We start from the raw sequence: 110,351 nt of genomic DNA on the forward strand, positions 1-110,351 counted from the left end.
TAACAATAGAAAATGAAATAATAAAATTAATAAAATCACACTCATTGGCCTCAAGGTGGAGCTGTAACAATCAAGTTTGGCTGAAATTCTTCTTCAGTATTTTAATGTCTCAAAATGGTCTGCTATTTTTCAACATCCCGTTAAAGACATTTTGGCTATTATTTACCAAAATAGGTCATTTTAAAAGACTTGCAATAACTCATGAAGGCGTTGAGATATCAACCTAAAATTTTCAGGAATTTTCACTAAGCTTACGTATTAATGCGCATTGCACTTCACCTCTAGGGGGCCCACAAATGTGAGAAGTTTAGATCTCATATTCAGTTGTATGGATTCATACAAAATTTGGTTTGCACAATCCAGGGTCCTGGACTCAGTTGATACATAAAATATGGTAATGAATGATTAAAGTGGGTGTGAATTATTACAATAAATCTAAATTTCTAAAATAAAAATCACCAGTATGTCCTACAGAGCTGAAGTGTTTTCAGCACATCCACTGATGTGTGACCAAAGTTTGCAACTACGAACAAAGCAGATAGGTCACTATATTTTTCAAAATATGCAAAATCAATTAACTTCCAAATCTCCACAAGGCTTCATTCAAATGCTACCACAATTGACAAAGACATTGTTTGGATACTAGATATCACGCGTTTCAAACGATGAGTCCGCATTGACATTCAGTGTCTTACTGTAATTTGTACTGGATGCACTGCATGTTTGATGAAACTTCACCAAAGTATTTGACAATAAACACAAAACCAGCAGAATTCTATCAGCAACATGTTGACTGTTGTCAGCGATTTAACTTTAAACAGACGAAATTACCCCAGTTTAACATATGTGATGTTATTAATACTGAGAAGATGTGTGAAGACCAGGTCTCCCTAGTGGAGCAGTCAGTAAGTCACCCTCTCTGGGAGCAGAGAGGTCCAGGGTTTGAATCCTGCTGGCCAACAATGTGTCAATTCATGCCTATGGTGTGTTTTCAGCTGCTCATTGAGGTAAAATAAAGTCAAAAGTTTCATATTGTGACCCCACGATATTCTCTTCTTATTACTGTTTTTCTCTGCAGCAAAGACCTAGCTTAGTTTAAGTTTTACCAAAATTGGCAGGTGGGTTGCAAATTCCAGCCACTACTCTGCATGTAATGACACTCATTGACCTCAAGGTGATGCTGTAATAATCAAGTTTATGTTTTCGCATTTATCTCAAAAGGGGCTTGGCCTAGAGTCAAATTTCTTTCACCATTTTCATCTGTAAATGAATCGTTACCACGGGACCAAAAATATGTAGATGCTATTACTACTTTAAAATTCAATATTCAATTGCTCTTGTTTGAAAAAAGGGCACCACCTTCAAATTGAAGGAAATAGATAAACCAAATTAATCGTTAAACTGATCTGTTTTTTCAGAAGTAATTGGAATTATTTTTAATACGTTTACTTCTGTCTTTTGCTTCAAAGAAAACACACAGACAGCTTTTTGCTGATAAATTAAATATTTATAACTGTCTAATAAGTGTCTAATAACTGAACGGAACATAATACGAGTACGGTCTAGACCTGCTCTATTTGTAAAGTGTCATAAGATGACTTTTGTTGTGATTTGGCGCTATATAAATAAAACTGAATTGAATTGAATTGAATAAATGAAGGATTAATAAAGAGTACATAATGAGGAAAATAAACAGATGAATACAAGATCTTAAAAGATAAACCTTACTCAATGGGCGATAGTGAAGTGAGAAGCATGTGATTTAATTCAGAAAAAGCGACGCAAACGTAAAACACTAGGGCATCATCTTCTCTAAAGGGGGGTTTCTTTTATTCAACATCAACTCTTCACAGTAACAGATGGAGGTTTGCTGATACTTTCCGACCCGTTGAGAGAGGAGACCTTTTCAGCTGACTTCCAAAGGTGGCTGTGGTGTCACAGGGCAGCGGGAGGTGCAGGCCGGTCTGCTGGTGAGGCTCTGTTGTTAGGAGCCCATCAATCAGGCTATTTTAACACTGTGCCAAAACAGGAGGAGTTTGGGGTGGAGGACGGCGTTCTGCGCTGTAACTCTATTCCTTTGTCTGAAACTTTAATATTGCTGTTCATGTTTCCTGACATGTTTCCGGAATTTAAGGGTTAGGGTTAGTCTGCGCAAAATGCACATACTCTCAAACATCACTATGGCCATGCAATTGTGATTTAGGACATATTATAACATAACAGTTACAAATTCATTCCGGGAACACATGGTTTAACAGCAATCATATTTCAGAAAGTCATTCAAGCAGATATCTAATATTCCTATCTACTAACTATCAAAAACATAATTTTCAATATTGCTAATAGGTGAACAGAAAGTTAACACTTAATTTGATTACACAATACAGTATAATAAACTGCCATTTCACACACTTATAATTGCATCCTAAATAAATAGAAACTCATTCTCTATGGTCAGCAGATGGCACTGTAACCACATGGTACACAATGTATTAAACCATAAATAAATAATTCAGTCATCTTACATCGTACAAAGATCGGAGTTGCACTATTTCCCAGTAGAACATATGCTAAGTAATGTTCGCTATGTTACTGATTTCAATTTAGCCCTTGAGTCAGGCTTAGGCAGGGAAAAGAGTATAATAGTGTTACTTTCTCAGGAATGCACTTAAGTTTTATGACAGGTCTGGTGGTCGTCTGATCTCAGACCAGATAATGAAAGGGACAGAGAGAAGAGCTTGCGTGTGTGAGAGAGAAAGAAAGAAAGAAAGGGGGAGGAAAGTGATGCTTCCAGTCTCTCCTCTTTGCCTTTAATCTTCTTCTTCTTTTTTTTTGTGTGGAATATTTCATTTTCAAATTTCCTTAACAAGACATACACAACACACAGAACACACACATGCATGGCTCCAAATCCCCTCCCTGGGTTTCTTCTTTTTAAACCAAATAAATAAGAGTATTGATTATTATAAATAAGAATAATCTAAAAGGACAAGACAGACAGAAGTACATTTACAAAGTGATGATTACACAGACTTTTCTCTATCTGATCATCTGATCATTTGATCACCTGATCAGTGGCTTTTTTTCTGTGAGCTTGATCAATAACCGTCCATGACGTCATTCCATTTCCTTTTTTGCGGGAAGTCGGTGTGGAGAAAAAAACCTGCTGATCAGCCAATCTGCTACCCGTCTGTGTCTCTGCGGGTTTTATTGTCCTCCATCCCTCTCTCCTCCTCTCCTCTTCCGCACCTCATCCTCTTCTTCTCTCCACCGTTTTCCTCCAGCAGCGATGCTCCCGCTGGGCCTGGCCGTCCTCGGCGCTCTGTCTGCGGGCTGGCAGTAGATCGACAGGTCGCGTCTTTCCGTCATGGTGCAGAAATCCCGGAACGGCGGGGTGTTCCCCGGAGCACAGGCCGACCAGAAGAAGCTGAAGGTCGGCTTTGTGGGTCTGGAGGCCGGGGGGACCGAGTCCAGCAGGGACGGAGCTCTGCTCATAGCAGGTAAACACCCGAAACATACAACGGCAGCTGTCGGTTCACGTGCGTTAACTAACGGAGACCGTTAAAGGAAGGGACGTGCCACGCGGCTGGACAATTATTGTGTGTGTGTGTGCGCACGCGTGTGCGGGTGCGTGTATGCGTGTTGAAGGCTCTCAGTAGAAATTGCTTAGAGCAGGTTCTTTAATTCCGTGATCTGCTTCACTGATTTGTTTTAAATAAAATAAAATTTAAAAAAGGTTTGCAGGTTTGAACCAATGAGGTCAAAGGAGGAGATATTTACTGTAAACATGTCAGACAGGTGCTTAAATGTGATTGGCTGATATGATGGCGCTGGTGTGTATTTGCTGGCAGTATGACTTCAAACCTTTATGAGTTCATTAAAGTATAACAGTGGTGATATTCTATATTACTCATGTTCAGACTCAAACCAGCAAAGGATGAATCTGGTAACACGTATCACCACCTGACACATCTTCTTCCTCTGAGCCATAAAAACTATTAAAACACATAAGTTAATTAACGTCCCTAATATTCAACATTGTAACATTATATATATGACAGAAAATAAGAAAAAGCGGAATAGGCCCCCTTTAAAGTCTTTGAAGAAGTCTTTGTGTTCCTCTTATTATTGCATGTAGGGGTGTCAACGGTTAACCACCACGAATAGTTTTGACCGGTTTTGCGTGTCGTTCTATATCTTGATTTGCATACACACTCCTAACGGCTTTGCTAGCTAGCAGTCTGAAGTTAAAAATTAAGTGCGCTAAACAAAGCTTGGTGTGGGACCATTTCCTCCAGAAAGGCACGGAAGTCAAATGTTAATTGTATCATGCTACTCTTCAGTTCAGTAGTAGTACTAGCACTATGCTGTACCACATTAAGAGCAAGTACCCGGCTGCCATGTCCGAGGACGGCTCGCAGCCAAAGATCACGTCATTGATAGCCGAGGGGAGAAAGTGTGATGCGCACCGGTCTGAAGCCATCACCCAGTTGCTGTGAGACCGATACGCTACTGATCAGTGTGGTAGATGTCCAGGGATTCAAAGAGCTAATTTGGTACATCAAGCCCGAGTACGTCAGCTACTTTGACTAAACGCATTGAAAACCTGGAGAAGAAGGATGAGCTAAAAGTCAAGATAGCCAGGGCAGACAAACTAAGTTAGCTCTGAACCACAAACGAAAGCTACGTGGCCATTACCTTTGTTGTTGGCCTGCATCCACGATAATGTCAAAAACGTCCCGAGGCTCTGTGTCATATTGTTATAATTGGCTATGTTTCGAGCTATCATGTATTCTGATTCTGTATTTCTCCACTGAACTTATGATCTTGTTTTGTACTTTTCTACTGAGCACAATGTACGTCCTTGAAGATAATATGACTGGTTAGAACTGGTTTTCATACCAGGAGACAGCTGAAACTTCTCTATTTTATCAGTTAGGTCTGATACTTTAGATACACGCCGTACCAACAACATACACACACATTTCATACCACATTTCAGTAAGTCCAACCTCTGTACAGGGCAGGCCCAGCCCAAGAAGATAAATGTGAATCATTTTCGGACATCGGGGCTCCTTCTTACTGAGATCCTGCGAGAGCTCTGTCACTCCGAGCCCAGCGCTGCATTTACTTTTCCTGTGACCGAAATAAAGTTTACATTTGTGAACTGAACATTGCTCCAGTTTGTTCTTGGGCTTCCAACTAAAGAATCAGGTTAACAATATCATGCACACACACTCGACCGTCAACTTTTATGTTTCCCTCGTGATCATTGCTGCTCGGGATCATTGCCCCCCCGCTACCGTGGCACTGAAAGCACTACTGAAAGGAAGGTGCTTCTTGTATTTCACATCGTTTTGTGTTTTTTCTTAAAAATTAACTGGTTAGTTACTGGTTAATGGGTGTCGAGCTATTGAAAGCAAAATTAACCAAAACTGACACTGCTAATTGCATGTGACAAATGATTAATTGATTAATAATAGTGCCAATGTGTTAATATTAGTGTCATTGTGTTGATATTAGTGTGAATCAGTGAATATACCTGTGTTTAGGTGGGGAAGAGGGTCCTCGGCGGCAGCGCAGCAGCGTCTCTGGAGGAAAGAAACCTCCAAAACGAAACGCCTTCTACAGACGACTGCAGAACTTCCTGTACAACGTCCTGGAGAGACCTCGAGGATGGGCCTTCATCTACCATGCCTATGTGTAAATACCTGTCTATGTATTACACTTGACTATGTGTCTGTTACTCTGTTACCAGATAAGAATGTTGATTCTTTCCCAAATTAATTTCAATGACAATGTCTTTATATGCACACAAGCAGCTCTATGAATGCTAATGTTGATCTGTCCTCCACTTTGGTTCAGACTGAAACATCTCAACTATTGGATGGATTATGATGAAATGTGGTTCAGACCTTCATGGTCCCCTCAGGATGAACTGTAATAACTTTGGTGATCCTCTGACTCTTCATGTAGCGCCATCATCAGGTCAACATGTACAATACTTTGGTTTATGACCAAATACCTGCAGAACTGATGACATTCATCAGCCTCAGCTGGACTCTGTGTTTACTGCTAGTTAGGTAATGTTAGCAGGCTAACACGCTAAACTATGATGGTGAACATCAGCATGTCAGCATCATCACTGTGAGTATTTTAGCATGCCGATGTTAGCATTTAGCCACGGCTGCCAACTTCTCAATTTAGTTTGGAGTGAGACTGTATCAGTGAAGTCGGTGTATTTTATGAGTAGGCCTTCTGTGATGTCATTCGTTTTAGTTTAGTTTCATTTTTGAACAGTTTAAAAAAAATACATGAAACTGATAAAGATAATAAATAATATCTAGTGAGGGAGAGATGGAAAACCCAGTGGGCTAATTTGAAGCCTCCACCTACATAATGGTAAAATGTCACAGTTGGTCAGAACATACAGAAAATAATGTGACTACATAAAACTGAAATCACTCCTCAACCCTCTGGACAATAAAGCGGGGGGGGGGGGGGGGGCATCAAATGCTGTGGTATTCAGGAGGTTATAACTGATAACACTGAGGCGCAAATCAACTCCGCTCAGCTAACAGCGGGTTAGTAATTAAGTGGACCCCCGCAGACTATACTGGTAACGTTATGCGTATATGTATTTGGAGTTACACAAAACGAGACAACAGAGGCTTATGGAGAAGAGGAGATATAAGCTATGTCTCCCCTCTCTCATCATGGGCAATGTGAGATCGCTGGCAAACAAGATGGATGAGCTAACGGCGCTGGCCAGGAGTCAGAGGGAGTACCGGGAGTGTAGCTTAATGTGCTTGCCGGAGACATGGCTGCACCAGGACATTCCCGACGACAACGTATCCATCGACGGCTTTCAGACTGTCCGGGCCGACAGGGATTGCACGGGGAGCGGTAAGCGTAAAGGAGGGGGGCTTGCCGTTCTCGTTAACATCAGGTGGTGCAATCCTTCCCACATCACCATCAAGGATTGCGTATGTTGCCCGGATGTTGAACTGTTGGCGGTTGGACTCAGGCCGTACTATTTGCCAAGGGAATTCTCACGTCATTGTTGTGATTGTTTACATCCCTCCCTCTGCCTACCCCACCGGTCACCTCTACAGTGTGCTTCACTGCTGAGTTGTTAGGAGACAGCTGATGAGACTCCACTCCAGCAAGGCTGCAGGCCCAGATGGTGTCAGCCCCAGGGTGCTTAAAGCCTGTGCCCCCCAGCTATGTGGAGTACTTCACCATGTCTTCAACATGAGCCTCAACATGTGATGCTGTGGAAGACGTCCTGCCTCGTTCCTGTGCCGAAGACGCCGCGTCCCAGTGGGTCCAAGGACTACAGACCCGTGGCACTGACCTCCCACATCATGAAGATCCTGGAGAGACTCGTCCTGGAGCAGCTCCGGCCCATGGTCAAGCCACACTTGGACCCCCTTCAGTTCGCCTATCAGCCCCGGCTTGGAGTTGAGGATGCCATCATCTACCTGCTCAACCGCGTCTACGCACACCTGGATAAGCCGGCGAGCACTGTGAGAGTCATGTTTTTTTACTTCTCCAGTGCGTTCAACACCATCCGTCTGGCTCTACAGGGTGAGAAGCTGATGGAGATGCAGATGGATACCCCCCTCGTGTCCTGGATTGTCAACTACCTGACTGGCAGACCACAATATGTGCGCTTACAACACTGTGTGTCAGACAGAGTGGTCAGCAACACCGGGGCCCCACAGGGGACTGTCCTCTCTCCCTTCCTCTTCACCATCTACACCACGGACTTCAGCTACTGCACAGAGACCTGCCATCTTCAGAAGGTTTCTGATGACTCAGCAATAGATGGATGTATCAGTAAGGGTGATGAGGAGGAGTACACGGCTGCTGTGGACAACTTTGTCACATGGTGCAAGCAAAACCACCTGCAGCTCAACGTGACAAAGACAAAGGAGCTGACTGTGGATCTGAGGAGGACCAAGGTGACGATGACCCCTGTTTCCATCCAGGGGGTCAGTGTGGACATTGTAGAGGATTACAAGTACCTGGGAGTTCACATTGACAATAAACTGGAATGGGCGAAGAACACTAATGTCCTCTACAGGAAGGGCCAGAGTCGTCTCTATTTTCTGAGGCGGTTGAGGTCCTTCAACATCTGCCGGACTATGCTGAGGATGTTTTATGAGTCTGTGGTGGCCAGTTCTATCCTCTATGCTGTTGCATGCTGGGGCAGCAGACTGAGGGTGACGGACTCCAACAGACTCAATAAACTGATCCGCAAGGCCAGTGACGTTGTTGGGGTGGAGCTTGACTCTCTGACAGTGGTGTCAGAGAGGAGGATGCTGTCCAAGCTGCAGGGCATCTTGGACAATGTTTTACATCCTCTCCATGACGTACTGGTCAGACACATGGCCATCAAACTGTTCAACTCCTCCCTCTGTATGTCAGACACTCAGAAGAAACAGACTGGAAATCTGGACCTATACTACCTCACTATTACTTATTTTCAAATGACAGTGCAATACATATATATATATATATATATATATATATATATATATATATATAGACATACTTTTTACACTTATTTTTATATTTTGTACATACTTTATTTCTAAATTCATGCTGCTTTCTAATCTTGAATGGGAGCACCCGTACTGTACAATTTCCCCCCGGGGATCAATAAAGTACTTCTGATTCTGATTCAGTAAGAAGGTATAATCATAATAAAGAGTAGATACTGGACATAAACAAAAGCTTACACATTAATTTACACCGATGTTTATAAAAACAATGACAGTGTGTGACTCCCTAAAATATATGTGTATATATATTTCATATTTTGAGACATTTCTGATATGTTGTGATTGAAGGGTTAGGGTCACAGGAAACATCATCTGTTGATAGGAGTAAATAATGTGCCACAGATCTATCAGTCCTGTTCTTCACAGTATAACTTGTATCAGCACCCCATGTGAAGATCAGGAGGTTCTGGGTTCAACATACATAAGTCAGAGAGTGAATAGATGATCTCCTCTCAGTTCAGACAGTTTACAGGAACAGCTGAAGATCGATAAGTAAAGATGGATCGCAGATCAGGTGTCACAGTCGAAATCTTCCCCCTGAAACACAGATCTGAGGTATGTATTCAGAAAGTTAATGTGTGTTCTCTATTCAGGTTCCTGCTGGTGTTCTCCTGTCTGGTTCTGTCTGTATTCTCCACCATCAAAGAGTATGAGAAGAGTTCAGAGGATGCTCTCTACATTCTGGTAAAACTCACATCATTTATCCTCAGATCAGAGTCAAACACTGATCTGAAGTCTAAATAAACTCTTTAAATAGAAGTCCTTTAGGTTCTTGTCTGCAGTCTGATGATAGATTCATTTTTTAAGTCATTTCTGAAGCAAAAATCAAGTAACTTGACATTCGTCACTTGTTGGATTCATATTGCTGAATGCCTCCTTTCAGTGTCCTCCCATTTTTCTCACTATCCATTTATTTTGTATTGTATAACATTTATTGTGAAAATCTATCACATCTAAATTTTGTATTATTAATTTTAGTCTCAGAATTATATTAACATCAAATGTAAAATATCTGCTTATATAGATTAGATATTTTAAACAAACATTATATATATTGAATAATGTAAACGATTAGCAGAGTCAAGTTATTCATGTGTGTGTACATGTAGACACACACAATTGTGCATGCTGTCCATACCAAAGTTAACACCAAACTGTAATTTTTACTAGTTTCTAACAGTGTGGTATTGTTGTGTAACAGGAAGTGGTGACCATCGTGGTGTTTGGGGTGGAGTACATGGTGAGGATCTGGGCTGCAGGTTGTTGCTGTCGGTATAGAGGATGGAGAGGGCGACTCAAATTTGCCAGAAAACCTTTCTGTGTCATCGGTGAGTCTGACGACTTCAACAACACTTCATTTACTCTCAGACTGGTCAGTCTGATGTCATGAAATCATGAATTTATTTTCATATTTCCTGGGCTCAGTTCTGACAGTTCCATTCTACTATGTCCAGCTGTAGTCCATGTTCAGTAGGAGACAGTCTTGGAGGGAGAGGCCAGGAGCAGCACATTGATCCAACTGAACAGCAGCTTCATTTATATACAAATTAAATAAAGTTCAGCCTGACCAACACCTCCTCTCTGGGTGAAGAATTCTGTTTGTTTGTCTCCAGTTTTAACAGAACATAATCAGATCATACATTTTGCCCCCTATACCTCACTGTAGAGGTCTGTAATAGGCCCTGTTTACACCTGGCATTAAGATGCGTCTTGGGTGACCCAATCAACAGTGGACAGCCCCAAGTACATCAGTTCACACATGGCATTATAACCTGTCTGTCTGTCGCCACAGGAAATCATTCCTGCCTGTTGCCATCAAACTGTTCAACTCCTCCCTCTGAGTGTCAGACACTCAGAAGAAACAGACTGGAAATCTGGACCTGCTTCGACACATACTACCTCATTATTATTTATTCTTTAAATGTTTCAGTGCAATACATATATAGTCATACACAACAGTGCAATACAATGCAATGTGTATATTTTTATTTTCTATTTCTTATTTTTATATTTTGTACATACTTTTATTTCTAAATTTATGCTACTTTCTTCTCTTGAATGGGAGCACCGGTACTGTACAATTTCCCCCTGGGATCAATAAAGTATTTCTGATTCTGATTCTCCACATATGTCTCAAGTGACCACTTGTGATCTCTGTCTCTTTGATCTGTCTGTCTCTCTGACCTGTCTGGCTACAGACATCATGGTGTTGATCGCGTCCATCTCAGTATTGGCTGCAGGGACTCAGGGGAACGTCTTCGCCACTTCAGCTATCCGGTCGCTTCGTTTTCTTCAGATTCTGAGGATGATCAGGATGGACCGCCGGGGAGGAACCTGGAAACTGCTGGGATCAGTCGTCTACGCCCACAGCAAGGTAACCTGGGAAATACCTGTATATCTGTCCATCTCTCTGCCCGTCTGACACTTTTCAACTGTTGTCAGTGCTTTACAAAACAACTGACACTTCAACTGCTTACAGTGGAAACACACAACTGTTTCTACTATCTCTTCACTTCAACTATCATTTTAACTGCCGTCACTGCTTACACACCAACTGACACTTTGTGACACATATTTACAGGCCACACACTTTCAGCTTCAGCTGAAAATTTCTGTTGCTGTCATCAATCAAAATAAAGCTGACATTTCAACTGCTTTCATTGCTAAACTTCAACTACTTCAACATATATTTTAAACTGTCTGTAGAAGTGTCAGTTGAAGTGTCAGTCAAAGAGTAAAAAGGTGTCAGAGGCTGAAAGCAGTTAAAATTTGAAATTGTGAAAATTCTACTTTTTTCATCTCTGACACTTTAACTAACGGTTAAACTACTTTCAGTAGTTAAATGTAAACTGACATTTCAATTGCTTTCATGGCATAGACGTCATCTTTCAGTTAAGTTACACTTGCTTTCCTTACTTATACTTGAATTCAACATTCAACAGCTTTCATCCATTACATATCAGACATCTGAACTGATTTTTATTCTTTAATAATCCGACTGCTTTCATCTCTTATACTTCAACGATTTCCGGCACTTCACATCATCAACTGACATTTCACTTTTACTGGAGCCAGAGCCTTCAGCTATCAAGCTTCTCTCCTGTGGAACCAGCTCCCAGTTTGGGTCCGGGAGGCAGTCACCCTCCCCACATTTAAGAGTAGGCTTAAGACTTTCCTCTTTAATAAAGCTTATAGTGAGCCCTGAACCAGCCCCTAGTTATGCTGCTATAGACCTAGACTCACGGGAGACTTCCCATGATGCACTGAGCTCTCTCCTCCTCTCCCTCTCCATCTGTACTCATTCTCATTCCATTAATGCATGTTACTAACTGGACATCTTCTTTCTCTCGTAGTGGTGTCCTTTCTCGTCTCTCTCCTTTCTCCTTCTGTTGCTCTCTGCCTCTGAAACTGCGGAGTCTGGATCTATGATTGTAGCCACTTACTGCCCCCATGTTCCTGCTCAACACCTGCTGATACAATTATTGTTTACTGTGTATCACTGTGTATTACTGTTTCACTGTGGCTCTCTGTTGCAGTGTTTCACAGTGTTTCACAGTGTTTCACAGTATTTCACTGTCTTTCACTGTTTTTCAGTGTTTCACTGTTTCATTGTGTATCACTATGTTTCACTGTATTTCACTGTTTCTCTGTTTCAGTTTTTCAAAGTTTCACTGTATATCACTGTGTTTCAGTGTATCACTGTGTTTCACAGTATTTCACTGTATGTCACTGTTTCACATGATATCACTGTATTTCACAGTATTTCACTGTGTTTCACAGTGTTTCACTGTATTTAACTGTGTTTCACAGTATTTCACTGTGTTTCAGTGTATCACTGTATCTCTATCTCTGTATCACTGTGTTTCACAGTATTTCACTGTGTTTCAGTCTATCACTGTGTTTCACAGTATTTCACTGTATGTCACTGTTTCACAGTATTTCAGTGTATTTCACTGTGTTTCACAATATTTCACTGTTTCACTGTGTTTCAGTGTATCACTGTATCTCTATCTCTGTATCACTGTGTTTCACAGTATTTCAGTGTTTTTCACTGCGTTTCACAGTGTCAGCAGTTATGGTTCATTGGTATCATCCTCCTGACAGGGCACTTGACATCTGTTTTCATTGATCCTGGAATGTATCGATCAGAGTTACTGATTACTCCTCCATCCTCCTTCAGTGGCTCACCCTAACTTCTGTTCATGTTTGTGTTATAATGCCAAGCTCTCTCTCGCTCTCTCTCACTGTATTATAATGTCTCCCTTCCTCTGCAGGAGTTGATCACAGCGTGGTATATTGGCTTCCTGTGTCTCATTCTGGCCAGTTTCCTCGTTTATTTGGCAGAAAAAGAAGACAATGAACAGTTTGAGACGTATGCAGATGCCCTCTGGTGGGGACTGGTGAGACAATACACACTAATGATACACACACACTGACAGGCTCTGATGTGTCTGTAGAGTAGAGTTGAGATGATGATGTCACAGAACAGTCAGATACAGGTGTGTTGAAGGTGTTGTCTGTGTCTGTCTCTGTCAGATCACCTTGACAACCATCGGTTATGGAGACAAGTTCCCCATCACCTGGAATGGTCGTCTGCTGGCTGCAACCTTCACTCTGATCGGAGTTTCATTCTTTGCTCTGCCTGCTGTGAGACACTCTAATGTTTACCTGAGTTTACCTGAGACAGGTGAACCTCCACCTGGTTCATCCTAACACACTTGTATGTCTGTCTGTCTGTCTGTCTCTCAGGGGATCTTGGGCTCTGGTTTTGCTCTGAAGGTTCAGGAGCAACACAGACAGAAACACTTTGAGAAGAGACGAAACCCAGCAGCTGGACTCATACAGGTGAACTAACACTATGATTGCACTCTTTTTCAGAGTCAGTCATATCTGAACACACAAACATGAAACGCATATTGAATCATTCAGTGTGACTTACACTTATTATTATCTTTGATGTCCTGAATAAACCTTCATAAATCCACTTAGAAATCAGAGCAGTCCCATGCCAGAAGCCTCTCATGCGATGCTGGTAAGGCTCCTTTTATACACATGCCCAGGCCAGGTGCACCTCATTGGACAATCAGGATGAACACCTGGGCAGAGCAAGACAAGGCAGAAAAGGAAAAAGGGACAAGTAGCACAGGGAAACACATGCAGTTGTAACATCTAGTGATAGTTGTCTGTACATCCATGGTTATGATTTTTTAATTGTAATTTTCTGTCTTGATATTGATTCCCAAACAGGCATATGTTGGTGTCAGGTGAGCTACAACATTTTTGACTTCCCCATTTTCCCACAAAAGTCAAATTTCACCATGAGCTGATAAAATGCAGCTGAAGGAAAAAACTCAGAGATCCACTTTAAAATACGAGGATGTCGCTCCGGTGTCAGGATTATGACCCACATACGGATTAAAATCACTGACCAGAGCAGGTGATATCAAAATCAGCCCACTTCCCATACAGACAGAAACACAGTCTGAAGACTCAGATCAGAGATCAGCGAGGTATCAGGATTTAACCCTACTCGAAACTGAACAGCATGAACACGTTGAACTCCGTCTCCAGAGTATAGCTTCAAACTAAAAGCTCTACTCTGGAGACTGGAGTTGACAGGGTCCTTCCTGCTCTGTCAGCATCTGGTTTGTCGCTGTGTCTGTGGAAACCATCATCTCTCTGTCTTTACAGGCGGCCTGGAGGGTTTACGCCACAAACCTGAGCCGAACTGATCTTACTTCCACCTGGGATTATTACGAGAGGACCGTGTCTGTCCCCATGTACAGGTGAGACTCCACCTACATACAATCATTACGTTTCATAAATAATGTATATTATTATACGAATATTAATTCTGTCTGTGTATGTCTCCAGGTTGATTCCACCTCTCAATCAGTTGGATTTATTGAGGAACCTCAAGAACAAATCAGGACTCTCATTCAGGTCTGAAATGTTTGATACAGGAAATCACAATACAAGTATACAAACCACTACAACTGCTACTAGTACTGCAGTATTCTTGTTTCTAATCAGCTGAAGAATGCCCAACATTCACAAATTGAACAATTAAATCAATAAAAGTCTTCTTAAGTCAATAATTAATAATACCTGTCTGTCTGTGTTGTCTGTCTGTCTTCAGGAAGGAGGTCCAGCCAGAACCGTCTCCCAGGTCATTATCCAGCTCTGGCTCTAAACAAGTCCTTAATACTAACTAAAGTCAGACAGACTATTTACAGATTTGGCCTGATTTTAGGCCAGAATCAGTCACCCTCAACTAATTTTAGACTTGGGCTGAATTTCTGTCTGTGGATGAGTTGTTGTTGACGTTTAGTTTGAGGTCACGACGTCTGATTAATCATCCGATTCACAAACTGGAGGAACCACTAACCCGACGATTAATGGGCAACGTGCCCTACCACCTGAGCTAAAGACACTCCCTTTCCCAGGGAGGCTGCGCAGTGTGAGACCCTGATAGTTGGAGCTCACCCTCTGGTCCCTGTTATGGAATTTTCTATCTTCATCTCTGACCTCTAGAGGTCAGAAGCAGGGGTCACTTGGGTAGAAAACTGAGCATTGAGGTCAGCACTAGGTTAGTAATAAATCTCAGTGGAGGAGCCACTGTCTGCCTCACTTGAGAGCACCAGAGAAGCTGTCTGTGATGTTTGGGAAAGACAGGAGCCATTCAGATAAGGAGAGCTGCATTGCTGTAGCAACCAAGGACCGAGGCGGTGGCTGCTTGAACTCCCTAGACACCAGAAGATAGACGAAAAAGTGCAGCTATGCTAACAGAGTTCATGTATGACTCCAGGTCAGAATGTGCAGACATATCCTAAACTATTACGGGTAAACATCTTTCCTTGTTTGAAGGACTGCTGCTTATTTAGACTAATCTACACCTGTTGTTAATGCATAGAGTTTGACCATTTCTGGGTGTATGATGTTTGTAGCATGTTCATTGAGGGTTGAAAGTCTGTCCACAGGGGACTTCACTGATGAGTTGACCATTGCTCTTTCCAGATTTCCACGACAGTCCACTCTTTTAAAAATGTGAACCCGGTCTGCCATTCCATAGGTACTGTACTGAAGAGTCAACCAAGACAGCCCAACAATGTCCAGAGTCTTCAGTACCTCAGGGTGAATCTTATTCACACCTGGTGACACTGAACTTTTAAACTACCTCAGTCCCCTCCACCAGAGAAAAGGACACATCTTCCCCTGAGTCTTCCTCCATGTTTATCTATGGTCTCCCACCCAGAGACTCCAAGAAGGCCTGGTACTCTGAACTAGGGTTGGGTGATATATTGGTATATACCATGTGATGGTAGAAATGTATTCACCGGTAGAGATTTGGCAATACAGTTTCCACAGCGGGTGCTTTCTGCTATATGTTCGGGCTGGATTCTCAGGTGAGATCACGCAAATTCAGCTGCCTTGCAAGATAACTGCAGAGAGAAGAAAACATGGAGGAGGAAAGTGAAATTGTAAATACAGAGCATGAAACGGTATGGTTTTGTAAAACCATTTCTAAATTGAATTTACAGAACAATTACTGTAGGCTATCATGATATATACCATTACCGTGATATAAAAATTACATATACTGTGGTTGAAGTTTTATGTTATATCGCTCCCCCTATTCTGAATCGGTCCCTGATGTTGTATTTTCTGTTTGTACAGGAATCAAACATCAAGATAGAAATTATGGACAGGAAATATTTAATGTCTCGGACATGTTTGGACAAAGGGAGCAAACAGGGAGGATGCTTTTACAATAAAGGACATTCAGGACCTTTTCTCTGAGACTCCTGCCCGATGGGGTGGCATGGTGGTGCAGTGGGAGGTAGAGCAGGGTAGAGTGGGTCAGGGGTTTGAGCCCCGGCTCCCCCGTCCACATGTCAAAGTGTCAAGACACTGAACCAAAGGAGGCCAGCAACTTGCATGGCAGCTTGGCCGTCATAGGTGTGTGTCAATGTGTGTGTTAATGGGTGAATGAAACCAATCTGTAAAGCACTTTGGGATCCAATTAAACCTGTCTGTCTGACTGTCTGTCTCTTATCCCTGCAGTCAGAAGGTCAGTCTGAAGGAGAGGGTCTTTTCGTCTCCCCGGAGTTCAGGAACCAAAGGGAAAGGTTCTCCTCAGCATGGTGGGTGTTGGAGCCAGTTTTTTCGAGTTTTGAACACTTCACAGGGAACAATCACATTATTGTTGACCTTCTTCCTTCCTTCCCTACTTCCTGTCTCTAGTGGTTCCTACAGTCGGCCCCAGCGTTGCTCCTGGCATGGGTCCTGGAGTTCCTGGGGGGCTAGGGGGTGTCCAAGCCCTGCGACGGTCCCCCAGCATGGAGCCCAGTCTGGAGGACAGTCCCAGCAAGGTTCCAAAGAGCTGGAGCTTTGGAGAACGTAGCAGAACCAAACAGGCCTTCAGGATCAGAGGTGCTGCCTCTCGCCAAAACTCTGAAGGTAAGAAGGACAGAGTCCAACCAATCAAAACAATCCGTCTGTAAGTCAAAACTGCAACAGGTGGAGCTTTAACATCCACAACTACAGGACAACCAGATCAACCAAAACGGACCTGCCCTCATGTGATTGTTGGTACTCTGCGTCTTTGACAATAGCAGAGAGAGAAACTGCAAATCAAATTAAAGATCATCTCGTGATGGCAGCTGCGACACCCATAAACATGTTGACGTTACGACCCATGAGAACTCATTAGTCATTACTACATTATTACATGAGCACTCTAGTCATTACTACATTCTTACATGCGTACTCAGTAGTCATTACTACATTATTAAATGATTACTCAGTAGTCATTACTACATTTTTACATGTGTACTGTGTATTTACCAGCTGCGACAGCGTGTGGCTGGTATTGTTTTCATCGTCTGTTTTGTCAACGCAGTAGCATCACCACCGTGCAAGATGAAGTCAAGAAACGGATGCGTAGTTGAGATCAAAATGAAGTTCAAAGATGGATGTGGTCCACGCAAGGGTGTCAGAAGTAGGGGGGTAGGAGGAAGGCAAGGTACTTCTGTGGAAGTCCTCACTACAGGACCAGGTGTCTCCAGGACCACATTTTGCCATGATGACACACACAAACTCACAAGGTGAAAACAATAGCAGTCCAACATCAGATCTTTTTTAGCTGCACTTTATGCAAATCAGATTAACTTTGGCTCATGGATGTACATCTGTAGTCTCATTAAATACACTGCCAACATGTAAAAATGCAGTGATGCAACATGTTTTGCCTCTGACAGTGATCTGTGACAGACGAGAGGTCTGGGGTCTGCTGAGGTGTTTTGGAGGCTGATGTTTCAAATTATATTTTAGTCCACCATCATTTCAACCTTCTGACACACAGACAGTCTGTGCTGAGTCAGCATAAATCAGCCACACATTCAGAGCAGCTACACAATGAAACATCTGATTTACCACAAACATTTAAAAGTTAGGGTTGTTTACAAACCTGTACCTGCCACACACCACAACACCCAACATGAACCACACATAACAAACCTATCTGTTACCTGCAGTTATCTATTCATTTTTTTTATTTTCAGTTCAATTTTATTTATATAGCGCCAAATCACAACAAAAGTCATCTCATGACACTTTACAAATAGAGCAGGTCTAGACCGACTCTTCATAATGTTATTACAGAGACCAACAGGTCCCACAATGAGAAGCACTATGGAGACAGTGGAGAGGAAGAACTTCCTTTAAGAGGCAGAAACCTCGAGCAGCACCAGACTGTAGGTGGGCGAGAGAGAGAGAGACACAGAGGAGGGAGAGAGAGAGAGAGAGAGAGACGTAGAGACACAGACAGACAGGCAGAGATGTATGGCAGCACCAGCAGTAGCCATAGCAACTATAATTATAGTAATAATGGAAATATGACTGATAATAGTAGTTACAGCTGTAATAATGACTGAAATATGATTAATAATAGCAATAACAACTTTAATAGTAAAAGAACTATGACTAATAATAATAATTGTAGTGTAGAGTGTCAGATAGGCCCATTGCAGCAGCAGCAGCCAGGCATACCAGGACCATGATCCACAGGAACCTGTGAGACGACAAAGCACAAAGAAACTCCGGGAAGATATAAAGTTAGTAACATGCATTGGAGGGACATGAATGTGTAAAGATGGAGAGGGAGAGGAGGAAAGCTCAGTGCATCATGGGAAGTCCCCCAGCAGTCTAGGCCTATAGCAGCATAACTAGGGGCTGGTCCGGACAGGCCTGAGCCAGTCCTAACTATAAGCGTTATCAAAAAGCAAAGTTTTAAGCCTACTCTTAAAAGTAGAGCGTGTGTCTGCCTCCCAGACCCAAACTGGGAGCTGATTCCACAGGAGAGGAGCTTGATAGCTGAAGGCTCTGGCTCCTGTTGGGCTTTTGGAGACTCTCGGAACCACAAGCAACCCTGCATTCTGGGAGCGCAGTGCTCTAGTGGGGTAATAGGGTACTATGAGCTCTGTAAGATATGATGGTGCCTGACCAGTAAGATCTTTGTAAGTGAGAAGAAGGATTTTAAACTCTATTCTGGATTTTACAGGGAGCCAGTGCAGGGAGGCTAATACTGGAGAAATATGATCTCTTTTCCTGGTTCCTGTCAGTACACGTGCCGCAGCATTCTGGATCAACTGGAGAGTCTTCAGGGACTTATTGGGACACCCTGATAATGAGGAATTGCAATAATTCAGCCTAGACGTAACAAATGCATGGACTTGTTTTTCTGCATCAGTTTGAGACAGGATCTTCCTGATGTTTCAATGTTACGGAGGTGAAAAAAGGCAGTCCTTGAAGTTTGTTTTACGCGAGAGATAAAGGACATGTCCTGATCAAAGACAACTCCGAGATTCCTCACAAAGAAGTACAGAGACCAGTCCTTTGTCTGATGCTATTAGAAGGTCATTTCTAACTTTCACCAGTGCTGTCTCTGTGCTTTGATGAGCTCTGAAACCTGACTGAAAGTCCTCAAGTACCTCATTGCCATGTAGAAAGTCACACAGCTGGTTGGCGACTGCTTTCCCAAGAATCTTGGAGAGAAAGGGAGGGTTAGATGTAGGTCTATAGTTGACTAAAACCTCTGGATCAAGAGTGGGCTTTTTAAGAAGTGGTTTAATTACAGCTACTTTAAAGAACTGTGGTACATAGCCTGTTAATAAAGACAGGCTGATCATATCTAGTAAAGAAGTGCTGACTAAAGGTAAAACCTCTTTAAGCAGCCTAGTTGGGATGGGGTCCAAGAGACAAGTTGATGGCTTAGATCTGGGGTATTCAACTAAAATTCGAAGAGGTCCAGTTAGAGAAAATTTCCTCAAGGAAAGGTCCGGGAACATCATGTCTAACTTGCGTTGTGATTTAGTGTGATATATATATTGAAGTAGCCTAGTAGTTGTATCAACGTCTGCATGTAATCAACAACTGACTGTCAAATCAAGTAAAGAAAGTACAATTCAAAAACATTTTGACAATATTTATTGTCACTCAACATTGAACTATACAGATATATAATACTGTAGATATGTATAATGTTCTTCTCTCATTGAGTAAAAGAAGGGCTGCATTTGAAAATAGAATAGAGAAAATAAATAAAATAGCTTTTGAAAAATTGTGCATCTTAAAATTAAGTATTTAATTTTAGAAAAACAAAATAAAGTGTAGCAGCAGCTTGAGTTTCCCTTTTTCTTTAACTGTTTCACATCTTGACTTAACAGTCGCAACCAATTTCACAATAAATAATGTGTCTTCTCTCCCTCCCGCTCACTCGTCCCTCTGTCTTCACTCCCTGTATCGTTCACTCGTCTTGTCATCTGTCACTCGCGTCTCTCCTCTCTTGTCTGTCTGTATTCAGAGTCGCAATGTTTATCGCCTGGAATGCACAGATTTGATTGGCTGAGTAGCATCACGTGGGCTGACGTAACTTGTATGCAACTGGTCTGTGAGTTTGCTGAGCGGCTGAAGTGCAGAACCAGGTAGAGGGTGTGACTCCTCTCCTGTTTATTTTTGATTGAATTAATTTAAGTGGTCAGGGGGCAGACACAGTTGTTATGTGGTTTTGGGTGGGTAACTGCTCTAATGGAAGCGCAGAGAAGTGTGTAGGACTGCAACTCTGCCTCCTGGTCTGGACTCTGGGTTGTCACGGTTTTGATTCACTAATATCTCTGAAACAATTCCAGACCTGATCCATTAATGTAGGACCTTACTCATACTTATGTAGCAGTAAGACCCCTCCTGCCATCGTGGTCAGAAATATAGATCTCGCAGTTGTTTTTTGTCTTTTTCAGAAGCATTTTGCAGGCTGCTGTTTGTTAAAAACTACACCTGAAGCTTCCTGCAACAGCAGAACCAGATATTATACACAGCATTATGGGGCACTACCCAAAGTAATGCAGGTTATATCATAAGTCAGACCTATTTTTCAGTCAAAACATATTTAAATTCTTGAATACATTTTAATGCTGAAGGTTTAATAAAATCTTTCAGCGTTAAAGAACTTGAATATCAAAAACAAAAAATATGTGACCAGGTCATTGATACTTCTGACTGAGCTAAGCTATTTAAAGTTAAATCTTTTTATTGGTATGTAACCAATAGGATGATGCAGCATCTACAAGACCTGAAACATATAGAGAAGGAGAGAACGATGGAAGGAAAGGAGTTCTGAGAAGAAACAGACCAACTCTCATCATCTGACTGGCTACTTGGTATTTTACTGGTTCTGGAAGCTTTTGTTCCAGCATCAACAACTACAATTCCCACGATTCTTAGCCGTAGCTGCAATATGAAAACCTGATGGGAACTGAAGTTGTTGAATGTCTTCATGGTCTGCTTCCAGTCTTTGTGCTAAGCTAGGCTAACAGAGAAGAATCTGATGCTGACGTCAAACAGAAAACAAGAGGTGATGGTCGTGATGATGATGGTGATGATGACAGAGACGAAGGTGATGGTGACGATGATGGTGGTGACTCTGATTGTCGTGTTGAAGATGATGAAGGAGAAGAGGAGGATGATGGTGATGATGATGTTGATGGTGAGGATGATAAAGGTGATGCATATGTTTGTCGATGAAAATGGTGGTGATGATGACGACGAAGCTGAGGATGGTGGTGGTGGTGATAGTTATGAAAATTATGATGGTAAGGATGACGATGAAGATGCTGGTAATGATGATTGTGATGATGACGATTAAGATGATGGTGATGTAAAGATGACGATGGTCATCACAGTGCTGATTGTGATGATGGTGGTGATGACAACGATGATGATGGTGATGAGGAAGATGATGATAAAGATGATGGTGATGTTGATGGTGAAGAAGATGATGGTGATCACAAGGATGATGATAAAGGTGATAATGAAGATGATGGTGGTGACAGTGATGATGATGGAGAGGATGATGAAGACGAAGAAGATGATGATGATGGTGATGATGATGTTGATGGTGAGGATGATGAAGATTGCCTGTACTCCTCCAGGATCTGTAAGCCTCCAAGACTCTGAGGTGAGCAGGAAAGATTGTGGCCGACCCCTCTCACCCCGGACACAAACTGTTTCAGTCTCTCCCCTCAGCCCCCCCCCAGTCTTCACACCTGACTCAATGCGTTACATTAACACACATCTGGACTACTGTCTGGCACATTGCAAATATTATGTATTCTTCATACTGTGAACTTTTGCACATTCTCTGATCAATACTTTGCACATCTGTACAGCTCTTACATTTAAATAACAGTCATATTGTACATTCCACATATTCCATTTCCACTTAATATGTTTATTGTTATTCATCAGTATAACAAGGCAAATTCTTTGTATGTGAAAACCTAAATGGCAATAAACTTGATTCTGATTAGGGGTGTCACAATTTTCCAAGTCCATGATTTGATTTGACTTTTGATTTTTAGGTTTAAGATTTAAAGGTTTTTGATTTAAACATTTATGTTCACACAGTGTTTATTATACAGACAGAGACAGTGCAAAAGTCCAACATACAGTGACCCGTTCAACACAAGCCTAGAGTCACTTGCTCATTCTTATCAGTCGGTCTTGGTTTCCACAATTACTTTGCAGAATTGTAGTTCCCCGAATTTGAAACCTCTCCTTAGAGTTGCTTTATAATTTAATTCTGGGAATGGACGGCCTGGGCGATGAATGGTTGGTTAGTGGGTAAATGGTATGGTGGGTGAAAAGAAGACTGATCCGGACTGTAAGGACGGGCAGCCTAACAAGCTTTTTTGATGCGCTGCCGGGCGTTGGCAGGATAGTGATGGACACTCTCGGACTGTCTGCTTGTGTTGGGTTTTTTTTGTCTGCACAAGGAGGTGAGGCGTAGAGGAAAACATACTACTGGGATAATTGCAGATCCTGCTTTTGATTTCAAAGGTCGAAATCGAACGCTTACTTTGATCAATTTAGAATCAAAATCGTGACACCCCTAATTCTTATGAAGATGGTGAGGATGATGGTCATCATGGTGATGATGATGACGATGTTGCAGATGATGGTGATGGTAATAATGAAGTGGGTGGTGATGATGATGGTGATTTTTATGATTATGGTGACAATGACGAGGAAGATGTTGACGATGATGATAAGTAGACTGTAATCTTCCTCTCTTCCTCCTCCTGTAGTGCTGATAGAGATGCAGGATGAAGAGTTCAGACAGAAGAGCTCCCCAGGTCAGCACACACACACACACACACACACACACACACACAAACGCACATGCACAATGGGGGGTGAAAAGGATCATGGAGGACGAGACGCACGTACTAATAGTTCCACATGTGTGTAAGAACGTGTGTGTGTGTGATAAGTACAACTTAGCCACACGCACACACACGTCTGTACGCGCATCCTGCGACAGTACGTGCACGAGCGTGCACGTGTACCCCTTAACCTTCCCCTTCAGCAGCAGGTGAACTCTGTTGTCACAGAGGCAGCAGAAACCAGCTATTGATCTACTTTAATTAATTGATCTATTAACTAACTATAAATCATAATGCAGCTGTATGATCTGTCCATTAAATGCTTCTATGACATTATGAACTAAAACAATACAATATGACTCCATTTGTGCTCCAGACTCTCTACGTACACACGCACATCTGTATGTTAAGAGACACATGTGCACGTACACACGTGGGACTTTTAGTAAATAATCACATAAACGTACATACGTGTGTCTTGTCCTCCGTGACCCTTTTCACCACACACACACACAGACACAGACACAGACACAGACACACACACACACACACACACACACACACACACACAGATGTGGAGGACTGAGCCATCTTCTTCTTCAGGGGTTTTTCAGCCCGGGTCGGTTCATTTTAGTCACGCCGTAATGACATTGTTTCCACCAGCGGGATGCTTTTATTATGAAGGAAATGCAATGTGTTTGTCACAGAGTTAGCATAGCTTCAATAGCGGAGTTATTCTTCAATACAAACAGGTCAAATCAACCACATATTAAAACATTCTGCTGTATTTGGTCAGTGGGTCAGAGTGAACTTTTGGGGCCCCTCAGGGTCTGGGGGCCCCAAGGGTTCCCCCAGGTTCATCCATCATTACTGGTTTTGGCAGTACCAAGTACAATATCAGCTGAGGTGGGTCTTGCATTATTAGCTAATTATGTGGCCCTGTCTGGTGGAGCGGCCCTGTGTCAAACTGTAGAGCTTTCGTCTCAGTCGTCAAGTGGAGTGTTTAATTTTATGTACCACAAACTAAGACTAGTATTAGAAGTATTGTTTAAGCACAGGATGTCTGGTTGCACCAGAGACAGCAGGGTACATGTTCAGGGGGCAGTAGGTGGGGGATCAGTGAGGACCCCTTAACAGGTTCATCGGGACATGTCTTAGCTGAACTTGTTTCAGTTCTCTGGTCCTCCTGTTCTTACATAGTAAAATGTTCTGTAACCTGTCTGTTGCAGCTAAACATGTTTCAGTTAGGGGCACTGAATGACAAAATCCTTCAGACACTGTGATGTTGTTGGGTTTTTTTCAGAGGCCAGTCTGCCAGGAGAAGACATGGCCGATGACAACAAGAGCTGCCACTGTGAGTTCGTTCCTCAGGATCTGACCCCGGGGTTAAAGGTCACCATCAGAGCCATCTGGTACAAACTGTTTGTGTTTGTTTTCATTCAGAAAAATCATTTTAATTTCTCAGTTTATCGTGTCATCATTCATCGCTTTACTCACTGTTTATTTGCTGGTTATAATGCACTGAACTCATTCTGCTTTTTATTCACATTATTTTTTGATTTATTTGTGCTCACCCAGGGTCAAAGGCCACCATCAGCTGTTGGGTAAGAGCAGTCAGTCTGACCTCCAGTTAGATTCATGGTTTTCTATGTTTCACAGTTTTCTGTTGTCTGTCACTAAAGCTCCTCTGTCATACAGTTGGTAAAACATTATTATTATTATTATTATTATTATTATTATTGTCCTTGTTGTTGGTGTCTGTCCTACAGAGCAGTGTTGTTCTGTCCTCTTACAGCTCCTCACAGTACTTTTCATTCCTGCCTCTAGCAGGTCCACAACAGTTCAGCTGTCCAGTTCTGTAAAGTTCATTTATAAAGTCTGGTATCAGAACCAGATTCTGGATGAGCTGTACAGCAGTAGCTCCAATCCAAAGACCAGCAACCTGTTCTGTTATCTCGAACGTAACCTGCTCAAGATAACAGATCAACTCGTATAGAAGCACCGCCTACTGACCAATCAGCTCTCTTGGAAAATGGCATCACCATTCATATAAAATCCTGTGGAGCTCGGTGCGGATCGGGAGAGGATCTCTTAGGGGGAAGAGACTGGCAGAGCCCTTTGTCTTTCCCTGGCGGTGTTTTATATGAGAGATATAGATTCTGCTCGGAGAGAATGATTTATCTGTGTCAGCTTCTTGAGCTGTATGTCAAAGCCATTCCATTGTCCTTTTTTTCTTTTTGTACATCATCCTCCTATAGAAAATAGAACAGACACTGAAACCATTGCTTCAGATTGCAAGCCGCACCCTGTCTGAACAGCCCAGTTGATTAACATGTGTGCCAAAATGAAGTGGGTGCTTATGTCTGCTCTCTATAGTTATAGTTTGCTCTTCATTTGTAAAATATGCCACTCTGCTGCCATTAGACGTGTCCATGTTTGTGATTCGTCAGATGCTGCAAACCCCGCCCCTTTCATGTGAACGCGCTCATGGCTAGATTGTGAAACCCTGGGTTGGTTTACAGAGTTGATAACTACCATCGTGTGACCGCCCAGTGTGATAAGGCTGTTAGACTTAACCTAATCTTGCGTAGCAAGACCCTCTCCACACTTTTGAGACAGGTCTGGCTCAACCCATTGTCGTTCTGGGATAGGGGAAAAAAACCCTCTGGCTTGTTTGTATTTCTTTAAACCAATCCCAATCGTCCTGGGCGGCACTGAGCCCAGGATGCAGCGATGGTGTCCCTGTAAAATAGTGTCTGAGGGGAACTTGTTTTGATGGAACATTTGCACGTGGGGAGGTGAGCCTTGGCATTAAAATGGTTAAATACCCGCTAAAGAAAACGCCACATAAAATAGTAAACGATGTATGTAGACTATTATTTTACATTTACTGTTAAAGACAAACATAACTTGATACTTTAATTTTGGAGGAGCCACATATAAGGACTGATCAACAATGAATCTGATTTGTGGGGGGACCAAGTTGGACCGGGTCTGATCCAGTCTGGGTCAGTTGGTGTTGACAGTCTGCAGATAAAATCATATAGTGTGTGATATGTAAAGAGTCTAATCTTAAGTGTTCAGTCGATCTCACAAAGTTTTTTTTAAACATGCTTGATATTTGTGACTAGCATCGGTGACCAATGAAGTCACCTGTGAGTCGCCAAGGGAGATGTACCTGTAAATAAACAGCTCTACCTGAAGTAAGCTTCATTTTAAAAAGTTGACTCAGCTTCAGTTCAGTAGGCTCTACAGTCCTACACGCCACGCCTCTCCTTCCAGGATCTCACCAAACTGAGCTTTTTTCCTCCTTTTTTGGCCTTTTCAGCACAGATGTCGCTGCATATAAACAAGTCGCTGGTTGTTTTTGTACAAGATCACGTTATATGTTCTGGTGGAATTTGTGGGGTCGTCTACCTCCAATTGGACATCCCCAGGATACCGCCTCAGGAAGGATCCTGATCAGATGTTGAATCACATCAGTTGACTCCTTTCAACATGAAGGAGCAGTGGTTCTCCTCCTCACCTCGTCCATAAGGCTGAGTCCAGACACCCTGCCAAGGAAACTCATTTCAGCTCTGTGGATCCACCATCTCATTCTTTCAGTCCAGACCCACTGGCAGAAGACTCTGCAGGTCTGTGAGATGGATCTAGTCTACAGAGACCAGTTCAGACTGACCATCAGAAGACTTTGTAGGTCTGTGAGATGAATCTAGTCTACAGAGACCAGTCTAGATCCACCGCCGTCAGCAGACTCTGTAGGTCTGTGGGATGAATCTAGTCTACGGAGACCAGTCCAGACTAGATTCATCCCAACAGTAATGTTAGTGCCTGAGACCTCAGTGACAGTTGACTCCCTGTTTTTTCTCTCTCTCTCTCTCTCTCTCTCTCTCTCTCATTCAGTATCATGCGTTTCATGGTGTCTAAGAGGAAGTTTAAGGAGAGTCTTCGTCCTTATGATGTCATGGATGTGATCGAACAGTATTCAGCTGGACACCTGGACATGCTTGCCCGCATCAAGAACCTCCAGTCAAGGTAAGACCTCTGGCCTTTGACCCCTCGCATGTATATTTTAAGTTGCGTCAGCATCTCCTAAATGTTTTCCTTGTTGGTGGGACACTGGACTTTGGTCTCAATCAAAACAAATCAATTTAAACAATAAAAAGCGACATTAATGAATAATGTATTATTATTAGTACCAAACTATATATATATATTTTTTTCTTCACGTTTATTCAGGGGTAGTTTCACTGAGAGCAATGCTCTCTTTTTCAGAATCCCCTGATCACATTCACGCAGTTACCCATTCACACCTGGAAACGCTGTTGGTGGTTAACGTCAGTGGTGGTAATGAGTGAGGGGCAAGCGCTGTTTTTCACTTTCCCTGCCCAGATGCAGGAGTTTGAATTTTTCATCTTACCGTCAGAAAGTTTCTCACTATTTTTAGACCAGCACTGTTTAGAATATACTTCACCTTCACAGTTTCAGCAACTCTGGGTAAGGTCACTGTGTGAGGTCACTGTTTTGGAGCTCAGAGTTTGACTGGTGCTGTCTCCTGATTGGTAGGGTGGATCAGATAGTCGGCAGAGGAACACCAATCGCAGACAAGGACCGTCCCAAAGCAGCCAATGAGGAGCTTCCTGAGGACCCGAGCATGATGGGACGGTTGGGGAAGGTGGAGAAGCAGGTAACTAATGGCAACCGGTCTGCTAAAAATACTAAGAGCAGAGCAGCGCTGAAAGCTCTTGAACTCTGAACCTGCTTGTTTTTCTGATGCAGCTTCAGTCTTGAATCTGATTGGCCCTCTGCTGGTCTTGTGTCCCTCAGGTCCTGTCCATGGAGAGAAAATTGGACTTCCTGGTTAACATATACATCCAGCGAATGGGAATCCCTCAGGCTGAGACCGATGCCTATTTTGGATCCAAGGAGCCGGACCCGGCCCCGCCCTACCACAGTCCAGTGGATCAGATGGAGAAGAGCCAATCTATCTCCAAAATCCTGCAGTCAGTGTCTACTATTACTGGGAACCACAGAACCAGTATCAGACCAGGACCTTTTTGTTAATAACATGTTGTTTACATGTTGATGTTATTGGTTGGGTGTTTACAGGTTACCATTTTGTTGTCATGCAGGATGTTCACCTTTTGTTTTCTTGTTTTTAACATGTTGATTACATGTTGTGTAGGGTGTTGCCTGGAGACCATGTTGAGAAGAATCGTTTGGTGACCAAGATGGTCCGCTCCAGCAGCTCCACTGGACACAGGAACTACAACGCCCCTACCTGCCCGCCCTCCACCTCCTGGCAGCCAATCAGCTCCCAGCTCCACCAGCAGGCTCCTCCCCCTCCCCGGCGTAGCCACGGCAAAACTCCAAGTCCTGTGGGGGATGGGTCACTGGTTCGACTCCCACCTCCTCCAGCAGGAGAAAGACAAGGCGGGAACCGGTCGAACCGGCACAGCACGGGAGACCGGGGAGGGGCAGAGAGACCAGAGAGGGGAGGAGAGCGGGCCAACGGGACCGAGGGAGGAGAGGAGGTGAAGCCGGACAGTGACACCTCCATCTCCATCCCGTCTGTGGACCATGAAGAGCTGGAGCGCTCTTTCAGCGGCTTCTCAATCTCCCAGTCCAGAGAGAACTTGGACTTCCTCAACAACGACTTCTACTCGCCCTCCACCAACTTGGGAGACCACAGAGGAGGAGGAGGCGGCTCACGCTGTGCCACCGTCCGGCCCTACATTGCAGAGGGGGAGTCAGACTCCGACTCGGAGCTCTGTGCCCCCTCGCCACATTCGGACCAGGCCTGGACCGGAACAAAGTAGAGCAAAAGGTAAACAGGAGCAGAACCAGCAGAATAGTTAAAATAATAATCAAAATATGAATGAAAACTATGAAACTGAAGTGAAACAAGTCCAAGTTAATGGATGGACTCAAAGACTTTAAACACCAGATGGAGTTACAGAGTGAAGCATCATGGGAAAGGCACAAAGCACCGGGTGTCACGATGGTTTTACTCGTGAAAGTTTTAACCTGTACAGCAAATGTTTGTTCTCACTGTCATTGCTTGGTTCACTGCTGGGACATGCTCACACCTGATTGGTTCACTGCCGGGACATGCTGATACCTGATTGGTTCACGACTTACACACGCTCACACCTGATTGGTTGTTTCCATCATTAAGACTGTTTTAAACACTATTATCAGTCACATAAGCACAGCTCACTGTTACATTTATTCATTACGTTTTAAAAACACTTGACACAAAGCATCATGGGTACAACACGTGTGATGGACTGACATATCACCATACCAACAGACTCTGCTGTTTTTTTGTTCTCTCTATTTCCTGTCCAGAGCTCAAACACAGAATCATTCTTAGTTTTCAGCTGAAACCTGAACTTCTCTGCAGGTAACTGTTAAACTTACACTACAGTGACGTCATGTGGGATCGAAGGTAGTCTGGCTCACGGGATGTAGGCTGCGGGGATAAGTCTGGCAACTATTTCAGTCACCATTCTCCTACCCTTCCGTTATCGGTGTGTCCCCCCCTCCCCCGAGACACTATTTTGTAACAACACTGTCGCTGCATCCTGGGCTCAGCGCCGCCCAAGACGAATTGTGATTGGTTTAAAGAAAAACAAACAAGCCAGAGTGTTTTTTCTCTTATGCCAGAGCGGCGATGGGTTGAGCCAGACCTGTCTCCAAAGTGTAGAGAGGGTCTGGCTATGTGAGATTAAATCGAAGGTAATGAAGGGAAAGAGTCCTTGTTTATTCTGCCCTCTAAAGGCAGAGAACTATAACTACACAAACTGACGTTGAGAGAAAAGTTTTAAGTTTTCTGTCTTTGTAGTGTGATTATTTAACATAAGAAATCACTGTCATAGACCCAAACAGGATTCCTAAAAATGTGAATCTGCACTCTGCCTATGTATATTCTTCAGGTGAAACAAAGCTTTCCTGTCCATTTAAACCAGTTTGTTTAACAAAATAATTAATTTCATTTATTTTGATTATTTATAGTTGATCATGATTAAATGTATTTACAGAAATGTATTTAGTTCAGTATTCAGTATTTATCATTTGTTTATTACATTAAAACATGTGATTCAAAGGCTACTTACACCAAATCACATGAATTCCACTAAAGTTAAAAGTTGAAAAGGCTGTTACTGCCACTCTGCTAAGCTAGTTAGCTTTTAGCTGAACTAGTTGAAACATTTTCAACTGCTATCTTCCCCTCTTTTCGCCCTGCCGCAGGTGAATTTGTCTATTTTTGCCCACCCGAGTCTCTGAAATTGGCTGCATGTCCTGTCTGAACACACCCTTAGAAAGTTTAAATTAAACATGCTGTTTTCTGTGAAAATATACATTTCTACGGCAGATGGCAGAACTCAGATTTATTGGTACTTCTTTGGGTCTGTCGTGTTCACGTCATCAGTCAAGTGGAGATGGTTGGTTAAAGTTACTGTGCATGGTCAGATTTAATTATTCATTTGGCAGAGAAGTAATATAATTATAGCCATTAAATTAGCGTTAATCACCTTCAACAAAGGACTTTGTCTGATGTGAGGCGTCCATGTTTGGTTTTCAGACGCAGCTGTATAATTCAGCTCCAAGTCAGATATATCAGCGCTTTTAGAAAAAGATCAAGATAACTAATAACTCACCTGTCATTTCATAGTAATTTGTGGAACAATGGGTCTTTGATTTCAGACAAAAGTAAACAAAAGTAGCTTCTTATTTTTGTCAGTGACTTTTTTTTAGATTTTATTAGCTCCATGAGTTGATTGAAAACGTCATCTCCAGCTGATTCTGTTGTTTCCAGCTGATTTGTCTGAAAATGAGAACCCTGTAAAAGTTGTCTATGCACATGATGGCAACTTGATATCATGCTAACAGACCAATTCTAAAGCTGTTCATCTTTTCCAGTCAACTTGTAGCTAGCAGCGACTTCACACGGTGTAGCCAGGAGCCAGGTCAGGTTGCTGGTATAGGTGGGCGTGCATAGCGTCCAAATATGGTCGCTTCTGGCTCCAAGTTTGCGACAACCAAAATGCCAAACTTCAGGCTTTAAAATGGTAGTCCACAAACCAACGGGGGGCGTCACGGTGGCTGCGTCCACTTCTGTTTTACAGTCTGAGTGGGTCAACAGTGATTTGTCAGTCACTGACATGAACGGCGTTAATGAATGAGAAACTGATAATTATGGTAACTACCACATGAGGTGAACACAGCATTTTTACATAATGTTCATGACGCCATAGAAACCTAACCCTAGTATGTATATATGATGTATTAGTCCATTAGTAATTATATTATAATTATTATTCATTAATAAATCCCAACAGTTGATTAAATAATACAGCGACAGTAATGTAAAGGATGTAATACTGAAGAGTGTTTGTTGACACAGAGAAGCAGATCTGTCCAGCAGGGGGCAGTAAGGAGGATCAGTCACTTCAGGAAACCAGAATAAGAGTCTCTTATGGTGCCTGACCTCTTTGCTTCCATTTCTGACCAGCAGTGAAGTTTGTCCTGAAGGGGGCGCTACATGCGACATTATTGTTAAGCCCTGCCCCCAGAAACCACAGATACAAGGTTAAATGTGACGGTTTTATCATCAGGATGAAGATGGACAGTCTGTAAATGTTCCTGTTTTATTAACTGTGTGTACATCCTGATCAGCTGCTCGATCCCCTGATGCTCAATGTCCTTTGATTGGTTGATAATGCTTTAACACATTGATTTGAATGTAAACACTTAATTTACTGTTTCCACGGAGACCATTGAGTCTTTTAGTTCTCATCTGTTCCCTGTTTTTTCCTGAATAAAAGGAAAATATTGTGAAGGATTTTCGTCTGTCAATCATCTGACTGTCCATCTGTGTTCAAACGTTTAAACCTGTTTGGGATTCATATTTGAACTCAACAGTAAAACTCTGTTTAAACAACCTGATAATATAAACATGTTTCTCTGTCTGTCAGTTCTGATGAAAATCAAGTTGTTTTATTCAAAATCCTTTGTGTTTTGGAGGGAAAGTGGTACCAATAAATCTTTCATCTTGTTTCTGCAGCTCGGACTGTAACACACAAACTGTATCTTTGTGGAACGCTGCCTGTTTGATTGTATTTCAATATTAATTAAAAACCTTTAACCACAACAAACCTGATGTGACCTGAACCATCTTCAGTGTGATCTATATGTTATTACACTTCCAACAGAACCAGTGGAAGTCTCCAGTCTACAACCAGCAACAGTCTGTGGAGACCAGTTCAGACAACAGTTGAACCTTGCAACTACTTGCAATGTGCTGGTCTGCATCGATCTGACACCTGCTTCTTTACACCAATGCGACTAGATGGCGTTCTTCCGGTTTAAAATATGAATGAGGTTAGTGACAGTGAGTAGTTCTAGTATTGATGAAACAGTGAAAACATTAAAAATGAGAGGGTCTCTTTCTGCCGTCCAAAACTGACAGTTTGTATCAAGCTGACTTCGCTAGGGTTAGTCTATAACCATAGCAACACAGCCTGTTGGTATGTTTGTGAGGACGTTATTCATGTAAACCTTTAGAAGAAAATAGTTTTTTTATACAGACTGCAACTTTATTTAAAACTCTAACAAACAAAACAGCTGAAAAAGATTTACAGAGTGAACACAAGAAGACGATATGGAACTGCAGCTCCAGGCGGCCATCTTGGCTCTCACTTCTTCTTGAACCTGATGACCAGAACAGACTATCAGCCACCTTAACTCTGTTTCAAGTGTATGTGGGACGCCCAGAGAGAGAGAGAAGGTAAAACTTACCGGGAACTGCCAGGACGCTTCCTGTCTAAACCAAGACGCTTCCTGTCTGTGAAAGACGGTCTGTAACGAGACAGATAGGTGAGACAGGTGTGAGACAGACAGGTGTGAAGACAGACAAGGTGTGTAGACAGACAGGTGAGACAGTGTCGTGGGAAGGGATGTGTTGTATTTTCCCACTACAACAGACAGACTCACCCAGCTCGGTAGTGTTTCAGAGCCTTGCTGCTAGTGTTGGTCAGCTCTTTGTCAAACACAGACTTCTTGCCTCCTTTTCCTGCTTTCTGATTGGCTGCTGCATGGAGACAGAGTTCAGTTTAGTCTGACTGTTTACAGTGTAGCACGTCTGAGTATTTGTCATCATTGCTTGATTTAGCCACTAATCAAGTGAATTAGGCTCACTCACTGACTAAGGGCACTTTTCATATAGAGCTGTGGTGTCATTTATAAAACAGTGTGTAGGATCCAGAATTAGAATTACTTTATTGATCCCTGGGATCAAAGTGTGCGTGCGCACAAAAGCCGAAAATGGCATGCGGCAAAAATAAATCAGACTCATAAAACTGCATGTACGCTCATCTGCAGGCCGCGTTTCCTTTATAAACCACAGTCCACCTGGAGACGCGCGCCCGTGGATCAGCCTCTTGTCCCGCCCTCTACACACACACACATACTGATGCATATCAATGAGCTGCTGATCGTCAGCACGTCATGTGAATCATGGCAGTCCGTGTGCAGCTGGTGAAGATGAGAGATGACTGGAGAAGGCAGTGTGTGTGTGTGGAGCCACCACGGTGTCTCCAGACAGCAGTCTGTTCACTGCAGCCATTTTACACACAACAACTATAGAGCAACTCAGATCAACAGAAGATATTATTAAGAAGTGCTGTAGCTCTGTTTTATGTGGATGATGATGAGATCTTCATCAGTTAGTTCCCATACAGTCCGGCCCTCTCCTCTGCTCCGGGGGGATGTGATGGAGAGAAAGCGCTGATGAAATGTTGACCAGACTTTGACTTCAGAGTTGAATTGGCTTCTATCTTTTCAAAGTAAAGGTGTGTGTGGAATAGTTATGGCTCTCTACAAGCACAAGTACAGTTTCTGCTAACGTGGATCCATAATTAACGTTTGATAGTTAAATTAAATGTGTACAGGTGAGGTCATTCTCCCGCCAAGTTTCTTTTTATAGATCACAACTTTTGCGTGGGAAGTAGACTACGTAGAGATGCAAAGTAATAGTCATGCTAGAGGTAATAATATAAATATTAGTAAAAAAAAAAAGTAATTGGAGAGCTAAATAAACGTCTTGCACTTGAAATGGACTCAAGCCTCCTTAATGAGGGGCAGCTTTGATGGCCAACACCCAAATCCACCAGAAGAAAAATAAAAAAGCTGTGTGGTAAATGTAGTATTTCTGTGTACTGATGTAGTATTTCTGACCTGTACTCGGCGTCTCGTCCTCCACCATTGCTCTCGCTCTCTTCGGTCGTCTCTCTCTCTTGGCTGCCCGCTCAGCGAACATCTGAGCCTTCAGGATCTCAAACTGAGCACGCTCCTCAGACTGACAGACAGACACCAGAGGTCATCAATAGTGAAGCAGAGATCTATCAGCTATCAAGCTCCTCTCCTGTGGAATCAGCTCCCAGTTTGGGTCCGGGAGGCAGACACACTCTCTACTTTTAAGAATAGGCTTAAAACTTTGCTTTTTGATAACGCTTATAGTTAAGGGCTGGCTCAGGCCTGCCTGGACCAGCCCCCTAGTTATGCTGCTATAGGCCTACACTGCCGGGGGACTTCCCATGATGCACTGAGCTTTCCTCCTCTCCCTCTTCATCTTTGCACATTCATCACAGTCCAATGCATGTTACTAACTTTATTTCTTCCCCGGAGTTTCTTTGTGCTTTGTCGACTCGTAGGTCGCTGTGGATCGTGGTCCTGGTACGCCTGGGTGCTGCTGCCGCCATGGGCCTGCCTGACTCTCATCACTACAGTTATTATGTTTAGTCGTAGTTCTGTCACTATTAAAGCTCCTATTATTAATCTCAGCTAATATTACAGCTATTTCTACTGTTAGTGCTGCCATACATCTTTGCCTACCTATCTGTCTGTCTGTCTGTCTGTCTATCTATCTGTGTCTCTATGTCTATCTCTCTGTCTCTGTCTCTGTCTCTGTCTCTCTCTCTCCCTAAAACCCAACCGGTCAAAGCAGATGACCGCCCACCTAGAGTCTGGTTCTGCTCAAGGTTTCTGCCTCTTAAAAGGAAGTTTTTCCTTGCCACTGTCGCCAAAGTGCTTGCTCATGGTGGGAACTGTTGGGTCTCTGTAATAACATTATAAAGAGTCGGTCTAGACCTGCTCTATTTTGTAAAGTGTCATGAGATGACTTTGTTGTGATTTGGCGCTATATAAATAAAATTGAATTGAATTGAATTGAATCTTACTCGGACTTTGAGAACTTCTAGCAGCTTAACTTCAGTTTGAGGAGTCTCGTTTGATTACAGTCTCAGTCGACTGTAATCAAACGTTTTCTCACAGTGATGTTTCATCCTGTGCTGCATTCAGGTAAAATGGGGAGAAAGACACTAGAGACCTACAGAGACCTACAACAGATTGTTCTCAGTAAAAACTGTTATAGTGCAACTCCCACACTACTATAAAACTCATCTACATTAGATTTGACACAGCTGTCGAAAGGACCAGTTCCCAGAGTCATATGAACACTGAAACAGATCCTTCATGTTTCTAAAGGAAGTGATGGAAGACAAAATCCACAGTCGTCGTCCTTTGTCAAAATATGTTCTAAATTTTATCTGGCGTTAATGAGACTTACAGAACATAAATATTAATAATGCTCTATGAAGAGTGCCCTGAGATAACTTCTGTTATGATTTGGCACTATAAAAATAAAATAAATAGGGACAGTAACAAAAGAGGGAATCAACAGTCTGACTTAAAGACATCATGTGGAAAAGCTTCACAGAAGGAGGACGGTGGATTCTGTCCTCCATCACTTACATTAGATTAGATTCCATTCTGAGCTGTTCATGTTCAGTATGAACAGGAGGGCCGATCACAGCGTTCACGTGGACGCCTGACGGTTGCTTTAAGACTTGAAACACTGAACTTGTCCTTTAAAACAGACTCAAGACTCTGTATGCTGATGGTGTTTTTATAATCCACGGCATCTCTTTAATTTTCAATAAAACCACTGGAACACTTTTCTGCCTGTTGTGATGACATGTGATTGACTGCTGCTGAACTTAATTAATGTTGTCCTAAACTCTGATCATTAACATTAGTTCCTCACAAGCTGAACCAACTGCTGCTTCCTCCAAACTATATACAAATTATTAACAAACTAAAACATTAGAAACCTTGAGGGAACAAAGAGCACGTGTTATTACACCGCGTCACTCACTACGAACTGAACTGATCACATGTGAGACACTTTAAGACTCAGCAGGTCACACTGATTGATCAGTTTAGTCATTACCGTCAGCTCCTTCTTCCCGCCGTCCTTCAGGAACTTTTCTCTCTTCTTCTTCCCTCTCAGAGCAAGATCGAACTCCTGCAGAGCCTTTGACACTGATGAAGAGGAAGAGGAGTCAAAACACAGTCTGTACTGCAGAGTACTACAGAGAATGCAGTAGTAGTGTGTGTATTAGTGCAGTAGTGTGTTTATTAGTACTCACTGCGGCTCTGTTTTCTCTCCTGTTGAGTCTGAAACCAGACTCTCTGTGATTGACAAGAGGCAGAGCCATCAAGACGCTTCTGAGCCACACTCAACTACACACACGCACAGAAAGACACAAACATATATATTATATTAAATATTCATAATTCACAGTTATAAAGTTATTTAAAAAAAACCAAAAACCTTTATGTTATACAGCAATAAAGGGTACCACAGACAAAAATGGGCTTTTTTGGCTAATTCTGGCATATTTTCAGAAATGTTATTAACAGTCCCTGTCAAAGTACACACAAGCACAAGGGTCAAAAGTTCAAAGGACAAGACAAGAGAGTCAGAGTAACAAAAGACAAAGACACGAGAGTCAAAAGTACGAAAATCAAAAGGCCTATTAGTCAAAGATACAATTTTCAGTTTTAATTATAATTATATAGCGCCAAATCACAACAAAAGTGATCTCATGACACTTACATATAGAGCAGGTCTGGACCGTATTCTTTATAATAATATTATTTACAGAGACCCAACAGTTCCCACTGTGAGCAGGCACTTCCTTTTAACAGGCAGAAACAACCAGACTCTAGGTGGGCAGTCATCTGCAGTAAAGTCAAAGGTATTCTAGTACAACGTCAAAAGGCACTAAAGTACGGGAGCCTTAAAACTGAAGATGGTGCCGAGGATGGCTGAAGAGTCTTGAGCTCCTCCTCAACTTTGCATTTATCTTGTTTTATTTTGTAATTTTTTTGTTATTTATTTTGCCCTTTTCCTCAAATCAGAAACCCTGGGTTAACGGGGGAGTCCGTGTGTAGAGCTATTAGCGGTGCTGAGAGACAGGGTCCAGGGCTCCAACACCAGAAACATATGGTCTGGACTAAGAACCATCACAGACCACACAAGGAAAATAAGCAGTGCTGAGATAATGTCTGCATCTCTCCCATATGAACTGAACACATTCTATGTACTCTGAGAACAACTTCTAGGCTGAGGAGGTACAAAAGGCCCAGGACCCCTGCCCACTAGTAATATCCAGGACAGATGTGTGCAGATCCTTCAAATGATTATGTCATCCGCCTGATCACCGACAACGATGAGACTGCCTACAGAGAGGTCAGAGCCCTGACATCTTGGTGCAAGGACAAGAACCTCCACCTCAATGTCAGAAAACAAAGGAGCTAAACATTGCACAACTTCCAATGCACAGACTTGTGACTCCCTCTCTCTGCTGGCACACTGGAGACGGGGATCATCCAGGCTACCTTGGCCAGTTTGGCTGACTTGGGATACACTTCGCTGAAATCAATGATGAGGACTTTGACCGTTGAGAAATTCAAGCCTCCATAACCGCAGAGCGCTGTCATCACAGTGATGGCATCTCGTTGCACACTTGTGATGTCAACGAGAGGTGCGGTGGCTGCTGCTGACTCGTCCTCACTGGTAATTTATTGGCCAAAAGGACCGGTAATGGTTTGGATGGCTGGTTCAGCATATTCTTGAAGCGCTGAGGGGGCGGAGTGATTTATTGATTGATTTATGAGTCATTTTACCCTATTTTAATGCAATTCAAAGTCTGCTTGGAGGGAATTATTTTCACCGTACATTATGACTGAAAAGATTTTTTATTATTTATTTTTTTAAATCTTTTCTCCGTCAATGTCCGGTAATTACTGGATAACGGAAATCCTGGTTCACAGATACAAAGGCACATTATGTCGACAGGCTTCTTGTACGTTTGACTTTTTCCTCAAGTACCAGATATTTTTTCAAACAGTTGCTCATCTTTTGTACTGATGATTCAACCAGGAGAGTTTCTGCTCTGTACGCAAATTATTGATTCCGATCTGGCTGGCAGCTGTGTAACAGTTTGAGCAGACACCTGAGGACACCAGGTGTTTGTTGTTCTACATTTTTAGGGCAGTTTTAAACTGTGTGTTGTGGTGTAAAGGTGCGCTCAGGTGTACCTTGGCCTCAGATGCAGCCAGCTCTCTCTCCTCTCTCTCCAGCTTCATCACAGCTTCGACATCTTTCTCCAGTTTAGAGATCAGATCTCTGAATTTCAGGATGACCTCTGGGTGAGAGACACACACAAACAGAGAGAGAGAAAGAGTTATGTCACAACAAAATCTGTAAAAAACTAAGACAGGTGACATCTTTTTACTTTCTGTTCAAAATCCCCAGAAAACATCAGTTCAGTGTCGTTACTCCTCCTCCCTGCTGCTCAGAGTTCAACTGTCCCAGGTTCCTGGTTCCCTGAACTACCCACCCAGTTCTGTCTATTAACTGGATACACTGTCCTCTCTCAGAGATCGTACACTCAGACCTGTCTGTCTCTCTCAGTCTCTCTGTGCGTACCTGGCGGCAGGACTCGAGCCTTCACGCTGCTCTTGGCTGACTTCACCACCTCCTTCAGCATCTTCCTCTCAGACTCTCCAACCAGAGACACAGAACGTCCTGAGCGACCGGCTCTCGCTGTCCGGCCCACACGGTGAACATAGTGCTTCACTGTGGAGGGCATGGTGAAGTTTATCACCTGAGAAACAGACAGGGGAAGAGAGAGAGACAAACGGGCAGAGAGAAGCATGTCTTCTGTCAGAAAACCTGCTGGGTTTGTCAAAAAATCTGACTCTCTTTCTGTGGATTTACAATACAGGGATCAAAGCAAAAAACAAAATTCTGACTAAACAATTTTTTCAAGGCCAAATCATATTCATATCTACAATTTGTAAAAGAAGTTAGGCCCCTATAAACAAAAAACAAAAGGCACAATATGTAAAATTATGAGATTTCAGCACCCCACATAAACATTGCTGCTGTTCTCTAATACAGCCATCAGTTGTAAAAAGCTTTAACCTACACTTTATCTAAATACCTGAGACCCCCTATTGATCTTGAGTATGCCTTTTAAGGGAAGATGATGCATTTGCAACAGCTTTTCTATTGCCAGTTTGCTTTAACGTAATTTCAATGCTGTTTTCAATCTATGAAATAAAACTGATACTTTCCCATTTTTGCAAGGCTCACAGGGTGGGCTGGGCCTTGAACAAGCCCAGATCACTACCTGCCCACTGTGGCATCAGTAAGATTTTTTTTCTAGATTTGTCAGATCCAAAAGGCAGGCAAGGTCAGGTTTCCCAAATGTTAAAACCCCAATGAAAGACTTGTTATTGACTTATTTTGAAATTGTAATATGCTCAATTATAGAGGCTGCTCTATACAAGCGGCACCTCCACAGTTGACGGGAAATCCTCTTCTTCGTGCCATTTTTGCACGAACATCTGCATTGCGCATGTATGTAGTCCACTTGTTGTAGAAAAGGCTTTACAGCGGTAAGAGTCTATTTAGGAAAGTGTGTTGGCTTTTCTAAGGTTTTATGCAATGTTGTCTATCAAACTTCAATATATGCAGTGGGGTCCAAAAGTCTGAGACCACTCGTCAAGATTCTTCTATTTTGCATTTGTTTGGAATGTAATACTATTTGTTTTCATTTCAAATGATAATATCAGCTGAACAATTTGAGTGAAAAGTTGAATCTTTGAAAAATGTACAAGAATTTCAGAGAATCTTAGTCTTTTGTATGTCCCCCTTTTGCTTTAATGACAGCATGCACTCCAGCTGGCATGGACTCCACAAGTTTGTGCCAAACCTGATGACCCATGTTATTCCAGCATGATTTGACAATCTTCCAGGGGGCTTCTTGTGATGTCACAGAAGGCTTGGCTTTCTGAGTCTTCAAGTGCCCCCATAAATAGTTCAATGGGGTTGAGGTCAGGTGACTGTGGAGGTAGGTCCATGACAGTCAGGACTCCTTGGTCTTTGGTCTTCAAGTAAATCTTGGAAAGTTTTGAGGTGTGTTTTGGGTCTTTATTCTGCCGCAGTATGAATCCCTCTCCACAAAGATGCAGACCAGGGGGTACAGCATGTCTCTGAAGAATGGAGTGGTGCTTCTCCTTTGTTCAGGTTTTTTGGGAGCTTAACATGCAGCTAGGTCCACCAAATTCAGGTCAGCTTTGAGTTGGAGAACGCTCCAGCTTTCTAGCTCTATCAAAAATGATCAAATTCCAGTGGAATGACTCAAATGGAAAATAGTTTGCCAAATGTCCTGTCCCTAATTCAATTTTGACAATTGGAATACTTTTGAATGGGGTGGTCATGTTTCTTAAATGTCCTGCCCACCATGGAAAAAAAGTTTCCTAAATGGCAGGTGGTTCCAGAGACCCCAGATTTTGCACACACACACACATACATACATACACTCTCTCACTCACACACACACACACACACACACACACACACACACACACACACACACACACACACACACACACACACACACACACACACACACACACACACACACACACACACACACACAGTAGGCAAGGTCTGGAACAAGCCCAGATCACCATCTCTGCTGACTGGAAACTAGAAAAAGGGTTTTGTGCAACCTGGCTTAGCATCGTGTGAGAACTATTTACTGTAGAAGAGTAATCCTACAGTAACGCCATGTAGCATAACCATGTAGTAACTTTATTGTACTCCTACAATAACTACTAAGGAAGTGACTCACCGTTTTGACTCCATCTATGTCCAGACCTCTGGCTGCTACATCTGTTGCCACCAAGATATCAATCTGTTCATCTTTAAAACGCCTGGAGAATAATAAGAACAAGGAGAACACGAAGACGATAAATACGTATTTCAAATCATCAGGAGCAGTTACTTTTTCAAAGTATGTGTACCTGATGTTCTTCAGTCTCTGGTTCTGTGTGTGTACCTGATATTCCACAGTCTCTGGTTCTGTGTGTGTGTGTGTGTGTGTGTGTGTGTGTGTGTGTGTGTGTGTGTGTGTGTGTGTGTGTAGCTGAGGTTCTTCTGTCTCTGGTTCCGTGTGTGTGTGTGTACCTGAGGTTCTCCAGTCTCTGGTTCTGGCTCAGTTCTCCATGCAGTTCTCCAACCTTCAGTCCCATCAGTCCCAGCAGGATGTGCAGTCTGTGAGCCTGTTTCCTTGTCTGAGTGAAACACATCACATGATCCTGGAACGTCCGAGTCAGTAGAGCTAACAAAACACACAACAGTCAGTTTTAGTACTGCAGTAGAAGTAGTTCTACATTAATAGCATTGGTGGTGCAGTAGTACTGCAGTATTAGCGGAACTTAGTCGCGCTACAGCACCAAACGGGAAGCAGCAAAACTGGTAAGTTACTTTGGTAACGGCCGAAAAAACGCTGGGAAAAAAAAACGTAGATGAATTAACAGTGTCTGTGTTTAATTTGGTGTGTATCTGATCCACCAAGCAACACTTATTTCACTGAGAAACGTTTCGCTTATTATTCCCACAGTCTTCTTCCACTAAAACAGTGCATCTAACCAATGGGGGCTGGTCACAAGTTGAGTTGTATGGAAATACAGTTTATCTTTATGGTTAATATTGATGCCGAATTGACAAGACGACTGTGAGATACAACGCTCTTTATCTTTTTGCGTTTTTACGAACCCGTAAGGAATTGATTGGAATTGAATTAATATGTCATATTTCTTAAAGGGAGTTTGGCATAATATTTTCCCCAGAGAGTGCAGGGACTTAAAGTATAATGTTGTCTGATGTTGGTTGTTTGTTTGATGAATGATTAAATAATGCATGTTTGGATCATATTTTAGCCTCCCAATTATTGTCAAAAAACAAAATTCCAATATATGATAGAACTGTCTTTCTTTCTCATTGTCTCAGTATTGCAATTACTGTATCATTAATGACAAAAACTAGGCCTATTTGAAAGAAGATAGAAGAGCGAAAAATAAGTTTTTTTGGCCAACACAACAAAAATATAAAAGCAATATAGTAATATATATATATATAGTATAAGTGAGCTTTATAGTGAAAGAACCTCTTTATTGGTCATGATTGAAGGCTCTACATTGCAGAAAATGGCACTTTCAGGTGTTAATTCAATAAAAATGTTCCTGCCATACCTCCCCTTGCTTGTCAATAATAATAATATCACTAGGCGCCCATGCCTACCAGCCACCACGGCTTCCCTGTCTCCCTCTCGGTTTGGTCGGATTCGAACAAACTCTTGTCGCAGAAATGGAGCCACGTCAGTGTTGCTGTTAACGAAGATTCTGATTGGCTGCTTCAACGAGACTGCCGCCAGGTCCTTCACCTGGAGACAGAAGTCACATGACATACACTGAAACACCTTGAGACACAGGTCACATGACATACTGAAACACCTGGAGACATAGGTCACATGACACACACTGAAACACAGGTCACATGATACAGGTGTGTGTACCTCCTCTGTCATGGTGGCGGAGAACAACATGGTCTGCCTGTTGTAGGAACACAACCTGATGATCTCCTTCATCTGTTCCTCAAAGTACTCATCCAACATCCTAAGTAACACAGAAACACAAAATAAAACCAATTCGGTGAGTCTTCGTGCCCCAACTATGTTTATTGGTAGATTGTATTTTTTCTGTGATGCCTACTCCACTACAGGTGTCAGCGTTTACCTGTCGGCCTCATCCAGGATCAGGATCTCGATGTGAGTCAGCTCAAAACTAGGGGTGTTGTGAAGGTGATCGATCAGTCGACCAGGTGTAGCTATCAAAACGTCAGGCCCCGCCCTCAACGCCACCTCCTGAGACTTCAGGTCCAACCCACCTGAAGATACACCGAGACAGGTTACCTGAGGATCAGACTGGGTCCAGAGTCCAGAGACAAACTGAGTCTGGAGTTACATTGAGTCCAGCATGTTTCTACTATATTCTATACTTTTACAAACACAGATAGCAAACAAAGAACTGAAGCTGAGTCCGAGTCAGTCAGTAAACAGTCAGTAATCAGAATCAGAAATACTTTATTCATCCCCAGGGGGGAAAATTGTATAAGCAGTCATACCGACAGCCAGGCAGGTGGTGATGGAAGTGAACTGGGCGAGCTGACGGGCCACAGAGTGAACCTGGATCCCCAACTCCCTGGTAGGAACCAGAACCAAGACCCGGGTCACCTGGGACGTCCTTGGCTTATAAACCAAACGCTCCAACACAGGCAACATGAAGGCTGCAGTCTTCCCTGAGGAGAGGCTTTATTTCATTAATCTACCTGGTGCCAGTACAGTGCATCCGGAAAGTATTCACGGCGCTTCACTTTTTCCACATTTTGTTATGTTACACCCTTATTCCAAAATGGATTAAATTAATTTTTTTCCTCAAAATTCTACACACAACACCCCATAATGACAATGTGAAAAAAGTTTTTTTGAAATTTTTGCAAATTTATTAAAAATAATAAACTAAGAAATCACATGTACATAAGTATTCACAGCCTTTGCCATGAAGCTCAAAATTGAGCTCAGGTGCATCCTGTTTCCACTGATCATCCTTGAGATGTTTCTGCAGCTTAATTGGAGTCCACCTGTGGTAAATTCAGTTGATTGGACATGATTTGGAAAGGCACAAACCTGTCTATATAAGGTCCCACAGTTGACAGTGCATGTCAGAGCACAAACCAAGCATGAAGTCAAAGGAATTGTCTGTAGACCTCCGAGACAGGATTGTCTCGAGGCACAAATCTGGGGAAGGTTACAGAAAAATTTCTGCTGCTTTGAAGGTCCCAATGAGCACAGTGGCCTCCATCATCCGTAAGTGGAAGAAGTTCGGAACCACCAGGACTCTTCCTAGAGCTGGCCGGCCATCTAAACTGAGTAATCGGGGGAGAAGGGCCTTAGTCAGGGAGGTGACCAAGAACCCGATGGTCACTCTGTCAGAGCTCCAGAGTTCCTCTGTGGAGAGAGGAGAACCTTCCAGAAGGACAACCATCTCTGCAGCAATCCACCAATCAGGCCTGTATGGTAGAGTGGCCAGACGGAAGCCACTCCTTAGTAAAAGGCACATAGCAGCCCGCCTGGAGTTTGCCAAAAGGCACCTGAAGGACTCTCAGACCATGAGAAACAAAATTCTCTGGTCTGATGAGACAAAGATTGAACTCTTTGGTGTGAATGCCAGGCGTCACGTTTGGAGGAAACCAGGCACCGCTCATCACCAGGCCAATACCATCCCTACAGTGAAGCATGGTGGTGGCAGCATCATGCTGTGGGGATGTTTTTCAGCGGCAGGAACTGGGAGACTAGTCAGGATAGAGGGAAAGATGAATGCAGCAAAGTACAGAGACATCCTGGATGAAAACCTGCTCCAGAGCGCTCTTGACCTCAGACTGGGGCGACGGTTTATCTTTCAGCAGGACAACGACCCTAAGCACACAGCCAAGATATCAAAGGAGTGGCTTCAGGACAACTCTGTGAATGTCCTTGAGTGGCCCAGCCAGAGCCCAGACTTGAATCCGATTGAACATCTCTGGAGAGATCTGAAAATGGCTGTGCACCGACGCTTCCCATCCAACCTGATGGAGCTTGAGAGGTGCTGCAAAGAGGAATGGGTGAAACTGCCCAAAGATAGGTGTGCCAAGCTTGTGGCATCATATTCAAAAAGACTTGAGGCTGTAATTGCTGCCAAAGGTGCATCAACAAAGTATTGAGCAAAGGCTGTGAATACTTATGTACATGTGATTTCTCAGGTTTTTTATTTTTAATAAATTTGCAAAAATCTCAAATAAACTTTTTTCACGTTGTCATTATGGGGTGTTGTGTGTAGAATTTTGAGGAAAAAAATGAATTTAATCCATTTTGGTATAAGGCTGCAACATAACAAAATGTGGAAAAAGTGAAGCGCTGTGAATACTTTCCGGATGCACTGTATTTTAAATTGGTCCCAGTATGATGAACTGGTCCCATTATATCAGTGTTACCTGTCCCAGTAGCAGCGCATGCGCACAGGTCTCTGCCTAGCAGGCCAACAGGAACACAGGCCTTCTGGATGGGAGTTGGCTGCTTGAAGCCCAGAGCTGTGATGGCCTGCAGGGACACAACAGGAGGTTACAAACAACAACAACAAAGCCAGAGGCCTGTACTACAAAGCAGGATTGGGGGTTAGTGCGGTAACTTCAAGGTTAACTCTGAGTTATTCATTCATTCATTCAATTGAATAACTAAAGGGTATGGGGTACATCGCCATGGGAACTTATGCTCTACACCTAACCTGCTCCAGAACAGGTTATGCTCCAGATAACAGATCAACTCATATAAAAGCACCGCCTACTGACCAATCAGCTCTCTTGCAAAATGGCATCACCAATCATAGAAGATCAAGTGGAGCTCAGGGCAGATCGTGAGAGGGTCTCTTAAGAGGGCAGAGTATTCAGAGACAGTCCTGGGTCTGGGTCATCAGTTTTCACTAAATGTTTGTACACAGTTTCTGTACAGCTGCAACGTTCTGCAGTTCTAACTAACATCTGGCTGTGGCTCCTGTCCAAGAGGGTTCTTCCAGCATCTCAGGGAAGGCTGGGGACAAGAAGTCTGAGTGGACCATGTTCAAATCCTCCATTAAGGAGGCGGCTCAGAAGGTTCTTGGTGCCTGTTGTGGCAGCTACCTGAGGACCTGCTGGTGGAGGCCGTAAGTTGAAGGAGGAGTCCTTTCAGGTTTAGTTGTTCTAGGGAACTCCTGAAGCAGCAGACAGGTATGAGGAGATCAGAAGGACAGCAGCTTCTGTGGTTGTGAAAACTCAGTTGTGGCATTAGTTTGGAGAAGCCATGGAGAAGGACTCAGTTGACCTCAAAAAGGAGGCATTTTGCTGGAAGCTGGAAGACTTGTCCATTTGCCTAACAGAGGTCACTGCTGTAGTTCATCATTTTATATCATCAGTCAACTGAACTCCAGTCATTTTTCTTCTTATTTAAGAGGTTGTGGTTACCTTCAGGATGGGTCGGGACAGGTTCATGTCATCAAAGGTCAGCTGATCATCGTACTGAGAGGCATCTTCATAAAATGACTCTGGAGCCTGAAAACACAGTTGTTACTATGGAAACCCAATACAAATTGTCCATGAACATGCAACAACATCAGCTCCTCTTCCTCACCTCCTCTCCCGTCTTCCTCTTCCTCCCCCGTCGTTCTTTGTCTCTCAGGGTGTCTGAGAGGAAAAGAAGAAGTCAGTCCACAGGAAGTCAACGATAAAAATAAAAACACTGAACTGAAGCCATATCTTGAACATTTGAATGCTTATAGAACAAATACATTTTCTGTTCAGAGCTGCAGTTTGTTTTGTTGCTGAATTATATTATAATGACATTCAAATTTTTCCTCAGTTGATTGATTATCTGGTTATTAACCAGTGGAGGCAGATGACTGCCCACCCTGAGCCTGGTCCTGTTCGAGGTTTCTGCCCATGGTGGGAACTGTTGATCTCTGTAATAACATTATAAAGAGTACGGTCTAGACCTGCTCTACATGGAAAGTGCCCTGAGATAACTTCTGTTATGTTGGTGCTACATAAATAACATTTTATTGAATAAATCATCGGAATCAATCAAAATAATTAAAATGTTTCTGCTTCCTGTCAGAAATCAAAATAAAAGCCTCTGCTGAACTCACCTGATTTGGTCAGAATCTCCTCATCACCCGAGTCAAACTCATCTTCATCATCCTCCTCCTCCTCCTCCTCCTCATCATCATCATCTTCTCCTGTATGAGGCTTCACATCCTCCTCTTCATCTTCCTGGTTCTTCACTGCAGAACCTTCAGCAGTGTCACTCTCAACTGATTTCTCCTGCAGATAAAAACAAACTCCACCTTAAAACACAGGAAGCAGACCCTGCCCAGACAGGAAGTAGAAAGTTACAGTGGAGTCACCTCAGCCTTCCTCTTCTTCCTGATTGTCTCTATTTTCTGGTCCAGAGTAGTCGCAGTTCTCTGTAAACACAGAACACAGTTAAAAAACACTGCAGTAGAAAGTTAAAAAGCTCCTGGAGAAATTAGAAAACCAAAACACTCCTGGAAATTAAATGTGAGATTATTATTATAAAATCTGGATTTAATTCACAAGTTCACCATCTGTGTCACCAGTTTTCATTAAATGTTCGTACACAGTTTCTGTACAGCTGCAACGTTCTGCAGTTCTAACTAACCAACAAATATATTTTGTCATTGTAGTGTTATATTGATTTTACTTGTGCCTGTGCACCATGAACCACACTACATAATGTAAATACTACATTCTTGGGATGGAGTTTGGCCTTATCTGTTAACCCTAACCCTTCACTCCTGTGAGAATTGAATTGAATTGAATAGATGTCACTGTACTGCCGAGTTATAACCAACCAACCAACCCTCCTGTAAAATGTGTTTGTTAATCCAAACTTTGACTTTGTGTGAAATGTGCTACAAATATTTCAAGCCCCATTTTGTACAGATATTTATAAATGAATTAATGAAGCTCCAGAACTTTGAAGATTCTGCACCAGTGTTCCACACCGACTGTGACAGAACATCACATTGTAGTGGAAACAGGGTTCTGCTGGGTTCTACCTTGTTTTTGAGCTGTTTCATGACGTCGGCCATCACCCAGTCATCGTTATGGTTCAGCCCGTCTCTCTCTCCGAACTCAAAGTCGGTGTTAAAGTCTCTCGCCCCGCGACTCCCAAACTTCTTCTTCCTGTTCAGAACGATCGGCTCGTCCTGAAACACACACACACAAGAATTAATACTAGATAAATGTAATTACTCAGCAGTTAATAACATAAGTGACAAACATGTTCCCAACACTTTAACTCTTTAGGAAACTTTAACTCTCCACAGAATCTCATTAGGAGTTTTATGCTAATTATGCTAATAATAATGTTTTGTGACAGATTTATAACTTTATTTAAACTTCCATGTAACACTTTAATCAGAGTAACATGAAATTAAAAATATAAAGCAGACCACTGATGTCAGATCAGTTCTTTGTGTCAGCTGATAAAACAGTGAGAAGAAAAATTCCTCTTCCTCGTGGTTTTCACAGAGGAGGTCAAACAGGAGTCTGTTCCTCTGTTCAGTTTATAACTTTATGGACTCTGGACAATGTTTTTTTTTTTTTTTAACAAAAACTGTTTGAAGTTGTTCTTTATTTAAAGAGTTAAAAATCTTCTGGATCAAACAACGGTGAATCTGCCGTTTTCCAGTCGGGATCTGGTTCACCTCCAGCCGCCTGGTCAAGTTATTTCTCCGGGAGGACTTTCAGCTGTATGGCCGGACAGACTCACCTCCTGTTCGGACTCGGTGTCGGGTTCCTCCGGACTCTCCTCCTCGTCCCGGATCGTCCCGATGAGACCTAGCTGCTCCAACATGGCGGACTGTGGAACGGTTCTGCACGGGTTCTGCACAGGTCTTCTGTCGTTTTCTCTTCATACACACAGACACGTGTGTTGACGGAAGCAGGAAGTGGAAACGGTATTTCCGGTTTACGGCCTTCTTTTGCCACCGGACTGAAACGTCGGGCCTTTCTTAAACTACCCCCTACACCCTCTCCCTACCCACTTCCACTCCGTCCACATTAAGTCCCATCCCAAACCACCTACCGGGGAGTGGAAGTGGGTTATGAAACCCTCAAACCCTGCAAACCGGAAGTGTGCACCGATGCTGACTTACTGATCACGTGCAACGCCGTGTTGTGTTCGTCACAGAAGACACATACAAATATGAGTTCCGCACAACGTAAACTGCACAAACTAAGAGAGACATTTAATATTGTAAGTGCATGTGCAGCCCTCTGCCCTCTAGAGAAAGAGACAAACAGACGAGATAAAGACTTTCATTGTCCTCTGGACATTTCATCCACTGAGGTGACATGTAGGCCTGAAGAAACCACGTTTGTACTCTGCCATTCTTCAACAATATTATCTTTGTCTTTACATTAAGGACAAACTGCTTTTATCACATTACATTCACATTACAATAAAGAATGTCGGCTACATCTACATACTTTAATTATTAGTCTACATGAAACCATGTTTATGAAAAGATCCGAGAGAGGGAAGTTCGTCCTGAAGCTTGCTGCTGTATTTATACTCTACAGCTTCATTAAGGAGCTTCATTCAGCTGCGAGTGTGACTTCAAACAGAGTTCACTCTGACAGAGGCTTACTTTGTGTTAGTAAGACTTCATTGATAACATGCTTTTTAGTTTCATCTGGAAAAATAGAACATTATGTTAAAATGAATCACTATGACTTTACCACCTTAATAATACGTTCAAAGTCAATTGGATTAAACCATTTCTAAAATAATTCCATATATTTATATATATACTGTATATATATATTTTTTTAACCTAATGTTCTGTTTTTCTAGATGAAACTAAAAAGCATGTGAAGTGAACTCTGTATTGAAGTGTATATATATAACTCCAAATTAGGGGGCTTTAGGTTTACCTCACAAATGTACTTGGAATGATAGAAACATATTGTATAGTCTAAACAAATCCCTATTTTATGGGAAATCAACCAAATTACCTGGAAGTATCTAAGTGGCAGCCATGATAAGAGCTGGTTGAATTCTCTAAATACGAAGGAAATGCAGGGTTTCCCCCAGAAAAGTTGTTAGGCCCTGTGGCAAGTATCTTTTGACGGGGCCCGGCACGGCAGATTTGACTAAGTAAAATGTTGTTAGAAATAAGTCATTTAATCAACACACATTTAAAACAAAACAAAACTATAACAGGGTCTTACAAAGAATCTGACAGTGCACAGTGTTTTCAACAACAAAAGAAACTAGAAAAGGCCTTTTCTGAGGAAATTGAATCGTGGCTGTTGAAAAGCTGATGCTGAACTGGATTGCTGGCTTATGGAGTTGAATAGTACCAATAATGTATGAAAGATGTGGAATATTTTAAGGATTGTTGAAAAGCTGACTTGTAACTGGATTGTTGGCTTTATGAAGAAGCAGCTGAATGAGTATGAAGAGTTGGAAGTGTGGAAAATGGTCTAAATACAATGAATATGATTTAAAAGTTCAGTAAACCTTATATTACATTAAAAATGTGGAGCATTTTAAGGTTTGAATGGAGTTTCTAGCTAAAAGTATGAATTTCTGTAGATACTATACTATGAGATGCTATTAAACCAATTTCTAATTGTTTTCAATTTAACTTCATTAAAGTCACAGTCACCAACAAAAAGTTGCGGAAGACAAGGCGCAAAGTTTGTTAAGATTCCTTTAATTAAACATAATAGGAGCTGGGGATGACTTAAGTTATAGATTTAAATATGTTACGATTACCAATTAAATCATATCTGAAGCAGAAATTCTCATATGATATGATACAGCCACTACTTTTGACTAAGTGAGTCACCGACCAAATGCCTTTCTCCATCCAGTTCTTGATCAACAATGATTTGTTTTTAACCGTAATGTATCTATTATTCCATACTGGTGTGTTATGTAGGGTGAAATTGTGATTGTATAAAAGTTTCCAACATAAATATGGCTTGTTTTTGTTAAGCCATTTTCTGATGTCCATTTTTTGTTGTTGGTAATGACTATTAAGCTAGCTAGTGGGCTAAATTTAGTGACTTTAATGTTTAGTGAGTGTTTAGTGAGAGAAGCAAACATAAACATAGAACTATCCTGTTCATACAAGTAGGGGAGAAAATATATTTATATATAAAAACAATGATGGACAACAGCAAACAGTTTTTATCTACAAGTCAAACGGTATGTGTACACATCTGTGTGCATATGCATGTGTACCGATGTGTGTAGTATATAATGTATACTGTATATACAGAGAAAAGAGAATATAGCTGTAAAATGATAGTTAGAAATATGAGTTAAATATAAAGAGTAAAACTCTCCGTCTGCACTTTGACCTGCAGGCGAGTACGAACCATTAAAACTGTGTTCGGAAAGTATTTCAGCCAAATGTAATTATGATGTTGAATGCAGTTTATTAAATAATTTTATTTATTATTTTATATTTCACTGTATGAATCCTGTTTGTTCGTTTTTATTTTTAACATTGTGGTAAAACCAGGTGTGTGTGTGTTTCTGATTCAGCCAGACAGCAAACAGCTGGAGCACACACACTGTCACATAGTTACTATGTGAGGACTCTCAGTCTGACCCTTAAACAATGAAACTTCCTGGAAAGCTTTGATTTTCCTGGAAAGTGGCCTCACAGTGACCTCACAGCGACCTAATGAGGTCATCAAACAGGAAACATGATGTTTAATGATGTTTACACACAAACGTCCTGCAGACACACACACAGAGTATCAGCTCACACAGACCTCAGACCAGCTGATTTATACACGATTTGAGGAAATAAAGTTCAGAGACTGAATCTGAATAATTATTAATCATTAATTATTTATTTATTAATTGTTTGGGGTCAGGTTGTTTGTTACAAATTTGTTTCTAAGATGTCACATTAATAATAGACAGATAGATGGCATTGCCAAAACCTTTTTTTTTATCCACGTCACGTTTGATTGACTTGACACATGATCAAATTAAATAGAAAACCAAAAAACAAGTCTAATGTGTGTTTTTGGAATTTTCTTCTGTTTGTTCACTGTGTGAAAGTGACCGCTGCACCTCACTGGAGCGGAAAGGTGGAATACTGTCAGACATTGTAAAGATTTCTGAGGACATTCAGTGTTCATATAGACGGCATGTAGCCTACATACAAATTATAAAGGCATCATTGGAGCAGAAATATCCTGAGGAATATCATTTATAGGCTGCAGAAGGCCAAACATTGTACTGATGATGAGATAACTCAACTTCATGTTAAAACAGTTACACGTCACAAAGTGTCACATGAGGGGGATAAGAGTTTTTACTTGTATGATGTCTTGGACCAATACTATTCACCTTATATATGCTTCCTTTAGGAGATATTATTAGAAAACACTGCATACATTTTCATTGCTATGCGAATGATACCCAGTTATATTCAATTCAGTTCAATTTTATTTATATAGCGCCAAAGCGCTGAGGTCATCAGCGACTTTGTCAGCTGGTGTGAGCTCAACCTGCTTCACATCAACGTCAGCAAGACGATGGAGATGATGATTGATTTCAGGAGGAAGTCATCCAGCATCACACCGGTGAACATCCAGGGGTAGGACATTGAGGTGGTGGAGAACTACAAATTCCTGGGTGTTCTCCTGAACTGGTCTGACCACACTCAGGCCCTGTACAAGAAGGGTCAAAGCCGCCTCCACCTGCTGAGGAGGCTGAGGTCCTTCGGTGTGTGCAGGAAACTGCTCCGGACTTTTTATGACACTGTGGTAGCTTCGGCTATCTTCTATGCTGTGGTCTGCTGGGGGGGTGGGTAGCACGGACAGGGACAGGAGGAGGCTCATTAGACTGATTAGGCGAGCCGGCTCTGTTCTGGACTGCCCGCTGGACTCCATTGAAGAGGTGGGGGAGAGGAGGATGTTAGCCAAGCTGACATCCATCATGGACAACACCTCTCACCCCCTGCACGAGACTGTGGAGGCCCTGAGCAGCTCCTTTAGCAGCAGACTGTTACACCCACGGTGTAAGAAGGAGCGCTACCACAGGTCGTTCATTCCTATGGCTATAAGACTGTTTAACTGCACATAAATCTGCACAATTTGCACATACTTTATATTTTTCCGTGTATATATTTATTTTTGTCCCCCATAATTTTTATATCTGTATTTATTATTTGTATATTGTTTTTTCTTTTTAAAAAAATACTTCTAATTCTTATTGACACAGTGCTTGTCTGCTGTGTGTTTCTGCACCTTTCTGTCTTTGCTGCTGTGACGTGTAAATTTCCCCGCTGTGGGATTAATAAAAGTCTAAGTCTTAAATCACAACAAAAGTCATCTCATGACACTTTACAAATAGAGCAGGTCTAGACCGACTCTTTATAATGTTATTCCAGAGACCCAACAGTTCCCACCATGAGCAAGCTTTTTGGCAACAGTGGCAAGGAAAAACTTCCTTTTAAGAGGCAGAAACCTCAAGCAGAACCAGACTCTAGGTGGGCGGTCATCTGCTTTGACCAGTTGGGTTTGAGAGAGAGAGAGAGACGTAGAGAGGGAGGGAGAAAGAGAGAGGGGGAGAGACAGACAGACAGACAGACAGACAGACAGGCAGAGATGTATGGCAGCACTAGCAGTAGAAATAGCAGCTATAATTATAATAATAATGGAAATATGACTGATAATAGTAGTTACATCTGTAATAATAGCTGAGATTAATAATAGCAATAACAGCTTTAATAGTAACAGAACTACGACTAAACATAATAACTGTAGTGATGAGAGTCAAGCAGGCCCATGGCGGCAGCAGCCAGGCGTACCGGGACCACAATCCACAGGAACCTGCGAGACGACAAAGCTCAAAGAAATTCCGGGGAAGAGATAAAGTTAGTAACATGCATTGGAGGGACATGAATGTGTAAAGATGGAGATGGAGAGGAGGAAAGCTCAGTGCATCATAGGAAGTCCCCCTGCAGTCTAGGCCTATATCTATCGATCAAGCCAGAAGAACCTCATCAGTTAGCTAAGCTCCAAGCATGCCTTAAAGACATAAAGACCTGGATGACCTGCAATCATCTGATGTTGAACTCGGACAAGACAGAAGTTCTTGGCCCTGAACACCTCAGAAACACAGTATCTAAGGTATCTATTAGCCTACTAGTATCTATTATTACTCTAGATGGCATTGCCCTTGTGCTATATAAATAAATTGAATTGAATTGAATTGAATTTGATTGTGTCCCCCTCAATTCTGAAAGCAAACCTACACTCTTTCTCACAAAGATAGAAGGACAAGAAAACACTAACTCCCACAGTGGGGTGGGGGTGGGGGGGAGGAGTCAGTTCCCCTGGGATAAAAGTCTCCACAGAGAGAGAGACAGTCAGTGCGCACAGAGACAGAAGACACATCAACTACAGAACCAAGAGAACCTCCACTACTGGAAACAGATCTGAGCTCCTCCTCCTGCAGTCTGCTGATCTGTGAGTTTCATCATTCAGACATTCAGAGCTCAACTGTTACTGAAACACACTGACAGACAGACAGACAGACAGACAGACAGACAGACAGACAAACAGACAGAGCCTCTCATCATGGACAGGTGAGTAGTATATTAGAGTCTATTAAGGTATATTAGAGTGCATAGTCATAGCTCATCAAATGTGCTGTTGTAGTGTCAGCTACAGGCTGTACTTTTTTGTACATTTTTTTTGTCTATATTCGTTTACATTTAATCAAATTATCTTCATTGAAGCAGCTGAATCAGCTGTTAGCAGCTCCTGTGTGCAGTGTACTCATGGATGTTCAGACAACTATCACTGGATCACTGTGACACTGGAGGAAACTTAAAAACATGTGGACTCTATCTCCACTTTGGAGAAAGGTCTGGCTTAACCCTATCATCATTCTGGGATAGAGGAAAGAAACGCTCTGGCTTGTTTGCTTGTCTTTAAACCAATCACACTGGTCTTGGGCAGAGCTGAGCCCAGGATGCAGCGACGGTAACACTCAGATAGGAAGGGGAGGAGAATAAGACTGAAATAGTTGGCCAGTGGCATACTTACACCAACAGCCTACATCTGGTGAGTCAGACCACTTAATGACTGATCAGATTACTCCATGGTACTTTACTGGGTAAATGTATCATTACAGTACATAAATACTCAATCTGAATTGTTACTGCAGTAAAAGTAGCATTATATATACGTAGTCAGCAAAATGCACTTAAATGATCAAAAGTAAAAGTACTCATTATACAGAATAATATAATATGTATATAATACTGAACTAGTGTCACTGAAGGATGAACATGTAGCAGTACTTTGTATAACAGTACTTCACATGGTGGGGCTGATTTAAATTGCTTTATAAAGTTAATATATTGTAATATAGCCCAATATCACAAATCACAAATGTGCCTCAAGGGGCTTTACAATCTGTACAGCATATGTCCTTAGACCTTCGTTTCAGATGAGGAAAATATTGCAGAAAGCTCAGGAACAGCAACAGAGGAGGGATCCCTCTCCCACAATGGACAGACAGGAAGTAGATGTCGTGTGGACAGAATAGACCAACATAGTAAAATAGATTGTAACATATATGAAGAATATGAAGCAGCTTCAGATATATATTTTGTATTTATTTATATATATATATACTTCATATATTGAAACACTTTGTAGTTTAATGTTTAAACTCAGCGCTGAATAATGTGGTTTTGTCTGTCTGACAGACCTGAGGTCAGAGGTCAGAGGTCAGGCTGTGTGTGGAGTCTAAATCTTCTTCTTCTCTTTGAACTGAAGCTTTTTAATTAAAGGTTAGCAGTTAGTGGTTAGCCAGATGTCCAGATGTGGGTGCTGCAGCAGCTGGATGGTGATTGGCTGTCGTCACTGAGCTGTAATTAAACACACAGATTACAGACTAAGTGTGTGTGTGGTCCTGTATGTCTGTATTTATGAGGTCTTTCTGCTCTTCAAAGACAGTTTGAAGCTACAGACCTTATAATTAATGTGTGTGTGTGTGTGTGCGTGTGCGTGTGTGTGTTTCAGATCTGACAGTCAGACTGACGTCATGATTCTTGTATAAAAGTGACGCAGGTGTTTATTCAGACCAACATGTTAAATTATGATCACATCGGTCACATCAGTCCTTAATGCAGCTGCATATCATCCCCCCTTCCCACACATTTCCTGTCTATCTTCAGCTGCCACTATTAAAAATAAAATAATGCCCAAAAATATCTTCCAGTAAAAATAAATCTTAATGTTACACCCTACAGTGATAGTTTAGACAATATTGTTCTTCTGACCTCTATGACACTGAATCCTAAATATTTATTTTATTTGATTCACCCATAAATGAGATCAATTATCCAACTGAGATATTTTATATGAGATAATGCGATGTTAAAGCCATAATTAATGGATAAGTTTATGGACACTAATATTGTATTATTAATGGATCTGTATCTTTGTGGTTTAAGGGTAAAAAGACACCAAATAAATTAATGCCCTCCCTTAATTTACAGGGGAGATGCCAGTAGGATGTCAGGGAGATGTCAGTAGGATGTCGGGGAGATGCCAGTAGGATGTTGGGGAGATGCCATTAGGATGTCAGGGACATGCTAGTAGGATGTCAGGGAGATGCTAGTAGGATGTCAGTGAGATGCCAGTAGGATGTCAGGGAGATGCCAGTAGGATGTGAGGGAGATGCCAGTAGGATGTCAGGGAGATTCTAGTAGGGTATCAGTGAGATGCCAGTAGGATGTTGGGGAGATGCCTGTAGGATGTCAGGGAGATGCTAGTAGGATATCAGTGAGATGCCAGTAGGATGTCGGGGAGATGCCAGTAGGAGATGCCAGTAGGATGTCAGTGAGATGCCAGTAGGATGTCGGGGAGATGGCGAGATGTGACTTGTATAGTGTCGCTGTCATGCTGGTTCCTGCTGTCATCATTCACCACCAGTCGCACTCTGAGTGTGAAAAAATAGCAGTTTACAGGATTTGATATAATAACTAACGTTGCTATTGTTACTAAGGTTACTAATGTTTTTAACTGAACGGCACTACCTATTTTCTAACACTAGACTGTTTTCTGCGTATTCTGTGTGTTCAGGTTGCTCAGCTACTTGGTTTGTACAGTCTGATTAATATCAACAAGTTAACTTGTGACACTGCATCTACACTGTTTCAGTGGTTTCGCTTGAAAATAAGCAAAGGAATGATGCTCCTTTCAAGGGAATTACATCGCAATATAAATGAAAGTGTGGCATCTCACAGCATCTTACTGGCAGCTAGCAATAACAACAGCAGTTATAGACAGTTCCAGCGAAAAAAAAACTCAGGGTCGTCCGGCAAAAAAGTTGAACCAGGCTTAACTTGTGCCGCCATGCAATGTGATGTCATCCAACAAGACACTGCATTGACCAATTACACACATGCAAGCTCACATTCCTGATAGATTATTTTGTAACATGAACGCTGTAAGAAAGATGAAATAGCTGCCACAAAGTCTGGTTCTGCTCGAGGTTTCTGCCTCTTAAAAGGAGGTTTTTCCTTGCCACTGTCGCCAAAGTGCTTGCTCATGGTGGGAACTGTTGGGTCTCCGTAATAACATTATAAAGAGTCGGTCTAGACCTGCTCTATTTGTAAAGTGTCATGAGATGACTTTTGTTGTGATTTGCCGCTATATAAATAAAATTGAATTGAATTGAATTGAATTATAACTTTCCAGAGTTGTAAAATCTTGCCTCAGTATTATAAACCAGAGTTTTGGTGTCTGAAAAACCTTTGAACTCATGGATCTGTGTTGAAGTGGAAGCAGTGGAAATGTAAGAGACAGTTGAATGGATCCTCTTGATGCTTTGAAGAGCAAAGTTGAAGTTTATAAAACAGTTTCACTATTAAAATCACATTTACAGATGAGTTTAAATAGAAAATAAACAGCTTCTCTTCCTGTCTGATTGAATTTGCTCATATTCATCAGTTCAGTTTGTATTACACAGAAAAAAACAAGGTCAGGAGGGTTGGGAGGCTGCTGAGAGAGAAAAGAGACAGGGGGTGGTGTGATGAAACAGAGGTTACTGTAGTTCAAGTTGCAGTTCACTTTTTATATGGAAAACCCATTAGATGTGTCAATTCATTGTGTCCTCTGACCTCAGTACACTGCTGCAGCTTCCTGTTTACACCAGACAGTTTGTCTCTGGACAGTTTCAGTTTGCAAGTGAGACTGTGAGTCACTGCTCAGGGTCCAAACAACCTGACTTGCTCTGCTGAGTGTTAATGAGACAGGACCTCCTGGAAGACGAAACTCAGAGCAAAATTAAACCCTCTCCAGCAGAGTGTGACAGAGGAGGCATTGTTAACTACGACACACATATAATTATAATCATATATCTATTGTAATAATGAACACATCTGATGTGATCCATTAACACAGACAGAAACATATGATGAGGTTGTTGGTGTCCTTCCCTGATTGGCTGAGGCCTTAATTGGAAGTTCACACTACATGATGATTGGCAGGAGATTAATTTACTGATTTACGCAGTTGTATTTGTCCACAAGAAGGCTCTCCCAGATTATTTAAAGACCATAATGGTGACCTTTTGAACACAGACAACAGATGATCTGACAAAGACCTGAACTAAACCCAAAACCTAGAACCAGAACCTCTGAACCAACCTGACAACCCAGAGACAAAACACTGAATAAGTCCAGCCTCTAATCCAGGATTTTAAATTGCCTCTTCTTCTTCTGTGTCTCAGGTTGGCCTGTTCTGGCTCAGAATGACTTCCTGTCTGTTGTCCCTCCTCTTCCTCTTCCCTTTGGTGTCCTCTATTATGGCTGCCACCCAACCTGCTGGCTGCAAAATCCGCATCACTGACAAAGGATTGGAGATGTGTAAGGATATGGATATGTAATTATAATCCAGAAGTAAACTAAAACCTAAACAGATCTAAACTTTAATCCAGATTGGAACTACAATGCAGATTTACAATCCTGATTTAGACTATAATCCAGATTTACGATCCATATTTGAACTACAATCCAGATTTATAATCCATATTTAAAGAATAATCGAGATTTAAAGTATAATCCAGATTTAAACTGTAATCCAGATTTAAACTGAAAGATTTACACCATAATCCAAATCTAACTATATCCAAATTTAGAGTATAATCCAGATTTAAACACCAATCAGAGACTCTCCAACAACCAAATGTGTCTCTGTGTCATTAACCCTTTAATCTCCAGCTGCTTTAGTTTGGTCTATTTGAGCTGTATTTATTAGTATTTGTTCTGTTTAAAGTACTTACAGTATGTGTTTTGTGTTTTCATTGAAGTAGTATGTATTGTTTGTTGTGTAGTACTAGTAGTATTTGTTCTGTTTAAAGTACTGACAGTATGTGTTTTGTGTTTCAGTGAAGTTTGAGACTCAGAAGTTTGTTGAAGAGGAGCTCAGTAACATCAGTATGCCAGAGATGAAGGGCAAAGAAGGACGCTTCCAATACACCATCACTGAGTACTAATATCATAATTTACAGTAATATTTTAATACTGAATAGTCAACATGTGAATTAATACTTTCTCTTTCTCTTGTCTGTCATTAGTGTGAAGATAACAGAGTTAAATTTGACTCACGCTGACCTACAATTCATCCCTGAAGTCGGTTTGTTGTTTGATGTTCAGAACTCATCGATCTCGCTGAGTTTCCACCGACGGATCCTCTACTGGTTTTTGTTAGTTCTCCTCCATAACACTTAACTCTAGTAGCTCATATAACTGTAATAGTTCTAATACAGAACACTAATATAACTTTATAGTTCTCCTACAGAACGTTCATATAACTGTAAGAGTTCTTATACAGAACACTAATATAACTATATAGTTCTCCAACAGAACACTCATATAACTGTAATAGTTCTCCCACAGAACGCTCATATAACTGTAATAGTTCTCTTACAGAACAGTAATATAACTGTAATAGTTCTCCTACTGAACAGTAATATAACCTCTATTAGTTCTCCTACAGAAAAACATAGATATAAATCTGACCCATTGGCATTCATATCATTTAATTATGGTAATGATGAAGATGATGATGATAGTTGTATTCCTATCAGTGGTGAAGTTGAAGTGTTGTTGTATGTCAGTTACGACACAGGAAACATCAACGCATCGGCTGAAGGCGTGAACATCAACTCTGTTCTGAATCTGATCAGAGATGATGAAGGACGACTGAAGATCAATAACATCACCTGTGACGCCAAAATTGACAAAATGAGGGCAAAGTTCAGTGGAACGCTTGGGTAAAACACACAAATCACTAATGATTAAAAATTACTGTTAATAGGATTGATTTGGTAACCAATAATGAAAATGATGATAATGAATCAAAAATCATTGATCAATAATAACTTATTAACAATATCTAATCACTTAAGTTTCACCACGCTGTCATGTGATGTATCAACCAATCAGGAACTGTCTGTCATCACATCTGGGTTTTTTTTCAGGAGAGTTTACGACTTCCTGGCCAGCTTTTTGACTACAGGCATGCGCTTCCTCCTCAACCAAAAGGTCTCTCTCTCACCTGTCTGTCTCGCTCTGACCATACTGTCTATCATCTGTCGGTCTCACCTGTCTGTGTCTTTTCCACCTGTTTATCTCTCACCTGTCTGTGTCTCTGACCTGGCTCCCTCCTCCTAGGTTAGTTACATGGGGCCTTGGTGGGGGAGGGCTGTGTCTTCATGTACATCATGTATTTATTGTATGTGTTAGGTCTTTATTGTCTTTGATCTCTGCTGTCTGTGTGAAGATGGGAGTGGGTTTCTCTGAGTGGCTCTATATACTGGGGCCCATGTATTCCCGGCATTCCAGGAAACATTCATACGCAGTCTTTTTGTCAGATTTATAAAATCCCTATTATGTCTGTTCTTATGTGTTTTTTCCTCATACATCTCAATCATCCTGAAATTGTGCGCATGTGTACGAGCCCTCTGATCACTCACATTTTACTATTAATGGCTTCAAACACACTGCCAATTGCCTGGTTTGCATATAAAGGGCCAGCATTTAGTTTAGTTTTGAGGAGAAATGGCCAAAGTATCTAAGAAACAACTGAAGACAATTTTATTGACTATGAACTTGAAATAATGGTTGATCAAACTGACGCGTATTATTTGGAAGCCTAAGCTCTGGCATTACCAACAAAACTAAACATGTTAAATGGCAGAAAGTAACCAAAGCAGTGAACGTTGTTAGTTCTGAGCCACGGGGGAGATAAAAAAAAGTGGTCTCATTTCAAGCGTGAGGCGCATTACTGCACCCAGTGATAGTGTGCGAGCTACTGGAGGAGGAAAGGGGACCTCAGTGCCCTCTCTGCTTGAGACATTTGTTACAATGTAGAATATTTTATTCACAGATTCTGATTGAGACCCTGGTGCCTACAGCAAACAGGTTGAGGTTTGGGGAAGATAATCCTCACTGACCTTGTTTTATAGTCACAAAACGAAATTATAAATTATAATCTTGTCATGAAACTGAGGAAGTGACACTCAGGGAATCATTAAGTGAAATAAGATGTACACTAAAAGACTAAAAGGAGGGGGGGCATCAGGTCTGATGCGTTCAGGTGGGAAGGGAACTGCATATCTCCCAGCCAGACTGCAACACAACACATGCTGTTATAATTTTTTCTGGCAGGTAGAGTAGTCTACCACCTGTGGCATCCAAGCACAACCATCTCCCCTTTAAAAGCAACACTGTACCACAAAGCGTGCACAGCTGTGCACCATCAATCATTTGGCACAGCCATTAAGCACGGCTACAGCCTTTACATAGGGCTGTTTTAACCACCTGTTAATTGGTCACACCTGAAGGTGTAGTTACTCTCCAATAATACAGGATAGTAATCTTTATTTATATACAGATCACGTATTTATTAGTTTATTCATATAAAGATCATTATCAGTATAATTATTAGCATAGTGACATATTAACTCAAGAATGAAATTAAGACTTGTCAAAAAAAGGTTGTTAACCAGTCACATGTCACTATGTAATCATAGTGAAGTTTTTTTTAAACTATAGATTACATTCTAAGAAAAAAACGGTTAAAACCCAAATTCTCACTGTTATTATCCTTTTATGTCAACTCGCAACATCACACTACTCAAAAGACTGCGTATATGGTACGCATGGTTTGAAAGATGTGTACCCGTACGTACATTCTCTCTTTTTATACATTCGGAAACCTGCGTGGAAAGTGCTGTAAGTACACTTTTTGTGTGTACACATGGTTTATATATTTGGCTTCTGCTCTCTGTGCGCCTCAGGACCGAGTGTGAATACTATGTTTTTGTCGACCACCTACATGTTTCAGAGGATGTGATGTGTACATGGGCTGTTTGTAGTTTAAGGTGGACTAAAATGTTTATCTGATGATGATATGTTTTTTGTTATTGTAATGTGTTTTCGTGGAGTCTTAGATGTGTGTGTGTGTGTTCATGTGTGTGTCTGTGTGTCGGGGGGTTGGATGGGTTTGGCTATCTTTAGTGTGTCATACAGTGCTGTAACTAGTGCTTGGTAGATATGTTTTAATAAAGGAGGTTAAAAGTCTGATCTTTCTCTCTGACCTGTGTGTCTCTGACCTGTCTCTCTCTCAGATCTGTCCCACTCTGAATCACGCTGCTCTGGTTCATGTGAACGCGATGTTGGAGACAATCCCTGTGAAGACGGAGGTTGATCAGTTTATTGGGATCGATTATTCGCTTATTGATGATCCGGTGGTGACGTCCAGGAGCCTTGACATGCACTTCAAGGTCAGAATCTGACACTGATTATACTGTAGAATCTAACTGGTGTAATATGATAGTAACAGTATGTGTTGTGTCTGTAGGGGATGTTTTTTGACCTGTCTGATCAGAATGACACGTTGGTGAACTACGCCGTTGACCCGGTCATCAGAGAGTACGACAGGATGGTCTATCTCGCTCTGTCAGAGTTCTTCTTCGACAGCGGGATGTTTTCTTACTACAGAGCAGGAATCTTCCAGATGCACATCGTCAATGAGAAGGTCACAGCCACCAAAGACTTCCAAAACTACCACAGACCTACAAAACCACAACAGAACCTTGAAACCACTGCTGAGCCCCAAAACCACCACAGACCCCCAACACCACTACAGACACCCAAAACAACTACAGACTCCCCAAACCACCACAGACCCCCAAAACCAATAGACTCCAAATACTACTACAGGCCCCAAAACCACTACAGACCCTCTGTAACCCTGAAAGTGATTGACAGAAGAGCTGAACTGCCTGACCTTCACTGTTTCTGTGTTGTCTCATCCTTCAGATGCCCAAAGATATGGAGATTTTGTTGAGAACCACTTACTTTGGATCCATCATGATGCTGGTGAGTAAAAACACCACGGAAACAGTCATACAGTGGAGACACAGTAAAAACCCAGTAGAAGCACAGTGGAGATGCAGTTGCGACATAGTAGAGACAAAGCAGAGACATCATCAAGACACAGTAGAGACACAGTAGAAACACAGTAGAGACAGTAGAAACCCAGTAGAAGCACTGTGGAGACACATTGGAGACACAGTTGAGACATAGTAGAGACACAGTAGAAACAGTAGAAACACAGTAGAGACAGAGTAGAATCAGTAGAGACATAGTATAAACCCAGTAGAAGCACAGTGGAGACACAGTTGAGACAGTAGAGAAACAGTAGAGACACAGTAGAAACATAGTAAAGACACAATCTAGACACAGTAGAAACACAGTAGAGACACAATCTAGACACAGTAGAGACACGGTGGAGACACAGTTGAGACACAGTAGAGACGCAATCTAGACACAGTAAAAACACAATCGAGACACAGTAGAGAAACAGAAGAAACATAGCAGACAAACACAGCAGAGGCACAGTAAAACATGTGACACAGTAGAAAGACAGTAGAGACAGAGTAAAGACACAGTGAGGACACAGTACTAACACAGTAGAGACACAGTAGAAACAGAGTTCAATCAGCTCCAAGTTTGTTCACTCAGAGTGAAGTGCCTGCGTGAAGACTATAACAAGCCATCATTGATGGAGCTTCGATACGACTCACCATGGCAACAGCTAAATAAAGAGCAGAGCCTCCATTTTAATCAGTGGAGCTAGAAATATGACAGCGTGCTGATGCAAACCATGATGTGTCTTTAACAACACAGCAGCAGCAGTGAGAGAGCCTGAGTCTGAATCAGTTAACACTCGTTCATCATCTACCAGACTGTCATCTCCTTCATGGATGATAAAGTGCTGGAGCCCTGCTGGATGTTACAGTTCAGATCTATGTATTCAGCTGTAACAGCTGTGACAGGAACACAATGCAGGTGGCAGTAGCTGAAGATCAAACAGATGAGACACAGTTTACTGATGGGCCTCTGACTGTGAACTCAGTCTGAACCAGTAAAAATGAAGTTGCAGTTGAAAAGGCACAGAGGTTCAAACTAAGTGTTCATTAATACATTTAAACATCTTGATCAAAAGCATTTAATAATCATATTTCAACGTGTGTAAATTCAGTCACTGAGATGATGTTAACACACCTGAAGACTTCATGTAGCCGGTATAATAAAATTCCTCCGGCACCAACCCACCTTAACACATCCAGTAAATTAACTCTGAATAGACTTGGGTTCTGTCCAGGCAGGTTGGCTATGGGACGAGTCAGACCAGTTTAATAATCACTTTATCTTAGACATTTGTAGTACTGTATACTATTTAATTCTGCCTAGAACTGCACCACTGTAGTACTGTATATTACTGAGGTACTGTGTAGCACTGTTGTACTGTATTATTTCTGTATTATTAATTAAATTATTATTAACCCGGTGCAGTACTGCAGTACTGTGTATTATTACTGTCCTTCATGTTTTCCCTGAGCGTTCTGGGTAGAACCTGGTGTAGTACTACAGCACTGTGTATTATTACTGTACTTCATGTTCTCCCTCTGAGTAGAACCCTGCTCTGGTGGATGCTCCGCTCTCTCTGCAGCTGGCTGTTAACTCGCCTCCAAAAACCTCCATCAAGACATCTGGAGCGACGGTTGTCATGACAGCCATTGTCAAGGTGATGCTGCTGCCTCCAGGCCAGCCTCCGGTCCAGCTTAGCAGCATGACCATGGTACACACACACACACACACACACACACACACACACACACACCAGTTTTAAACTACATTTATTTCCTTAAAGATTGAAACTGAAAACATGCTGATCAAACATCCAACAGCTGTTTTCATGTTTTTGTTGTTTTTATTATTTAATTTTTTCTGACTGCTCTGTCCTCCTGCAGGAAACAAAGTTTAATGCTAAAGTTTCTATGAAGGGAAAACGTCTGGCTGTTCATGCTGACCTTCGCAGGTACACACACGCATGCACGCATGCACGCATGCTTGCACACAGGATTAAATGTAGTGTGAGCCTAAGAGACCAGGTAAAGAACTCAAGAGGAGAGAAATACATCTACTTTAACTCAAAGTAAAGCCTGCTTTAAACAAGCTGCTGCACTGGTAACCCAAATAGCATCTGCCGCTTCTTCATGACAAAAATAGTGCAAAGTCATAACAAATTTAGTCACAGGAACGCGTCCCTAGTGGTTTTATGTTTGTTTGTGGTGGTTTTGCATCTATTTGTGGTCGTTTTGAGACTCTGTGGTCATTTGGTGTCCTTTTGTGGTCATTGTTTTTGTCTTTGTGGTGGTTTTATGTCTCTTTGTAGTAGTTTTGCATCTCGTTGTGGTCATTTTGAGACTCTTTGTGGTTGTTTTGCATTTCTTTTTAGTTATAATGCATCCCTGCTTTTGCATCTCTTTGTGGTGGTTTTGTGTCTCATGGTGATTTTGGGTCTCTTTATGGTCATTTTGATTCTCTTTGTGGTGGTTTTGTATCTGTGGTCATTATGAGTCTCTATCGTCGTTTTGTTTATTTTTGAAGTAATTTTGTGTCTCTTGGTAGTTTTGTTGGTTTTGTGTGTGTTTGTGGTGGTTTTGAGACTCTCTGTGGTGGTTTTGCATCTCTTTGTGGTCATTTTGAGTCTGTGAGAGTTACACTATTTGGATATCAAGAGATAATTCTTTCTGCTTCAGAACACCAAGTTACATCTAAATTGGAGCAGTATTTTCAGATGAAAAAAAGCCTTGGAAGATCATCCTCCCAGACCGACTCTGACTCTGTCCACACTAGAGGTGAAGGAGGGAACCTTCGTGAGTGTTTTGCTCCAGTTTCCAGTCTTTTCCTGTTTTCTATTTCTGAGTGACTGATTCCTGGAATACATTCCCCACCATGCTATGTATTGACAGCCATCTTCTCCAGAAAGCAAACAGGAGTATTACTCACCTCAAAGAAGAAAAATCCGCAGACTATCAGATGAACTAAAACATAAAGATATTCTGTTCAGTTTCCTTGATACTGCCTCTATTCAGGCAAAAAATATAGCTGCAATGAGCTTGGCTGTTTCCAATACTATCCTGTGGGACACCTCGGTGCAACCTAACCCAAACCCTAACCCTGAACTCCCAGGCCACTTGGACCTCGCCTGGGGGTGCCGGCACTTTGCCCAGTCTTACCCTGGCTACCTTGGGCTGTACTGTGGATGCTACTTCGGTCCCTCCTAAGGCCAGCCCTGCTGCCTGTGCCCTCCTGGGTTTGTCCATCCAGGAAAAACAGGTGGAGTACCGAGGTGCATCCCAGGACTGCAGTTTCCTCCATGGGAAGAGGACCTCGAGGGGACGCCATCAATGTGTCCCCCTCTCCCTCTTGGCTCATTGTAGGCTCATCCATGGCCTGGCATGTCTACTGTCCTAACACAGAAACGTTTTGCCATCCTGGAGCTCGGGTACTTCACATTAATTCAGTGTTCTATGAATGTTAAGAAAGCTAACTGGCTGGACCCCAAAATGCAAACACAGGAAGACTGGCGGAGCAGGTTCTGAGTTCTGAAACAATGATTTATTGTAAAAGGGGGAGAGAGAAAGTTCCGGGGGAATCGTGGAGGAGACTGGAAGCCGTGGTGGTTGGAGCAGGCGAGGGCCGGGAAGAGAGCTGACAAGGCCGGAGATCCGCAGGAACGTTGCGGAGACGAGGAGGAGCAGGCAGGCAGGTGCAGGTGAACCGGGGTCTGGAAGACGTAGAAGGAACAGGCGTAAATCACAGAATATGAACAGGTTATCTAGAAACACAAAGAGCCACACAAATTACCACGGAAGGTAACGGACGATCTGGCGACGAGTGGAGAGTCTTTTATACTGCAGTGGTGTAGATGGCTTGAATGGAAGATCTGAAGCAGGTGTGTGATTGGCGCAGGTGTGTGGACTGGTGTACTGGAGTAACCTCCTTGTCTCCGCTCGGTGGCAACTCTCCAAGACAGACGGGGAGACAAACACATGGGAGAGAGAGAGAGAGAAACACAGGGAAACAAACTGGGGATCCTGACAATGAACTGCTGCGGGATAATCCTCTGCATCTTCAGTGATCACAAGTTGGATCTGATGCTATCAAGCTTCAACAATCTGAAAAGTTGAAGGATGATTTTAAAACTGATTGACATTGCCCTGGAGTCTGGGAATTCCTTTTGTGGATACCTTCATCTCAAAACAGAAGGTACTGTTAGCTCATTATTAGCCTACAGCATAGAACTCTGCAACAACATAGAACTGAAGTCTTGCAAACCGTCAAAAGATTGACATCCACATCATGAAGGAATCGGTTAAAATCCAAAAAGATATCCGCCTGTTTGTACCACACTTCAGCAGTTGTGAATAGTGACATATTCTCCGTTCCTGTTATAGTTAGCTGTCACAATAACACAAAGAAATACCAGAGTACTCTTCACAACAGTTCAGTCTCGCACATTAATGTCGCACCAATCCCTCATAATGGCAAAAACGCACCCAAACGAGTGAAAACTGGTCTGACAGTCAGTGCCAATGAGGCCCAGACCTGAGCCGATAAAGTTAGCACTTCTGAATATCAGATCCCTCTCTAGCAAGATGTTTTATATTAATGATTTTATTTCTGAACATGGTCTTAGCTTTGCTTACTTCAACTACTTCAGCTACTTTGTTAGTCTCCTAATTTCACCTTTTTATATTCCAGTACACAAAAATAATTTTCATGTCAACCTCTATACTGATTTGAGGGCTTTGGATTTCCTGGATCTTATTGCTTGTGCCACCCACATTCATGGAAATACAATTCAATTCAATTCAATTCAATTTTATTTATATAGCGCCAAATCACAACAAAGTCATCTCATGACACTTTACAAAAATACACTGGGTTTAGTTATGATTAGGCTTATTGTCTACATCAAATGATGGTCGTTGTTGTAAAGCACAACATTAAAAATTAAGTTATTGACAGATTTTCTAATCTGGTGAATACATTTCCTCTTTCCACCACTGGCTTGTTGATGACCTTGTTGATGATTTTAATGATAAATTAAGATTCTCATTCGATACTGTTACTCCAGTACAGATAAAGATATGGCAAGTTAGTCGCAAAATCACCATGGAAACCGCTGCTACAAGAAAAAAGAAATTGTTGAAAAGCTGAGAGACGATGGAAGAAAAGCAACCTAATGTTCATTTTGACATTTTTTAAGATCAAGTTATAATTTACAATACTGCAGTCAGGAAAGAAAGACAAGCCGATTTCTCTAAGATTACTTCAGAAAATCAAAATAATCCCTCAGCGCTTTTTCAACAATTGACTGTCTTTTAAATTGTCTTCTCTTTTAAATCCATCACCTGCTCTCAGTCTTCATAATAATTAATCAACTCTTAAATGTGAAGAATTTGCTTCATTTTTTAAACTCCTTTGGTGGTCTTAGCAAACAGATTTAATTTTAATTCTCATTTTAACAAGGTCATTAAAACATATTTCTTTCATCTTAATATTAAGTCAGACCTTTTAGATTCTGAAATGCTCATTCACACTTTTATTACCAGCCATTTAGATTTTTGCAGTTCCCTTTTCACAGGTTTACTTCAAAAGTCTATAAGAAAACTACAGCTAGCCCAGAATTCTGCGGTGAGGATCTTAACTAACACAGAGAAAATGGATCACATTACCCCCCTGCTTAGGACACTGCACTAGCTGCCTGTATCTTTTAGAATTTATTTTTATTTTATATACACTTATTTTACTTGTTTATAAAGCTTTAAATGAGCTTGCGCCTCCCTACGTCAGAGATCTTCTCTCCAGCCAGACCACTAAGGTCCTCCACCGCTTTTTCTTTTAAATGTTCCTCCTAACCCTAACCCTCTCTCTGCATTTTCAAAAGGAAATTAAAGACCTATCTTTTTAACCTGACTTTTAATTTGGAGTAATGTAATAGCCTTAGTTTTTAAAATTCTAGTAATTGTTTTTTATATTATTTTATTCCTGGTGTTTAGTTAAATTTTTTCTTTTGCTTTTTAATTCAATTTTCAATTCAATTCAATTCAATTTTATTTATATAGCGGCAAATCACAATAAAAGTCATCTCATGACACTTTACAAATAGAGCAGGTCTAGACCGACTCTTTATAATGTTATTACAGTGACCCAACAGTTCCCACCACGAGCAAGCACTTTGGCGACAGTGGCAAGGAAAAACTTCCTTTTAAGAGGCAGAAACCTCGAGCAGAACCAGACTCTAGGTGGACATGTTATTGATGTTCAACATTTTATCGTTTTACTGTTGTAATTTTCAGTCTTGCAAATAGCATCTATTGTTGTCAGTTTTTGTCTGTGTTGTTTTAATCTTGCTGTGTGAAGCACTTTGGGCTGCATGTTGAAAGATGCTATATAAATAAAGTTGAGTTGTTTGTGGTTGTTCACTCTTTGTGGTGGTTCGATGTGTAGTTTTACGTTTGTTTGTGGTGGTTTTAGATCTCTTTGTGGTCATTTTGGGTCTCTTCGTGGTCATTTTGTGTATCTTTGTAGTCATTTTGTGTGTGTGGTGGTTTTGTGTCTCTTTGTGGCGTTGTCGTGTGTATTGCAGATGAGAGTTGGTAATCAAATGCCAGAATGACACAATATTCGAATCCTCTCAAAGATCTTTAATTTCTTGCAAGCAATGAGTCAACATCAGCATTACACAGATAATGACTGACTAGAGGCAGTCTCTAGTCAGTCATTATAGTACTTTGAGATAACACACATTATCCGTAGACAAAAAACTGGATGCACATGATGTCATCCAAATCGTCATGACCTTCCTGGGTCATTTTCTTGGCTTAAGAACATGAATCTTCTCTTGTCCTTTCTGTGTTACATCATCTCAAAGCATTCACCCCTGCCTTTACTCCTTTAACTTAACTGTTGTTATGGGAGGATCATTCATTCATCTCTCACACACTGAAGAAGTAAGAGGGTAGAGGGGTCTCAACCTCCGTTCCCTCACAGTAGTTTTGGGACTCTTTGTGGGTCCTTTGCTTCTTTTGTGGTGGTTTTGCATCTCTTTGTGGTCGTCATGTGAGTCTTTGCGGTAATTTTAACGTCCTTTTGATTGTTTTTTTTGCATGCCTTTGCAGGGTTTTATTTTTGTTTGTGGTGGTTTTGGATCTCTGTGGTCAATGTGAGTCACTGTGGTCGTTTTGCCTGTCTTTGTTTGTTTGTAGTCATACTGAGTATCTTTGAGGTCGTTTTGTGTATCATTGTAGTTGTCAAACTGAAACAATTTTCTTCTTTCAGGTTTAAAATCTTCTCCAATCAATCTGCTCTGGAATCTCTGGCAGTAAGTGTTGTGTCTTTTTCTGTATTACGTCATTTTATATTACATGTCATAACAATAACTAGATAGAGGCAGAGATGTGATGAACTCTGACGAACAACAGAGGACAGTAAGAGACCATCAATCACAATACATAACAGTAAGAGCCTGTCTGCCTGTCTGTCAGTTGATTCCTCTGCAGGTTCCTCTAAAGACGATGTTGCAGATGTCTGTGGTTCCTTTGATCAACAGTAAGTAACAGTAATCTGATTCATCAAATGTAAAACATTAACACACAGTTACTACAGTTTTTACTGTAACACTGTGACACAGACTACTGTAATGATGTTTTACTGATTATGTGTGTGTGTGTATATATGTGTGTGTTTGTTCAGACTGGACCAAGAGAGGAGTTCAGATTCCTCTGGCTGATGGGATGGATTTTATTGAGGAGGTGGTTGAATATCACAATGTAAGTCTGTTTCACGTTAAACATTAACCTGAAATAAAAACTTTATCTATACATTAATCTGTATATGTTTATAGATGATGCTGTATTCTGCTTGGTCATTAGTTTGTATATTATTGTTATATATCATCACTCAGTGCTGCCCCCTGGTTTTGACAGCAGTTGTCTCTGCAGGGGTTCATCGTGATCGGAGCAAATCTTCACTTCAGCAAAGGACTGAGAGAAATGATCGCAGGGAACATCCAGACAGAGCCAGACAACAACACTGTCTAAATATATATATGGAGATGATATATACATGTACTGTATATATACACACACACACACAATGTAAATATATACAACACTGTGTGAACATATAACAATATGTTAATTTATACAAACGATTGCAGGGAACATCCAGCCACAGCCAGACACCAACAACATATATACTCTGTAGTGTGGTATACCACACTGTGTGGATGTATACATAAATATACATAACACTGTATAGATTAGGTAGATTATATATATGTATACATACATACATATATGTGATAGTTATTTATGTATACATATAACTATATATCTATCTATCTATCTATATCTATATATAAAACTCACATATATACATATATCTATGTGTTAAATATGCAGTTGTATAGACACTATGAAAATATAACAGACTGTAAACACTAAACCATTCATTAAATCATTAAACACTGAACCAAAACAACATTATGTGGGTAAATGAGCATATGACAATGTGTGTCACAGCTCCTGTGTGCTAACTCAGGCTCTGCCCCCCTCTGAGGGGCAAGGCCTGATCAGGTGAGTCTTTCAGTGAACTGAGACAGTCAACACGAAACTGATGGTGTGTTCAGGTGCTCCAACATAAAAAGACATATGCCAGTTTACCAGCAGGAAGTTTTAGTTTTTCTGGAGGTTTAACTCCAGTGTTAAACTGGGACCAGGGTGTGTTGTGTCACCTGAACTCATGATGGACAGCTGGCAATCAATGCTGCAGGTTAAAGGTCACATTTACTCTAATCAGACAGCAGATGCTGATTTAGTTTATACTGCAGCATGTGTTCTCAGTGTAAAGTTGCCACACAGGTTGGTATTGAACTACATGGACAACATTTACATCACATGGACCTTTGTTTCGTGGATACTGAAATTTGTGATTCAATCTGTGTAGTTTTCTTTTAAACAAAGTTTCTGTTTACGTTCATAGTTTGTCATTAAATCTCTGAGCTTTAACAAAATTGAAACTGAATGTATTTCCTTACTCAAACTAATCCAGTGTAAACCAGTGGGAACTGGAGTAATCCAGGTTTGACTAAAACTAATAAACACTTTCATCAAAAGACTAAAATGAATCAACATTAACACAGGTTCTTTGATCATTGAATGAACTGATGGACAGCGTCACATTTCACTTCAGTCATTTATTGATCAGTTTGACAGATTTTATTCTCAGGTTAAAAAAATAAGTCAGCAATAAACTTATTTTAACAAGATGTTACTTCATTTAAACTCACTGCATCACACAGCTATCATATTATTAGCAACTTATATTGTTATTATAAGTTATTTCTCAGGTAACTATCAGTTACTTGTCAGCTTTTTAATCAGTTATATATCGGTTAATAATTGTAACATGCAGCTCTGACACTTGTTGTGACATCGCAGTTTTTTATGAAGCTTCATTTCAAACTTATAATTACTTAAATATAAATCATTAAATTAAAATTTTAAAATAAAGATTTCCTCGCTGAGTGTCGGTTCTCTGAATCCGTCACTGTTGTTAACTCTTTGGTCAATCAACTGTCAACTTTTCGGCAATGCCATCGTAACCGTGGAAACCACACTTCTTGCCGGCAACTCTGCAGCCGAAGGTCAGAGCGTCCTGCAAACTTCCACCTACAGACAGAAAATGTATTTATTTTAGTAAAATACAGACAAACATTATGGAAGAAACGCAAAACTAAACAAATCTGATCTCTTTTCAGTCTGCAGGTCAACAGATTTATAAGATCTGAATCTGCTCAGACAGCAGTGAAGACAGAACGATGATGAGTGATGAAGCGTGTAAGAGATGTTTGAACGAGGAATTAATGTGAAACTTCATCAGTAGAGATTCTCACTGCTGAGAACAAAATCTATTCACTTTGACCTGGAAGTGAAGGGTTATCTTTTTTCTTTTTCTTTTTGTAATTTATTTATTCAAGTATACACAAACGGACAGTATTATTACACTATCCAAAAAAGCCTGTGATAAATTCACATATTTAGAACAACCCAAATTAACATTTAGCATTTATAGCAATACAACCAGTAATACAACCAAGCAGTTCCATTACCTCTTTAAGTTCTCACCTTCATCATTGACTCTAACTAACATGTGTTCATATAATACTATTTCTAACATAGATTCCTTCCATTATCTGGAGGGGATGTACTTTTCTATAATCTGAGGATCATTTGAGCAGCCGTGACAACACCTACCTTTATCACTGCAAAGTCATATTTTATGATATATGATATATTGGGCAATTCTGTGCTACTGTTTCCCCTCACTTCAGCAAATAGGGAAGTAACCTGAGAACCAGAGGCCTGTCCTACAAAGCAAGTTCAACATACCCAGGATATCTTCTCGTTATCTGGCTACACTAAGCCTAACAACCGTGATCCCATGACGGTGGTTATCAACTCTGTAGTCAACACAGTGTTTCAATCCAGCCACGAGCGAGTTCACCTAAAAAGGGATGCTGTTGAGAGCGTCTGACAATCACAAACATGGACAAGTCTACTGGCAGCAGAGCGGAATATTTTACAAATGAAGAGAAAACTATAATATTAGACAAAGAAGAAGAAGTTAAACACATCATCCAGGCTGAAAGCAGCACAGCTGCAGCTGCCAGATGCAGGAAGGACAGCTGGCAAAAAATCACCACTGTGTGAATGCATAAGGCTTCTAATATAACTGCCCCATCATTAGGGCACGAGGAGATCTGATTGAGATTACATTTGTGTATTCTATTAAATTCATGTGTTGTGAGATGTATTCTTATGGCGTGTTGGACAGTTTTAGTCTTATTCTGTCAGCCACAGCCCTGGTGATTCAAAAGTACTTGGGAGGAAATAAAACATGATTGAAAGCGGTGAGTAGACTTACTTTAATATCTCATAAGATAAAGTACAAGGCGTTAGTGCTTCAGACAGTCTCCGCTGGAGGATATCGGTATACAAAAGCACAATGAAATGGCTTTGACATACGGCTCAAGAAGCTGACAGAGATAAGTCATTCCCTACAACCAGAATCTATATCTGTCATATAAAACACCACCAGGCCAAGAGGGAAATGCACCAAGCTGCTCTCAATTATCATTTAAGAGCCACTCCCCATATCCTGCGCAACAGGTGATCTGAATAACCCTCCGATCAACTCAGAGGAATTTCAACGTTCAGCCAAAATGAATTGGGGAAAGGGAAATAACAGCGAGCACCAGAGAATGGGTGACTGCTACACTGTTTTGTCCCCTAGTAGGCATAGTCTTAGTGATACCGGTGCCGTCGAACCTGACCACTTCTCTATGTATTCTGGTACTCTTTACACTCCCAAATTGCATGTAAAAATGTTCCTGTTTCTGTCTGACATTTCCAACATAAATTATTGGTCAGCAAGCCCATCCTGTGAAGCCTACAAGGAGTAAAATAAAACAATAAAAAAAATTGATACTGAATACATTACCTCCTAGCCTCCTTTATAGGCATGGTATTGATTATCATTATTTTATTATATCATTTTTAACCATTCCTCAGATCTTCTTGTAACCTGTTAAAGGTTTTGTAGAACATAGCTGTGTACATAATCCCACAAATTCCATCACTGGATTCTTCTTCCCTGAATGAATTGGTCCTTAGTGATACAGTCAATTGTAAGTACTTCTAAAAATGATCTTTACTTTCCAAATCACGGAAATTTGAATCTAGTTCAGAAAAAGATAAACATTCCAAGTACAGGTCACTTATTTTGTATATCACTTTTGTAAGCCATTTACTCCAGTAAACACTTTTCCCTAATATGTATGACCAGGTTGCGCCACAGAGAAGCATCTGATAGTCTTAAGTGCGACACACCACACATCCAGTGTACTTATTTGCAGATTGGGGTTATCTCATTATCAGTACAATTCTTGGCCTACTGCAGCCTATACATCGGGATATTCCTACTCTAATAATGCCTATATAATTATCAAGCAGGCTACAGGCCGTCTGTCAACACTGGTAGAATCAAATAGTAAAAGGTTAATTCACTTCAATTTTGTTTATATAGCCCCAAATCAAATAACAGAGGTTATCTCAGAACACTTATAGAGCAGGTCTAGACCGTCCTCTTTATAATATTATTACAGGGACCAAACAGCTCCCACCATAAGCAAGCACTTGGCGACAAGGAAAACCTTCCCTTTAAGAGGCAGAAACCTTGAACAGAACTGGAAACTGGAAAGAGAACATACAGTCGCATACAGTAGTATGGAGATGTAAAGTAATAGTAATGGTGGTAATAATATTAATACTGATAAAGATAATAGTATTGTTTAATTTCTGGTTGCCGACGTTTCTGTTACTGGTGGCGTGTTTGGCTGCTCGAGCTCAACAAGTCATATTTTTCATTACAGTGGCTAATCACCTGCTATACACTTAAACTTAGACTAGTTCTGCTTAGTACTCATGTCTGTCCTTTTAGCAACCTTTTTGCTAATCTCAGTGGTTTACGCTTTTCTGCTTGTTACTTCGGCTTAGTAGCTAATTTAGCGTTGGCTTCTCTCACTCTCCTGGTCTGTCCTGCTTGGTGTGTCAGATATTTAGTTATTCCTCAGCCTCCTTTAGCGATAATGGTACATGTTATAAATGTAGTTTATTCATCGTCTAGGCTGGATTACTGCAATTCCTTATTAGCAGGCTGTCCTAATTAGTCCCTTAAGACTCTCCAGTTGATCCAGAATGCTGCAGCACGTGCACTGATAGGAACCAGGAAAAGAGATAATATTTCTCCAGTATTAGCTTCTCTGCACTGGCTCCCTGTAAAATCCAGAATAGAGTTTAAAATCCTTCTCCTGACCTACAAAGCTCTTACTGGTCGGTCTCTCTCTTTCTCACCGTTTGACAGTGTGTAGATGACAGCAGAGTTGAAAGTGTCTCCGGCTCCGAGTGTATCGACAAGACTTTCAGGAGGAAAAGCGTCTGAATGCATGACGAAACCATCTGGACCCAAAGCATCTGCTCCTTTTTCTGCCCAGGCACACACCAGGACAGCTCTGAGAGAGAGAAAGACAGACAGCTCAGAGTGGCAGATCAGAGAGCAGGGGTGATTCTAGGATCAAACCTTTATGAGGGCTCAGTCCCTGTGTGACATGCATACAGTGCCTTGCAAAGTGTTTAACCCCCTGTTAAATCAGCCATTTAATTGGATAACAATTAATACATTAATGTTTTTCTATATATATATATATATTTTTTTTTTTTTTTTAATTTACAACAATACTTTTAATGAATTACTAGTAATTATAGGGTTGCATGGTGGTGCAGTGGTTAGCACTGTTGCACGGCCGGTACAGCAGGTTGGTGGTTGGGTTAGGGGTAGGGTTAAGACACTGAACCTTAAGTTGCTCCCGTTAGAGGCTGGCACCTTGCATGGCAGGTCGGTCACCATAACCAAACAGAGTACTTATTATACAGGGTTTCCCCTAGGTTTCTGGAAGGCTCAGGTGCTGTGGTTGTGGGGTTTTGGGGGTCGTAGTTATTTGATCGCTGATGAAGTAAGCACGATGTCCTGAAGTAATCCTTCAGGGTAAGAGTGATTGCACTGTGTGCCATAAAAAAACAAAAAACAAAACACAAAATAATATTGTTTAAACAATATAGAGAAGAGATTTAAACTGCGACGTGTTCATCCAAAGTCAAGGTGAAGCCACTAACCAGAAGTAGACGAGCATAGTTAGGATTTTATCTTTATCTATCCAAAATAACAAATTCATAACAGGATTAGATTTGATTTATATTTTAAATATAACCAAATATAGTTTCTACAGCAGCAACAGCAAAGTCACTATATACACAAGTATATTACTTACTGATAAGTCTAATCAGTAAAATCAATAATATTCCCGAGCTGATCAACATACTGAGCTGAAGTTTAGAAAGGATGAAAAAGACAGACATCAGTCAGTATCGGTCCTTCCTCCTGTCCTCCTCCCTCTGCAGAGGGTCGGCTGCCGTCTCAGCCAATAGATCAGTTTCCCAGTGTTTCCCCTTCCTTGTGTTCCCAGTGCCACTGTCTGTCTGTTTCTGTTGACGTGTGTCTGTCAGCTGGCGTGGGTGTGGCCCTCATTCTCCTGCTTCCCGGCTCTGTTCCTCTCACACACCTGCCTGCAATCTGCTCACCTGCCCATCAACTCATTAGCCTGTAGTATATCTACCCCTGTCTTTCATCCATTCATTGCTTTTGATTGTTGTTTCAACCCCAGTGGTAGTTTTGCTTCAGGCCGTTCAGTGTATTTAGTGGCAACCTATTGTCTTCTCTTCCTCATACACTAACCTGTCTTCAGGATCATCTCCAGCCTGTCGGTCACTTGCCTGCTAGCCACCATTTCATTTGGTGCTGTGAAAACCCGGATTATCATTATTTTTTTGGGGTGCTGAGATGAAATTTAGGTGTGCTTGAGAATCCCTAAAGACTCTAAAATTGCCACTGTCAGAGAGACAGGTAACAGAGACAGACAAGTTAGACTTTGACCTCCACTCACCCCTGTTTGACCCGACTGTAGAGTCCTTTCAGAGCAGCTTCAGCTGACAGGAATCCGAAGTGACGAGCAACATCTTTACTGACAAACACCTGAAGACACGAGAACATCTAAAGACACAAGGACAGCTGACAGACTGATAGAATCCATCCCGTTACTTTATCCGTACTTTGTTTTATATGTTAAAGCAACATTATGCAAGAATGTGTATTTTATGCAACTTTGAGCCCCCTACAGTTTTCGGAGTGCAGTCACTCATGGACTGCTGTACACGTGCATTTGTTGACTAGCTGAATGATCAGGATTTGGTGGGCTGACTTGGCTTATGATCAAAAACTAGCAAGTCGATAACTTTGCTAACAGCCAAATATCAAGCAACAACACAAGATATAGAAGCCAGCTGATATGACTGACTAGTCCAACAGCAACAAGGCCAGCTATTTCACAAAGCTCTCGCAAACGACTAAAAGTCAGTCCAAGTTTTACTCTTGTCTGGCCTCTTGCTCAGTCACTATCCTTAGCGTCCTGTCCATGTCATGGTTGTGTACGCAGGGTAGCAAGGCAGAAGGGGGAATAGGACCCAAAAGCAGAGCTGATGCAGTGCAGATAATTTATTAGCGACAACCAGGGGGACAAAGACTTACAGGATGTTGAGGCAGGCTAGGGTCAAAACCTGGAAAGGCAGTCCAGACAGGCAAACAAATCCGACAAGGAGCCGGCAAGAATCAAGAGTCCAAAACTGACACTCTGATCTCTTCACCATCACCATCCTCATGTCTGATCTCTGCCACAATGTCCGTACTAAGAATACCAAGCTATACCCATGTGTGTTGTAGTGTTAAAAAACTGTACTGTCACAGCTGGTGGAGCAGGGTGGCAAGGAAGACGGGTAATAGGACCCAAATGCAGACACAGGAGCAGAACTGATGCAGGTGAAAGGGTTTTATTAGAAAAACCAGAAGGACAAAGACTTACAAGGACGGTCAGGCAGGCAGAGGTTAAAACCAGAAAAGCAGTCCAAAAAAGACAAACAAAACAAAGGAGCAGGCAAGAATGGAAGTCCAATAATCAATCCAAAAGTCCAAAACATAAGTCTGAAAAACACTGGGAACACTAGGAAACATACAGCAATAACATTCACAAACTCACACTGGACAGAGGGAAACACACAGACTAAATAGAGACGCAACATGGGGATAACAAGGGGCAGTTGAAACCAATAAGGGCAGGTGCAGACAATCACACAGGCGGGAAACACACAAAGGCAGGAAGTGAAGTTGTCAGAAACAAGAGGAGCGGTAAGTAACAAAATAAAACAGGAAACATGAAACATAAATGAGTGAACTAAACACATATGAAGCAAACTATGACAGATACGCACTTCTAGTGGGAGATTGTACCCATTCAATGAAGCCACATAGTACAAAAACAGTCGTTGGGGGCACAGAGTGGGAATGAAAGAGGCACAATTCTCCCTATTACAAGTCACATTACCATCCAAATATTTAAATATTTTGACAGGTTAGAGTTAATTAGGGTTATTTTAAGGTAAAATAGTTGCACAATGTTGCTTTAAAGACATGTTAAAGTTTAAACAGCGTAAAAACTGTCCTCTTAAAGACACCACGCACCACGTCACCGTGAGGAAACAGCTGATACAGCGGTTCTCTGGTCTTCTCTATCTCCACGGAGATGGTGATTCTCTGCTGCTGTGGCAACGTGCTGTTATACATCACTACCTGCTGGATCATCTTCACCTGCTCCTCAGCATTTCGGCCCTGAAGGAGTTAAAAAATAACTAAAACATTTATGGACTAAAACACCACATAATACTAGTATACTGCATTATTCTGTATGTACTGTAAAGTAGTGAAGCAGTATTGTTACAAGCAGTGACACCCATTAATTCAATCAAAAGTAAAGTGTGTTGGATGGGTAACTGCTCTAATGGAAGCGCAGAGAAGCTTGTAGGACTGTGACTCTGCCTCCTGGTCTGGACTCATGGGTTATAATGTCAACATGTTGATGGGCGTCAGGCTGGTGTGATCCCATTGCAAGATGGTCTCTGGTTAAATTTATATTGATGACATAAAGCCTCCAGTGGCGCATCATTGCCAGTGGTGTGGTGTTTATATGTCTGTCTGCCTGTTGTCAAATGTTGTCAACACGATAGCGTCACAACCATACAGTCAGGAAACTTTACAGGTGTGTAGTTGAGATCAAAGTTAAGGCAGCGTTTGAAGATGGTTGTAGTCTGAGTAAGTTACAAGTGCAATACATATGTGTGCGTGTGTGTGTGTGTATGTATATATATATATATACACACACACACACACACACACACACACACACACACACATACATACATATATAGTGTTATTGTATATATTTTATTTTAATTTTTTATATCTATTTATGCTACTTTTCTACTCTTGAATGGGAGCACATTTAACTGGAATTTCCCCCCGGGGATCAATAAAGTATTTTTGATTCTGATTCTGATGTTAGTATATGAAAATGGATTATTCATGGGTTGGAACGGATTACTCATGGGTTGGAACATCAACATGTTGGTGGGCGTCGCGGCTGGTCTTAGTTTTGTAAATTAATGTTCCTTTACGACACATTTCACACTTGTTTTGAAATAAAGACTATTTCACAATTTCAATTCAGTTTCAATTTCAGACAGAGGCGTTAATCTGATTTGGTTGGGTCGAGTTGTGGGTTAGGGTTAGTTTGTGTTAGTTGAGTTTGTGGGGTTTTGTTGATTTCGTCAGGTTTAAATCCATCAATCGGATTAGTTGGTTTAGTCAGGGTTTTCAGGTTACCCAGATTACATGGGTTAGTCTATTTGTTAGGTAGTCATATTATTCAGATTACTGATTCATTGGATTATTCAGGTTAGTCTCATGGTAAAGTTAGTGTTGTTTAGTCTGATTAATCTGGAATAGTCAGATTAGTCGCGTTTAGTTGGATTACTCTGGTTGTTAAGTAAGTCTGGCTGTTTCAGTTTCTCTGACTTGGAGCGTTGTTCACCTCCCAGTGAATCCACTTGAACTGACGGAGGTCGGCTTTGGAGAAATCCTTCGCTGTGACATCAGGAAGATTCCTAACAGACAGGAACAGAGGTCAGAGTTTATGCTCCTCATAAATCAACACAGGAAGAGAATCCTGAAACACCTCCATCCCTCCGTCCTTTGTCACTCCGTCAAATTTTTTTAATTTTTCTTTAATGTCTATTGACCATTTACACCTCCCTGTCTGATGACTTCACTATCACGCCACCAGGCCACATAAGACTATCCACAAGCTGAGGAGGACTAACCAGGACCAGTAAACTGTTATATGTAGTGTAATAACCCTTTAACATGTACATTTAAATATGTCTGAACTTCCTGTTCCAGTGTGTTTTGTGGAGGGAGGCGGAAGTTTCTTCTGCACACAAAAACTTCAACAATCAGTAAATAAAAAAGATTCAGGAATTAAAACTTGAAATTCAACTTCATTGATTCATGTGTTTGTTAGGACTTTAGAAATGAGAAATGTTAGTTTGGAATGATCGGTTTGTATCACATCTCTTTTTACTGTATCAGACATGTGACAGACACGAGACAGTTAAGTGACAGACATGCAACTGTCATGTGACAGATATGAATGCAAACATTGAAGGACTTTAACTGTGATGAGTTCATTTCCAAAATCAACAAAAAAAAAATAAACTTTAAGTATCCACCAAAGATATTAATGGAATTATGTAAAAAAACAACAACATGTTATTGTTGTTGAGATTAAGAAAAGAATTAGAAACATTATTTTCCTCTTCAGTGTCTGTGAGAGGCCTGAGGTGGTAACTGAAGTTATCTTTGAAAGACCTGTACATGTATGTTTATTAAATTTGATTTGATGATTTTGAAGGAACATCTTCACAAATGGTAGAAAACCGTTTGATTACTGAACATATTTCATCATATTAAGTGTGAATGTGGTCGTATTAAACATCCACAAAATTAAAGAAATCAATGATGTATTAACCCAAAACCACTGCAGAGACTCAAACTGACTGAAACTAAACTGACGAGTACGTGATGAAGCCCAGTGAATAAACTGAAAGTAGCTCTGCAAGCAGATTTAAAGGAATAGTCCAACATATTACTGACTGACCTAGAGTCAGATGTTTCAGATGAATAACAGTTTAATCTCTGACTCCTCTACAGAGAGAGGTCCATGATTGTTAGCCTAGCTTAGCATAGAGACCGCAAAGTAAAAAAAAACAAGATATATATATATGTATGTATATATGTTAATCAGTGAGCATTAGAGGTGTTGAAAGGTGTACTTCTGAACTTTGGACAGAGCAAGGCTAGCTATGTCTCCTATTTCCAGTCTTTATGCTAGGGTAAGCTAACCCCGTCCTGACTCCAGCTTTGTACTGAACACACAGACATGTGTATACATAATATAAACCCACAAACAGATCCTCTAAGTCAAAACAACTTTAGGCTGCGGTCGTGGGGATCGCAGGTGATGTTGAAAAAAACGCAGTGGCGAAGAATTGAAACGCAATCAATTTTTGGAGAAACGCGATCCAACATCAGAGCTCCAGAGCTCCCAAACCGCCGCACAACCCTGCCCTAATTGCCACAACGCCAGATTTGCGTTTGAATGCAGCCTAAAGACTAACCCTAACCCTAAGCCCATCTGTCTTTTTCTATTTTGTTTTAGTTTTCAACCAGTTTTAGTGACTTCCTCTCTTCATAAAGACAAAGATAAAGATCAACTGACCTCTACTCAACCTGATTGGTGGATCAATTCAGGTTCAGGACCTAAACGCCTCGCTCTGCAGTGGGTCATGTGACCACCTGTCATTACACCAGGATCAGGATCAGATTAGATCAGGTACTCATGCTCGCTTCAGGCGGGTCAAACAGCTTTCACAAAACACCTCTGTATGTTTGTTTTTTCTATCTACAGCACCAGACAGGTGGAGCTTCAGATTCTGAGGGTTTTATTTGGAGCATTGAGGAGGCGTGACCAAGCAGAGTGAACTTCTCTTTCAGTTTCCATGGCAACTGAACAAGGCTTATCATTTTCTATACCCCTGCAGGTGAACAGTATATTCAGCTGCTGTTACTGTTAGAAAACGATGTAATCTGTTTTCTTAAATGTATAAATCTGGTTTAAAAGGAGTGATGACAAGCCTGTCTCTACGGTAACAAGTTCTCATTGATAAAGAGGTATTTAGTGAAAGTTGTGTGACACTGGCTGGTCGTCAGGTTGGCTTACGTGTCGGAGAGAATGACTGTTCGAGATCCACTTGACGGACAAACCACACAACACGCACACGGAGTTTGACCTTCTACTTGCCAAACCACCGCAGAGACATCGACCGCACGGCGTGAGAAGTCAGCCATGATGAAACTGACAGGGAGAGAGACAGGAAACTGCCTCATATCAACTCTGTCCTCCAAAATAAAACCACAGACAGATTGGAAACTTTGTTCCGATTGGTTCAATGGGAGCAGGGCAGAGCTGCTCCCTGAAGACACTGACGATGGTGATGTTCCTTAAATAGAGGTAGTTAGTGAGACACACACAAACACGTTTCACACCTGCTCACACCTGTTCATGTGCAGGATGGTGCGGCTTCCTGTGCTGATGTTGCTGATGACCACAGAGGCTGGAAGGACACACTGAGCGTGCTCAGACACCAGAGAAACATCGATGTTGAACCTCTGAAAATCCTCCAAAATAAAACTACAGACAGGAAACTGTTTACATCTCATCTGTTCTCCAAAATAAAACTACTGACAAGCAACCGTTTATATCTCATCTGTCCTCCAAAATATAACTACAGACAGGAAACTGTTTCTCTCACATCTCTATATGTTGCTCCGAGGACAGAGAAGACGAGGAAAGAAGGAGAGAGAAAGAAGGAGAGAAAAAGGGGACAAGGAAACAAGGAGATGAAAGGAGTCATGGAAACAAAGAGAGAAAGGAGACAAGGAAACAAGGAGAGAGAAAGGAGACGAGGAAACAAAGAGAGAAAGGAGGCAAGGAAACGGAGGAAAAGGAAAGGAATGTATTGATGAACTTATTGATGGATGTATTGATAAACTTATTGACAAATTTATTGATGAAGGTAATGACAATTGATCAGTACTCACTCGGCCACGGGTCCAGCAGACAGTGAGCCCATGAAGGCAGTGGACGCGCCAAGTAGTGATAGCACTGTGCAGGAGTTAGAAGCATTTCCTCCTCGCTGCCAACGCTGTGACAAACACCTACAGGTATGGAGAGTGATGACATCACTGCATCATCAGTCAATATCAATGAAAATCAGAAACACTCAAAACTCATGATGCACATGAATCATGTGACTTAAACGTCACTCAAGCTTCCAGTGAAGAGATGGAAACATGAGATTTGTGTGGAGTGTTGAGGAGACTGTAGATGAAAATGTGGTTGGGAACTTTTGTCTCATGTTTCATTTCCTCATTCATAGAGTCAATATGGAGGATCCATAAGATCATCTGCAGAGGTGCATATGTTGGGAAATCACATTGTTCTTAGAGGATGATGTTTACAAACGTGGACACTTTTATGATGAATTAGGGCAATCTCTGCTGACACATTTGAATATCAGACATCGTAGCTTCACCTTCAGAATAAAAACATTGTTCTTCATAACTCTGTAAACATGAACACAGCCGTCAGATCAGCTCTGTGAAAAACAAATACAGTTAAACGTAAAAAAGTTAAGTCAGCAAACAGTTAATAGTAATCAGTAGTTCAGTCAGTGTGTTTGTGTCGTTAGATAATCAGTAAAAATTGCCCTTTTGGTTTGAGATGACTGTGGACTTGGGGACCTGATACGATGGTGGTTCACTTCTAACCAGGGCACATGGTAACTTATGCTGCACACTAGGGCATTCAACACTGCTGCTTTTTGATAGTCATCAACTATTCCCAAAAAGTAGTCGAATAGTCAATTAATCTAGTCGACTAGTTGAAACCCCTACTGCAAACCTAACCTGCTCCGGAGCAGGTGATCTTCCAGATAACAGATCAACTTGTATAAAAGCACCGCCTACTGACCAATCAGCTCTCTTGAAAAATGGGATCACCAATCGTAGAAGATCCAGTGGAGCTCAGTGCAAAGCCCTTTGTCTTTCCCCGACAGTGTTTGATATGAGAGATATAAGGATTGTTTGAGATGAGCCAGACAGACGCAAACCTGTGCAGTTTCGATCGCTGCCTTGTTGAGTGAATTACATGATGGTTAGTGAATTTGTCCGACTTGCTCTGGATGCTCGACTGCGTGAGAAATCTCTCAGGCCAAAGACGCGAGCAGTTGACAGAGCTAGGCATCGCAATTGCTCTTCACGAGCTGCAGAAGCGAAATGCTTGATGGGAAACAGTTTGTCAATAGATTTAGCTCAGAGCTCATTAGGTGTTTTTACCTGGTGGTATAGATGACACTCTCCAAATGTTCTACATGACCACAATTAAATGATGACACCTCAATAAACATATTTGTTAATTTTTTCAAAGTAAAACCAAAATCACCCTGAGGGGAACATTTTATTGGAACTGACATTTGGAAATTTGAAAAAAAATCATCTTTTACCTAATAAATGTTGTATTTCTAAGAAAGTCAAAGAAGTTAGGGTTAGGGTTAGGATGTTGATAACTCTTGTTCTTTTTGTTGACATGCTGATAAAACATCTTTCCATTTATCAGTGTAAAATAACAAAGGTTTGGTCTGATTAAAATTCTCATGCTTTCAATACCACAAATGTTACTCAGTGCTCTTACAAACACTAAAAAAGAATATTACATAAACATATTTGATGAAACTCCCTGAAGTCCAATTCATTGTTCTTTTCATTGGTTTATTTTGTTTTCATCCCTTATTTCTTAATACTTAAACTATTTTTTTGTTATCAGCTCTCCTGTATTGTGTTGTGTGCTTGTTTGTGCCTGATGTAATATGTTAATTTTTTGTTGAATAAAGCTGAAAAAACTAACTTCAATTATAATTTTCCATTATTCCACAGCGTTGCCATTATGTTGAGTCAGCAAACTCTTTTTGATACCTCCCCCAACTGCAAATGGCTGCTGTGGTCTACTTTTGAGGCATCTCAAACAAGCCTGTAGATTCTGGTCAGAGGGAATGACTTCTGTGTACATTTCATTGTGCTTCTGTATACTGATATCATCCTCCAGCAGAGACTTACTGGAGCAATAAAGCCTTGTAATTGTTCTTATAAGATATGAAAGTAAGCCTACTCATCGCTTTGAATCATGTTTTTGTATTTGTTTTATTTGCTCCGTCTGAATCTCCGGGGCTGCAGCTTACAGAATAAGACTAAAACTGTCCAACACATCATAAGAATACATGTCAGCAACACATTAATTTAATAGAATACAGAAATGTAATGAGAGTCAGAACTCCTCGTGCCCTAATGATGGGGCAGTTATATTAGAAGCCTTATGCATTCACACAGTGGTGATTTCTTTGCCAGCTGTCGTTCATGCATCTGGCAGCTGCAGCTGTTTTTAGCCTGGATGATGTGTTTAACTTCTTCTTCTTTGTCTAATATTATAGTTTTGTCTTCATTTGTAAAATATGCTGCTCTGCTGCCAGTAGACTTGTCCATGTTTGTGAGTGGTCATCAATAATACCATATTTCATAAAATTTCATTATATACACACACACACACACGATGTCAATATGACAACAGATCATTTTCACTGTCTTTTTGCTGAGAACCGCGTGCGGCACGTGGAAAAAATAGCCACCGAATCTTTAGACGACACGCGCTGCAGACGCACCTGAAACGCACTGCTCACGCGGGCTGTGTGGCAGCTCATGGGCTGAAATAAAAAGCGAGAGTTTCCGCGACGAACACGCGCCGCTCACGCAGGATGAGTGGCCCGGACGTTAGCATTAAACTGTGTTAGCATTAGCCTATGTGCTAACCTGCTGTCAGTGTCTTCTTCTGGGTATTTGTCGACCACGTTGATGATGTCTAGACACACCAGACCCACACACAGAATCTTCTTCTTCTGTTCCTCCATGTTGATCCTCACAGACTGACGCACACACAGCTACAGTGTGGACTTTGACACACGAACGTGTCATTATCTCCAATGAGTCGATTCACAACAATAAGATACACCACTTCCTGTCAGCACAGATGATAAAATAAAAGCCTTACAGACAGCGGTTGCTTATTACTGGTCTGTGGCCTGAGAGTTAATAAGACACACTAATACAGTGTGTTAAAGACCTATGACGGCTTAGAAAACGGTTGTTTAAATAGATTGCATAATTTGATATTAATTAAAATAAATATTATAAAATGCTTCATGTTAAAATGAAATAGAATACATACACTTTCTGCTGTTAAGCCAATAGTTATTACTGATGTTTAATGATAACATTTTCCTATTGTCCATTTACATTTATCCACAATAGAATATATGTATGTATTTTTCTTTTTCTGTGTTTTCTTTCTATGTGAGGTTTTTTCACCTAATGACTATAACCGTGGGAAATGAAGTGAGAAAAAAGTAAAGGTGGTTGGTCATTTCAATGGAGTCCAGTTAAAAAAACCTTCTGGTAGATGTATCAATTCCTGTCAAGTGGGTTAGACAGTGTGGTAAAATTAATTTCTCCATTTTGCATAGTAGGTGTTTGTAGGGGATGCTGGACTGACTGGAATCAAATCCAAGCCTAACCCGCAATGGTCAGGGTCAGGGAAATGAATATTTTTTCCAAAAATTATGTTATCCTCTCGGACAAACAAAGAGCACAGGTACTAAGAGAACAGTAGTGAATAAAATGTTATGGTCCAGAATACTATCAATAGCAGAGTGGGGCAGATTAAAAGCGTAGCGTTCCGTAGGAGCGCTGCGAGGGGCACTGGCTCTCGGGAACAGTGAGTGTTAAAAAAACCTTTGTATAAAAAACTCCATAAAAGTCAATAAAATTGTTTATAAAAGCCCTGTGGATATGTTTTTTATTTTCTTAAAAGATGTGTGGGGTATAACTGGGCCACTGAACAGGTGCAACAGTGGGAATAAGTAAGTTAACAAGGTCCTCCGGCCTCCCTGGGTCTTTGGGGGCGCATGTGTGTTAGCCCGTCCCTGTGGTGAACTGTTAAAAAGACCTTAGTAAATATGTTAAAAGTTCAGTGTCAAAACTGACAAGGTTGTATATAATAAAATAAAATAAGTGTTAATAAAAGTATAAGTGCTAAAATGTGGGGTTAATAAATTAAGAAAGAAGTGCTTTAAAAAAAGTGCTTAAATCACTCAAAACACACAACAATAAATCAATATAAACAATAAAAATAGGAATAAAAGTGCAAAGGTTGTTCCGTTGCTTGTGCCTCCATTGGGGTTGCAATAATTTGGGTAGAGGATAGCTTCACCCGGTCATTTCTGAATGTTAGTCTTATTTGTTTTTATAGTGTGTGTATTATGTTTGTTATTACCTTAATTTATGTGCAAAAAATGTTGTTATGAGTTGTAAGAGCTCTGTCTCCCTCATGTCCTTGTGTGTCTCATACAAAGTATACAAAAGTATAAAATTATTTGTATACTCCAAGTCAGCTTCCGTTGTGCAACTAAAAACATAAAAGTCCAGGTCTGATAAGTGCTGTATAAAAAATTCACCAGCTCGGGATGAGCTCCGAAAATGGATTATAAATAATTAAAAAAAATCTTTTTAAAAATAATAATAATCATCATCATCATCATCATCATTGTTATGCTAACACGTTTTTTCCATTTTCCACCCGCAGAGAGGCTATGTTCTGAAAGGAAGAGCGGGGGGTACTGTGTGGGAGAGGCCCCGGGAGGTTAAGGTTTACAAAAAAGAGAACCCCGGCGCCGCAAAGCGGCTTCGGAGTTCGAGGCACTGGCCCTCAACAGATTCCAGTCGGGAGCGACCTACTTCCTGTTCAGGCCTTTGGGAAAGATGGTGTCCAGTTTCTGAATCCAGATCCTCTCAGCCTGGACGCGCTGGCGGGTCGTCCATGTTGGATTGTGTTGGATGACCGTCGCCCAGAGCGACGGCCATCCATGGTTTGTGCTCCACACGTTGTGCACATGATGAGATAGACACAATTTTTGATGTGGGGGTCCCCCCGAGGTTCCCCCTTTGTTTTTAGTTTTACTGCGAAGCCAAACTTGGTGTGCATAAACCCATTGACCCTGACCCCTGGGTTTTCGGGTTATCAGAGGCCTGAGCTTGGCCTGAACCAAAAGATCTTGCAGGTTCTTATTTTTTCTAAGCGCTGCAATAACCCTATGGTTCTGGAAGGAGGATAGATGCCCAAGAAAACGATGAAAGTTATGGCAAAGAGTTTTAATCAATTTCATCGATGGAAGAGAGAAAGTGGTGACAAGGGGGACAATTTCAGACAACATGATGGGTTTGGGTTGGAGAAGGGCAGACCGTCTGAAAGAGCGGCTGTAGCCTCTACTTGCCAGGGCCCTGAATAATGTTTTGTGGCCGACATGAAATCCCGTTTGTGTGTACATATTCTGTGGAACCTGATTAGCTGTGATTTTAAAAGGCTGGCGTATGTGTGTTTGGGGTGGAAGCTGGTTTTGTGTAATAGTGCGTGTGTGTCTGTGTCTTTGAAGTCCAATGTGTTCTGTGTTGTGAAGAGATCCCCCTTGTAGGTCGTGGTGTCGAGAAAGTCCAAGGAAGAAAAGCTGGAAGAAGATTTAAGGTGGATAGAAGGGTTGAAATGGTTCAACGTGTTTAAGAACTCCTCAAAGTCCTCCTTCGAGTGATGCCCCAGATATCGTCGAGATATCTGAAGTAATGGAGGGGCCGCTTCCTGCAGGTGGCCAAGGCAGAGGCCTTCCATTGAGCCATAAAAATATTGGCGAACGACGGTGCGAACCTCTTGCCCATGGCCGTTCCTTTAGTTTGCAGATAAAACTCCCCATCAAACTCAAAGTCATTTCTCCTCAAATTGATCTCCAGAAGTTGCAGGAGGTCTTTTTCTGGCCTCCTTTTGTCTGGGTACATTGAGAAGATGTTTTTAACGGCTTGAATGCCCTCATCAATGTCCATATTGGTGTATAGACTATCGATGTCCATAGTGAACAACATGGCGTCTGACGGAATTTTAATGTTTTTAATTTTTTCAATGAAATGGTAAGTGTCTTGAATGTACGAGGGGTGTCTGATCGAAAGAGGATTTAAAAAGTGTTCCAAATATTCCACTGTGTAGTACGTTTCGCTGTCACAATCCGAGACAATGGGGCGGCCCGGGGGGATGACGTGGGGTTTGCTCCATTTCTTGGGGTCCTTGTGTATCTTGGGCAAAAGATAAAAAAGAGCCTGAGCTTGTTCCAGTGTCTCATCCTTGAGGCGCCTACCCAGGTTTGTCCTGGCCCAGGATGAGGCCACCTGGAACGGCTCCTCCCAATCATGTGGAGACAGTTGGGACAATGCCTGAAGCTCCTCCTCCATCACCTCTGTGTAGTGATCACGGAGGATGATCATCGTGGTGCACTCCCAACAGAGGGTCCAGGCTGATGAAGGATTCCTCCAAGTTTGTCCAGCGCTTGGAGGTGTTTGCTGGCAGGCACATGGCAGCAGACTGCACCATGGGCCTGATGTCGTCCTGTTCGTCGGTAGCCTGGACATCCTCCTCAGGCTGTACAATGTCCTCCTGTGGTGTGGGAGGTGCCACAGGCTTCTTAAAGGCTGGACCAGGTGGGTGGGCACGGACAGGGATGCTTTCATGGATCTTCCATATCAGGACATTGTACACCCTAGGTAAGTTAAACCTAGACAGGATCTGCAGCTTCTGAAGATGGACTGTGACATCACATGGCTCATGGGAGTCAGCAGATCCCGGAGGTGGTTGTAATCCACACAGTCCCCTTTCATGACCAAGCCAACACAGCTGACGAAGGTCACCACTTGCAAGAGAATATTCCCTTGAAGTGTTAGTGGGAGACGAGAGAGGACCTTGTCCATCCATGGCATTCCATGGTCCCTGTACCTCTCCAGGGTCCTGGAATACGCAAGGGAGCGCTTCTCTATCTCCGTGCACACCTGCAGGGTCATGGCTGCCACTTTGGACAGAGGAGAAGGCTGCTGGTCCCCTAGGTGGAGGTGGACAAAATCCTTGCCATTCCACCACATCCTCTTGCTGCCCCTGATGTCCCTGAACTTGATGGCAGGGAAGAAAGACATCCTCTCCTCCACAAAGCCCTGCAGCAGACAAGCCTCCATATCTTGACTGTGACAACCCAGAGTCCAGACCAGGAGGCAGAGTCACAGTCCTACACGCTTCTCTGTGCTTCCATTAGAGCAGTTACCCACCCAAAACCCCATAATGACTGTGTCTGCCCCCCGACCACTTAAATTAATTCAACCAAAGTTAAACAGGAGAGGAGTCATTAATAAAAACTTAATAAAAATTAAGACCACCACTGCTATAGGCCAAAACAATAGGAAAATGAAGTGTGGACTGTTAAACATCAGATCTCTGTCATCTAAAGCTGTATTAGTAAACGAGCTAATATCAGAGAATCATATTGATCTACTGTGTCTGACAGAAACCTGGCTGTGTCATGAAGAGTATGTCAGCCTGAATGAATCCACTCCGCCCAGTCACACTAATACTCACATCCCTCGAGGCACCGGCCGAGGAGGTGGAGTTGCAGCCATCTTTGACTCAAGCCTGTTGATGAACTCTAGACCTAAATTGGATTATAACTCATTTGAAAGCCTCGTTTTGAGTCTCTCACTCCCAACCTGGAAAACACTGAAGCCAGTCTTATTCGTTATAGTCTATCGCGCTCCAGGTCCATACTCTGAATTCTTATCTGAATTCTCAGAGTTTTTATCAGGTTTAGTCCTTAAAACAGACAAAGTCATTATCGTAGGGATTTTAATATTCATGCGGACGTTGATAAGGATAGCCTTGGTACTTCATTTACCTCTTTATTGGATTCGATCGGCTTCTGTCAGAGGGTACAGAAACCCACTCACTGTTTTAATCACACCCTCGACCTGGTTCTGACATATGGACTTGAAATTGAACATCTAACTGTCTTTCCACAGAATCCTTTGTTATCGGACCATTATTTAATAACTTTTGAATTCCTATTACGGGACTACACGCCACTAGGCAAAAAAGCTTACACCAGATATCTATCTGATAGTGCTGTAGCTAAATTTAAGGAAGTGATTCCATCTGCATTAAATTCAATGCCACGTCTCAATACAACTGAGGACTCTTATGCTAACCTTCGTCCCTCTCAAATGGACAATCTTGTTGACAGTGCTGCAGGCTCAATGCGATTGACACTTGACTCTGTTGCCCCTCTTAAAAAGAAGATAATAAAACAAAGAAAGTCGGCTCCATGGTATAACACCCAAACCCGCAAATTAAAGCAAACAGTGCAGAAACTTGAAAGGAAATGGCGCTCCACCAAACTGGAGGAATCACGTTTAATTTGGCAAGATATTCTTGGAACTTATAGGAAGGCCCTCTGTAAAGCCAGAGCAGCCTATTACTCAACATTAATAGAAGAGAACAAGAACAACCCCAGGTTTCTCTTCAGCACTGTAGCCAGGCTGACAGAGAGTCACAGCTCTATGGAGCCATGTATTCCTATAACCCTCAGCAGTAATGATTTCATGAGCTTCTTTAATGATAAAATTCTAACTATTAGAGACAGAATTGATCACCTCCTGTCTTCAGGTAGTACCTTACCTTCAAACACAGGAATCTCAGAAATAGCTGTAAAACCTGATGTATATTTAGATTGCTTTTCTCCCATTGACCTTCACCAAATTGCTAAAACCATCTCTTCATCTAAGCCATCAACTTGTCTCTTAGACCCCATCCCAACCTGGCTGCTCAAAGAGGTTTTACCTTTAGTCAGCACTTCTTTACTAGACATGATCAATCTGTCTTTATTAACAGGGTACGTACCACAGTCCTTTAAAGTAGCTGTAATTAAACCTCTTCTTAAAAAGCCCACTCTTGATCCAGAGGTTTTAGCCAACTATAGACCTATATCTATCCTTCCCTTTCTCTCCAAGAATCTTGAGAAAGCAGTCGCCAACCAGCTGTGTGACTTTCTACATGACAATAAGTTGCTTGAGGACTTTCAGTCAGGTTTCAGAGCTCATCATAGCACAGAGACAGCACTGGTGAAAGTTACAAATGACCTTCTAACTGCATCAGAAAAGGGACTTGTCTCTATACTTGTTTTGTTAGATCTTAGTGCTGCATTCGACACCATTGACCATCATATCCTATTACAGAGACTGGAACATTTAATTGGCATCAAAGGAACCGCACTAAGCTGGTTTAAGTCGTATTTATCAGATCGATCTCAGTTTGTACATGTTAACGATGAATCCTCCATGTACGCCAAAGTCAGTCATGGAGTTCCACAAGGTTCTGTGCTTGGACCAATACTATTCACCTTATATATGCTTCCTTTAGGGGATATTATTAGAAAACACTCCATACATTTTCATTGCTATGCGGATGATACCCAGCTATATTTATCGATCAAGCCAGAAGAACCTCATCAGTTAGCCAAGCTCCAAGCATGCCTTAAGGACATAAAGACCTGGATGACCTGTAATTATCTGATGTTGAACTCAGACAAGACAGAAGTTATTGATCAGAACATGTCCTTTAACTCCCACGTAAAACAAACTTCAAGGACTGCCTTCTTTCACCTCCGTAACATTGCAAAAATCAGGAAGATCCTGTCTCAAACAGATGCAGAAAAATTAGTCCATGCATTTGTTACGTCTCGGCTGGATTATTGCAATTCCTTATTATCGGGCTGTCCCAATAAGTCCCTGAGGACTCTCCAGCTGACCCAGAATGCTGCAGCACGTGTACTGACAGGAACCAGGAAAAGAGATCATATTTCTCCTGTATTAGCTTCACTGCACTGGCTCCCTGTAAAATCTAGAATAGAGTTTAAAATCTTTCTCCTGACTTACAAAGCTCTTACTGGTCAGGCACCATCATATCTTAAAGAGCTCATAGTACCCTATTACCCCACTAGAGCACTCCGCTCCCAGAGTGCAGGGTTGCTTGTGGTTCCTAGAGTCTCCAAAAACAGAACAGGAGCCAGAGCCTTCAGCTATCAAGCTCCTCTCCTGTGGAATCGGCTCCCAGTTTGGGTCCGGGAGGCAGACACACTCTCTACTTTTAAGAGTAGGCTTAAAACTTTGCTTTTTGATAACGCTTATAGTTAAGGGCTGGCTCAGGCCTGCCTGGACCAGCCCCCTAGTTATGCTGCTATAGGCCTACACTGCTGGGGAGACTTCCCATGATGCACTGAGCTTTCCTCCTCTCCCTCTTCATCTTTGCACATTCATCACAGTCCAATGCATGTTACTAACTTTATTTCTTCCCTGGAGTTTCTTTGTGCTTTGTCGTCTCACAGGTTGCTGTGGATCGTGGTCCTGCTACGCCTGGGTGTTGCCGTCATGGGCCTGCCTGACTCTCATCACTACAGTTATTATGCTTAGTCGTAGTTCTGTTACTATTAAAGCTGCTATTATTAATCTCAGCTAGTATTACAGCTGTAACTACTATTATCAGTCATATTTCCAGTATTATTATAACTATAGCTGCTATTTCTACTGCTAGTGCTGCCATACATCTCTGCCTGTCTGTCTATCTGTCTGTCTGTCTATCTGTGTCTCTACGTCTATCTCTCTCTCTCTCTGTCTCTTTCTGTCTGTCTGTCTGTCTCTCCCCCCTCTCTCTCTCTCTCTCTCTCTCTTTCTCTCTCTCTCAAACCCAACCGGTCAAAGCAGATGGCCGCCCACCTAGAATCTGGTTCTGCTCGAGGTTTTTTCCTTGCCACTGTCCCCAAAGTGCTTGCTCATGGTGGGAACTGTTGGGTCTCTGTAATAACATTATAAAGAGTCGGTCTAGACCTGCTCTATTTTGTAAAGTGTCATGAGATGACTTTGTTGTGATTTGGCGCTATATAAATAAAATTTAATTGAAATTGAATTGAAAAAAATTGACCTGCTTTGGACACAATGACGCGAGCCCTTCCAAATGGGTAGGGTGGAGAAAAGCTGTCTTTGGTTGCAAGATGTTTACAAAAGCGTTCCAGAGGCAACGCACCAATCAGTCTACCTGGTGGTGAATTATCAGATAGAGCTGAAAGCTCTGTGTTCCTTTTTGTAAAGATCGCAGAGCAGCACTCTGATGCGCGCTGCACCGGTCACTGAGGGGGAAATGTCCAGGACCTGGCACAAGGGGAAAAGGCGCTCAATGCGCAACTTCTGGAAGGCATCCCGTGTCCAATGATGGAGTGGGGGATTTGTCTCCTCAGAAGTGGCATTGGTGTGAGGTGTCAGGCCCAGGATTCCCCTGTGATTAGTCAAGCTTATATCGCTGACTGTGTTTGTCCCCAGGCTTGCACTCAGTTGGAAGTCCAGTGGGGACAGAGGCCGGCCAAAGAAGAGCTCTTCCAGTTCCAACTTGCACTGGAAGGTCTTCCAGGTGGCATGAAATCTCGCCACTCCTTGACTGGCGTAGTACTCCTGTCTGAGAGTGTCAGTCAGGTAGCCTATCACCTTCTGCAGTACCACCACCACACCCTCACCCGAGGTCGTGTCCTTGAATGGGATGAGGACTGGGTGTTCTGCAATGAGATACTGCAGGGATTTGAGGTTGTAGTGGTTTGAAGGGTCAAATGACATTGGAATGTCACCTTCAAACCTCACAACCTGCTCAATGCGGCATCCCAGTTGTGTGACAAGTCTACTTTTGAGGTCAGTCATGTGGTGGATGTAGTGTATGGCTCTTGTAAGGAGGGCAGATTGGAAGTTGTGGTGGGACAACCCACATGTCACAATTGCACCACTGACGGGGTGCTTAAACGGCATGTCAACATGTGCATGTGGGGAGTCCACATACAGTTGAAGGAAGGTCAATTTGCCCTCCTTACCAAGGACCCCCAACAACTCCTCACTGACATCCAGCCCAGTCAAGGTTGGTTTGGAAATTGGTGGCCTCGTGCATCCCCAATGTAGAAAAGAGGGTGCCTTTGAGGCCCACAATTTCCTGCAAACCAAACCTTGAAAACAGGACATGGATGTCAGGGTCCCTGGCCACAATCTTGCACGCCATGTGCACGGACACTGACCTGACAGACGACGGGTCAGCCAGGTCAGACAGTTCAAATGGCTCAGGGTCCTTTTGGCCAAACTGGTTAAGATAGACCTTCACCTGCATAAAATAGCAGGTGTTGGCCTTCTCAATAGCCTGGTCAATGAGGCTGAGGATGAACATGGAGTCTTGTCTCAAGACATGGTAGTTTTTGGTGTCATGAGACACCTGCTTCTGAATAGTTGGCCTACTCATGTCTTTTGCCGGGAGTGTTCTCAGTAGCTGCCTGAAGTTATCTGTCACTTCATTTAGCAACTCTGTTGCCATGGGGGTGTACAAGTCCCTTCTGAAGAGCCTTGTGTCGGGTGTTAGAGGGTTGGATGGGACCACTGTCAACACTAGATAGTAGCCACCATCCACATAACCCAAGGTGTGCCCGACACAGTTCTTCAGGGCACGGATGCCATCGGGACTGTACTTTGCCAAATCCTCATGTTTTTTGAGGATTTGGTACTGGGGTTTCAGTAAGGGGGCCCGGAAGTGGGGGAGGAAGATGTGGTGGATGCCACCCAGGAGTCCTTGCAGTTTGTTGAACTCAACGACTACTCCATCCACATCAAACTTGTAATTCAAGAGATGATGTGGATAGGAGACAGTCGCTGAGTGCAGTCCCATGTATATGTCTGCCTGCAAGAACTCCTGGATGGTGTCAAACTTTTCGAAGGCATCCACAACAGTGGTGGTGTTCTCGATGCCAACATCGAAAAGTTCATCCTGAATTTCCATAGTTGGGATTATTCAGGTTAGGGGTTACCCACAGGTAAGTGTGAAAATAAGGTAAGGGTTGATGACACAGCAAGTGTAGTAGAGTGAAAGAGGGTTCAGAGAGGAGCAGCACGCAAAAAACGGCTTGTCTGTAGGAGGATGAGAGGCGAAATGACAGCAAAAACAAGTTTGTGCAATCAAAAAACAGGTAAGTATAACAACTTTAAACATTTTAACAATGTTTTGTTAAATAAAAATAACCTTTTTCATTGAATAACTTTTTACAGGAATGTCGTAGAAACTTGAAACCAAGATGGGCCCCCACTATACCACTATATCACTATATTGGGCTTTCCAATGGTACCATCCCCATATTTGTACGAGCTTCCGGTGCTGAGATACGTCATTTCCTGTTTTTGAAATGGGTGTATCTCAGTAACGTAAGGTCGTAAAAATATGGGAACAACACTGGCGTGGTCGAATTATGGTAGACGGATCATGGTTTCGTGTCTCTACGATCTTCGGTTCGGGAGATATCGGCGGAAATCTTTTTTTCCAATACTAATGAATGGACGGTAGGTATTTGTTGAATAACTTTTGACAGGTAAGTGCTAGAGACTTGGAACCATGATTCGTCTGCCATAATTCGGCTACGAGCTTTCCAACGGTACCACCCACGAGCTTGTACGAGTTTCCGTTGCGGAGATACGAGTTTCACTAATTCCCCATAGTGAATGAATGGGGTGATTATCCTCCCAGAAAGTTGTTAGGAGCACGTTTCAGGCAATTTGGAGTCTATTTGATGTCATTTGACTTTTGATTATTTTGGTGGATCGTCAGGTGACCAGCACCTTGCCTACTGATGTGATGGTCAGGGCAAGGATATAGTACAGGTCAAGTGTAGAGGTAAGTATAATTCTTTTACAGGTTCTAGGTAAGTATGAGTACTTTATAGGTTTCAGGTAAGTATGAGCATTTGACAGGTTTCAGGTAAGTATGAGCATTTGACAGTTTTCAGGTAAGTATGAGCAGTTTATAGATTTACAGGGTATTGGTAAGTATAAGTATTTCACAGGGTATAGGTAAGTATAAGTATTTCACAGGGTACAGGTAAGTATAAGTATTTCACAGGTAGAGGTAAGTATAATTATTTCACAGGGTAGAGGTAAGTATAAGTATTTCACAGGTAGAGGTAAGTAAAAGTATTGTGTAGATAATTTATGAACTCTTTGGTTTGTGCCTCAGTGATACTAAGGCACACAAGCCCCCACGCCACGTCAAGGCAGAGTCCATGTGAGGGTTTTTTAAAATGTATTTATTTATTTTTTATAAGTAAAATGACATATGCTGCCTTATCTTCTGGAGGTGTCAGTCAAAATAGAAAGAAAAGAAAGAAAGACATGCCCAGCCTCATCTTCTGGAGGTGAAAGCAGTTATGTATATGAGTAAATATAAAAAAAATAAAAAGAAAGAAAAAGAAACTACAACAGTAAAATCAAACTTGAAAAAAGCTTTTTTTAATAACAAAAATACTTCCTCTTAATTGTTTTCATCTAAAATAATGGTGTCGTCGGAAGACAACTCCTTGTCTTCCTCAATAGTGCGGAGGGTGGGGACAAACTTCTTCCATTTCATCCAATTTTTCACCCCCCTCTTATATTTCTTCTTCTTCTTCTTTTTCTTCTTTTTCTTTTTCAGGATACCGGCCACATTTTTAAATGCAGGTGGTGGAACAGGTGGAGGAAGTGGAGGAGATCCGCCAGGAAGAGGTGGTGTCTGCGTTGCCATGATTGGAAATGAAACAACATAGTATGAAACAGAAGGTTCGGGGGTAAAAAGAGGATCAGGAGTGTTTACCGAAATTGCTCCAAGGTGCATTTCGTATTTGTTGAATAACTTCCGAACGGAAGGTGCTAGAGACTTGGAACCACGATATGTCTAGCATATATCGACTATTACCGTTCCAACGGTACCACCCACGAGTCTCTACGAGCTTCCGTTGCGGAGATATGAGTTGGACATATTTGCCATCCGCAATGAATGGGGTTTTTTGTGTGTGGAGTGAGGTGAAAAATGCCTAACAAAATCGTCCTCCCAGAAAGTAGTTAGGAGCACGTTTCAGGCAATTTGGAGTCGATTTGATGTCACTTGACTTTTGAACATTTTGGTGGATTGTCAGGTGAGCAGCACCTGTATTGTATAGTTAATTTGGGGACTCTTTGGTCTGGTCTCAGAGATTCTGAGGCACACAAGCCCCCACGCCACGTCAAGGCAGAGTCCATGTGGAGGTTTTTTTTTAAATTTATTTATTCATTTTTGGGAAAGGGTTACACTACTATACTAATAACACACACAGTTATGAACAAACAAACAGTCAGTAAGAACATAATAACAAGAATGTAGCTTCCAGGTTGTGGGTGGGGAACAATGTGGGGTAGGCTATGAAACCAAATATCGTCGTCATCTTTGTCTGGTCCTGCTTCATGACAGGGGAAACACTGATGAAGGAGTGAGTCAGCTGACGAAAACAAATATTGTCTAATATGCCGTCATGTGAAGTGACTTGCTTCTCTTCATGAGGAAGGTTGAAAGTGCACTTGCTGGAGTGTTGTGCTGTCTGCAGCTGCTCCTTCCGCCAGTCTGTTTGTCTGGGCTAAGTACGTCCAGACAAGAATGATTTTCTTTAACATGTCGTACCGCTCGCGGCCATGTGTGTGCAGCACAGAGACAGCCTCATTGTCCTCCTGTGGACTGGAGGCAGATTTGGACGTGTCCACTGATGTGGTGTCAGCAGGAGGGGTGCTCTTTTGTCTTTTAGTTTGTCTGGTGGAGTTCTTCGCTTTGGCGCCATTTTCGTCCTCCGTTTGGATGTGTGTGCCTGGACATGCGCAGACACGCATCTTGAAAGAGCTCCGTGATAGGAACTCACTATCTACATCAGATACAGTGGAGAGTTGTAGGTGGGTGACATTTTTCGATTGTCTTTAACATGTCGTACCGTTGGCGTCCACGTGGGTGCAGCAGAGGAACATGATTAGCAGGTGTGTGTTAAAGTGAGACTGGGCTCATGTCCTTTTTCGTGAATAACTTTTGAACGGAAGGTCGTAGACAGTTGAAACCAAGATACGTCTCGTCTATATCGACTACGGCCGTTGCAACGGTACCACCCCCGACTCTGTACGATCTTCCGTTGCGGAGTTACGTAATTGTTTGATCGGAAAGTGTGTGTATCTCAGCAACGGAAGGTCGTAGAGAGCTGGGGACACTTCCTACGTGTTCAGCGTGGTGGAATTATGGTATACGGAAGCTGTTTGCAAGTGTCTACGACGTTCGGTTCGGGAGATATCGGGTATGGACAAAAGGACTGGACAAACGGGTGGAAAATGTGTGTTTGTTGAATAACTTTTGAAGGGAAGGTGCTAGAGACTTGGAACCCTGATTCGTCTAGCATATACCGGGTACGGGCTTTCCAACGGTACCACCCATGAGTCTCTACGAGCTTCCGTTGCAGAGATACGAGTTGCAGATATTCCCCATCCGCAATGAATGGTGTTTTTTTGAAGCGAAAATTGACTAAGTGTGGAGTCAGTTGATTTTGGTGGATTGTCAGGTGAGCAGCACCTGTATTGTATAGGTAATTTGGGGATTCTTTGGTCTGGTCTCAGAGATTCTGAGGCACACAAGCCCCCACGCCACGTCAAGGCAGAGTCCATGTGGAGGGTTTTTTTTAATGTTATTTTTATTTATTTTTGTGAAAGGGTTACACTACTATACTAATAACACACATATTTTTGAACAAACAAACAGTCAGTAAGAACATAATAAAAAGAATGGGGAACAATGAAAACGCCCATGAAGGAGTGGGGTAGGCTATGAAAATAAATATCGTCTTCATCTTTGTCTTTCGGCTGCCTTGCTTCCCTTCATGACGAAGGTGGACAGTGCAGGTGTTGTAATTTCGTGCCCCCTGTAGGTGGAAAGGCACGTGCTGGGAGCCTGGTCCAGCTCCATCACTTGGGGGGGGGGTAGGCTTTGAAAACAAATATCATCGTCATCTGTCTCTGGTCCAGCTCAATGTCAGGGTAAATACTGATGAAGGAGTGGGGTAGGCTTTGAAAACAAATGTCATCATCATCTGTCTCTGGTCCAGCTCAATGTCATGGGAAACACTGATGAAGGAGTGAGTCAGCTGAGGAAAACAAATATTGTCTCCTATGCCGTCATCTCAAGTGTCTTGCTTCTCTTAATGAGGAAGGTGGAAAGTGCACTTACTGGAGTGTTGTGCTGTCTGCAGCTGCTCCTTCCGCCATTCTGTTTGTCTGGGCTAACTAGCTCCAGACATGAATGATTTTCTTTAACATGTCGTACTGCTCGCGGCCATTTGTGTGCAGCAGAGAGACAGCCACATCGTCCTCCTGTGCACTGGAGGCAGATTTGTATTTGTCCACTGATGTGGTGTCAGTAGGAGGGGTGCTGTTTCCTCTTTTAGTTTGTTTGGTGGAGTTCTTCGTTTTGGCGCCATTTCCCTCCACCGTTCCCAGGTGTTTGCCTGGACATGCGCAGACACGCATCTTGAAAGAGCTCCGTGATACGAAGTCACTATCTACATCAGGTACAGTATAGAGTTGTAGGTGGGTGACATTTTTCGATTGTCTTTAACATGTCGTACCGCTGGCATCCACGTGGTTGCAGCAGAGGAACATGAATAGCAGGTGTGTGTTAAAGTGAGACTGGGCTCATGTCCTTTTTCGTGAATAACTTTTGAACGGAAGGTCGTAGACAGTTGAAACCAAGATACGTCTCGTCTATATCGACTACGGCCGTTCCAACGGTACCACACTCGAGACTGTACGATGTTCCGTTGTGGAGGGTTCCGAGATTGTACGAGCTTCGGTTCGGGAGATATGGGTGAAATATGAATTTGGTATTGATATGAATGGGCGAGTGTTTTTGTTGAATAACTTTTGAAGGGGAGGTGCTAGAGACTTGGAAGCATGATTCGTCCAGCATATATCGGGCACGGGCTTTCCAACGGTACTAACCCCGACTCTCTATGCCTTTCTGTTGCAGAGATACGTGAGATTCTTTGGTAGACAATAGCCGTAGCTCAGGAAGGGAAGGTCGTAGAGACATGGGACTACGACTGGCGTGTTCAGCATAGTCGATTTAGTGGAGATGCCAACCACCCCCGAAATTGTTGGACATGGACAAGTTACGTGTGTAAGTATTTTCATGTATTCTTTGACCTAAAAAAGACAATTTTCAGAGCTAACCACATACAAAATACTTTCAAACACAAATATAATTTGTTATCTATGAATTCAAAATTGTAATCTGTGATGTTTTTAATTTGATGATAAATTTGAAGTTGGAATATGGAATGGAGTGCAACTGGAGGTCAGATGTCAGATTTAGTCACTTTTAACTGGTTTTGCTTTTTCCAGTTGGCCAACGTACCTGTCTGCGAAGGGCTATGCACCTTCTACAATCAGAAACATGCTGAAAAACGTGGTCATGTTCCTCAGACACACTGAAAACACATTCCACAAGTCTAGTAAACTCAAAGAAAAAGACTTCAAGGCACTTCAGTACGAACTGAGGAGAATTCTGGCTGACGTCCATAAAAAAGTTGTTGTCCACCAGCAAAAAGTCTTACGCCATAAGACAGGTAAATGTTTTCAGTCTCCTCCAGTCTGGTATGGTTTACTTTCTGAAAAACAAATTGTACATCCTTGATATTTTTTATTTAAATACATGAACGTAACACTGTTTCTACAGACAATCAGCTTGGTGCAGCCAAAGAAAAGGAATTCATGATAACTGCCAGGAAAAGAATTCCTGAGCTGTTTGGTAAGTAGAACAATTTCTTTGTTTTTAAATTGTATTCCGTCTTCTTCAGTAGCTTACATTCTTAACAATCTGTTACATATCTTGGCACATTTTTAGAAAGCTTATCCCGTGGAGGAGATCAGCAGAATGAGCACTGCAAAGTCATGGGCTACATCATGGGCTACCTGACGATGCTCACTGGACACAGATCCCTTGTGTTCACTAACTTGACCAAGGAAAACGTGCTCAATTTTGAGACGTGGAATCATGGCAAGAGGTTCCAAGTTCTGGTGAGTATTAATTCATGAATGGTGGGTTCAGGCAATAAACATTTCATACGTGAAGTTGACATTAATTCCTTTATTGAAGTCAGCATTCATAGTAAGTTGACATTAAGGTCTTCATTGAAGAAAGCATTCATATTAACAAAAACTACAATGGTCATTGGTGATTTGATCTGTTTAAATGAAGTTCACCTATCGACAGTAATACATTAATTTTTGCATTTTATATCCTAAGGTCGATGACCACAAGACTGTACGGACTTTTGGTCAAGCTGCACTTTCCCTCAATGATGAGGAGTTTCGTTGGCTTGAACACCTGACTAATGGCAAGTGCTGTGAGGAAAGCCAGAACAGCAACTATGTGTTCCATACAACACAAAGCCAGCCAATTCAGAAGCCTGTGAATGTCCTACAAATGGCTTGGGTGGATGCTAGAATGAAGGGTGCTGTCACCTTCAACATGATCCGGAGCAGCGTCTCTACTCAAGTAAGAACTCAACATTTGAGAATGGTATACATATGGTACATGAGTACGGTCTAATCCTGCTCTTTGTGTAAAGTTCCTTGATATATCTTTTGTTGTGATTTGATGCTATGTTGAAAAAAGTGTGAATTGAAAAGTTGGAATGTAGCTATAGATTACAATTTGGAAGTTGGAATTCGGTCATAGACTACAATTTGGAAGTTGGAATTCGGTCATAGATTACAATTTGGAATTTGGAATTCGGTCATAGATTACAATTTGGAAGTTGGAATTCGGCCATAGATTACAATTTATTTGGAAGTAAGATAATGTTGATGTTTGCATGTAGGTAGAGCAAACAAATTTGGTATACACATATTTTAGAGGCTGTTGGCTGTTAAATTAAAACTGTTGAGTCACAGTTGCTAAATGGGCTGTTTTCATAACATCATTTTTAAAACATTTCTTTTGGTTTCCAGGCTAACCAACACCTCTCCGAAAAGGAGAGGAAGAAAGTGGCAAAATTTATGTGCCATGACCCCCACACCGCAGAACGGTTTTATGTCACTCTGCCCGACAAGGTGACAGGGTATGAAACACGAAAGTTGAGACTGAAAGCCCTGCAGAGTGCCGTTGCTGAACCCAATGAAGCCACAAGTGATGATGAACCTATCTTAAACAATACACCGGTGACAAGCTCGGATGATGAGCAACCAGTCTATGACGACCGATCAGACTCCACCTCCAGCATGTCTGCATCGCCAGAGGATGTGGAAGCTGCACATCAAGCAAAAAGGAGGTTATATTACCAACATGAACCAAAGAAATTGGAAGATGCAGAGAATTGCACAACTTCAAGGTGCATTGTGCAGATTCAGAAATTGAGGTAACCCATTGCAGATTATTATTTGTACAAAACGTATGCCACCAAGCCCCTGCAGAATGTAGGTTTTCAGCAAGCACTCGCTTCTGAAGTGGAGAGTGTTCCAGTACCCCCTGTTGATCCAGTACCCCCTGTTGATCCAGGAACCCCAGCTGGGGAGAACCAAGACTGTTTTCCTGAGCCCCATCCTCAGTCCACACATTCCAGCGTGGACGAGACGCCCATTGAGGACATGCCAGCAACCCCAGCTGGGGAGAACCAAGACTGTTTTCCTGAGCCCCAACCTCCGTCCACACATTCCAGTGTGGGCCAGACGCCCATTGAGGACATGCCAGCAACCCCAGCTGGGGAGAACCACTGTTAATATGAGAGATGTTTTATCCTCCTCCTGTGATTCATATAGGATTGACACGGTTAGCCACTTACCCCTGTTCCCAGGTCTTCAAACTGTTCTTCTAGTGGCTATGGACTGAGAGTTGCAGTCTTCTGTCATATTCTGTTTAATGGGTCCTGATGTTAAAGTGCTGGGTTATTGTTTAGGAGAGCTTTTGTTTTCCAAAGTTGAATTCCAGCATTGAATGCAGTGTATAAAATAAATATCTCTGGCAGATACTTGGATGTTTTTGTATGCTTACCTGGGGGTTAGGGAGGATCCAAGGCTTACAGGTTGAAGCAGGGCAGGCAGGCTTAGCAGTGCTGGTGACAGAGACAGGCTGGAGTGGCAGGCAGGCAGGCAGGTAACTGGTGAGAAGGGTTAGGGTGGGGGAACTGAGCCCGTCCCGTGAATGGGGCGGGAGGCGCACGGTCCATCCCCCGGTCAACAGCATAATCCTGGCCCCAAACTGGCTGACGGAAGCGCTGGCGTCTCCTGCCATAGCGCACTTCCGTCCAGCCATCCCACATATGAGCCATCTGGTATGGCTGTATGAAATATATTGTCGGCTTTGTTATGTTAATTTATGTATTTATTTATTTATTTATCTATTTATTAATGAAGTTATGTATTTAAGAGGCGAAAATCCAAATGAAATCAACAAAGGAAATAAAAAAACAAAAAAATTAAATAAAATCTGGTTTTAGAAAAATAAAAAAATAAACTGTATTTAAATCTTTCAAAACAAACAAATTGTGTGCACTAAAGCAACGTTTCAACCCTGTTGTGGGTCTTCCTCAGGCTATGGCACACGAAAAAAGAAAAAAAGCTGGTTTGCTAGAGGCTTTGCTGGAGAGATGTTGTCTCTTTGAGCTAGTGATGGGTCATGCGCACAAGCATCGGCTCTGAGAGCCGGCTCTTTGTAGTGAATCAGAAGAGCCGGCTCGCATCGAGTGAGAGCCGGCTCCCAGTTTTTTTCCATTCGCTGCTTAGGTTTCACTTTCAGTGCTCAGTCCCAGCTCTGGTTACGACAGAGCTTTGTTATGATTGGCCAGCATGGCGACCAGCATACGGCATTCACGTGAGAATCAAGGATGTGTAAACAGAGAGGGGGGCGGGGCAGACACTCCACTTGACTCCACTGCAAGTGAAGAGAGAGACAGAGCGGTGAGGACTGAGGAGCGTGTGTGCGTCTTGCATTGTCATGTAGTTTAACTATGAGTGATACTAGAAAGCGAAGCAGCATCTGGCTGCAGTTTAAAGATATTGGGAACAACAGGGCAGATACTCACGGAGAGGCGAAATCGTATCAGCCCATCCAAGCTGAGGCATCTGATGTTCCTGAATGCCAACCTGCCCTGAGGACTAATGCTGTTTGCTATAGTTTGGTTCTGGTTTTGGTTCTGTTCTGTGGATTTGTTTGAAGTTTTTTTGTTCATTTGTCCAATAAAAAAGTTTAATTGAGGACATTATTAATGTTAGCTTGAGTTTGGTTCTTTTCTGTGGATTTGTTTGAAGTTTATTGTTAATTTGTGCAATAAAAAAGTTTAATTGAAATAAACAAATGTAAGAGTGGTTTTGTCACAGAATAAATGCACAGAATTAGGCAATTATAAGGTCTCTCATAAAAACACTGAAAGCAAAAGGGTTTTCAACACATAAACCATGATTTTTTTGCAAAGTTAAGGTAAAATATAGGCTACAAAAGATCCTAAATAAAGAGCCGTTCGGCAGTCGGAAGAGCCGGCTCTTCTTTGGTAGCCGAGTCAAAAGAGCCGGCTCTCGGAAAAGAGCCGAACTTCCCATCACTACTTTGAGCGTCTGAGCAAAAGTGAGCTCTCCCCTGTGTGTGTGTGGCTAGCCACTCCCCTTACTGCCTTTGATGGCTTTGATGTTATTTTTTCCCTCTTTTTTTCGTTCGCCTTTTAGTTTTTAAAGTTTAACCCCTTAATCCCTGTACTAAATTAACTGGTGTCAATGGTATGTTTTTCTGTCGATATAATTTCAACTTTCTATATTAGTTCCCAACTTTTTTAACCCCTCGATTCCTTTCCAGACGAATAGAGCCCAATTAAATATAATTCTGTCCCTGTAAATTTAACGTTTAAGGGTTAGGTTGGGTAATAGCGGAGTGTTCTGTAGGAACACTACGAGGTGCACTGGGTCATGGGAACAATAAATTAGTTAGTTAAAAACTTTTCTTTGGCCAATAAAATTCCATAAAAGTCAATAAGCTTGTTCATAAAAGCCCTATAAATATGTTTTTTGCTTTTCCATGTTTGCCTCCTCTCCTTCTTTAAAAAGTATTTTTTTTTTTAAATTTAAAATAAAATTTATAATAGATTTCTTTTATAAAAATATGCGGTATAACTGGGCCACTGCACAGGTGTGTCAGCGGGAATAAGTAAATTAACAAGAATCCTCCAATCTCCCTGGGTCTCCACGGGCACCTTATGTGTTGGCCCGTCCCTGTGGTGAACCGGCTAAAAAGACCCACATAAACATGCTAAAAGTGTGTTAAGAGCCGACAAGGTTATATGACCTAAAAACAAACATGTTAATAAAGTGCTAAAATATGGGTTAGTAAGAAAGTGCTTTAAAACAAGTGCTAAAAACATATAAAACACACTTTAAACAATGAATCAAATATATACACCACACCAAAAATTAGAAATAAGGATAAAAACATGATAATACCACACTTTAAAATTGATAAGAATATAAAATTGTTAGGATATATCAAGTCGGCATCCAGCACACAATCAAAAACTTAAAAGTAGGGGTCACAATAAATAGGTAAAAGATTCATCGAACAGGGACGGGCCCCGCATCCTCTCCTCAATAGTTATCCCTGCGTGTGGTTCACTAAAATGAAAGATGGAGAAAAATAACACACAAAAAAAAGGTTGAAGAATAATTTAAAAGGAATTCAGTTATAAACATAGACATAAGAAAAGCGGGGGGGGGTTTAGAGACTCCCTGTGTAGATTAGCCCAAGCATAAAAGGATAAAACATGCATAAGAAGTGCTCAGTTAAAAAGTAAGTGCGATAAAATCAACCATAAAAACACAATGCAATATATAATGTATAAAAAATAGAGAGTAAAAAAAATGTTAGGATTATTTACAAAGGTTAGTAAAATTCCAAGTAAAATACACACTCTTTAAAATCATTAGGGAATCAACACAAGGAGAATCATTAAATAAATTGAATGAAATAAATAAATATATACGAAAGTGTTTAAAATTTATTTTCTTAAGAAAAGGAGGGAGGGGAAAAAATTATAAGTATTAGTAATGACGATAATAATAATAATAATAATGATAATAATGATAATAATAATATTAATATTAATAATAATCATCATCAATCATCCTTGTTGTGTTAACATATTTTTTATTTTTTATTTTTCATTTTTCACACGCAGAGAGGCTCCCTTTAAAGAGGAAGTGCGGGAAGTGCCGTATCGAAGAGGCCCCGGGAGGCTAGGAGGTAAGCATTGCTAGTCAATACTATAAAAGGAAATTTTTTACCAATTAGAGGTGGACTCATCATCCGTATTTTTCGTTTAAACCTGTCGGGTCTATTGTTTTTAATCGATGAATCCACCTCCTCTCCGCTGCTCGTCTCTGGGCAGTGGTGCAGTCCCTGTTACTCTCCAGGCCCATACTTTGAACATTTTTTGGGCCATGGAGTTTAAAATGTGCGTAAAGAACGCTCGACCCGTCTCCACTGTTTATTTTGTAGATGTGTTGTTTTATTCTGAGGCTGATCTCGTTCCTTGTCTCCCCCACGTAAAGTCTGTGACAGGCCCTACATCTAACTGCATAAATTGCGTTGATAGTATTGGGTTTTAGGGCCTGCCACAGGTTAATTCCCACCCACGCGTACGGGTTAAAAACGTGGGGGAGACGGACGAAACCAACCTCAGAAATTCGAGGCGCTTCCCTAGTTTTACTTTCTCTATGAATGTTAGTATGGACTAAATAGTCTTTAAGATTTTTGTTTCTGCGGAAGGCGGAGATCAGCCGGCAATTGCTCAGCACGTCGCAGTCCGTCCTCGCCCCCTCGAAATTTGTTTTAACAGTTGTCAAAAGGCTTTTCATATTTTCTGAGAATGTTGTTATTAAGGGGACGAGGACTGGACCGGACGGCCGAGCAGAGATGTTATTATATTTTTGTTTAAAAGTCCGGCCGACCTCCGCCTTAATAGTTCTAAGGAAGCGCCTCGAATATCCCCTGGGCCTCAACGCACTGAAAAGAGTCCTGGTAGCCTCCTCCACATCCTCCGGGAAGGTACAAATCCTGTGGAATCGTATCAACTGGGATTTTATCAGACCTCTGTACGTGTGCCTGGGGTGATAACTAGTTTTGTGAAGGAGTGCATGACGTTCCGTATCCTTGAAAGAAACCTTTGTGGCCAGTATTTTTTCCTGGTCGCTGGATTTGCGGAAGAAGACACACGTGTCAAGGAACTCCACTGTTAAGGGTTGTAGGTTGTGTTTTATTTTGGGGTGGTGTGAATTTAAGATGTCCATGAAAATCAAAAAGTCCTGTGGTGTGTGTTGCCAGAGGCCGAAGATGTCGTCCAGGTACCGGAAATACAGGAGGGGTTTAGTTGTGATCTTGGTGAATACCGTTTCCTCCCAATGGGCCAGGTAGATATCAACATATGCTGGGGCATATTTCCGGCCCATAGCACAGCCGCACAACTGGAGGTAGTACTGGTTATTGAACAGAAAGTCGTTGCGGGTGAGAGTAATTTGAAGTAACTGAAGAATATGGCTATCGGGTCTGGATGGGTTTGGATTTTTATTGAATACATGTTGAATGGCAGTGAGGCCAAGTGGTGTTTCTATATTTGTGTATAAAGAGTCTATATCTATGGAAAAAAGAAGAGTATGACTGGGTACTTGAAGGACTGGGTACTTGAAGGGAATAGGGGTAAAAACCACGATCAGCTATTTGAGGATGACTTATTCTTGAATAACTTGTGATAGGAAGGTCGTAGACACTTGAAACCAAGATACGTCCCCCCTATATCGACTACGGCCGTTCCAACGGTAGCACCCCCGAGTCTGTACGAGCTTCCGGTGCGGAGCTACGTCATTTTTTGGCCGGAAATTGTGTGTATCTCGGGAACGGTAGGTCGTAGAGAGCTGGGGACACTTCCTACGTGTTCAGCGTGGTGTAATTAGTGTATACGGAAGGTGGTTTGGAGACTGTACGAGGTTCGGTTCGGGAGATATTCGCCAAAGTGTGTTTTGTCATTGATCGTGATTGGCCGAGTGGTTTTTGTTGAATAACTTTTGAAGGGAAGGTGCTAGAGACTTGCAACCCTCATTCGTCTAGCATATATGGACTATTGCCGTTCCAACGGTAGCAGCCACGAGTCTGTAGGACGTTCCTGTCCGG

At 41.8% G+C, this 110,351-nt stretch overlaps 5 protein-coding genes across 5 annotated transcripts; 3 read left to right on the top strand and 2 right to left on the bottom strand.

The window, feature by feature from the left end:
• The first annotated feature begins 3,367 nt into the window (after nucleotides 1-3,367).
• On the top strand, nucleotides 3,368-14,360 carry LOC139282311 (potassium voltage-gated channel subfamily KQT member 2-like). The gene is made up of 9 exons (XM_070901929.1): nucleotides 3,368-3,543; nucleotides 5,584-5,703; nucleotides 9,164-9,254; nucleotides 9,772-9,898; nucleotides 10,769-10,944; nucleotides 12,845-12,970; nucleotides 13,107-13,217; nucleotides 13,320-13,415; nucleotides 14,262-14,360. Exons 1-9 carry the CDS (start codon nucleotides 3,368-3,370, stop codon nucleotides 14,358-14,360), a joined length of 1,122 nt encoding a protein of 373 aa, XP_070758030.1.
• Nucleotides 14,361-15,349: 989 nt separating this feature from the next.
• LOC139283376 (potassium voltage-gated channel subfamily KQT member 2-like) lies at nucleotides 15,350-29,109 on the top strand. Its single transcript, XM_070903376.1, has 11 exons — nucleotides 15,350-15,378; nucleotides 16,635-16,714; nucleotides 16,815-17,030; nucleotides 23,213-23,260; nucleotides 24,324-24,331; nucleotides 24,389-24,398; nucleotides 24,594-24,702; nucleotides 27,194-27,325; nucleotides 27,857-27,977; nucleotides 28,118-28,259; nucleotides 28,487-29,109. The coding sequence occupies exons 1-11, from the start codon at nucleotides 15,350-15,352 to the stop codon at nucleotides 29,107-29,109; spliced, it is 1,518 nt and encodes a 505-aa protein (XP_070759477.1).
• A 3,758-nt stretch (nucleotides 29,110-32,867) lies between these two features.
• ddx27 (DEAD (Asp-Glu-Ala-Asp) box polypeptide 27) lies at nucleotides 32,868-49,071 on the bottom strand. Its single transcript, XM_070902416.1, has 21 exons — nucleotides 48,916-49,071; nucleotides 48,200-48,349; nucleotides 47,525-47,584; nucleotides 47,267-47,441; nucleotides 46,753-46,805; nucleotides 46,587-46,673; nucleotides 45,585-45,690; nucleotides 43,680-43,853; nucleotides 43,292-43,442; nucleotides 43,072-43,171; nucleotides 42,798-42,939; nucleotides 41,682-41,835; nucleotides 41,347-41,428; nucleotides 39,132-39,309; nucleotides 38,741-38,847; nucleotides 36,784-36,877; nucleotides 36,585-36,676; nucleotides 34,532-34,652; nucleotides 33,290-33,386; nucleotides 33,095-33,154; nucleotides 32,868-33,007 (listed from the first exon to the last, which is right to left on the bottom strand). Exons 1-21 carry the CDS (start codon nucleotides 48,997-48,999, stop codon nucleotides 32,992-32,994), a joined length of 2,283 nt encoding a protein of 760 aa, XP_070758517.1. The 5' UTR covers nucleotides 49,000-49,071; the 3' UTR covers nucleotides 32,868-32,991.
• A 9,882-nt stretch (nucleotides 49,072-58,953) lies between these two features.
• pltp (phospholipid transfer protein) lies at nucleotides 58,954-71,806 on the top strand. The gene is made up of 14 exons (XM_070903242.1): nucleotides 58,954-59,068; nucleotides 59,591-59,690; nucleotides 59,779-59,907; nucleotides 60,322-60,477; nucleotides 60,685-60,748; nucleotides 62,836-62,991; nucleotides 63,069-63,245; nucleotides 63,530-63,589; nucleotides 65,190-65,354; nucleotides 65,527-65,594; nucleotides 70,910-70,952; nucleotides 71,116-71,179; nucleotides 71,324-71,400; nucleotides 71,572-71,806. Exons 1-14 carry the CDS (start codon nucleotides 58,954-58,956, stop codon nucleotides 71,668-71,670), a joined length of 1,473 nt encoding a protein of 490 aa, XP_070759343.1. The 3' UTR covers nucleotides 71,671-71,806.
• A 1,017-nt stretch (nucleotides 71,807-72,823) lies between these two features.
• khk (ketohexokinase) lies at nucleotides 72,824-87,270 on the bottom strand. The gene is made up of 8 exons (XM_070903018.1): nucleotides 87,173-87,270; nucleotides 84,353-84,469; nucleotides 83,472-83,606; nucleotides 81,225-81,297; nucleotides 79,820-79,966; nucleotides 78,192-78,280; nucleotides 76,546-76,703; nucleotides 72,824-73,302 (listed from the first exon to the last, which is right to left on the bottom strand). The coding sequence occupies exons 1-8, from the start codon at nucleotides 87,268-87,270 to the stop codon at nucleotides 73,199-73,201; spliced, it is 921 nt and encodes a 306-aa protein (XP_070759119.1). The 3' UTR covers nucleotides 72,824-73,198.
• Nucleotides 87,271-110,351: the final 23,081 nt, after the last annotated feature.

The sequence above is a fragment of the Enoplosus armatus genome, chromosome 3, assembly GCF_043641665.1.
Source record: "Enoplosus armatus isolate fEnoArm2 chromosome 3, fEnoArm2.hap1, whole genome shotgun sequence".
NCBI classification, from domain to species: Eukaryota; Metazoa; Chordata; class Actinopteri; order Centrarchiformes; family Enoplosidae; genus Enoplosus; species Enoplosus armatus.

What these genes read in the sequence shown, in the direction of transcription:
- LOC139282311 (XM_070901929.1), top strand. Translation starts at nt 3,368, where the DNA reads ATGGTGCAGAAATCCCGGAACGGCGGGGTGTTCCCCGGAGCACAGGCC. An exon ending in GCAGCTGTCGGTTCACGTGC is followed by an intron (nt 3,544 to 5,583) that starts GTTAACTAACGG and finishes GCGGCAGCGCAG; the next exon opens with CAGCGTCTCTGGAGGAAAGA. An exon ending in TCGTCTACGCCCACAGCAAG is followed by an intron (nt 10,945 to 12,844) that starts GTAACCTGGGAA and finishes CTTCCTCTGCAG; the next exon opens with GAGTTGATCACAGCGTGGTA.
- khk (XM_070903018.1), bottom strand. Translation starts at nt 87,270, where the DNA reads ATGGAGGAACAGAAGAAGAAGATTCTGTGTGTGGGTCTGGTGTGTCTA. An exon ending in GAAGAAGACACTGACAGCAG is followed by an intron (nt 84,470 to 87,172) that starts GTTAGCACATAG and finishes CCATACCTGTAG; the next exon opens with GTGTTTGTCACAGCGTTGGC. An exon ending in TCAAGTGGATTCACTGGGAG is followed by an intron (nt 79,967 to 81,224) that starts GTGAACAACGCT and finishes TAACTCCTTCAG; the next exon opens with GGCCGAAATGCTGAGGAGCA.
- pltp (XM_070903242.1), top strand. Translation starts at nt 58,954, where the DNA reads ATGACTTCCTGTCTGTTGTCCCTCCTCTTCCTCTTCCCTTTGGTGTCC. An exon ending in CTGCTCTGGAATCTCTGGCA is followed by an intron (nt 70,953 to 71,115) that starts GTAAGTGTTGTG and finishes CCTGTCTGTCAG; the next exon opens with TTGATTCCTCTGCAGGTTCC. An exon ending in TGTGGTTCCTTTGATCAACA is followed by an intron (nt 71,180 to 71,323) that starts GTAAGTAACAGT and finishes GTGTTTGTTCAG; the next exon opens with ACTGGACCAAGAGAGGAGTT.
- ddx27 (XM_070902416.1), bottom strand. Translation starts at nt 48,999, where the DNA reads ATGTTGGAGCAGCTAGGTCTCATCGGGACGATCCGGGACGAGGAGGAG. An exon ending in AGAGGAAGACGGGAGAGGAG is followed by an intron (nt 46,674 to 46,752) that starts GTGAGGAAGAGG and finishes CTGTGTTTTCAG; the next exon opens with GCTCCAGAGTCATTTTATGA. An exon ending in ACATAGATGGAGTCAAAACG is followed by an intron (nt 39,310 to 41,346) that starts GTGAGTCACTTC and finishes TCTGTTTCTCAG; the next exon opens with GTGATAAACTTCACCATGCC.
- LOC139283376 (XM_070903376.1), top strand. Translation starts at nt 15,350, where the DNA reads ATGCTAACAGAGTTCATGTATGACTCCAG. An exon ending in GAGTTCATGTATGACTCCAG is followed by an intron (nt 15,379 to 16,634) that starts GTCAGAATGTGC and finishes TTATCCCTGCAG; the next exon opens with TCAGAAGGTCAGTCTGAAGG. An exon ending in ATCAAGAACCTCCAGTCAAG is followed by an intron (nt 27,326 to 27,856) that starts GTAAGACCTCTG and finishes CCTGATTGGTAG; the next exon opens with GGTGGATCAGATAGTCGGCA.